At 38.5% G+C, this 129,953-nt stretch overlaps 1 protein-coding gene across 3 annotated transcripts; it reads left to right on the top strand.

Moving 5' to 3' along the window:
- Nucleotides 1-8,375: 8,375 nt before the first annotated feature.
- CEP120 (centrosomal protein 120) lies at nt 8,376-83,742 on the top strand. Of its 3 annotated transcripts, none has more exons than XM_053665299.1 (21): nt 8,376-8,588; nt 8,857-8,934; nt 12,930-13,086; nt 14,661-14,775; nt 17,228-17,369; nt 24,629-24,777; nt 37,860-38,057; nt 39,887-40,114; nt 41,099-41,312; nt 42,925-43,099; nt 46,098-46,247; nt 46,995-47,177; nt 49,047-49,143; nt 49,250-49,402; nt 49,934-50,023; nt 52,074-52,166; nt 53,464-53,625; nt 56,878-57,000; nt 63,323-63,421; nt 74,630-74,775; nt 81,972-83,742. In XM_053665299.1, exons 2-21 carry the CDS (start codon nt 8,886-8,888, stop codon nt 82,204-82,206), a joined length of 2,958 nt encoding a protein of 985 aa, XP_053521274.1. In that variant the 5' UTR covers nt 8,376-8,588; nt 8,857-8,885; the 3' UTR covers nt 82,207-83,742. The 3 variants fall into 3 exon arrangements, with proteins under 3 accessions (XP_053521274.1, XP_053521275.1, XP_053521273.1); XM_053665300.1 differs by having other exon boundaries at nt 8,854-8,934; XM_053665298.1 differs by having other exon boundaries at nt 8,376-8,934.
- Nucleotides 83,743-129,953: the final 46,211 nt, after the last annotated feature.

Raw genomic sequence — 129,953 nt, 5'->3', positions numbered from 1 at the left:
GTCCTTGAAGGTAACTGGACCATGTAACTCCCTCTCATTGATCTGCCAACAGCAACCAAGTCTCAACTATAAGAAGAGGGTATACTCAGCCTATACAAAGGGTGTACCTTGAGACCTACCTTGGCTTATAGAGAAGGCCGTGCCGCTGGACCCTACAGGACACCTACTGCATTAGGCCACACTACCAAGACACAAAGTCGAAGAAGCTCTTCCTAATACATAGAAACAAACACAGGGAAGTTGCCAAACAAGGAGACAAAGAAACATGGCCCTAACAAAAGAAAAGATCAAGACTCCAGAAAAGGAGCTAAACAAAATGCAGACAAGCAGTCTGTCAGATGCAGAGTTCAAAACACTGTTTACAAGGATGCTCAAGGAGCTTAGTGAGGACCTCAGCAGCATAAAAAATATCCAGTCAAAAATGAAGTATCCACTAATTAAAATTAAAAAAATTTTACAGGAAAATGACAGTAGAGTGAATGAAGCTCAGAATCAAAACTGATTTGGAACATAAGGAAGCAAAAAAACAACCACTCAGAACAATAAGAAAAAAGAATCCACCCAAATGAGGATAGTACAAACAGCTTCTTTTACAATTTCAATAGGTCCAACATTCACAACATAGGGGTGCCAGAAGGAGAAGAGAAAGAGCAAGAAATTGGAAATCTATCTGAAAAAATAGTGAAAGAAAACTTCCCTAATTTGGTGAGAGAAATAGACATGGAAGTCCAAGAAGCACAGTCTCAAACAAGGTGGATGCAAAGAGGCCCACTCCAAGACACATAATAATTAACAGGCCAAAGATCAAAGATAAAGAGGGACTCTTAAAAGCAACAAGAAAGAAAGTTACCATCTGGTTTTGCCAGATGGTAGGGGGGAAGGGGAAAATTGACGAAGAGGTGAGGGGATTAAGAAATACAAATAGGTAGTTACAGAATAGCCATGGGGAGGTAAAGTAGAGTGTAGGAAATGGAGTAGCCCAAGGGACTTATACGCATGACCCATGGGCATGAACAATTGTGGAGGGATTGCCCGAGGAAGTAGGGGGCACTAGGCTGAGGAACACAAAGGGGGGGAAATCAGGAAAACTGTAATAGATAATCAATAAATACAATTCTAAAAACAACAACAAAATTCAAAATGCTAAATGAGTCCAAGTTTGAATTGGGAAAATTCGCAGAGCTTCATGGTGAAGGTAGCAGTTGTAGAAAAGCTACTGGGTATGAGATAGGTACTAAAAGTTGAACAAGCTGATGGATCTGAACCCTCAGCCCAAGAATCTGTTTAAAATTCAGACTTTTAATGGTGACAAATAAGAAATTCTATTTGCTAAAAAAAAAAAGAAAGAAAAGAATTATTAGAACTGACTGACAAATGCATACTTTAAAAAACATATTTAGAAAAACCTCATTTTATCTATGAATACTGATTTAAATTCTGCAGATGTCTGGATTTTGAAATACTTCTTTCTTTATTTGAAGTGCCCTTGTCACTCTCTAATGCTGCAATCCTTTTGGCTTGTCAGGCTGCTTGTGGCACTGCCACGAGACCACTAAACGATCCTAGAAGCTTAATGTGATCTCTCTCTCTGTTTTCTTTTTTTCTTTAAGTTTTCCTCTTTCTCCCTTTAATTCTTGTAGGATAATCGTATTTTTCAAGATTAACGCACTCACTCTCACCCCTGATATCCCTGCAAAATCCTCTGTTTTATAGTTAATTACCTTAATCTTCGAGCCTTTTCCCAAGTCATCACTGTAAATCTTCCTTTTCTCCTTTAGTCTAATAAACCATTTATTTCCCTGTTGCTAAAAAAGTTTCTGAAATCAAACCGATTACAAAGTGTTTCTTAACATAATCGGATAACTTCTGGTGCGGTCTGCATGAGACAATCTTGAAGCCATGTGTCTGCACCAAATTGTGTCTTCACCTTGGTCCTCTACACATGTAACAATGATGTTTTTATTACTGCTTAGGATGGGTGCAGCTATATTCTAACACTGTTGTAAATTTAACTTTGTTTATTTAACAAGAACTTATGGAGCCTCTACTACAAGTTCACTCAAGACACTCTTCTGGGCACTAGGGTATAGTAACGAACAAAATAGACATATTCTCTAATTTAGGGGACTTTAAATTCACTGACTGATGGGAAATTATATATTTCTGGTTAATATTAGAATAAGCCATAAACTTTTTAAAAAATCACTGCTGTTTACCTTGCATAAAACTCTTATCTGGGACATCAATCATTTTTATGACAAAAATAATTAATATTTATAACAGTTTATAGCATATACTAATATTCTGTTATCACACTCAATAAACCTAGGAGTACCTCTCAGCTAAATGTCCAGCCATTTAAGTTGGAAGTAACTAGAATATGAAAGTCAACCTTCTTCCTAAGAACTTCATTCACTGTATTGAAATGACAATTTCAACATATAATTAGGATAACTTTAATCTTTTCTAACCCCAAGGAGCATTATGTGGAAGTAAGACATAGTTCCCTTTAGACATTGTATTTCCCCCTTTCACTATTACAAAGAGCTTTTAAGGTGGATCTGGCTCAAGAATGTACGTGAGGAGCTTCACAGGACCAGTAGGTGACCCCTTAACCAAACCGGAGGGTGACATGAATTGGGTTTGATTTGGGTGAAATCTGAGATGTAGTCCCAAACGAATTTCTTTGAATGGTTATGTTTTATCCTTAAAAATCATGCTGTCTATTGTACCTATATAGCTTCATGCTTGTTTTAATATGAAAAGAATGTTTTAATTTCTGACTATTGACTAACCAGTGGTCACATGTGTACCCCAGCTTGAGAATCAGTGGGGTAGCTTAACACAAGCACTCAGAAGACCTGGGCTCCAACTTCATTTTTTCTTCTCTGTTTAAAAGTGAGGAGCCCTGACTGGTGTGACTCAGAGGACTGAGTGCCAGCCTGTGAACCAAAAGGCCACTGGTTCCATTCCCAGTCAGGGCACATGTCTGGGTTGCAGGCCAGGTCCCCAGTAGGGAGTGTGTGAGAGGCAACCACACACAGATGTTTCTCTCCCTCTCTTTCTCCTTCCTTCCCTTCTCTCTAAAAATAAATTAAATTGTAAAAAAATAAATCTATTTAAAAAAGCGATAACATCCCTGCTTTACTCTCCACAGTGTTGCTGAAAAGATCAGAAGTCAATAGGATATCACTGTTTTTACTTATTATTAAATAACTGGTTGTTCAACAATCTGAACTTTGGTCAGTACAAGTATGAAACGGTTCCATTTTCCCCCGATCACTCTTTTCAAATGTGCTCCATTGAGTCTCCTTCTCCTGTTCCTTTATGACAGCTGAGTCAGATTCTATAGCTTTCTGATCATTTTCAGCTATTAAAATATCAGTTTGGGCCAATTTAAAATTCTACCTCATTTCTGTTTGAAACCTCATCTCTTCCCCTCCTCCCTGTTCCTGCCAGATTTCCTCCGAAGGGATTTAAGATTAGGAAGCAAATGAGACCAACTGTTTTATTCCCTCTCCTCTCTTTCTTTTGGGGCCCTTCACTCCAAAGAATTGTAGTACAGTGGAGAAAGACTACAAATACCCCTACCTTAGCAGATGTAGGTGTGGTCCTCTCTTGCCTGCTGCTCTTTCTCTGTTCTAGATCCATCAGACTCTGATGCACTAAGTGCTTTCCAGATAAATGCTGAGTCTTTCCTGGGACACGTGTGAATTATTTTTACAGGCAATGTTGGTGGGAATGGAATGGTGGCCATGGGCTTCCCCATGCAATATATTCTGTCTGGGAGGCCTATCTAACTCAATTACTTTTTACCCCTCCTAATCAACTGTTTCTGAAACCAGATCAGTTTCTGTCTTGGATTCTGTACCTCCCACAGCATCGCGCTGCTGCAGTTTCCTCACCTGGTGGCCTGTCCTCTTGGCGGTTCCTTGGGATACAATCCCTTTCACTCAGCTTGGGGTGAGGAGGGGAAGTCTGCCACCCTTTACAGCAAGAAGGACCTTAGGCTTACCACTGACACTCCTTGGCTCATCATCTTAGAATATAGTGTTAGGTAGGTGCTGGACTGAAGGTGGAGGTAGCAAAGCCAGTGTGGTCATCTCTTACAAAGCCTGGGAGATGCGTCTGGGCCTTAGTGATCTTGGGCGCTTTTCATAATGAGGAAGATATGACACTTCTCTTTAATCCTTTGGGTCACGAGTGATGACTCCAAGGTAACAAAGTCCCCATTCGACATCCTGTTGCCTGTTACACTTGCTAGAATTGACTTGGCAGTGTACACATTTATACAAATAAAAAGTATTACCTTGGCATCACAAACACATGCAATAATTTGGGAAGCACGGTTTTGCGAGTTATGCAACTGTCAAGGCTTAATGGTTGGCTTTGTGATACCACTCACCAAGATGTGCAACTAAGCTTGCTGGCCATTGGCAGGGGGAGCCATTTGTGCCATCGCTTAGGAGAGTGAGCAAGAAGTTGAGAGGAGCTTCCGTCTTCTCTGAATCCGGGGCCATATGTTTAGAAGCTTTCTTTGAATTCAAGAGAAGGTTGTTGTTTTTTAATTGCCTGTTTTAATTTTTGTTCTTCATTATACCATAGAGGTAGGGAAGAATTTTATAGCCTTTAAGTGTACTTGGGATATCAGCATTAAATAAAATGATTGTGCAAGAGATATCTTGTCCTACAGAAAACCCCATGTTTCCATTTAGTGGGGTCGACTTCTATGGGCCAAACCACTCACCCGGAAGCCTGGAGGATTTCTCTAGACAGCGAAGTAGGCTGGCACCAGCTCTTCCTTCACTATTGGCTTCAGTATTTGGCAAGGAAGCTTTTTAAAGGGGAAAAAATGACACTCAGAAGACATTACAAAGGTGACTCAAAGTCCCACAATGTTACATAGTATTTCTCCATGTCACAGAGTTACAGTGTGTGTGTGTGTGGGGGGATCTTTCATTTTAGCATCTATCATCTTCCTCTACCCCTAAAATGAAGCCTTCTCAAAAGTTTCTGCCTTTAGCATGCAGGCACTCTACCAACAGCAGAGTCTTCCCAAAGCAGCCAAGCAGCCTTTTCTGATGGCCTGCAGTCCTTGCCCACCTTCCCAGAATTACCTCCAGCTCTATCTGTTGTCTGTTGAGTAGAGGGTGTTCTCACACCCTCTACTCTGCACCTGGCCTCAGAGAAAGCCACTGTGACACACCCATGGCAGCGTGGCTCCGAGGTCATCCCAGCCTAAGGCAACCCCATAAAGCTTAGGCCACATGGGAGGGAGTGCAAGAAATGCAGCTTTTCTTTAGACTCTTAAATTCAGCCCCAGGCTCCTACTGCCTGGCAACAGGCAATTGAGTCTCAATCATCCTCCATATAGAAACTGTTCAAAGACGCTGGGATTTTGACACAGAGCAAATATTTGGAGAGGCCTTACTGGTTTTTGCCCAAACTGGTCACTGATAAACTGTCCATCATCCAAATCTCCATGGTCACTAACTGGAAGTTAGTGAGTTCACAAATTTTGTGTCAAATTAGAGGCATAAGAGCCTGTGCCAGTGATGATATATTGGGGCCTAAGGTCTCACTTCCTTAGAGACCACATGGAGTGAGTCCCTTTTTCTGTCTCCTCCTGAAGGTTCTGCCAAGGAGAGAAATGGGGGTCCCCTTCACTCTCCTTCATCCCTCTCCTTCCCAGTTTTAGACAGTCCCCGCTTCTTTCCTTACTATTCCATTTCTCTCCCCTTCAGGGACACCTGTTACAAACACTTAAGGAATTTAGGTCAGAGGTGAAAAACCTGTGGCAGGCAGAAATTTTGGTTTGGCTCCTGCTGTGGTTTTGTTTGTTTGTTTCACTGACCTGAGTTACTAACGTTTAAAAATTGGATGGGCTCCCATAAAAATCTGTCATTCTAATTTCTCATTCTTGTGGAAATTTGGGAAAACTGGCTTTTAGTGCATGGCAATAACCAGCTGGGGCAGAGAAGGGCCGTCCCTTGAGACCTCCACAGGGCTCTGCTTCAGCGCAGGCCAGGCCCGGCCCAGTTCACTAGTTAGTTGACAGCACCTGCCTGACCTGAAAGAGTATTTGATTTCGGGATGATCTTCTGTGGTCTTTCTCAAAAGCGAGGGAGAGGGGCTGTTCAGGCAGATATTGCCGCTAGAACATATATATAGGCCAAGATCAAGGAGTATAAGAATCTCTTTATTCCTGCTCCACATTAACAATAAAAAAAGAGCTACCACATTCAGGGATTTCATCACAGCCTAGGCCCCTCACAGAGACAATGTCATTTAATCCTTGCAAAAAGCCTGTGACGTGAGGACTATTAATCCTATTTTACCAACAGGGAAGACTGAGGTTCAGAGGAAAAACGACTTAGCCAAATCACAAAGCTAATGAACTGTAACTCTTGGACTGCAGATAGGTGTCACTCTGCTGCTGGGCTACACTACCTCTCCTTCCATTGACATCTGTGGCCCTTCTTCAAGGAGTTCAAGGCCACCAAGTTAACTGCCACATTGAATGAAATCAGAGCCTGGATTGGAAGTCAGATGGCCTTGGCATTAAGTGAATACCAGTTATTTCCTCCACTCCTGCTCCCTCCTCCAGAAGGAGACTGTTGCCTAAACACTTCTTGAAGGTGAGGGTCTGGCACCATGATCTTAAAAATAGCAGTTTTTCAACAGATGTGTTCATTTTAATAACCCTGGGTACTAGCCTTAAGTTTTATAAGTGTGTGTGAGACTCTTTGTGTGGCAGGGAGAGGACACGAAGAGAGGAGGGGCTGAGGAAAGGGGATGCAGCTCCTGGCCCTCCTATGGTGGGCTACGGAAGTTGTCGAAAAGACTGAAAATATAGAGACAATGCACAAGTGTTTTTTTAAAAGTGTAATATAGCTACAGAAAAAGAAAGGTTTAAAATGAGTCAGACGGCTTTGTGGCTTTTTTGTACATGTTTACTCAAACTTGTCGCAATGAATTTGCATGTTTATAATGTAATGAATCTCACATTGTCTAATACACAAAATTTTATACTTTATTAGCATTTACTTATGTATTTTGAAACAATAATTAATGCTTCGTAAACTTCTAACAAAATTTTCTCTTATGAATTAAGCTAAAATATAATAACCTATGTTAGAAAAGAATATTTACTGCTATTTAATATCACATACTAAAGGAAATTAGATTATTGAATAACAGACAAGGAGGCTATAGAGGCTGATGGAATCATAATTCCATTTCTAGACGAGATAGATGGAAAATTTCATGTCATTCATTTCGTACAATGAATGACAGTCTGTTTAAAAAAAGCAAAACAAACCCAACAACATCCTGTCAACTAGGTTGATTTTTCAGTGGCTATGATGAGATGATTCCAAAAGTACAGTAATCGCAGTTTTTTTAAAAGGGGTGTTGGGGGATCCAGGTAAGGAAACTATGTGAAATTTTACTATGAGAAAGAGTTTCTTAATTAATTTTAATGATTTGTCAGATTTTTTTTCTGATTCAGTTATTCTCTGGTATTGAGTGATGGTTTAAAATCTAGATTTCAAGCCCTGCTGGATATTCTAAAGCAAAACAATAAGTTGTATTGATGGCAGTTTCTACTTCTTTCACTTAAGATCTAAGATTGTTCATATAAAAATGTAATAACTAAATGGAATTTACTACATTTAAGTCCTGAACTAGGGTTTCATGCACACTACTGTTGTTCAGCGGAAACTGAGGCTCAAAGAGGTAAAATGATTTGCCTAAGGTCACCCAGCATGTAACTGGCCGACGTAGTTCCCAAATCCTGATCTGATGTAGCCTCTCCATTGGAGAAAAAACGTCGGTTGACAGCATTTGGATGCCTTGTTTAATTTTTGGTCTTGCTTTTGTTAATTCGTTCCTTTCTGGCCACAGAGTTGACGAACGTATACCTTTAATTTTTCTGCCCACGTGACAATGTTTTCGTTTTAAGGTAATTTTTCCTGTACAGGAAATTCTCGGAGAGCTTACGTCACCACCACCAGTTACAGTAATTACCGTATTGACGCTACTTGTTTTCAAAGCGTACAAACTTGAGGTTCTGCGCCAGGACAATTTCAGATCTCAGACTTAAGTCATTATTTTTCTCTGATTTGATCTTTAAACACTTTTGACATTAGGGGATTGAAATGAGCTAGATTCCTAAAAAATCTCTATTGATATATTTCCCAGGTTTTGTCCAGAGCATAAAGCGGAGAATACACTACATTCACACTCTTCAAAGGGAACTTCTGGAAGCCTTTACTGCAGCACTGCGCCTGCGCAGCTGTTCCCCGCAAATCGCCCGCCTTCCCTTGTCCGGCTAGCAGAGGGCGCTCTTAAGTACTGGTCTAGTCGTCTCTCTGGGGCTATGGAACCAAGCGTAAAAGGGCAGGAGGCACAGTGGGCCGAGGGGCGTTCTATCCTCATCTGCCCTGGTCTCTATTACCCTTTGTCCTCCGGCCTCTCCCGGGCACTGGGCCTGCGGGCCCGGTTGCTAGGCGGAAGCTGAGGGCGCGGCGGCAGCGGCCGCGGCGGCTGCCCGGGCGTTTGAAAAGCCTCTACGCAGGCGGCAAAAGGTTCTTAGGCGGCGGGCTCCCCTCTAGTTGCAGACTGGCCCGGTGGGGTGGCGGGGCGGCTTTTTGTCTTGAATCCGGGCAGGGCTAGGAGCTGGGCTGGCGGCCCGGAGTCGGGGAGCCGGGAGTGCTGCAGGCTGCGGCGGGACCCGGCCGCAGAGCTGGGTCGGGGCGGCCGGGGCCAGGAGCGGGCGGTGGGAGCCGCGCCGGCAGCCCCGCCGGGGGTCGCAGGCTACCGGAACCTCAGTTGGGGCCCCCTTCCGTCCAGCAGACCCCGCCTGCCGGCCGCGGACCGCAGCCATGGTCTCCAAGTCCGACCCACTGCTCATCGTTGTGTCCATCGTAGAAGGTAAGCGGCCCAGGACTGACTTATGCAACTGCTGCTTCCTGAATTTTAACGCAGTGATGTGGGAGCGAGGCTTTGTGAGCCCTAAGAACCTTGTCATCTTTGCTTTCGTGGTCCTCGAAGACTTGTTCGAAGTTGTACGTGGTGAGGTCTGTTAGGCAATTGATTAAAAAATCTCTCAAGGGAGTATGAACGCTATTAGGAATGGGTGATATTTAGTGTGACTAGCCGCAGCCCCAGAGATTGTAGAAAAAACGATTTCCAGAAGCAGCAGCATGTCGATGACTTTTATATACGAGCTGAAAGTGTGCCTGGAAAGCACGTTCTGTTCAGCGACCTCACGGTAACAGCATTTCCAAGAATTTTCCTTTGACTCCAGTACGTATTTCCAGCGGTTTCAGAGTATTGAGGAGGGCATGCCCTTTACAAATCTTCATGGAGGACTTAAAGGTTGTCAAGAGGCCCTAGTAATAGTGTGCGTGTCCTGGAGTTTGGTTTATTGACATTGGTTTACTGGAGACTGAGTGTCAGGCACAGCGTTGGGAATGTCAGAATAAAACAATCTTGGTTCTAAAAGCTAAGAATGTAGGATGGACAATGTGTCGACAAATAATTCATCAGGGTAAGAAAGAAGGAATGACCATCTTTAGGGAAGTTGAGGAAGGTTCTTTGGAGGAGGTGACACTTATTTGGGTCCTAAAGGATGGTTAGGAATTCGACAGGTGAAAAAAGGAAAGCCAGAGGGAAGCAGGCAAAGAGAACGACGAAGAGCTCTCAAGGTGTGGAAAAGCAAGGCGTGTTCTGTGGTTGCTTAAATTCAGTGTGGTTGGAGAGCAGACTGCAGGAAAGTGGAGGACATAGGAGTTGACGGGTAAATTGAGGACAGGTTGTAAAGAACATGCAAGAAGAAGTCATGTTGACTGGGCCAGAGGCATGACTGGCCTTCCCCCCCCCCACCCCTCCGTGGGAGGTATTCTGTGGTGGCTTGGCACTTTTTGCAGGGTGAGGGGGAAGTAAATATTGTAAACCAAATGTTTGAGTTTTGGAACAGTAGAATGCATTATAGAGCATTGGGGCCGTTTCAACTGTTAGGTTACTAATTGTTTAAAAGACATAGTACTCTTGACTAGTGTAGCTCAGTGGGTTGAGTGCAGGCTGTGAATCAAAGGGTCACCAGTTGGATTCCCAGTCAGGGCACATGCCTGGGTTGTGGGCCAGGTCCCCAGTTGGGGGTGTGGGAGAGGGTACCACACACTGATATTTTTCTCCCTTTCTCCTTCCCTTCCCTTCTCTCTAAAAATAAATAAAATCTTTAAAAAAAGAGAAAAAATCTAAAAATAAAAAACTTGTTTTAAAAAAATAAAGACATAGGACTAAAATCCCATTATCATGTTAACAAAAGCTTTTGGACTTATACCATGAAATAAGAAAAAAGGAAATAAGAGGTGCTGTCTTTCCCCTTCAAAGATGTAGGCATTTGTCTACTTCAGAATATCAAATTAAGTGCAGAACACAGTATGTTAGGATATATTGTATTAAAAATATGTGATGTGGGCTATAAACACAAGTTTTGGGGGTGGGTGGGGATGATGGCTGAAGTGCTTAAAATGGCAAACAAGCTTTAGATGGGGGGATAGAAGAACATCATTCCAGGCGATTGGACAACCCAGGACAATTTGGAGACGCGCAGTGGAGAGATCAGCAAGACAGGCAGGGTAGAGGAAGGTGAATATTTAGGAATATTGTGGTAAGAAATAAGCTTGTATACCTAGAGAGACCAGACCTTGAGGGCTCTTTAAAGAAAATAGTTTAATGTGCTAAATACTAAGGGGGCGGCATATATCCCCGAGTAGGATAAAGGTGTTTGCAAGTTTAGTTCAGTAGCAGTGTGAAGGGAAGAGAACCTGGAGTCACTGATGTCACTTAGGTGTTGTCACAAACGTGTCTGAGACTCTTTTGGCCCTTCCTCCAAACGGTTCCTCCTCTTGTGTTTGCATTTCTCTTCATATTAACCACGCTGTCACCTCAGGTGAAGAACCTGGGAATCATCCCCTTCCTCTCCATCCCCAACTGCCAATTATCACCAAGTGTTGTTGATTTTATTTTTAAAATGCTAGCAGATACTTCATATAAACTTAAATAAATGAGCTTCCTCTGTGAGTGCTCTGCTTCGGGACCCTCCTTATTCACCTGATCTATTGTAATAATCTTTTCAATAGTCTTGTTTCATAAATGTTTTCTTCCTTTCTAGAAACTACACTGTCCACATTAGTGTCTGGGGATACTCTTTCTGAAATGCAAATCTCATTTTCTTAAAATCCTTTGGTGCCCTAAAGAATAATGTCTGTATTTCTTAGAATAGCATATCCTTTATGGTAGATCGCTTGCATTTCTTTCAGCCTCATCTCCCTTCCTGCCACCTAGTCATGTGTTCCCAGTCCTTCAACTGTACAATATTGATCGGCTTGCAACTTCTTTGCTATACTTCTACAAGTGCCCTTTATGCAAATGAAAATGCTTGGGTTTCTGCTATGAGCGGGATGTGGGACATGTGCTGAATAGTGAGGAATAAAAAGATGGGGTTTCTGTTCTCAAGGTATTCCTTATTTATTGCACTACATCATAGCCTCTGCTCTCAGGCTTATTGGAGGTTATACTTATGATAGTCTGAAAATATAGGTTTTTTGACACATGTGAAATTCATTTGGGGAACCTAGTGCTCTTTTAGAACAGCTGAAAATGAGGTCCAGAGAGAAACTTCTGTGACTGCTAATTGGGAGAGGCAGGCCATGTGTAGCAAGATTCCTATTAGGGGGTTTCAGTGAGAGCCCCAGGTAAAAATCACAGGTTTGCAGTCAAAGTCTTTCTCATCAGCTTAATTCTTAAGTAAGCTTGTACCAGAGTGAGTAGCAGCAGAGATGAATTTACTTCACAGTGATTAAAACTCCCCTCACCAAGGTCCGCCTCTCCAGACCTATGACCAGGTTGACTGTAAGATTCTTACTGCTTCTCCCTTAGTTCTTTAGCTTCCTCTTTTCAGTGTTTTGTCTCTTTCCACTAGACCTTCATTCTTTGAGGGCAGGTATTCTGTTTTACTTTTTGTGCATCCCACCATCTGACGTAATACCCGTCTCTGACAGTGCCTTCAGTAAACAGCGAAGGAATGGGTAGATAGAATGCTTTACTACTTCTTGCAAATATGCAACATTGTCCTTGAGAATAAAATGAATGAATACATGTGTTTATTTTTCTTTGGCTAATTTGCAGGATTTTAACTGTGTTAACAGGAAAATTAATATGCAGGTAAATTTGTTTTTGCTAGTTTAGTTCCTAACTCTCCAGATGACGTTGTTTTGTATTATGTGGTAATATCTAAAATTGGTGTAATCACATTTTTAACTCTCTATTTCTAAATGCTATTGAGATCATTGATGCTCAAGGTGTGAACTGAGGACAATAGCATTGACGTTGCCTGTGATCTTGTTAGAAATGTAGGCTCTCGGGCCCATCCTAGACCTACCGAACCAGGATCTACAGTTTCACAGGGTTTCAGGTGATTCATATACACATTAATGTTTGAGAAGCTATAACTACGTTATAGCTTTCAATTTGATTCATTTTTTAAAAACTCGTCACCTGAGCATAGTTTATTGATTTTAGAGAACGAGGAAGTGGGATGGGGAGAGAGAGACAGAAACAGTGATGTGAGAAAAACAGTGATCAGTTGCCTCCTGTACATGCCCTGACCAGGGATTGAACCTGCAACCTTTTGGTGTATAGGACGATGCTACAACCCAGCAGCCCAGCCAGGGCTGATTCATGTTTTTTATGAACACTGAATTTGAGTGGGTATGTATGTGAACATGTGTTAGGGAGGTAGCTTATGGACTATATGATAAGTCAGCCACTCTTAACATATCAATTTTTTAAATATATGCGAAATGACGTTTGATTTTTGTATGCTTCTGTTTAAACTATATAGTCTTCTTTTTTTTCAGGTCGACATTTCCCGAAACGTCCAAAGCATGTGCTTGTAGTAGAAGCAAAATTTGATGGAGAACAGTTGGCTACTGATCCTGTGGACCATACTGACCAGCCACAGTTTGCCACCGAGTTAGCCTGGGAAATTGACAGAAAAGCCCTCCATCAGCACAGGTAACTGTACATTGTCAATTTACTCTGTGCTTTTTCAGGCTGTTATAAATAAATTCATATATCTCATTAGATTATAGTAATAAAAAATCCCTCAACAAATATTAATGTGCCAGGAAATTTGGAAAGGGCATTGTAACAATAATTCATTTAAAAATCACATCAACACTATGAAGTAGGTATTTCCCCCGTGTTACAGATGAGAAAACTGAAGCCAAAGAGGTGAAGTAACTTGTCCTAAGTTAGTTAGCTGGACAGTGTAGAGCCCAGCTGGATAGTGGTAGTGCTTGAGGCAGTCTAGCACCAGACCCTAAGCTTTTGGTCACTACACCTAGGGGTGTTTTTTTGGCTAATGTATGAGACACTAGGTATCTAGAAGTGCTATAATGATGTCTGCCCAGTATTAAATATGCTTTGGAATTCATTGTGATTTCTATTCATTTATTGTATATTTTTTCTGCCTTGCCAAGGATATATAGATATATATTAGAGTAATTATATAAAGGATCTTTGAAATTAATTTTATACTCGATTTTAGACATTTAAACACTTTATTATAAAGCAGACCATGAGTCATAGTCTCTTACTTATTTCATGAACTCGGATGACCAGAAGCAGGCAAGGACATTGATACTTTTTATTTTTAAGAGGATTGAGAAGATATTTCTTTCTGGGAAACATATAATCACTTCAGTACTTGCTCGCTCTTATTACTAAATTAAATCAAAATGCAAAGTTAAAAATGAGAGCAAGGAGAAATTTATTTTCTTCTTTTGCTAGATTAGTCCATGGGTTTATTTGTTAGGATATTAAATTTTTAGAGACTGTCAAAATTTTGTATTTCCTCCCAGTGACTTCTGGAATGTCTGCCTAGACAGAGTTCTGATGTGAGATGTTCGTGGCTACGTTGGTAGTTGTCTGTACAGTTGTGTCAGTGCCCAGTGGCACCACTGTGAGTGTATGTATGGGCTAAGAGAATGACACAGAAGTGGACTGTGTAAATGATGATTTTGTGCTCCGAGCAGGTTTCACGGCCGTTCCACTAGGTAAAGGCGGTGACGAAATTGAATCAGCTTACTGCAAGAGCAGTAAGGGGTTCTGGGTGCAACAGACCTCATGGCATATCAGTCACGGCCATGCTTGTGGAGCATTGTCATGCATTACATCACATTGTTAGTTTTAATAGCTTATGATTTTATGGTGTTTAATTCCTTAGCTTATTTTGGGTTTTAGGTACAAAAAGAGCTGTAAGTATATGTGTATATTTGTAGTTTTATGTGTGTGACAGTATAAGAAAAACAAACTTAAGGAGTAATGGTTAGTTTTACTTTGAAAGAGTTCTATAAATTACAGAAGCTTGAAAAACATTGACCTTGATGACCGCTTCTTAGAGGAGAGAGACTAACATTTTTGACATGTTTCGTATGTAAGACAATAAAATTAATAGTTTCTTGCCAGTTGAAGAGTTTTTCAGAAAATATGGAAACTTGAAAGTAGGCGGCTTTTTCAGGGGTAATGGAAAGTCAGTTTAATACTAAGCAAAAGCTGTTTTACTGTTCACATAAATCATGTTACAGGCTACAGCGTACTCCTATCAAACTCCAGTGTTTTGCCTTGGATCCTTTCACTGCAACCAAGGAAACTGTAGGTTACATTCTTCTAGACTTAAGAACTGCTCAAGAAACAAAGCAGGTACTGTACTTTTGATGTTTTTTACTGATTATGTTAAACAGCTGTTTGTTTTCCATATATAGCAATCAGATTGATGGAAAGAGTGTGGAATACTAGACCTGTGCCACTATGGCAGTTCATGTGTTTTAATTTGTGCATTTGATGTAGAAAACCCTAACCTTCTAATCAGTTCACTGACCTAGAACCCGCCTTTCTCGAAGAAACTTCTCTGTGAACTCAAACCTATGGTCAGGTTGCTGTTACCTTGAGCTTAACGTCCTGAGCTTTGCTTTAAAGATGGTGTTCTTCCACTGTCGGTGAATGCTCTCCACTCTCCTTCCAGTTTTGCAGACCAGAAATATAGAAGTCTTTCTTGATGCCTCCCTTTTTCTGCCTCTGTAGCCATCCTTTCTAGTTACTTTTTTCCCTCCTGATGCATCTACTACTCTGCATTTTCCCTGCCACCATTGTTTTTACCTTGGTTACCATATTAGTCTTCCAGTTGGTTTCCCTGCTTCTTGCTCCTTGCCTTCCATACGTGATAGAGTAAGTGAACTTATGGGAACCCACCTGACTCTGTGTAAACAGCAGCCCCTCACCCTGCCCCCACTGAGATGGGCGGGAATGCTCGCACACGCAGGGAGAACAAGCTCTGGGTCCTGCTTTCTGTATTAGGGCTTTTTGTTATTGAAAATGTTTCTTGTGTCTTTTGATTATCATTTAACCTCTTTGTACATTATTGACTTTTAGACATGTCTATGTTTAATTTTTCTTTATGTCTTTGTTTTATCACAGTTTTTAAAAGAAAGAGTAAAATTTAATCTTTTTATTTTAAACTTCTCCATACTTGATTTGAATCATAAGTTAGGATTCTGTGAGGAAAATTTTATCTAACATTAGAGAAGTTACTAACATTTTTGCTACTGATAGCAATGATATTTGCAAATAAGCCTGTCAGCCTGGCCCAAATTTGGAATCGTTTAAAAGAAACTGAAATTTTAAAATGCTTTAAAATAGGGCTTGTTTATCCCCAGTTCTTGGGTACTCATCACCAGTCTGCCCCCAGATCCTGAAAAAGGACCCGGGGTCACGCTTGTGTCCCTGATGTTCCCCTCACCCAGCTTCTCTGCTGCGGCTTCCAAGTGTCCGGAAGACGCTTCTGCAGTTGCTCTGGTTACAGAGAAGGCAAATCCTCTTGGGGGAGGATATCCAAGAGGAGATCATGCCTCTGGATGCACTTGGCATTTCTTTCCTCCTTGTCTCGAGCTTTAGGACACTTTGTCATCATATTTGTGGTTGAAGTTAAGGAGAAGTGTTTTAAAATTACATTAGTTTAGGAAAACCAATTGTTCTGTTTGCCAGCAGAAATATATGAAGTTGGCCGCTAAAACATTTGAAGTTAAAAATAATTTGAATTTCTGTAAATAGATGTAAACATAGAAGAATTCAGATTTGTTGTGACTTACGTGACAAAAGCTTAGTTTGCAAGTAGATAAAAATATTTTTTCAGGCTTGTACTTAAAATTAGAAAATATTTGTCACAAGATGTATAAGAACAAACAAATTTTGTCTTCAGAAGTACAAGATAAAGGTGCCACAACAAATTATGAAGTTTAACCTTAAAAAATAAACTTGGCTGGGAGTTTTTTAAATCTATGGCCTAGTTTATCCTATTTTGCTTATCAGACAGAACTTACCAAACCAAAACAACTGCTTTGGTTTTGATCAGTATAAGCACTGGACTGTGCCTTTGCAGAATATTGGTCAGAGTAAGGATGCTGTTTCCAGGTGTTGAAATGGTCCCCTGCCCACCAGTGGTTCCTGCACTGACAGCGTCCGTGGTTCTGGGCCATGAGACTGTAAATGCTGGTTTGGGGACGGGAATTTCTGATGCTACTGTGGGGGGAATATCCAGGTAATTTAGGATACTTCATTCTGTGAAAAAGACCATACAGTTTAATATCAGTCAAACACATAGTTCAGAACTCAGAGCTCAACCATTAGACCTTTACTTTAGTATTTTCTTACTGTTTTTATTAACATTAAGCTTTTCTTTTCCTTATTTGATATAAATAGAACAAAGCAGAGATGTTGCCAGGCAGAATAGATATAACAGAAAAAGTGAAAAATTAGGGGTAGGGAAATGGAGAATTGGTAGTCTAGTTTAAGGAATGAAGGGAGATTGGGGACATGAGCATAAAGCTAGAAAGAAATAAATTGTGTTTTCTTTAATATATTATCTGTTGAAACATAGGAATAGCCACAAGAAAGATAATCTAAACTTCCACTTCAGGAGGATATTTAGTAAGCTTCCTAAGCAGGATTAATTTCTTTTGAGGAAAATGGGGGAAAATTGTTTTAAGAGGAGAAAGCACTGAGAAATTACAGGAAATATATTTAGAACCTTATAGAACATTTCCCACTAGTATTTATTTCCCGTTAACTATGAAGGTGTTTTGTTGTTATTCTCCAGGCACCAAAATGGTACCAGTTGCTGAGTAATAAATACACCAAGTTCAAGTCGGAGATACAGATAAGTATTGCTTTGGAAACAGATTCAAAGGCACCAGTGGACAGTTTTAAAGCAAAAGGAGCTCCTCCTCGAGATGGAAAAGGTTTGTGCATCATCTCCAAGGACATTCTTAGAGAAGTTGCATCTGTAGATCAGAACCTTAGGATGGGTGGCTGGTGTTACAGGAAGGTATATGTATGTGCAGGAGTGTAAACTGATTTTGCTCCAGTGTGTCAGACAGATGTGGTGACATTGTTATATGCGCAGCACTTGTTGCTCTTAGCTCTTGTTTACAAAGCTTAGAAAATTAGGAAAGATTTTCCTTTCTTTGTTTATACATAATAGAACAAGGTAGAATTTTGTAGTGTTTTTAAAAATTGCTACTTGGGAAATTTTCTTTCTAGGATGAGTACAGGAGTGCCAGTAAATGGTTATGCTCTTCTCTGTTAACTGTAGTTTAACAAAATCTTCATTTTTGTTTCTTTCCTTTTTAATTAATAAATTTTATCCTTCAGAGCAGTTTCAGGTTCCCAGAAAAACTGGAAAGTATAGGGTGTTCCCACAAAACCCTGTCCTCACACAAATACACCTCTTGCATTGTCAGCATTCCTTACCAGAGTGGTCCATTTGTCATCATTGAGGGTCTTCCATGGACACATCGTTATCACCTACAGTTCATAGTTCCTGGTAGGGTTCATTCTTTGTGTTGAATGAATGCACAGCATTCCACAGGTTTTGACAAACATGCGACGGCATATCCACGACTGTCGAATCCTACAGTAATAGTTTCATTGCCCTAGAAATCCTGTGTGCTCTGTTGTTCATCCCTCCCTCCCTCTAACCCTTGACAGCTGCTGATGTTTTATTGTCTCCATAGATTTTCTTTTTCCAGAATGTCACATTATTAATTATACTATATGTGGCCTTTTCAGATTGTCTTCTTTTACATAGTAATACCCACTTAAGGTTCTTCCATATCTTTCCATGCCTTGATAGCTCACTTCTTTCTAGCATTGAATAATATTACATTGTCTGGATGTATCACAGTTTATTTATCCACTCACTGAAGAATATCTTGGTTGCTTTCAAGTTTTAATAATTAGGAATAGCCCTGGCTGGTGTAGCTCAGTGGATTGAGCGCGGGCCTGCGAACCAGACAATCGCGGTTCGATTCCCAGTCAGGGCACATGCCTGGGTTGCAGACCAGTTCCCTGCAGGCCAGTTCCCAGCAGGGGACGCACAAAAGGCAACCATACATTGATGTTTCTCTCCCTCTCTCCTTCCCTTCCCCTCTGAAGATAAATAAATAAAATATTTTAATAAAAAAAATAATAATAATTAGGAATAAAGCTGTTACAAATATCCCTGTGCAGGTTTTTGTATGGACATAAGTTTTCATTTCATTTGGGTAAATACTAAGGAGTGTGATTACTGGATGGTTAGAGTATGTTTAGTTTTATGAGAAATTGCCAAACTATTTTCCCCAAGTGGAAAAACCATTTTGTATTCACCAGCAATGAATGAGAGAGTTTCTATTGCTATATATCCATGTCAGCATTTGGTATTGTCAGTGTTTTGGATATTGGCCTTTGTGATAGATGAGTAGTATCTTGTGCTAATAGCAATTCTGTAATGATATATGGTATTAACATCTTTCCATATGATTACTTGCTCTCTGTATATCATTTCTGGTGGAGTATCTGTTCAGGTCTTTTGCCCATTTTTTAATTGCTTGTTTTGTTGTAGAATTTTAATTTCTTTTAATAATTAATTTTATTTAGTTTTTTTTTCAGGTACAGTTTTTTTTGTCAATTTCTCCCATCCCAGCCCCCCCCACCCCGTCTCCCCACCTCCCTCCCATTTCCACCCCCCCCTTAGTTCTCGTCCCTGTGTCCTTCCTATTTGTTCCTCCAAATCCCTCCCCCTTTTTCCCCTTAACTTCCCTTCCTTCTCCCCTCTGGTCACTGTCCCTTTGTTCTCTATTTCAGTGTCTTTGTTTTTTTTTTCCTGCTTGCTTGTTTGTTTTGTTGTTTAGCTTCCTGTTAAAGGTGAGATCATATGGTACTTGTCTTTCAGCACCTGGCCTACTTCACTCAGCATAATGCTTTCCAGTTCCATCCATGTTGTTGCAAAAGGTAGTAGCTCCTTCTTTCTCTCTGCAGCATAGAATTCCATTGTGTATATGTACCACAATTTTTTGATCCATTCATTTACTGATGGGCACCTAGGTTGCTTCCAACTCTTGGCTATTGTAAATTGTGCTGCTGTGAACATTGTGGTGCATAGGTTCTTTGATATTGATGTTTTAGGATTCTTAGGATATAATCCCAGCAGTGGAATTGCTGGGTCAAAAGGCAGGTCGATTTTTATTTTTCTGAGAAAATTCCATACTGTTTTCCATAATGGTTGTTACCAGTCTGCAATCCCACCAACAGTGGACTAAGGACCCCTTTTCCCCACAACCTCTCCAACATTTGTTTGTTGCTTTGTTTATGATAGCCATCCTGACTGGTGTAAAGTGGTATCTCATTGTGGTTTTAATTTGCATCTCTCTGATAGCTAACGATATTGAGCATCTCTTCATGTGTCTCTGAATGTTCTGTGTGTCCTCCTTGGAGAAGTGTCTGTTCAAGTCCTTTTCCCATTTTTTAATTGGGTTGGGTGTCTTCTTAGAGTGGAGTCATGTAAGTTCTTTGTATATTTTGGAGATTAAACCTTTGTCTGAGGTATCATTGGCAAATATGTTTTCCCATAGAATTTTAATTTTAAGAGGTTTTTAAAATATATTTTGGATAACAGTCCTTGTCGTATGTCTCTTTTGCAAATATTTTTTCTCAGTATGACTTGTCTTCTTCTCTTAACATTGCCTTCAGTAGAGAAGTTTTTAAAATTTTAATGAAGCCTAGCTCATCAATTCTTTTATGGCTCATGCCTTTGACATTGTACCTAAAAAGGCATCCCCATGTCCAAAGTCCTCTGCGTCTGTGTTTTCCCTATGTTTTATTCAGAGTCTTGAAGGTTTTTGTTTTACACTTAGGTCTGTGATCCATTTTGAGTTAATTTTTGTGAAGGCAGTGAGGTTTGAGTGTAGATCCTTATTTTTTTACATGTGGATATCCATTTGTCGAAAAACTCTATCTTTGCCTTTTCTCCTTTGCCAAAGATCATTTGACTACCACAGTTTTGATTACTGTAGCTTTATAGTACACCTTGAATTTGAGTATCAGTCCAACTTTTGTTGTCTCTTTCAGTATTAAATTTGCTATTCTCGGTCTTTTGCTTCTCATATAAACTTAAGATCCGTTTATCAATGTCCACAAATAACTTGCTGGGATTTTTATTGAGCTGGCATTGACCCTATAGATCAACTGGGAAGAACTGACATCTGGACAATATTGAGTTGTCATTTATGAGCCTGGAATATCTCTCCATTTAGTTCTTCGTTGATTTTGTTCATCAGAGTTTTGCAGTTTTCCTTATATAAATCTTCTACATATTTTGTTAGATTTATTCTTATATATTTGTTTTGGGTGCTGATGTAAGTAGTTTTTTTTTCTTAATTTCAAATTCTACTTGTTCATTACTAATATATAGGAAAGCATTTTGCTTTTATATGTTAATCTTGTATCCTGCAGCCTTATTACAATCACTTACTTTTGACGCCAGGAGTTTTTTGTTGAGTTTTTCCATAGATGGGTATATTGTACATAGTCATGTCATCTGCAGACAAAGACAGTTTTATGTCTTCCTTTCCAGTTCGCTTGTCTTTTAGTTCCTTTACATGTGTTAGTAGTGCATTAGGGTGGATTTCCGGTGTGATATTGAAAAGCAGTGGTTAAAGGGATTGAGCAAAAAGGAAAAAGGAGACATGGACAAGTGTGGTAATTGATGGGGGGAAGAGGACATAAGGGGACTAAATGGTAATGGAAAAAATATACAATAAAGATTGGGGAAAAATACAATAAAGATTTTTTTTTAAAGAAAGAAAAGTAGTAGTGAAAGGGAACTTCATTTTTCCTGATCTTAGTGGGAAAACTTCTCACCATTAAGTGTGCTGTTAGCTGTAGACTTTTTGTAGATGTTCTTTGTCAAGTTGAGGAAGTCACTATTTCTAGTTTCTCAGAGTGTTTTATCATGAATGAATGCTGAATTTTGTCTCATACTTTTTCGGCATCTGTTGGTATGAACATCTGGTTTTTCTTTAGCCTGTTCATACAGTGGATTACATTAATAGATTTTTGGAATCCCATGTGGTAGTGGTGGTGGTGTATATTTCTTTTTTATACATTGTTGTATTCAGTTGGCTAATATTTTGTTGAGGATTTTTGCATTTATGTGTATGAGAGTATTATTCTGTTTTGTTTTGTTATTTTGGTAATGCCTTTATCAGGTGTTGACATTATAGTAATACTGGCCTCATAGAACAAGTTAGGAAGTATTCCCTCTGCTTACATTTTCTGAAACAGATTGTAGACAGTTGGTGTACAGTGGACCCTTAAACAAAGTGGTGAGTGGGGGATGGAAGTGCTGACCCCCTAGCTGTTGAAAATCTGTGTTGAACTTAAAGTTGGTCCTCAGCATACTCAGCATCCCACTCATTGGATCCAAAATATGGTTAATCCTTGAACAACAGTGATTTAAATCTGTACATAGGTGATCCTACATAGTTCAAATCTGTGCTGTTCAAGGGTCCACTGTAATTTCTTTCTCGAATCTTTGGTATGATTCACCAGTGAACCCATCTGGGTCTGGTGCTCTCTGGTTTGTAAAATTATGGAATCAATTTAATTAAATGACACTGCCTATTCAGACTGTCTGTGCCTTCTGGCAGATTGTATCCTCCAGAGGAATTGGTGGATTTCATCTGGGTTATCAAGTTTGTGGGCACAGAGTTACTCACAGCACTTTTTGGTTATCCTTTTAATGCCCACGGGATCCAGAGTGTTGTTCCCTCTTTCGTTTCTGGTACTAGGAATTTGTGTCTTCTCTTTTTTGCTCTAGAGCTGGCTAGAGGCTTACTGATTTTATTGATCTTTTCAGTGAACCAGCTTTCGGTTTGATTTTTCTCTGTTGATTTCCTGTTTTCAGGTTCATTGATCTCTGCTCTAGCTTTTATTATTTCTCTCTTTTGCTTACTTTGAATTTAATTTGTTCCTCTCTGTTTTCCTAAATGAAAGCTTGGATGATGATGATTGTTTTTTAGCCTTTTAGTATACTTTGTAATAGTTTTGTTGAAAGGTGGAAATGATACACTGCGTAAAAGGAAAACAGGCCCTTAGTGATGTAGTGGTAATGTTTGTGGGGAGGGGAGACATTCTGTAGTCCCGTAGTTAAGTCCCAGTCTTTGGGGGATCCTGTGCCCCTGTACTGTTTGTGTGTGACTGGTATTAGATTTAGGTCGTACACCTCTGGCAGGACTATCGCAGAAGTGCTGCTATGTTTCTCTCATTGCCATCTTGTCAGGTGACACAGAATTTTGATTTGTTCCATTATTGATGATGACCACTTTGATTATTTGATTAAGGTGTTGTGTGTCTGTGTCCTCAATTGTAAACTTACTGTTTTTCCTTTGTAATTAGTAAATGTTTTATGGGTCAGAATTATAAAATTATAGGATATTCCTTCTTCATTAAACCTTCTGTTTGTTTATATTGTATAAGTGTAGACTTACAGTTTTCTCATTTTCTTTAGCGGGTTACAGTTTTAACCTCTCATACTTGGCCCAAATTTGCACAGTGGGAGCTTCTGCAAGCTTCTTCTGTTTCCTTTTGACTGTCTCCACAGTTTTTTGAGTTTCTGCTTGTTTTCTGGCACAAGAAGATGGTCCAGGCTCATCTTACACGTTTCCTGTCTCAGCCCTGGATTCAACAATTTTTTTCAAGGAGCCCTGTTTCCTTTGACTAAAGAATGCTATTTAGAAGTCAAGGTCCAGGCTCTGGGAATGCCAGTTGCCATTGGGATGTTGCTGCACTCAAGCCCTTTCAGTAGAAAAAGTTAGAGAATTTGTGCATGTACACACAGAGGAAGTATTACAACTGTACATGCAAACAATTGTACACCTACTTTTGCCCCACCCTACATACACACACATATATATCTTTGTATCGCTCTTATTTTTCTTTATTATCTCTACATTTTTTGAACACCATACATTCACATAGACACCTTCCATCCATCCAGTCCTGCACTACGAGATTTATCCTAGTTCTTCTCCCCTTCCGTATTTGTAGCTCTCTTTCCCGACAGTGAGAGACCTGTCACAATTATTTTGATTTCTAAGCTCCCTTGACCTTAGAATTTAATGGCTACCTTTATTCAAGTGCTTCATTGTCAGATACTCTGCTAAGTACTTTTTGATGTTTAATTTTATCTTCTCAACAACACAAAAAACTTTGTAGAAAAAATGAGACCGAAGGATATTGTAGTTTTCCTATATAGTTAGTGAATGGCAGAACTAGGATTGAAACCGTGGTCTGTGTGACTCTCGTATCTGTGTTCTGACCCCTTATGCAGTTTTTAGTCAGGGCTTTAGTGAGCTCATAGCTTCAGGATTAACTCCTGAAGGAGTCGGGAATGACTGCTTGTTTACAGAACATGCATGCATAAAATTTTGAGAAGCCCTGAGTTAATACTCTTCAAAAGGTTATACACTAGTCTGTACCTACCAGCATGGAGAGTGTTCACTTGACTGCATTCTCCCTAGTTCTGAATATTGTCTATTATTTCAGGTGTGTGTGGTTTTGTTTTTTTTCTTGACCAATTTGAAAACCCTGTCCCTCTCCATTCTCTTCATATTGAAGTCTATTTGATTATATTCTCTTCTCAAAATTGTTTCATGGTATTCTCTTATTCTTAGAAAACCGTCTAGTTGTTCTTGCATGGCATCGAAGAAGACTCTGCTGTGGCCTCTGCTTATTCCTCCAGGCTTGGCTCTTCTAGGTCATCCTCCCTCTCTGATTCAGCACGTCGGTCTGTATGTGCTTTCTCTTGCTGCTGAGTCTTTGTACACATTGTTCCTTCTGCCCAGAACACTTTTTACTCCCTCATTCTCTATTCAGTCACCTTTCTATTTTTAGCCAAATTTTGCTTATTTTTCAGTTCCCAGTTTATATTCTCTTCCTTTAGAAAACCTGTGATGCCTTTTCTCTGTGGTTAATTGAATTGAAATTTTAAGAATGTTAGCTTATTTCAAAATATGACTTCATGTATAGATAGAAAATGGTGGTTATATATAAAAATCACTGGAAACCTTACTGAGATATTAAATGTGTCCATGAAAACTGCAAACAAGAAAGTTTAACCAGCTTTCAAAATCTTTCAGTGGCAAACTACAATGTAGTTTATTTATTTTTCCCCATAAAGTTCCCGCCAGCCTATCTGGACTTGACCCCAAGGACGTTGTGGCGGTGCTGAATGAGGAAGGAGGCTACCATCAGATCGGACCAGCGGAGCGCTGCACTGACTTCTTCACTATGTCAGTGACCATCGCCTTTGCCACCCAGCTGGAGCAGGTGAGGCTTTCCCTCAGGTTAGTGATTTACAAAGAACTCGAAAATTGAACTTTATTTTTTTAAATCTGCTTTCAGGTTTTAAAAAGATTTGCGAATTGACTTTTTTTTTCCCTACAAATGAAGTAGAGAACTATTTTCTTTCATCAGAAAGCATTCTTGCTTTATGAAAAGAACAAATTGTGGTGGTCTTGGTAGTAAGAATAAATTCAGTCTCAGGATTTAAAAGAAAGACTATCAATAAACATTGTTTCCCATTGTACTGTGTGGCAGTGAGTGTAAGGACTGGATTGAAAGGATTTTTTTCAAAGCATTGAATAAGGTCGTTTTGCAGAAATGTGCAGTGTTGGGAGCACTTGGTCTCAGTCGTAGCTTAATAGCTGTTGGGTGTGGTATTTATGAGCTAACCAATGAGCCTGTTACTGTTTTTTGCATGGGGACACAGAGGGTCACAGCGAGTTTCTGTCACAGCTGAAGAACACGGAACGTGAGGAACATACCACTTTTATTGTAAGCAGTCCCGGTCTTTGTCCCAAAGACATGTTACCTTAGCGCAGAGTCACCAGCTGCATAAACAACCCTAGGAAATGGCCTGGATGAGAGTGGTCAGGGCCACAGTCAGCAAAACTGTATAGGAATGAGTGGGGCCCATGGCAGATCGCCTCTTCCCCAGAAGGGCTGGCTCATCAGCACAAAATTGGCTGTTATTCCACCCATTGCCCTTCTGAGGATCAAGTCCAGTTTGTTTTTTTTTAATTATGTTGTTCTGTAGAAACATAATTAAAGTAAATTAGTATTTTTAAAAATAGAGAATATGACTTATGATTAAAAATTTTTAGTCATAATGAGATTATTTACTTAGAGGTACAAAATTCCTACATAGTCTAGATTCACAAGTGAATTGAGTTAATGACCACATATTTATCTGACTTGTAAAATTTATCATGTAAAGACGAGGGAGGGCAAGAATAGTATGGGAAATATAGAATCTAAAGAACTTATGACACATGGACATGAACTAAAGGGGGGAATGTAGGTGGGGGGTGTGCAGGGTGGAGAGGAATGAAGGGGGGAGTGGGACAATTATAATGGCATAATCAATAAAAAAATATATATATTTTTTAATTTAATTTATTTATCTTTAGAGTGGAAGGGAAGGAGAGAGGGAGAGAAACATCAATGTATGGTTGCCTTTCATGCGTCCCCTGCTGGAAATTAGCCTGCGGGGAACTGGCCTGCAACCCAGGAATGTGCCCTGACTGGGAATCGAACCTCAATTGTCTGGTTCACAGGCCCGCGCTCAATCCACTGAGCTACACCAGCCAGGGCCAATAAAATATATTTTTTTTAAAAAAGATTCTTCTTGGGAAATATGTTTAACTTTGTCACACAATTTATGCCCCCTACAAAAAGCACTTTTATAAGTACTGTTCTTTGAACTTTACTCTTTCTCCTAATTTTTTGTTGTCCTTTTCTATTGATATTTTATGTGCTTTTGTCTTTCCCCAAAAATAATTTTTCCCCAAAAATAATTTTCTTATTTTTCTTCTCTGCTTATAGACTGTCCCAGCATAATATGGCACTCCGATTGTGGGGGAAGCCCTGTCCGCTATGGTTTCATTAGTCGTATCAGAACACCAGAACCCCAGACAAGTCCAGTGCATTTTTAACTGTGTTGTGAGATATCTGCAAAGCATTTTAAATCGCCGTTTTAGTTTTAATGTTTTTCAACTCCCTAAGGAGGCATAATTGTTAAATATTAACAGTCATTTACTGTGTGTTATGTTCTGTGAGGTAGGCATTGTGCCAACTACTTTGTATTTGCTGCATTTAATTCTAACATGCCTTTAGGGAATTATTATTTTTCATTTTTAAGATGAGGAAACCAAGCGTTAGGAATGTTTTACACCAAATAAATAGCCTATGTATTTCTGGCCACGTGGTAACTTTTCATATTTTTAAAATTTCTTTATGCTCTCTTGCCTCGTACGGGGTTTCTAGTAAGTGGATTTGAGTTGGAACCTCATTCGCACTCCTCACTGGTTTCTTTAGCTGAGGCAACCCACTTCACCTGTCCGAGGCTTGCATTTCCTGTTACATAGTGGTGATGCAACCAGTTTGCAAATGTGTGTGAGGAATGAGATAATGTAGTAACTTAAAGTGCCTAGCATATAGTTTGTATCTGTGAAGCTGTATTTGTGTGTAAAGCCTTGTCGGGGGTAATTGACCTGTTGAATTCACAAGGTAACTAATAGTTTTTCTTTGTTTTGTTTTTAAAGATTTTATTTATTTATCTTTAGAAGGAAAGGGAAGGAGAGAGGGAGAGAAATATCAATGTATGGTTGCCTCTCATGCGTCCCCTGCTGGGAACTGGCCTGCAACCCAGGCATGTGCCCTGACTGGGAATCAAACCTCGATCCTTTGGTTTAACTAATAGTTTTTGATAATGCAAGGTGACTTATTGGGACACATCAGTCTAGTTTTATTTGTGTTTGGTTGTGTTTTTTTTTTTGAAAGCAGATTTGTCTGGCAAGCTGTTTGCTGTTTCTATTAAAAATTAAGGCAAGCCATTAACTAGTGTGGTTTAGTGGGTTGGGCATTTTCCTGAAAACTGAAAGGTCAGGTTACCAGTTCGATTCCTGGTCAGGGCACATGCCTGGGTTGCACCCCCAAGTTGGGGGGTGTGTGAAGGGCAGCCAATCCATGTTTCTTTCTCTCTCTTTCTCCTTCCCATCCCCTCTCTCTGAAAATAAATAAATAAAATCTTTTTAAAAAAATTAACCCAAATAGGTTCCTCAGAACATTAAACAAAATTATGATATGATCCAGCAATTTTACTCCTAGATATATAGCAAAAGAATTAAAAACAGGTATTTCAAATAAAAACTTGTACATAAACATTCATAGCAATACCATTCACAATATCCAAAAATAAAAACAACCCAGGTGTCCATCAGTGAATGAATGGATAAACAAACTGTACATATATACAGTGGAATACTATTCAGCTATAAAAGGAATCAAGTACTGATACTTGCTACAGCTTGGACGATTGTTGAAAATGTGCTCAGTGAAATAAAGTAGCCAGACTTAAAGGGCCATATATTGTATAATTATACAATTTATATAAAATATCCACCATGGGCAAACTCATAGAGGAGAAAAATCAGATTTGTAGTTTGCAACAACTGGAGAAAGAGGGGAATGGGGAATGGCTACTTAACAGCTATGGTGTTTCTGCTTGGGGTGATGAAAAATTCCAACTAGACAGTGGCGACAGTTGTACAACATTTTGAATAATTTAATGTAAGTGAACTGTATACTTTTTAACAGTTAAATTGCTACTGTTCTGTTATGTGTATTTTACAATAGTTTTTAAAACACAATTAACTCTGATAATTTATTCATCCCTGGGTACTGCTTAGTATTTACTTTTTTTTTCTTCTCTGTCTAAAAAGAAATGAATAAATTTTTTTTTAAAGAAAAAGACCACAGCTTTTTTTATCCACTCATCTACTGATGGGCACTTGGGCTGTTTTCAGATCTTAGCTATTGTAAATAATGCTGCTATGAACATAAGGGTGTGCATATTCTTTCAAGCTGGTGTTTTACAATTTTTAGGATATAACCTCATAAGTGGAATTGCTGGGTCAAAGGCAGTTCCATTTTTATTTTATTTGTTTAGTTTTTAGAGACCTGGGAAGGGAGGGAGAAAGAGAAGGAGAGAAACATGGATGTGGGAAATACTGCCTTTTTTTGTTTGTTAGTTTTGATTTTTCTTATGTTTTATTGATTATGCTATTACAGTTGTCCCATTCCCCCCCTTTATTCCCCTCCACCCTGTGCGCCTCCTCCCACCCACATTCCCCCACTTTAGTTCATGTCTATGAGTCATATATATATAAGTTCTTTGGCTTCTGCATTTCCTATACTATTCTTAACCTCTCCCTATCTATCTTCTACCTACTATTTATGCTACTTATTCTCTGTACCTTTTCCCCCCTCTCTCCCCATTCCTCTCCCCCACAGATAACCCTCCATGTGATCCTATTTCCATGTGAACCATTTCTGTGATTTTGTACCTGTTCTAGTTGTTTCCTTAGTTTTTGGTTTTTTTTAGGTTCAGTTGTTGATAGTTACGAGTTTGTTGTCATTTTACTGTTCATAGTTTTTATCTTCTTTTTCTTAGATAAGTCCCTTTAACATTTCATATAATAAGGGCTGGGTGATGATTAACTCCTTTAACTTGACCTTATCTGGGAAGCACTTTATTTGCCCTTTGGTTCTAAATGATAATTTTCTGGATAGAGTAATCTTGAATATAGGTCCTTGCCTTTCATGACTTGGAATACTTCTTTCCAGCTCCTTTTTGCCTGCAAGGTTTCTTTTGTGAAGTCGGCTGACAGTCTTAAGGGTACTCCTTTGTAGGTAACTGTCTCCTTTTCTCTTGCTGCTTTTAAGATTCTCTCCTTATCTTTCTTCTTGGGTAAAGAAATTATGATGTGCCTTGGCGTGTACTTCCTTGGCTCTAACTTCTTTGGGAATCTCTGAGTTTCCTGGACTTCCCGAAAGTCTGTTTCCCTTTGCCAGATTAGGGAAGTTCTCCTTCATTATGTTTTCAAATATGTTTTCAATTTCTTGCTCTTCCTCTTCTCCTTGTGGCACCCCTATGACTTGGATGTTGGAACATTTAAAGTTGTCCCCAAGCCTCTCCTCTTTTTTTTTTTTTTTTTTTTTTTAATTCTTGTTTCTTCATTCTGTCCTGGTTGAGTGTTTATTTCTTCCTTCTGGTCCAAATTGTTGATTTGAGTCCCTGTTTCCTACCCATTACTGTTGGTTCCCTATACATTTTGCTTTATTTCCCTTTGCATAATCTTCATGTCTTCCTCTATTTTGTGTCTGTACTCAACCATTTCTGTGAGCATTCTGATCACCAGTGTTTTGAACTGTGCATCTGATAGGTTGGCTGTCTCTTCATGACTTAGTTCTATTTTTTGAACTTTGATCTGTTTCATTTGAGACATTTTTTTGACTCAGCACACCTGTTACGTAGTAAGGGGTGGAGCCTTAGGTATTTGCCAGGGCGGGGCAACTTGCATTGCTATGTTGTGGCTCTGTATGTGGGTGAGTGGTCTGAGAGGGGAAAATGCCACTAGCTGGGCTCCCAGCTGGCTTTTAGTCACTTCTACTACCCACAAGCAAACTGCACCCTTCTGGTACTGATTCCTGGGTGGTTGGGTTTGTGTACATTCTAGGACCCTGTCGGTCTCTTCAGTGAACTCTCCTATGAGGCTAGGAGGTTCTCCTGCTGTCTCAACGTCCACAGGTTTTTTTTATTCAGAGGTTTTGAGGTTTTATTTCCTTGTGCTGGAACCCTAGGTTGCTTGGTATGCCACACTCCCTAGTAGTTCCTCCTGGTTTATCCGCACACCAATGTGGGACCGCCTGGTCCTCCAGGTGCTGCCTTGCCTTGAGTCTTCTCTGCCCCAGCTGCCCATCTCTGCCTCTCCTGCCAGTCTGGATGAATGTTTCTTTTTTAACTCCTTGGTTGTCAGACTTCCATACAGTTCTATTTTGTGGTAGTTCCGGTTATTTTTTTGTTTTTAAATTTGTTGTTGTCCACCTTTTGGCTGTGTGAGGAGGCACAGTGTATCTAACTATGCCTCCATCTTGGCCAGAAGTCCCAGTGCTTTATTTATTTATTTTTTTATGTAAGTGCTAGTCCCACAGATGTGTTTACTTTGTGAAAATGAATTGAGCTCTGACCTTACAGTTTATGTACTTTTCTGTGTCTAAAATTTTTAAATATTAATTTATTTTTATATTTTCTTAATTTGTATTTTTAAATTACAGTTGACATGCAGTATTAGATTAGTTTCAGGTATACAGGATAATGATTAGACATTTATATAACTGCAAAATAAGTCTAGTACCCATCTGACCCTTCCATAGTTAACATTGACTATACCTCTTATGCTATACTTTTCACCTCTGTGACTGTTTTTATACCTGCCAATTTATACTTCTGAATCCCTTCACCATTTTCACCCATCCCCCTGGACACCCCTCGCATCTGGCAACCATCATTTTGTTCTCTGTATTTATGAATTTGTTTTTGTTTGGCTTGTTTGGTTTTTATATTCCACATATAAATGAAATCATATGGTGTTTGTCATTCTTTGTCTGACTTATTTCTCTTAGTATATTACCCTCTAGGTCTATCTGTGTTGTTGCAAATGGCAAGATTTCATTCTTTTTGTTTTATGGCTGAGTGACATTTCATCATGTATGTACCACATCTTTGTCCATTCACCTGTTGACCACTCAGATTGTTTCCATATCTAAGCTATTGTAAATAAAAGCTAAATGAACATGGGATGCATGTATGTTTTTGAATTAGTGTCTTGCATTTCTTTGGATAAATACCTAGAAGTGGAATTGCTGGCTCATATGGTAGTTCTATTTTTAATTTTTTGAGGAACCTCTATACTATTTTCCATAGTGACTGCACCAACTTACAATCCCACTGCAGTACACCAGGGTTCTCTTTTCTTCACATCCTTGCTTCTCTCATTGTTTGTTGATTTACTGATGATGGCCATTCTGACAAATACAAGGTGACAACTCATTGTGATTTTAATTTGCATTTCTGTATAATTAGCAATGTTGAGCATCTTTTCACAGGTCTCTTGGCATCTGTATGTACTCTTAGAGAAGTGTCTATTTAGGCCCTCTACCCATTTTTTAATTGGATTGTTTGTTATTTTGCTGTTAAGTTGTATGAGTTTCTTGTACATTTTAAATATTAAACTCTTATTAGATATGTCATTGAAGAATGTGTTCTATTCAGTGGATTGTCATTTCATTTTGTTGAGGTTTCCTTTGCTATGTAAAAACTGTTTAGTTTGATGTTGTCCCATTTATTAATATTTTCTTTTGTTTCTCTTGCCCAAGGAACATATTAAAAAAATCACTAGGAGTGATATTTTTAGGAGTAATGGCAAAGAGTTTACTGCCTATGTTCTCTTCTAGGAGTTTTATGGTTTCAGGTATTGCATTTAAGTCTTTAATTCATTTTGAGTTTATTCCTACATATAATATAAGAAAGTGGTCTTAGTTTCATTTTTCTTGCATGTATATGTCAGTTTTTCCAACACCATTTATTGAACAGACTGTGTTTACAGCATTGTATATAGTCTTACCTCCTTCGTCATAGACTAATTGACCATACAGGCAGGGCCGAGTTTATTTCTGGGCATTCTGTTCTGTTCCATTGATCTATATGTCCTTTTTTTTTTTTTTTTTTATAGCAGTACCATCCTGTTTTGATTACAATATAGCCTTTGAGTACAGTTTGGTATCAGGTAGTACGGATACTTCCAAATTTGTTCTACTTTCTCAGTATTGCTTTGGCTGTTAGGGTCTTTTGTGGTACCATATTGGTTTTAGGATTATTTGTTCTAGTTCTGTGTAAAATGCTGTTGGCATTTTGATAGGGATTGTGTTGAGTCTATGCTTTGGGTAGTATGGACATTTTTAACAATATTAAGTATTCCTATCCATGAACATAGTATATCTTACTTGTATCATCAGTTTCTTCAGTGTCTTACCATTTTCTTGAGTACCTCCTTGGTTAGATTTATTCCCACGTATTTCATTCTTTTTGAAGCAGTTGTAAATGGGATAATATTTTTTATTTCTCTTTTTGATAGTTCTTTATTGGTGCATAAAAATGCAGTTGATTTCTGAAAATTAATTTTGCTGCTACTTTGCTCAATTCAATTACTCTAATAGTTTATGCTGGAATCTTACAGTTCTCTCTAAATATAGTATCATGTCATCTATAAATAATGACAGTTTTCCTTCTTTTCAATTTGGATGCCTTTCTCTCTCTCTCATTGCATTATTGTGGCCAGGACTTCCATACTATGATGAATAAAAAGGGTGGAAATGGACATCCTTCTGTTGTTTCTGATCCTAAAGAAAAAGCTTTCGGCTTTTCACCATTGAGTATGATATTAGGTATAGGTTTGTAACATAGGGCCTTTATTATGTTGAAATATGTTTCCTTATCTTGCATATTATTTAGTTGCAAGACAGCATGTCAGTAGATGCGATTGACCCTTATGCTGACTGGCTGTGACAGTTGCAACACTGCATTATTTAGCTTATGCATTGTTTCTCAGTTATCTTCTTGTAATTGTTTTTCTAGTGTCATGCTATTGTCCTCAATGAAGATGCTTGATAATGATTTTGATCTTCTTAAATTTACTGAGACTTGTTTTGTGGCCTGACATGTAGTCTATGCTGGAAAATGTTCCATGTGTACTTGAAAAGTCTGTATATTTTGTTTTTGGGTGAAATTACCTAAAAATATCATTTCAGTCATATGGTGGAAGGTGATCTAAGGCCACTGTTTCCCTGTTGATTTTCTGTCTAGTTGATTTATTCATTGATGTCAATGGGTCTTAAAGTCCCTTAATGTGACTGTATTACCGTTGATCTCTCCCCTTATGTTTGTCAATATTTGCTTTATATATTTAGGTGCTCCTGTGTTGAGTGCGTAGATATTTACCTGAGGTATAGCCTCTTGTTGGAGTGATCCATTTATCATTATGAAAAACCCTTCTTCATTTCTTCTTACAGCCCTTGTTTTGAAGTGATTTTGTCTAAGTATTGCTACCCCACCTTTTTTGTTTTTCTCCATTTGCATGAAATATTTTTTCCATCCCTTTCCTGTGAGTCTTTTTCTTTCAGTCTGAAGTTGGTAGGCAGCATGTATACATGTTTTATGATTTTATCCATTTGGCCACCCTGTGTCTTTTGATTGAACCCTTTACTCCTTTTACATTTAATGTTATTATTGATAGGTATGTAATTATGGCCATTTTATTCATTGTTTTCTGATTGTTTTCGTAGTTCTCTTTTCCTTTCTTAGTCTCTTGTATGTTAGTAACTTTCTATAGTGTTGTGTTTGGATTCCTTTTTCTTCATTTTTTTTATCTCTTACAGATTTTTGGTTTGTGGGTACCATGTGCTTCATATATACGGAGCTATGTTTATAGTAGTCTATTTTAACCTTTATACTAGCTTTATAGTTGGTTGATCCACTGTTTATATTGTTTGCTTTTATCAGTGAGAATATTTTTCCAATATTTTCTTATTCATGTTTCTTGTTTTTTCTTAAGTCCCTTTAATGTTTCTTATAATAATGGTTTAGTAGCAATGAACTCCTTTAGCTTTTTGTTGTTTTGGAAACTGTGTGTACTTTAATTCATAGGCTACTCTACCCCACAAATTTGGTTGTAGGGCCTTGTTTTTCATTACTTTGAATACTTTGTGCCAATATCTTTGGCCTCCAGAGTTTCTGTTGAGAACTCAGCTGACTATCCCTTGTATATAATAATTGCTTTTTTCTTGCTACTTTGAAAAAAAGTCTCTCTTTGTCTATAGCCATTGGTATTTTCATTATGTGTGTCTTCGAGTGGGCCTTTTTGGGTTCATCCCATTTGGAAGTCGCTGTGCTTTCTGGATTTGTATGTCTTTTTCCATCATCAGGTTAGGGAAGTTTTCAATCATTGTTTCTTCAAATAGGTTTTTAAATCTCTTGCTCTCTCTTTCTTGTACCCTTTTGATGCAGTTGTTGGCTTGCTTGATGTTATCCCCAAGGTCCCTTAAGCTATCCTAATGTTTTAAATTCTTTTTTCTTTTTGCTGTTCTGACTGGGTGTTTTCTACTACCTTATCTTCCAGATCACTGACTTGATCCTCTGTTTCAGCTAATCTACTGTTGATTCCCTCTAAGGTATTTTTGCATTTTACTTATTGTATTCTTCACATCTGACTGGTTCTGTTTTGTTTTCTGTATCCATTTTTATGTTTTGTATCTTTGTTGAAGTTCTCAGTGAAATCATTTAACATCTTTAGAAACAATGTTTTGAATTCTATTTTGTCAATATGCTTGTCTCTATTTTGCTTAGTTCTTTTTCCAGAGTTTTGTTCTACTTCATTTGTGGTGTGTTTCTTTGTCTCCTCATTTTAGCTGGCTTCTTGTGTTTGTTTCTGTGTATTAGGTAGATCTACATCTCCTAGCCATGGCAGGGTGGTCTTATATAGTAGGTGTCCTGTGGGGCCCAGTGACACAGTCTCCCTGGTCACCTAAGCCGGATGCTCCAGGGGTGTCCCTTGTGTGGGTGGTGGGTACCTTCCTGTTGCAGTTGAGCCTTGATTGTGGTAAGCATGTCAGTAGATGCAATTGATCCTTATGCTGACTGACTGTGACAGTAGCAGATGAGCCGTTGTGCAAAGGTTGAATCTATGTAGCAGGAGTTGCTTTAGTGGGACTCTGGTGCATATCAAGTCTGCCCTTTGGGTGTGGTGTTTGTGAAGGTGATTGGGTGGTGCTCTGGTTTCCTCTGAAGCCAGCTACTAGGTATGTTAGCTCTGAGGCATCTTATGAGGGGCTCTGGCGCAAGCCAAGGTCCACTTCTGCTGGTACCTGGCCTAAAGCCACTTGGTAGGAGCTACAATTTCATCTGCAGTTGGTTGCCACCTCTCTTGGACTTCAAGGTTCCTGGGAGAGGTTATGCTGCAAAGTGAGATTGGCTGCCCCTAGTGCTGGGCTTGGGGGCTCCTTAGCAAGAGGCACAGGGCTTGTGGAGGTCAGCAGCTGCTTGTTTGGGATTTGTGGACCTTTGAGAGCTTTTAGGAAAGTGCAGTGTGAGCCAAGGCAAGCCACTGGTGTGGAAAAGCTATGGAAAGTGGTTTGGATCAGGCCTGGGAGTAGGGTGGGGGGCATGGTCTCAGGGAATCACCAGGGAGGGGCAAACACTGTTAGCCAGGTTGATGCAAAGATTAGATTTGGTATCTGCTGGCTGGGGGGTGGGGGAAGGGAAGGCTCTGCAAAGGAACAGTGGTGTCCACCAACACTTAGGTCCTCGAGGGAGCTGCCTGTACCCCTGCCTTGTAGCCCTCGCCCTGAAGCCAGTCATTTCAGTTTCTCCTCATATGCCCCTTAGGATCTTTAAGTTACTGCCACTATGCTGGAGCTCCAAGCAAGTGAGTTTCCAAGTGAATCTGTTGTCAGGCTTTTTAAGATGCTGTGCCTAGGTTTTAAGCAACCCATTCATTGTCTTTCACAGACACAGTTCCCTCTTGTTTTCACAGCCAAGTGTTTTGGAGACTTCTCTTCCCAGTACTGGTGTCCTGGGCTTGGGAGCCCAGTGTTAAGTCTGGGACCCCTTGCTCCTCAGTGGGGACTTCTGCAGCAGAGATATTCCTCCTGATTCTAAATTGCTACACTCTGGGTATGGGACCTGCCTGTTCCACATGTCTGCCCCTCCCACCAGTCTCAACACAGCTTCTTTATATCCTTAGTCATAGGAATTCTGTTCAGTTAGTCTTTGTGTGGTTCTTAATGGTGGTTATTCTAGAATTTTATATGGTCATGGGAAGAGGTGAGCAAAGGTTTATCTATTCTGCTATCTTGACCACCTATTTGACTTTATACTTTACATTAAAAAAAATAACTATTGAATATTTACTATGTGCTCAGTACATGAATTAAATTCATTTTAATCTGTTTTAATCTAAGTGGTTATAGCAGTTTTATATAAACTATACAAACTCCCATATAACATTTTTACCTAACATTATATCTCAGATAACTTTCATGTCATTATATCATCATTTAGCAGACACTGTATGATTACTTAATACAAGGTCTGTCCAGAAAGTATTCAGCCATGTGCTTTGAACAACAGAGACATTTGCTGAAAAAGATTCAAAATACAAGAAACATTGCACACAGGACAATGACACCTCAGTGCCCTTCAAAGTAGGCACCCTGGGACCTCACACAGTTCTCCCAGTAGCTGTCAGCTGCCCGATGGGATTAGTCTGAAATCTCCTCCTTTTCAAAGGTGATTTTAGTTTTGGGAATTTCCAGAAGTCCCAGGGCTCTAAATCTGGGCTATAAGGGGGTCGAATCACCTGGATGATTTGATGTTTTCCAAAAAAATTCTGCACGAAACACAATGCATGAGTTGGTGCATTGTTGTGATGAAGCTGGCAGTCACCAGTTACCTGTAGCTGTGGCCTTCTGAATCATCTAAATAGCCTCTGTAGAGTAATGTTCAAGCTCAACACAAAATTTGATGCAGATTTGTTCTATTCTCTCAGTCATTTTGAGTGCAATGGCCACACATTCTCATGTAATGACATCTGCACCCCCACTGACTACTACAGTGAAGCCGTCATTATTCATGCATGCATATTCCAGTCTACTCTTATTGGCTGCCAGGTTACATTGATGTCTTACCAACCATTCTCACTGTATTAACAGTGGATGGAATTTTTCTGGACAGACCTCATATATTTATGTGATTTAAGGAGACAATGAACATCTCCTGATAAGTTGTTTATAGTTTGTTACTTTTAACAATTTTCTAATGGACATTAAGGGTCTGTTAGAAGCTGCTTTATATTTTATGGGACAAGACTCCTATGTCTATGTCATATGTGGCCACGACTCTACCAACTTTAATACTACTTCTAGTACATAAGGTATCCTTCAGCAATTGCTAATTTACAGGTCTCCAAATTTTGATGGAGTGGCTTAAATATTTTTCTGTCAAAAGTCAGGACTAAGGTATTATATTAAATAGCCTAGATTAAGATTTTTTAACAACCTTCTCTCATTCATGAAGAGGATGGCAGAGTAAGGAAGGATTTTAGGGTATGTGGAAATAAGGAAAACTTAATTGTAAAACACTTGGCCATTTTCTTCTCAATGAACTTTCATGTATTCATGGATCAGGTGAATGAAATGTAAACTTTATAGCAATATAAATCTATAAAATTATTTTTGTCTGTGCTCTTCTAAGATAAACTTCTAAAAATTAATTAAACTAGTAATTTGAACGTAATTTGGCAGATATTTAGAGATTTTGAGTGATTTTTAAGACTTGAAATTAAAAAATTGTTAACATTTTTGCAAATATTTTTGGAGCTCATCAGACATACTGAGCATGTTTAGTGGTTTACAAAGTAATACTCTCTTTTTTTTCATTATTTTTAAATGTTTAGTTAATTCCATGTACCATGAAACTTCCAGAAAGACAGCCAGAGTTTTTCTTTTACTATTCTTTACTGGGAAATGATGTTACAAATGAACCCTTCAGTGATTTGATCAACCCAAACTTTGAGCCAGAAAGAGCATCTGTTCGAATACGAAGCAGTGTAGAAATTCTTCGTGTTTACCTGGCCCTTCAGTCTAAACTACAGGTGAGTACTGCAGAAAATTGTTTCTTTTTATTAGAGATGATATTTTTAAGCATTAGAAAGGTACCTAAACCATCTTACCTACTGGAGCTCATTTTTTCTGCCACATCTTTTATTAATGTTTTAGGAATTGTCCTGATTTGTAAAGTAATGGCATAATAGTTACTTCAGAATTCTAAGAGATTTACCTCCTTCCTAGTTAATTGTGAAAAGAGATATGTCACTTATCAGTCCTTTGTAATAAAAAATTATACTTGACACTTAAAGCTGTGAGCACAGGGAATATTTTGTTACTGTTGGTGGAGATAGCTGAAAGCACAAAGATCCCACTTAGATAGAATTCAGAATTTATACTCCTCATTGCTATTAAAGCAAGAGAGCCCTGACCAGTCAGGCTTAGTTGGTTGGGCGTCACCCGCAAAGCAAAGGGTTCCCGGTTTGATTCTCAGCTGGGGCACATGCCTGGGTTGCGGGTTTACCCCCATGTCAGGGCATGTGCAGGTGGTAGCCAGCCAATGATGTTTTTCTCCCTTTCTTTCTCCCACCCTTTCCTGTCTCTAATAAATAAATGAATATATATTTTTTAAAGCAAAGAGATAACATAACTTTCTAAAACCTGCCCTTGAATGGGTGTTTTTATAAACTAATTTCAAAGTGGACTACCAAAGTGAAGCTTATCTGGTGAAAATTACTGTTCTATTTTTATTACAATTGCTTTAAATTAAGCTAAAAGGGGATAGTCATCTATAGGATGTGGTAGTCATTTATTTATAGTGAAGTGATCAGGCTTGTGTTTTGGGTGGGAGGTAAGAAGAGGCATTAAGGAATTTTAGTAGAACTAAATTTTAGAGGTGACTGTGCTAAATCCAGGATATTTAGAAAGCTGAAGGCTATATGAAATGATAAGATGCAGAGAAAAGCCACCTTTAATTTTATTCTGTATTTGATCAGTCCTTACCTAAGTACTGACTTGTTTGATTCTCAAGAACATTTAAGTCATAAAAATTCCTTTTCTCCAGCCCATTATAATCATCACACCTACTAACATTAAGACTAAGTTACAGATATTGCTGACGTTAGAACTAAAAATATTTTCATGTTGTGATTGCTTATTGTTTCTTTGAGTGGTAAGTTTGCCATGGCTTCAATACAGTAAGGGAAAAGAATAGTTATATAGCATGTATGTACTTGGCATTTCCTTTTCGTTGTTGCAAAAGGTGGTAATGTCGAAGTTTTGCTTAGCTGTCAGTGATGAACAGTACATTCCATCTCAGGGGTATTCTCCTTTACCTTTTTCTGTGAAGCATTTTTTTATAAATAAACTCTGAAAAGCAAGAAAAGAGAATGAAACACAATTTGAGGTTCTTTCATTTCTAAATATAGCTGGGTCTACTAACTTAACTTTTTAGAGATGTATTTAAGTTAGGATTGAACTAGAAATAAAAAAGAACTGTTCAAGTGTTTGTTTTCTATTTAAATTCATGTATATGATACAATTTGCATATATAAAATAGCTTAGTAAAATATTAAAGTAACCATAGTTCACCAAAGAGATGGGGGAAAAAGGGTGCACCATATATTATACAGTACTGAAAGAAAAAATGAAAAAGAAGTGATAGCTTTATTATGGAATTCTTTCTTGATAAACGTGCCTAATGAGCTGTTTTAACAATCACATCAGAATGTATTACGGAATCACTGCAGGTCAGTAAGATAATCTGCATTATACTTGCCTTCTATGGAACACAAGTTTTTGTTAAGTTTTATAACTTTAAAAGTTTAGGAGGAAGAAGGAAATATAAAACCTTCTCTTGATTTCCCTGTCATATTAGATCCATCTCTGCTGTGGAGACCAGTCACTTGGAAGTACAGAAATACCCTTGACAGGATTACTGAAAAAGGGTAGTACAGAAATCAACCAGCACCCAGTCACAGTTGAGGGTGCTTTTACCCTTGACCCTCCCAACCGAGCCAAACAAAAGCTTGCACCCATTCCTGTGGAGCTGGCCCCAACTCTGGGAGTGTCTGTGGCTCTGCAGAGAGAAGGCATAGATGCACAGGCAAGTAGTGACCCCCCTTCCCCTACTGCAGCTTCTCTGGTTTTACTCATGATTCTTCACAGAAGTTGAACTTCGGAAGAGTTACTTAGCATGAGAAAGTGTTTATGATATATTACTGTTAATTAGTAGCCTACTTCATGTGATACCTCTGTTCTGAAAAGACATTTCTGAAAAGTGCTGTGGTTTTCACTGCTACGGTTTATAAGTGACTATGCAAAGCTTTTAGGTACAGTCTTCTCATGTGGTAGAAATCACCCCCCCCCCCCCACTCATAGTCACTGACTATGGCAGAAAAGGAGCTCCAGCAAAAGAGAACATTTTTTAGACCTAGTTTCTTGGATGGGTTTTTCTGCATGAATGGGTTTTTTGGGGGGGAGACTCACCTGAGCTAAGATGAGCTTCTTGGTTCATTAGTGCTTTATAGTTCCCATGCTTTCTTGAGGCAACGGAGATTGTCATTTATTTGAACATACACGGTTTGTTATTGTATATACTGTATCCCCAAATCAACTTCATCCTGTTCTTTTAAAGAATTGATCTTTATATAGCTTATGAATTAAAGATACAAAAACTGAAGTGAGAGTTTTAAGAAATATATGTATATTTTTTAGAAGGTAGTAGACCAAAGGAGAGGAAGAAAATCATACTAGACATTGGTGTGTATATTTTTTTAAAGGATTATAGACCTTGGTATGAATAACCATTACCAGGGGTACCTATCCCTGACTTCTTTTATCCGATGTTCCCTCTAACCCATTAGGATGCATTTTGTTAGGTAGCTCTGGATATATTTCCTTCTTGTTCATCTTCCTTTTTCTGGTCCTAGATGCTATAAGAAAATTTGCAAATTATGAAGAAAAATAGACTAGGAATATCCAGACTGGGAAAGGAAGCTTATATTTTAAAAAGTCAACGTCAAGTTTTTTGCTTAATTGTGAAGGAAAGTTCTTTGCAAATTATACTTTATTTAAAAATTGTTTTTAGTCTTTAATTGAGTTAAAAACCCAGAATGAACATGAGCCACAGCATTCAAAGAAGAGAGTTTTAACCCCCATAAAGGAGAAACTCACTGAGCCAAAATCACCAAGTGTGTCCCCTGTTACACCTCATGACCAGTCACCTCCAACCAAAGATGATGCAACAGAAAGTGAAGTGGAAAGCTTACAATATGATAAGGACGCAAAACCAAATCCAAAGGGTAAGATTTTGTTGTTAACAGATCTTTTAGGTATAGCCTTTGCAGCCATCAAATAAATGACTGTGAGTCTTTTCATGGGATCTAAGTAAAAATTGAGTCTTTTAAAGAACCAATAATGTGCAGAAGTGTAAAAAAATAACTGTAAAGTAATTGTAATCTATTTAACTTCATTATAGAACTTGCAAAATGGTAAGAACATTTTTCTTTTTACTTTTGTACTAGAAATAGCAGCCTCTTCAAAAGAAATTAAAGAATATAGGAGAAAAAATACAATAAAGATTAAATTTAAAAAAGAATATACAAGGGTTCCTAGAACACTCACCTAGTGGACGACCAAAAAACGAAGACCCCGAAATTATCTTCTAGAGGGTGGGCCCCTTGTAGTACAGGCTCCCCCACTCAGTGAGTGTTCTAGGAACCCCTCTGTATCAGTGTCTGCACCAGCTGCTGTTGTTGTGAGAGGTTACATTTGGCTTCAGTGATTTTTTTTTTATTCTTTCAAGTGCTTGCCCATTTCATTGGGCAAGTGTGCCTGCCCATACTACACTGAGTGCCCAGCAATTTTTGATCAAAAATAGCTTAACCCTCATGCCCCACCCTCCTGATTAACCTATTGTCATCTGGAGCAACTGTTTTTTGTTTCCCTGGATGAAAAAGCCTTCAAAGGGAAACATTTTGCTGATGTGGAAGAGGTGAAACAAAAAAATGGCAGAAGCGCAAAAACTATTTTGAGCAGTAGAAAAAAACATATTGATAGGTGTATTGCATCAAATGGAGAGTACTTTAAAGGTGACTGAAGTTTAAACATGTAAGAATAAATATACAGTTTTTTAATAAATCAATTCTGGTTCTTTCAGATAGAGTTTTAACTAGTAAATTCTTAAATATCTTGAATACATTGGATTTTTAAAAGGGTTACTGTTTCTTACAGTAAACGCATACTAATCATTTTTGATCCTAAAAAGAGTCTGTGAATGCATATTTATCTGGCTTTAGAGAGTTTTCCAACTGTCACAAAAGGGCCTACTGTTACATTTAGCAGTATAAGTAACTGGAGTAGTGGTGGGTGAGGAGTTAGGGATGTGGGTGCAATTACAGCTTTGCCACCGAGCTGCTTTATATGACTGAGACGCTCACTGAACATCTCTGGTCTGCATCAGGGTTGGACCAGCTGGCTCTGTTTTTTAAAGTTTTAGCTTTTCATTAGACTATGTCATATGTACCTAAATTAACCAAAACTACTTTTTAAAAAGTATTGTAATCATACTTGCACTAAGTTTCAAACATAACCCTTAATGCTAAGTTCTGTTCAGCTGCCTTTGGGATCAGTCAGCTGTCACACATAACTGCGTCGGTACAGTATGCTTTCATTTTTGCAGTACAGGGTAAGAATATGGTCTTTTTTATACACAGTTCTATAGTGAGAATGAGAGTTTGCATAATTTGGGACCAGTCACTTTTAAGGTGTTCATGCCTTATTTCGTATGTTTATAAAACCAAATGGTGAAATTCCTTACTTGAAGGTAAAGGGGATATCTTTAAATTATTTGGATAACTTAAGAAAAACTTAGCAGATAAATTATTTAAAGAAACATTTTTGCATTCATTTCAGCCATCAGTTCTGTACCGGCCTCACTGGCCCAGCCAGCAACTACGTCCAATGCTCCAGAAACAGCCTCGGGCCAGAAGATAGCGGTTCCAGCAACATCGCATCATTTCTGCTTCTCCATAGACTTAAGGAGTGTCCACGACTTGGAAGTTGGATTTCCGATCAACTGTATATTAAGGTGTGATGTGATTTTGTTTCAAAGTATTATTTTCTGAGGAGGAATGCCTTTACTCTTTTCGGGAAGTTGCAGAGACAGAAATGTCACCAAAGAGGTTACAGCACTTACTGAGTTAGTATACTAAAAGAGGGTAAGGCTGTGTCCTAATGATTTCAAACTTAAGCCAGGCTGGTATTGGTGAATGAGAGGTAACAGTCTTAACTGTTCCAGTGAAATAATTGTAAGTATTGATAATAATTAATGGTCCTATTTAAAATGTGACTCTTGAACTTAAAATGTGTTCCTGGAAATGATGCTACAGGTCAGAATAATGGAAAGTATCTGATTTTTCTGTAGAAACAGTTTTATGAGGGGAGGTTATATTCCCAAAACCTACATTTTATAGCTGTGACTCTAAAAACCAAACTTAATGAACTGTAAGTGGAATGTGTCCACACTCTCCAATATAAAAAATTGAAATACATATTTCATTCAGTTACATGGCTTTATACACTGGTTTATTTTTAGTAATATATTTTCATAGATGTTTGTGGCTGAGATAGAAATTAACTATAATACAATAATGTGTTTTAGTTGGAGTATTTGGTTTCTTCTCATAAATTTCTTTGGAGCAGGCAGCAGCATTTGTACTCAGGTTGTTGGTCTCTGTGTGGTTGAAGGGAGTGAATTTTCCTGTCACCTTGGATCACCATTCCCGGGTGTCAGTGGCTGCGTGTTGCTTCCTCCTGTTATTTGAAGCTTGCTTGCTTTTCAGATGCATAAATCAACTCATACCTAGATCTAATTTTTCAATTCTTTGATTTTTTTACGAAGTTGTTTCCAAAATCTCCCAAGCTTTAATGTGAGTAATGGACAGAATCAAAGAGACCTGGCACAGTGTGGTTGTGAATTCATAGAATGGAAGTCTTTCCATTGCAGCTTAGGTTCTGCATTTTACCTCATGTCGGAGGCTGAGAGTCATTGCTAAAATGTTGTTTTTACTTAACTATTGAAGGCTAGAAAAGTTTCCTCATACAACTATAGTTTTCCTCCAAGGTTATGTAACATCTCTTCAAATTCTTTTTAGAAACAGAATTATTATTCTTTACCTCAGGTTTTTTTGGGGGGGCAGTCTGTTCTCCCCCCAAATGGACTAACCCCACCATAGTTCAAGTCTGTGGGTTGTACAAATAAGTTCTTCATTTTCCATACTATTCTTAACCTCCCCCTGTCTATTCTGTACCTATCATTAATGCTTCTCATTCCCTGTACCTTTTCCCTCATTTTCTCCCTTCCCCACTGATAACTCTCCATGTGATCTCCATTTCTCTGATTTCGTTCTTGTTCTAGTTGTTTGCTTAATGTTTTTTTTAGATTTAGTTGTTGATAGTTGCCAGTTTGTTGTCATTTTATTGTTCATATTTTTGATCATCTTTATCTTAGATAGGTCCCTTTAACATTTCATATAATAAGGGCTGGGTGATAATGAACTCCTTTAACTTGACCTTATCTGGGAAGCACTCTGTCTGCCCTTCCATTCTAAATGAAAGCTTTACTGGATAGAGTCATCTCGGATGTAGGTTCTTTCCTTTCATGACTTGGAATACTTCTTTCCAGCCGCTTCTTGCCTGTAAGGTCTCTTTTTTTTTTTTCCTGTAAGGTCTCTTGAAGAATCAGCTGACAATCTTATGGGTACTCCTTTGTAGGTAACTGTCTCCTTTCCTCTTGCTGCTTTTAAGATTCTCTCCTTATTTTTGAACTTGGGTAACATAATTGTGATGTGCCTTGGTGTGTGCTTCCTTGGATCTAACTTCTTTGGGACTCTGAATTTCCTGGACTTCCTGGAAGTCTGTTTCCTTTGCCAGATTAGGGAAGTTCTCCATTATTTTTTTTCTACTAGGTTTTCAATTTTTTGCTCTTCCTCTTCTCCTTGTGGTACCCCTATGACTTGGATGTTGGAACATTTAAAGTTGCCCTGGGGTTCCTAAGCCTCTCCTCACTTTAAATTCTTATTTCTTCATTCTATTCTGGTTGAGTGTTTATTTCTTCCTTCTGGTCCAAACTGTTGATTTGAATCCCTGTTTCCTACCCGTTACTTTTGGTTCCCTGTACATTTTCCTTTATTTCCCTTTGCATAATCTTAATTTCTTCCTCTCTTTTGCATTTGTACTCAACCATTTCTGTGCGCATCCTGATCCACCAGTGTTTTGAACTGTGCATCTGATAGGTTGGCTCTCTTCATTACTTAGCTCCAAAAACAGAACTTAGATCTGTTCTTTCATTTGGGCCATACTTTTCTTTTGTCTCAGCACACCTGTTATGTAGTAAGGGGCGAAGCCTTAGGTATTTGCCGGGGTGGGGGAAACCCACATTGCTGCATTGTGGTTCTATGTGTGAGTGAGGGGCCAGGAAGGGAACAGTGCCACTTGCTGGGCTCTCGGTTTGCTTTCTGTCACTTCCCCTGCTACTTGGAAGCAAACTGGGCCCTTCTGGTACAGATTCCTTGGTGGGTGGGTTTGTGTACATTCCAGGACCCTGTGGGTCTCTCCAATTAACTCTCCTATGAGGCTGGGAGTTTCTCCTGCTGCCACAACCCCCATAGGTTTTGTCAGTCAGAGGTTTTAAGGCTTTATTTCCCTGTGCTGGAACCCTGGGTTGCTTGGTATGTCATATTCCTTAGTAGTTCCTCCCAGTTTATCCTCACGCAAATGTGGGACTGCCCGGTCCTCCAGCTACTGTCTTGCCTTGAGTCCTCTCTGCCTCTCCTGCCAGTCTGGATGAATGTTTCTTTTTTAACTCCTTGGTTGTCGGACTTCCATACAGGTTTGTTTTCTGGCATTTTGGGTTATTTTTTGTTTTTAAATTTGTTGTTGTCCTCCTTTTGGTTGTTCAAGGAGGCAAAGTGTTTCTAACTAGGCCACCATCTTGGCAAGAATTACAATATGTTTTTTCCATATTGTAATTTTTTTAACAGTATAAATTCTATAAACACTAAGATTTGGTTTCTCTGAAATTCTAGGTACTCGTATCCATTTTTTGGAAGTGCAGCTCCTATTATGACTAATCCTCCTGTAGAAGTTCGGAAAAACATGGAAGTTTTTCTTCCCCAATCATACTGTGCATTTGATTTTGCGACTATGCCTCATCAGCTGCAAGATACCTTCTTAAGGTAATGTATATAGTACACTGTGTATATGACACTATTAATATCTTCTCAAGGCAACTCTTGAAAAGTTTGTTTTATAAAGAAGAGGGATTCCTGTAGGCTTAAATCCATAGCAGTTTATGCATTTGAGAATCTAGAAACAAATACACAATGTCTGTGACATTTATTCTTTGCTACAGAGTTTTTTGTTGTTATGAAGGCTCTTTTCAGATCTTCATATCTTATTTGCCTAAGTTTAGATAGTAGAACTTGTTAAAACAGCCTACAAGTAGTATAGGAACTTGGATAAGTAGTCTTGCCTTTTCCTAATATATGCAGAGATAAGTAGAACTCTTTAGTTTTTATTACTGATTCACTGAATGACTATAGTGTATTATTTTCTTTTTCATTTTTATCTATGTAAAATGGAGGTGTTAATTCAGCTACCTGAAATAGATTTGTGAAGAAAAATGAGATCTGTGAAATGTCATTTTACTTTATCATAGTATCAAAATTCAAATTTTTATAATATTTTAAAAGGAAGAGTGAAAGGTAGCTGAAACTTAACCATTTGTGGAAATGATAGTGTTTGGAGGCTGTCTTTATTGCAAGGAAAGAGGTGTAGATGTAATGGAATTTTCTGTTATCTATGGAATTGAGCTTTTACATTCCAGGTAACAAATATATCTTTGACTACATTAATGGAATCCAAAGATTTTAGTCCAAAAAACTTAGAGTTGATAGGTATGAATATGTTTCTCTCTTTCTCAGGATTCCATTGCTGATTGAATTATGGCACAAGGATAAAATGAGTAAAGATTTGCTTCTGGGAATCGCCAGAATCCAGCTTTCTAACATCTTGTCTGCAGAAAAAACTCGCTTTTTAGGTTCTAATGGTGAACAGTGTTGGCGTCAGACTCACAGTGAAAGTGTGCCTATTATAGCAGCACAAGGGTAATGATGCATTTTGCAAATGGTCTTCTCTTTTTATTCTGATTAACTAGCTACAACCTTATCTTTTCGTAACATTTTTTGACTGATCTTTCTCTTTTGACTCGTGGGAACTATATCCTGGTTTGTTGTTTAGCTTTCTAATACCCATTATACCCTCACAAAGTGAAGAATTTATTCTTATATAATACTATAATATTTACTCGGACTGTTGAATATATTTTCTTTTTTATTGCCTGTTGGCAATTTTAAATTCAGGATCTTTTTATTTAGTAATTCAAGGTCAAGTTTATCCTGCATTCTTACATAATTTTGCATTGGGCATGACTGTTTCTCTTCTTAAAAAATATTTCAACTTTTACCTCATTACTGAAGTCTGAGAATGTTACAGATGTTTGCCCCTTAAAAAAAATTGTGTTTTTGGCCCTGAAATTCATTGCCAGAGTGAAAAGCTGGAGTTCACATATTTCAGACAAAATAATATATTTGTTGAGTGATCTTTAAAACTTAAACAGTAGAAATTTAAATTGTTTGGCACTATGTATGACATGTCTGTATTTTTAAGGCATAGTAAGAAGGTATAAGGAAATCAGGCTCAGTAAAAAGCGGAGATCTAAAAAGTTACGTTGAAATTTCTTCCTGTACCCTTTCCCATCAGTAGCCACTTCCAGAGAGTGGTGAGTTAGTTGGTAACACTTTCATTCACTCGGAAGATCGGGAATGAGTGTTTTGAGAATCAGATACTCTAGGCAACTGAAAATTCTCTTAACTCCTGCTGTTGAAAATCTCTTAAAAATTAGCACTTTTTATCATATGTAGAATACAATGAAAATAATCAAATCCTTACTATTTGAAGTTATTTTAATGTTGATTGTTATAAATATTAACTTTTATTGCCCTGCTCTATAGACTAAGAAATTTTAGATTTACCTAAGTGAAAACTTCATATGTGGTAGGGCTTCAGTAAACTTTTCAAGTTTCTTCTAAAATCTATGAGATTAGAAGAAAATGTAAAAGTTGATTAAGTTCTAACTGTGATAGAACTGTGTGTGATACATTGACTGAAGTTTTGTCTAACCCAGGGTTTCTGGAATATATTTGATTTAGACTAAGCCATGTGTTTGTTTGTTTGTTTATTTGTATTTGCTCAGTTCTATTTTCCTCCAACATTTTGTCTTGTTTTTATTTAATGATAAATGCTACATGTAGTTCTATGCTACAGAGAGATACTCATACTGATAAAAATAACATAGTTATTCTGCTTCTAGAAATTATCCTGAGTCAGTGCTCATACCTAACAGAAGATTTATGTACAAGTATATTCAACCTCAGAAAAGTAAAAGAGTAATAATAACAACTTCAAAAATCCTATGTATATTCAAGAATAAAGGAATTAAGTTTATTAAACACATAAATTTTTTAGTATGTGTTACAGGCATTGAAATTATATTTTAAATTAATATTTATGACAAAAGAAAATGCTCTTGATGTAAACAGGAAAAAAGGACAAAACTGTCCTACTATGTACATGTACATAGTACATATACCTATAAACAAAACAAAGAAATTTTAGCAGTAATAACTTGTGGGCAGTGAGATTTTAAATTGCTCTTGTATTTTATACTTTTTGTTTTTTTCAAGCAACCTACAGTATCTCTTTTTATGGTAAACAGAGGTGTGTACTTAATAAGGTGTTTGTGATCAAATAAAATCAAGTGGAAGTTTTTGAAGCTTATAAAACTGCTGCGGTTTCAGCAGCAAGTGTCAGATGCAGGAAATGTTGTCTATTCAATACCATAGCATTGGGTACATAAGAGAAAAAATATAAAAATGTTTCCATGAATTTTAATGTATTTTTTATTTCATTTGTAGGTCAAATAACAGGATAATAAGTCTTTCTTATACAATGACTCTAGAAGATTACGGACTAGTAAAAACACGTGAGATTTTTGTCTCTGATTCATCTCAGGTACCTATCATTGCATGTTATCAAGTCACTCTTTAAAATGGACCTAATGTGCTATGTGAGTGAGTGTATTTATTTCAACGTGCTTTTTTTTTTATTCCCATGTTAGGGGTTAGCTGCCGTGCAGCAGAAGCCACCTTCTCTTCCCCCTGCACCTTGTCCTTCGGAAATCCAGACAGAGCCTCGTGAAACCTTAGAATACAAGGCAGCACTTGAGCTAGAAATGTGGAAAGAGATGCAAGAAGACATTTTTGAAAATCAGGTTACTTTCTAAATGTTACTTTAAAACTCTTATTTTCTCTGCTTAGTCAAGCCTACATGGTGAAGGAAAAATGTTCTGTGTTCCATGGGTCCCCATCTAGTCCCTTTGTATGTCAAGAATACCTTACTTGTAAAGAAAAATCGAGGATAAAATATTCTAAATGTGATGGAGTGGCAGAAGCCATTCAGAAGATTTCCCCTAAACTTTGTCTTAGGCAAAATTAGGACTGAAGATTAGAGTTCAGAGATTGAGAACATGGAGCTTTCTTTAAATTTCAGGTCCTCATTTAGTGTGCCCTCCTAGAACTTGGAATCATGAGAGTGAGAGAGAGAGAAAAACATTGATCTTTGCCTCTTAAACACTCCTGACCGGGGACCGAACCCTCAGCCTTTTGGTTTATAGGACAATACTCCAACCAACTGAGCCACACCGGCCAGAGCAGTGATCACTTAATTTTTAACTGAGAACAACTGATTTGTTTACTTGAAGTATTTAGGTTTTTTCCTGAATTTATTTTTCTTCCTTTTGTAGCTGAAACAGAAAGAACTGGCTCATATGCAAGCTCTTGCAGAAGAATGGAAGAAAAGGGACCGGGAGAGAGAATCACTAGTAAAGAAAAAGGTAGTTATCTTGTATAGAAATTGAAGGAGGAGAGAAAGAATGTTAATTATAGTGCCTTGTATATATATATATATTTTTTAATATATTTTATTGATTATGTCATTATGGTTGTCCCATTTCCCCCCCTGTGCACCCCCTTTCCCCACATTTCCCCCCTTTAGTTCATGTCCATGTGTCACAAGTTCTTTAGCTTCTACATTTCCTATACTATTCTTGCCCTCCCCCTGCCTATTTTTTATCTACTGTCTCTGCTACTTATTTTCTGTATCTTCTCCCCCCTTCTCCTCCTCCCACTCCCCTGTTGCTAACCCTTCATGTGATCTCCATTTCTGTGGCTCTGCTCCTGATCTAACTGTCCTCTTAGTTTGCTTTCGTTTTAAGTCTGGTCGTTAATAACTGTGAGTTTGCTGTCCTTTCACTGTTCATATTTTTTATCTTCTTTTTCTTAGATTTTAACATTTCATATAATAAGGGCTTGGTGATAATGAACTCTTTGAACTTGACCTTATCTCAGAGGTGCTTTATCTGCCCTTCCATTCTAAATGAAAGCTTTGCTGGATAGAGTAATCTTGGATGTAGGTCTTTGGATTTCATGACTTGGAATACTTCTTTCCAGCCCCTTCTTGCCTGTAAGGTCTCTTTTAAGAAATCAGCTGACATTCTGATGGGAACTCCTTTGTAGGTGACTGTCCTCTTATCTCTTGCTGCTTCTAGAATTCTCTCCTTCATATTAATCTTGGCTAATGTAATTATGATGTGCCTTGGTGTGTTCCTTTTTGGATCCAGCTTCTTTGGGACTCTGAGCTTTCTGGACTTCCTGGAAATCTATTTCCTTTGCCAGATTGGGGAAGTTCTCCTTTATTATTTGTTCATATAAGGTTTCCACTTGTTGCTCTTTCTCTTCGCCTTCTAGTACCCCTATAATTCAGATGTTGGAGTGTTTAAAGATATTCTGGAGATTCCCAAGCCTCTCCTCATTTTTTTGAATTCTTGTTTCTTCATCCTTTTCTGTTTGGTTATTTCTTTCTTCTTTCTGGTCCACTCCATTGATTTGAGTCCCAGTTTTGTTTTCACCACTATTGGTTCCCTGTGCATTTCCCTTCATTTCACTTAGCGTAGCCTTTATTTTTTCATCTAATTTATGACTAAAATCAACCAGTTCTGTGAGCATCCTGATCACCAGTGTTTTGAACTGAGTATCTGACAGGTTGGCTATCTCTTGGTTGCTTAAAAGTATTGGCTCTGGGGCTGTGATTTATTCTTCAGGTTTGAGCCATAATTTTTTGGTCCGGTCACACCTGTTATGTGACCGGAGCTTTAGGTGTTCACCAGGGCCAGGCACCCCGGTGGCTGGGTTGTGACTCCGTATGTGGGGGCGGGGTCAGAGAGGGAGCAGTGGCGTTTGTTGGGCTCTCTCTTGGATTTCGGTCCCCTCTACTGCTTCCCACAAGCAAATTGGGCCCTTCTGGTGCTGGTTCCCGGGTGTGTGTGTAGGCCTGTGTACATCCTAGGACCCTGTGGGTCTCCCCAACAAACTCTCCTTTGAGGCTGGTAGCCTCTCCCGGCACCTCAACCCCCTAAAGGTTTTCCAATCAGTGCTTTTAGGCTTTATTTCCCATCGCTGGGGCCCTGGGTTGCCCGGTCTGTCTCACTGCCCATTTTTTTGCCTGGTTTATCTGTGCACGAATGTGTGTCTGCGGTCAGCTGGCCACCTAGTGAGCCTTACTGGGTTTTTGTCCCACACTTACCCGGTCTGCTAACCACCGCCTTTTCCTGCCGGGACCCTTCTTCTCGAGCCACCAACTCCACCCTTCTTACCTGTCTGGCTGAATGGTTCATTGTTGTCGGATTCAGTACAGTTCAGTCTTCTGTCTGTTTTGGTTTGTTTTTGTTTCTAAATCTTTGTTGTCCTTAAATTTGGTTGTGCAAGGAGGTACAGTGTTTATACCTATGCCTCCATCTTGGCAGGAAGTCCTTGTATATATATTTTTGAAATTGTGTGTGTTTTGAGTTTGGGGAAAAGATTTAAGATAATTTTATTATATTTTAGGTGGCAGAATATACTATTCTGGAAGGAAAACTTCAAAAAACATTAATTGATTTAGAGAAGCGAGAGCAGCAGCTTGCCATTACAGAATCAGAGGTATTTTTTTGTCTGTCAAATATCTTTTTTCAAAAAACAATTTTATGTATTTATTTTTAGAAAGAGGGGAAGGGAGGGAGGAGACAGGGAAAAAACACATCAATGTGAGAAACATGCGTTGCCTCTTGTAGGCACCCCCATGGGAGCCGAACCCACAACCCAGATATATGCCCTGACCGGGAATACAACCAGTGACCTTTTACTTTGCGTGACAGTGCATAACCAACTAAGCCAAATTGGTCAGGGCCTTGTATCAAATATCTTTATTTCACAGAATCTGTATATATATTAGGCTTATGCCATTCATTTTTTCTTTATATTTATATAAAATGTATTTCATAGAAATTGTCTTTTGAATATGGAAAAAACTCCTCTTCAGCTGGGTAAAGCATGTTTATGTTTCAGAATGTAAGGAACAGGTAGAAAGTATTTGTTGTTTGAAATGGTTAACTATTATTCAGCTAGTTTGGTTGACTTCTGCAATAGTGGGAATATTTGGCTAACTTTCCCATTATGTAAAGGAATGGATAGTTGCACTACCTGGAGAAAAGAGAAAATGTAGCCCAGGCTTAGGGGTCTAGAATCTAATTTTGTTTTCAGTAAGAAGTAACTTACCTCTCTTGCCCTTTGAAGATTGGTTACCAAGAACAGATGAGTAGAAGGCCTAGTCCGCATTTTTGTTAGGTCTTACTAAAATTTACCCTACTTTTAAAAATTATTATAAAAATAATTTCATAGTAATTAGAATTTCTTATATATTAAAGTTATATGCTCCTTTCAAATATGAAAGCATATTAAAGTTATATGCTCCTTTCCTACCCAAATATGTTTCTTAAAGTTTTATCAGCATATTACCCTAAGCTTATCTTTATACACTTTCTGAGATGTCAAAATTGATGTAGATATTTAAACTTAAAATGTATATTTGTTCCTAATACTAAGAGTTTATTTCCTGTGTGATTAGGCAGAGAATAAGTTTTCTAAAAGAAGAAAAGAATCTTTGGTTTATTTGCTTATACATTAATATGGGTTTATTCAAGTCAGAATTTTAAGTGATTAGGGCATTTTCAGTTGAGTTTACACAACTCATAATAGATTTTTGTATATACTTTGTATATTAAAATTAAATGAAAATGTACAATTTCAGACTATTTAGAGATTAAGTCTCCACTGAAAAGTATATGAAAGTAAATGTAAACATTCTGAACATTGGACTATTTATATAGATAATAGAATATTGAATAATATAATGCAGCTCATAATAGGTCAGCCTCTCAAAGATGCACTTGTTTTTAAGCTTCAAAGAGAAAGAAAGGAACTGAAATCAGAACGTGAACGGAATCTGCAAGAACTTCAGAGCTCTATCCGCAGGGCCAAGGAAGATTGTGTTCACCAAGTAGAACTGGAAAGGTTAAAGATCAAGCAGCTGGAAGAGGATAAGCTCCGACTTCAGCAGCAGGTTGGATGAAATACCTGTCTTCTCTTTATACTTAAAGTTTATTTGCATCTAGAAATGATAGGTATGGTTCACTAAAAAGTTACAAAAAACTCACAGTAATTTGGACATTTAATATTTATTGCACTGATATTCAAATATACTTTAAGTTGGATCTTTTTTTCCTAAGTTAAAGCTTAAGAGTTATACTGGAATAATTTTCTTTTTCTTACAATTACTTGCATGAGATTGTGCTACATTTCAGGTAACTCTCAGCTTAAAATCTTTTTCTGGTAAGTCTCCTTGTAGCATACAGGTATATTTCCTGTCACTGGACTGAATTCAGTTAAGAACCAAATTTCATGATAGAATTGTCTGTGCTCCTCTTCATTTCCTCATCTTACACTCACCTCTCAACCCATCGCACTGTGCTTTCAGTCCCCAGTGCTCCGGCCAGCCAGTTGTCAGAGAAGCCACCAAGGACTCAGTCACTTAAGTTTGTTGGGCACCTTTCATTTCTCATCTTACTCAGAGTTATTGACATCAACACTGTTGTCATTGTTTTTATGTATTCTCTTCTCTCCACTTCTCCAACACCACTCTCCTTTTTTGCCTCTGCTTTTCTGGCCACTCTCAGGCTCCTTTGCAGGCTTGTTTTCCTTTAGCCAGTAAATGTTAGACTTCAAGTTCAAGACTTACTTTGTACTCAACAATCTTATTAATGCCCATGGGTACAAAGACAGTCTGTACCTCTGGGTCTTTAACATTTATTATCCCAGACCTTTCCTTTCCACTCTAGACCCAGCTATCTAACTGCCTTTTTGACATCTCTGATTAGATGCATAAAGGCATTTAAAACCCAGCATGATCCTCCCATCCATGCCCAAACTTCCTGTAAGTGCCCGAACTTTCCTGTTCTTTATTCCTGTTCTTCCTGTTATAGCCAGTGATATTTTTGACATTAGGAATCATGACACTTTCCTCTAAAACCTTACAGTGTCATCTTATTGCTCATAGGATAAAGATCAGAATAATTACCTTGCCTTACCTCATCTCCCACTCTCGCGCGTTTGCCCTATACACCAGCTGCACTGGTCTTCCTCAGGTCGTCCAGCATACCGTGCTAGCATCACAAAACCAGAGGGTCTGTGTGTGTGCTGTTTACCCAGGGAAATGGTCCTTGACCCCTGCTCTTCAAATTGTTGTTATGTATTTTCATGGGATATTCTTCTCTTCTTTTAATTTTCACTGATGTAATAAGTTGACCAGTGTCAGATTGTTAGTTCCATAAAACTATTTCAGTTTTGTATCCGTATGCCTAGAGCCCAGACAGCCTTTATTGCATAATTTGGTCTTAATACATATTTGTTAAAAAATAGAAACATTAATCTGTTAAATATTAAGCTTATCTTGAAAAATGTCATTGTGGATTAGAGATGTATGATGAATGCCTCCAAAGTCTTCGGTAAAGTCTGGCATGAAGAGTAGTTCTCATAGCAGTTCAGGGTCAGTTAAGGTCACATTATTTAGCAGTCATAAATACGAATTTGATTGTTATTATGGAGAGCTCATTTAAAATATGAAAGATGAAGTTAAAAGGTAGGCAGTTGTGATGGGATTCACCAAATGCTTCCCTTCTCCCAATTGTCAGGAAGATTCCACCATGTAGACCCAGGGGAGTTGTGGAAAAATCCCAGGTTGGGGTATTCCAAGGTAGACAAACTGCCTTGTCTTGGACTGGTGTAAATAGTTAACATCTTTGTAGCAAGAGCCTTTGTGGGAAGAACTAGTATTTTAGAAAACTTACCCAAGGAACTCCCAAAACATAATCTAAAGACCTGGGAAACAACTGGGGGCTGGGGGGCAGAGAAGTTTCTGAGATACCCATGTTGCTAAGCCCACAACTGAAACATTTTCTTTGTACAACCTTTTTAAGCCCTACTCTGAACCAGGTTACATGTACCATATGTACAATTCTAACTAGGTAGGTAGAAGGGACTGATAGACATACTGTAGGCAAAAACTGATGGAGATAAAGTATCTCTGTTCAAATATATAAAGGCAGTTACCAGAACCTAAAAAAAAAAATCAATGTAGTTTATGGACCACTTAGCAAAGGAAAAAGCCTAGTCTGCCTGACAGCTTACTGCTTTACCACCTGATTGTAACCACAGTAATTGGTTATGATAAAGCCCTGAACAACAGGAAACAAATACTAAGTATTAAGTTTAGTAGGTTTTGTTTAAAACAGGTGAGATAGTTTAGAAAGATTTTTATTCAAATTTTTAAAAAATTTAGATGTTCAGAGAAGGAAGCTTCTGTTATTTGGAATATTTATACATGTAGTATGGTATTACCTAAAGACTCCTGATAAATTCTGATTAGAATTGTTTGTATTTGTTGGCATAAAACAAGAATTTATTATTGATAAGATCTATTTTTACCACAAATTTTCTCAGTATTTCAAATTTAGTTTTCTTATGTTTTAAAAGAGAAATAATTGGTTTACCTAACTAATTATGGATAGTTATACTGGTTTATATTTTTGGGAAGCATCTGTAATGGTGCTTATTTACATTTGATTTTTGTTTTAAATCTCAGATTTGAAAAGAATATCTTTACTGACTATTGAGTTAAGGCAGTCTGTCCCTTCTGAAATTAAGGAAGTACCTCCTGATCTCCATTAGAGCACTATTCTGGGGGAAGAAAAGAGCAAAATTCTGGTCTTGCCTCTGCCACTGTCTAGCTCACTAGCCCTTTGACCCTCAGTTTTCTTACCTATAAATATGAAGGAGTTGGGCCAAATAATCTTTAAATTACCTTAAATTGTAATAATACTGTTTGAAGTACAAAATTTGTATAGTACCCAATTTTAAGAATAAATACTGCATTAAAATTAAACTTGATTTTCATTGATAATAATGTGCTCTATTTATATAATCTTCAACCTTCTTACATGTAACATCTTAAGTATAAAGTATCAGTATTTTTATAAGGTAATTTTTTGATTTGCCATGTACAATTTAACAAAAATGGTTTCTTGATACTGGTTCTATAAGAAATTTTATACTCTTAAAAAATTTTTAGATATTGTCAGTTGATTTACTAAATTTTTAAGATTACTAGACATCTTGATTTTTTTCATATATTTGTTTCTAAAATTTCTACTATGAACATATTTAGAATAAGAAAAAATGGCACTGTTGAATTCTATAATATGAAACTTACATCTGTTGTTTTAAAATGGCTGTAATGCTTTTTTTTTTTTTAATACAGCTTACTGATGCTGAAAATAAGTATAAGATTTTGGAGAAAGAGTTCCATCAGTTTAAGGATCAGCAAAGCAACAAACCAGAAATCCGCCTACAGTCTGAAATAAACCTGCTCACCTTGGAAAAGGTACCCATGTCAATTTATGGCAACTTAACTAGTCCTAATGATCAATTTGTAATGACACTTGGATGTACACTGTAACATTTCACTGAAGTATTCTAATATCAAATAACACCAGAGAATTCAAGGCACATGACATTGTCAGTAGCTTATATTAATTAGAGCCCTTGGTTGCAAGCAACAGAACTGACTAATTAGGAATAAAGGAATTTACAAAATTGTCAGAAAGGCTGAAGAGGCAGTTTCAAAATGTGGGCAGGAACCAGGGTGAGCCAGGAAGGCGTGCTCTGTCACAAAACAGCGTGCGCAGACTGCTGCTGTCGGGGCTGTCACCGGCATGATCCTGGTTCTGGTGTCAGGCCGCCGAAGCCCCAGTTTTGCGGTAGCCATTGTGAATACTCTCTCCACGTACTTCTACTCTTTAGATTCAGTGTCCCAGACAGGAGCATTTATTTAAATCATAGGCCTGTATGTACTTTGCTCTTAGTTTGGAAGAAGGCATATCCACCCTATTTTGTTTTCTGTCATTAGATGCCAGATCCTCCCTCTCACAGATATTGGGATTCCCTTCAAATAGAACATTTAGTTAGGTTCTGGGCATTCAAAAAGGTATAATGTGCAACAGACAACCTAAGTTTGACAGTATGTGTTCTTACATTTTAGTTTGATAATTTTAGGCATTATTAAAAAGATATAGCATATACAGGAAAATAACAGGCAATAAACTGAAAAAACACCTTTAGAAGTTTAAGAATATCATTGCCAGTCATTGCCTGTTGTTTTTCCCTCTCAGCTTTGTATTGAAGGCTTCTGTGCCCTTTTGTTTCTGTAGATTCACCCACTAGGGGGCACTAACAGAAGATTGGTGAATTCCCATTTACCCACTCTAGTCAATGCTAGAGTAATTTTTTTCTTCTCTTAGCTTTTTTTTTGCCCTGGTTTTAGTTGTATCTTTTTATGGTGCCATCTCCCACAAGACATCCCTTCTCCAGCTTCCTTTGGACAATCCTCGCTGTGATTCTAGCTCGCTGGACAAACCCCGTTTCTGAGTTCCTGATAGCAAGAACTACTTCCTTTTGTAATCCCTCCTACCCAGAAGTAGGGACTTCCTGCTCTTGCCAATCACTAGGTTACCTCACTGTACCCTTTTTGGCATTGCTGCTCTGTCTTAATCTGTATAATGAGATTCTTGTATCTGTTCAAAAGACCTAGAGTGATTACTGGCTTCCTGGCAGGATGCTGATTGATATCATTGGTTTTTCATGATATAATTGGTTTTTCACTATCCAACAAAAATTTGAACTACTTACGACATCATGCTAAATACTATCCTGAATGATACAAAAATGTTCAGGATAGGGTCAAGTAAATAACAAGTTATAAAAAGAGACAAGGGCCCTGGCTGGGGTGACTCAGTGGACTGAGCGCTGACCTACAAACCAAAGAGGTGCTGGTTTGATTCCCAGTCGGGGCACATGCCTGGGTTGCAGGCCATGTCCCCACTGTGGGGCACATGAGAGGCAACCACACACTGATGATTCTCTCTCTTTTTCCCTCCCTCCCCCTCTCTAAAAGTAAATAAATAAAATCTTTTTGAAAAAGGGGGGGACAAGGAACTTACTCAAGTATAGTGAGAGGTAAATGATAGTAAGTATCACCTAGCTTTCTCTTAGTAAATGTTCTGAATGGAAAGGGAAAACAAAGTCACTTCCGCGATTTACACATTGGTATAACGAAAAAGTGAAACTGGATATGGAACCCAAGAATAGGTGAAATTTTAAGTAGGTAAATATGTAGGTGAGGTTATCCCAAGGAGAAGTATTCAGGTTAGAAAGTCTATTGCCTATTTGGGAGATAGCTAGACTAGAATATAGAGTTTAATCCGTAAACTCTGATTTCATTTCAAAATGAAAATAAATAAGCTTGTTAAGAGCATGTGGTAAGACTTTAATGCTAAGTTAAAGAATTTGTATTTCACCTGGAAAGAAAAGTCAGAGGTTATAATCAAGTTTATAAGATTGGCTTAATAAATATTAACAGAAATGAATTTTAATGAACTTTTGGGGGAAGTAGAAGTTGTGGAGACTTCTGCTTTTAGACAGCATAAAAAGTGGAGAAGTTCACTAAATATGATTAAAAATGAAAACCTATAGTAGGAAGAGAGAAAAGGGTTAGACATACAGATTTGTTCCCATCATTTTAATAAACTATAATAACAGCCTTAGAAGTAGATAAAATTGTTCAAGGAGTGTTTAGGAAGGACAACTGAAAATAAAACTTAGTGGGGAAGTTCAGCTTCATAGACAAAAAATGCAAGAGTTAGGAAAGGAAGCTAAGAACATCTGGAGAAATTGTAAATGCAGTCTAGTGTGGTGCCCAAAAGAAAAGGAGGAGTTTTAAGAATGAGAAAGTAAAAATATGAATGGAAAGTCAAGAAAGGTTGAGGAAAGGCCATGTGTTTGACAGTTAAGTCACTGCCTTTTAATAAGCCAGATTGCAGAGGGTAAAGAAAATTTGGCATTGAAAAGAAAACAAGAGATTGAGCACAGAAGTTACTCTTTGAAAGAAGAAACATCAAGAGGCAAAAAGCATGAATGTATGGAAAGCTTGGAGACGGAAGGAAGTGTGGTGAAGAAAACCTTCTGAGTTGAGGAGGGTGTTCATTGGTTTCTTCCAGTGTTTCTGAACTTATTACATGTTCCTGTGGCCCATTAATCGCCATGCTATCTTTGGTCCCCCCCCCCACCATGTATCTAATTGACAAGTTTTGTTGATTATGCTTCTTATACCTAGACAGTCTCTTCATTTCTCTGTTTTTGATATTCTTCTCATTTCTGTACCAATGACCTTAAATCCAGCTAGCCATTTGCCACCCTTACTTTGAAAAACCAAATATTAAAGTATTTCTTGGTCTATAAATACGAATACTGTGGTACGTACCAGATATTTGAACCACGCAGACAGTATCTCATCAAGTCTCACAAGCTCTGTTAAGTGAGTGTCAAAGAATAGTTCCGTTCTATCTTGGGAAATTTAGAGACTAATTATCTCAAAGTTAGAGCAGAAGCTTTATCTTACTCATCTTTTATGAATATAATCTAGAACTAGATAATATTTACTATAGAAATTTTAAGTGATTTTTAAAATTCCTTCTTTTAACTACACTTCTGCCAAAAGGGTAAAAATCACTAAGCATTAAAAATATAAAGAGCACCATGAATTTGAAAGAGAGATGGGAAAAAAATGCATAATTGGACAGCCTCTCTATCAGACCTAATGATTTCATTCAGCATGTTTAAGTGCCTAGTAAAGCAAGGCTTCTTAGCTCTTCTGAATATTCTTTGTAAATATTTTTTGGAGCCAGAAGAGGGCAGAATCTTATTTCTTAAGTAGTAACAAAGACCAAAAAAAAAAAAAAGAAACCATGAAAAGGAAGGCATGAGTGAAGAAGTATCTGATTTAATCTAATTTCTGGTTGTGTCTGATTAAGACCATTTTACTTCTGTGATTACCCCTTCTCCTCAGTAGAACACAAATTTTCCCATTTTCACTGAAAAGGTCTAAAAAGAAATTAATGTTAGTTTTATTAAATGTAATTCTTGATTCCCTTTATTATGTAAGAAGTGAATAATACTTTCATTTGCTTTTAGCTAGGAAATGTCTTTTAGATTGCATAAAAATGGGACTTTCAAAAATCAAATATGAGCTCTGGCTGGTGTAGCTCAGTGGATTGAGCACAGGCCTGCAAACCAGAGGATCGCAGTTCGATTCCCAGTCAGGGCACATGCCTGGGTTGCAGGCTGGTTCCCTGCAGGCCAGTTCCCAGCAGGGGATGCATGAAAGGCAACCATACATTGATGTTTCTCTCTCTCTCTCCTTCCCCTCTAAAGATAAATAAATAAATAAATAAAGTTTAAAAAATATATGGAAAGCATAATTAATTAGGACATACGTAGGTTGTTTTTGTATTTAAGAATATTTGATGAGTATCTACTCTGTGCTCTCCCCTTAGGGCAAAGGGGGAAAGTGAGAGAAGAGAGTTTGTAATATAACTGGGGAAAGGGCTCACAGACTCTTAAATGACCGTGTATAATCAATCAGCTACCAGGGAATGTAATAGAAACCCTTTGCACTTCAAATAGGAGAAATCATTTGGTGTTCAGAATATAATAATTTTAAGACAGCTCCAGACTGAAGTAATGTTTGAGCTGAATATGAAGTTTGAAGTAAGCAGAGAAGAAAAAGAAAGTACTGAGGTAATTTAGGCAAAGAGAAAGGGGTGTGTAGGGGACCCCACCTGGTGGTTGGAGTAGAGGGCGTCCTGTTGAGGCATACCAAGAAAGCAGGTTAAACACATAGGATGGAAATTATATCTTGGACTGCCTTGAAACCTAGCAGAAGAGTTTAGGCTCAATACTACAAGCAAGAAGCAGATTATTTAGTAGAGAGCAAATTGATCTAATAGTGATTTGCAAAATTTGTGGATAGGTAGATTTGAGGCTGAGGAGACACTAGAAGAGCCTGAGCTAAGGAAAGGGCATTAGGAATATAAAATACTAAAACTGGAAATACTTCAAGAGAGAAGTCTATATGACATATCAGTGCGAATGCTTCCCAAGACTCAAATAGACTCCCAATAAGGGCTCTTTACTCCAGGTCTTTGGTTGTGTGCATTTTTCTGGGACTTGGGTCCATATATTTCTTTAGAATTATAGAGGCATCTGTGTCCTTAAAAATAAAAAAGTTAGTAGTAGTTGATTTGGTAATAGGAATAAATTAGAGAAATGAGGTTTATGTCTCAGATTTGCTAGCTACAATTTTTTATTTGTTAAATATATGTATTGATTATACATGTGTTTTAAATTAATGTGAATAACTATGCAGATGTGAATTATTTTGATAATCATGCAAAACCAATGTAACATACCTAGACAGCGTTTTCTGATGAAGTCAGTCTATTGACTGTATGCAGTCCCTCTAGGTTCATCCCTGTGCCAGCTGTTATCCTTGGGCTCATCAGGATACTAGACTTCTCCGAGACGACTTTCTTATCTCACACCAGTTTTTAAAAAGATTTTTCTTATTCCTCTGACGTATGTCCTATTGTTAAATTTCCAAGTAGTATGTCCAAATCTTTGGGCATAAGTGGAAATCATCTTCAATAATCTCAGAGTATTCAATTTAAGACGTGTTAATCTAGTTATAAAATGTCAACATATTTAAATCCAAGCAGTGGAAATTTGTAAAGCAGAAGAGACCTTGACTCAGCAAAGTCGTATATTACTTCAGAGAATGTTCTGGTCTTTTCTGAAAGCAGTTTGGCAATCTGCTTTTCTCACATGAGTTTTCTGAAGTTCAAATTTTTGTGTAGCGTCTTCAGTTTTATTTTCCTGCAAAACAGTAGGAATTGTGTGTATGGGAAAAAGTTCATTTCATATTAAAAAATTGGACCAGTTTAGAGTAACAGTATTTTACTGTAATTCAGGCACATTATTACATTATCACTTAAATAGTAAAACTGTCTGTCGGCTACATGAATTTGTTTGGTACTTGGGTTGAAACATTGAGAAGAGTACATTCCAAAACAGAGCCAAGTTGGCTTCAGTTCATGCACAACAGATTGCCTGCTGCAAGTATAAATAGCCTTATTTTTTTAATTGAATCACTTTCATGTTTTTCTTTATATATTTGAGGAAAAATAGAAAATAAAAGTTAGCTGATTGTTATTAGGAGCATTACTTGTCTTTCACTTGGGTTTATTTTAACATTCTTAAAATACTTTTGACTTTGTACTCTTTCTTAGTAAACTGCTTTCTGATTAAACATTTCACTGTTTTCGGCATTCTATTTATGATTTTTAGCCAAAATGTAGTTATAAAAGAATCTGCTAGCTTTCCTTGTTGTAAGACAAAATTCCACATAATGAAAGGCCTCCAAAAGGAATAATTTGGTTCTAAGATTTAGAATGCCAACTAAATTGGAATGCTAACATTTAGAACTGCTTTTTGTTTAAAAAATGCGTTTTTCACCCATGATCTTTATGTGATATACATGTTTTAAATACATTTACAGTAACTGTCTGAAGGTTAAGGCTAATTTAGTTTCTTTTAGTATAGGCTGTTAGGCAGTAAAAATATGACTATATTTTAAACAAGAAAATGTTCATGTGCCATAATATTTATAGTAAATTATATAACAGTTTTAGATGATGTCGTATGTTACACTATATAAACTCTTTTCTTAAGCCAGACTCTTTGTATATATTATCTTTCAGTGATTGTACTCAGTGGGATAGTGTTTCACTTGATATGATTTTAATCACTGTTAGGTGGAACTTGAAAGAAAGTTGGAATCTGCAACTAAGTCTAAACTACATTACAAGCAACAATGGGGACGAGCTTTGAAAGAACTCGCCAGACTTAAACAGGTATGTAGTTTAAACAGGTATCCAGCTGATGGTGGATTATTCTTTTCATGTCTTTTTCCCTTGATTCTCTATAAGTTTGCATATTTGGCGATACCTGTTATGTTCAGAAGTCTGCATTTGAATCTCCATTGCAGTTTTTGAGATTTGGGCTATTTTGTTGTTGTTGTTGTTGTTATATATGTAAGATCCTCCTTTTGTAAATTAAAAACTGAAACTTCAAACACTTAGGTCCTTTTCTTTAATTGCCAACTGTTCTCATTCCCAGAAGAAGTTGGGTAACTTCTTTACTGTACTTAATAAAACTACCATTTTTTTCTTTAGTCTTAATTTCTTTCTATCGGGAATACCTTTGAGGGGAGAAACTTAAGGATAAATTTAAAAATTTAACATGTCTTCAAACTTAAGAACATAAGAACATATTTTAGATGTTATTCCTAAGAAGACACAGTAACTTACTCAATTAAGGAAGGAATCACAGGGAATTTTTGCATAATTCTCTAAGAGTTTAAAAATGATAGTTTACTGAATTCTATATTTTTTCTCTTCTTCTACTAGGTAATACATGGATCAGTAATGGTTAGCTTATTCTAAATTTTGGTTTTAATGTGTCAGTTTTATTCTAAATGAAATTTGGTATACAGAGTCTTTTCAGATTTGAATTTTCCTTAATGTATCTCCATAACCATCAAATGCTATTAAGCATCCTTATGGTATTGCACTAAATGCTTACCACCTTCATAAAGGAGTATGAACTAGGCTGCATGAGAATAAATAAGGCAAATTATGCTAACATAGCTTGTAGACGAGTGGAGATTACAAGTATAAAATAATATAGTAGTCCTGTGCTAATCTAGGGGATGCATTCCAAGATCCCTGATGGATGCCTGAAACCACAGATAGTACTGAACCCTGTCCATGCTCCTTCTTCCCTGTATGTGCATATGTATGATGAAGTTTAGTTTATAAACTAGGCACAGTAGGAGATGAATAGCAATAACTAAAAATAGAACAGTTGTAACAATATACTATAATCAGTTATTTGTTTCTATCTCAAATATCTTATTGTATTCACTGTGTGATGATGTGAGATGATGCAGTAAAACTGATGTGTGCTGGGGTGAAGTGAGGTGAATGACATAGCCAGTGTGATGCAGCATTAGGATTGCTGAAACACGGGACTGCAGTACCACAGTAGCTGACCCGATACCTGAGAGGGCTACTAAGTGACTGCTGAGTGGGTAGTGTGGACAGCGTGGCTGTGCTCAATCAAGGGGTGATTGACCTGGGTGGGGTGGAGTAGGGCTGCAAGATTATTTCATCACACTAAGAATGGTGTGCAGTTATTTAGAGCTTAGGAATTGTTTCTCTCTGGAATTTTCCATTTAATACTTTTGGATCTTGACATGTATAACTGAAACCACTGAAAACCGCAGAGAGGGGGGACCATTGTATTAACAATAGCACAAATTTTATATATGTTCACAGAACTGAAGACAGATGAGTGAATAATCATATTTTGTACTGAGGGTCTCCTATATTCAAGGTATTGCCCTAGGTTTATTAATTACAAGTAAAACAAATCTTTCCCCTGGGGAGCCTACAACTTAGTACTAGGGAAGAAAGCTATAAATACAACATTTACTACCTAATTGTAGTAGCCCTGAAAAGAGCCATACAGAGTACATTTATGTAATAGGATTTAGGAAAGGTGTCATAGAAAAGACAATATTTGAGATGGACCTCTTTACTTCTGCAGCTTGGATAATTTAACTTCTCTATTATTCTCATTTTTATGTTGAAATTTTTCCTCACAGATTGTTCTGAAAATTAAGTGAATTTAGAAGCATTTAATAGTGTCTGTATGTAGTACATGCTCAATAAGTGATAACTGTCAAAAAAAGGAGATGAGCCATAAAGCTCATCATTATGTGTAGTGTTCTTGGTTTCAGTCAGTGGGCACCTAATTTAGATGGTAGCTTTGGATATTGATGAACGGAACAAATATTGGAAGTACTTATGACTCACTGTTCAAAGAACTGATAGGCATCAACAATTTTAAGTCTAGAGAACAAGAGGATATTGTTTTATAGTAACAGCAGTAGGGGAGTAGAGTAGAATATAGTTTGAATAATAATAATACTTTGTATTGGGATGGTCGTTTTAATAGATGTTCTGTAAAAACTGTACAGAAGGGAAAAAACACATACAAGGGCTAAATGTACACATCTGTAAGTGTCAGTAGGTATGCTTCCTAAAGTTTGTGCGTAAGGAGATGAGAGTGCATTGAGTCTAAAGAAACCTCTGTGGTTAATTGCATTTGTTCATTTTTTCCCATTCATTCAGCAAGTACTTACTGAGAGCCTACTCAAATAAGAATGAATAAGGAAAAATGAACAAATGCATCTTGGACCATGGTAGATGCTCTTGATAACAGCAGTTGTCTCCCCTGGGGAACCTCAAGTTCATCTGATAACAATTATATCTCAGGGCAGCGAGAATGCAAATGAAGATGAATATTAGGAAAACAAGAAGACAATGGTTTATCATTGTATTTTGTCACTCAAAGCTAATGGAGAAATGTTTCAAATATCATTATTATATTTGAAATCATTTAAAGTTTCCAAACAGTACAAGGGGGCGAAATGGAAAATAGTGCTTTTTGTTGAAAACGTAGCGGCGCGAAGGTGAAGAGGCTAATGCAATGATCATTAATTATAAGGCAGGGGCGTCAAGTTCATTTTCACCAGGGACTACATCAGCCTCGAGGTTGCCTTCAAAGGGTGAGTGCAGTTTTAGGACTATGTAAGTGTAACTAAGGGGCAAGGAACTCAGTTCTGTCGCCAGGTAGAAACTAGGTAGAGGGCCAGATTCAGCCCGTGGGCCTTGTGTCTGCCACCTGTGTTACAAGGCATTACCAAAATTAGTAATGAAAAGATGGAAGTGTGTTAGTTGCCGATTAGGGCATTTCTTTTGGAGAAATGAGTAATAATTATTGAAAGAGATAATTTCGTCATAGTGTCATGTTTTTTATTAAGAAATATCCACACAAAAGTTTTTTACTTCAAGTAAACTGTTATGTTCATATGTGTAGATTGACAGATGACATTGTTTTCTCTGAGGTAGTCCTAAAAATACAAGTAAATAAATAATGTTCTGAATGGACTCTTCCAAGTTAGTGACACTTTGTCAGTGTTACCTTGAGATACTGAAGTAGTCTCCTCCAAAAGGAGACCCACCCAATTACTTCTTACAAATGTGTCATCTTTATCTTTACACTTGATCCATGATTTTCGGTTTACTCTCTCTTTCTATGTATTTTCTACTCTCTTGCCTAAAAAACATTGACAAAGTAATTTTAGCTCTTTTTTTGTAATAATAAGGTCACAAAAGTTCAGAGGCCTCCATTCTTTTGAGTTATAAGAGTATTAAGAAGAAAACAATGTTAAATTATTGATTCAACTGTAAACTACTACATCATGAAAGAAAACCTTTTCTTTTTATGAATGCAATGATCTTAATTACAGACCAGTTCCATTCCTTATCCCACAAATGTTCTGCTTGAGAAACAACACTGTAAACAGATTTCAAGTCCAGTAGGAACCATCCATAGGCCCCATTTGAGGCACAACACTTTCAGAAGAAATGTAACAGATGTCGGGATTACCAAAGTGAGTCATGCTCTGCCACTAACTGTCCTGAAAAGATTCAAATTAATAACTTTATCAAATAGGCACAATTCATATGTGTGAAAGTTACTTCAGTTTTTTTACAAAAATGTTTTATTAAAAACATTGTGTTTGAATATAAAGTTGGAATTCTCTGCTTTTGTTCAGAGAACTGTTTGTGCAACATTTTGTTTAAATTGGATTAGTACCATGTTAATTTTACATTGCCTCTGGTGAATAGCCACGGGACTATAATCTCTGCCAGTAATTTGTCACAGCAGAATCCTCCGGAGGGCCATACAAAACATTTGTGCAATACAGATTAGACAGCAGAAGTCATATCTTAGATTGTTAATAAATGTTAATGACAAAACCCAGCTGGTAAAGCTTGGAAATAAGATCTAATGCTTCATGCCTATTGCCAAAAGAATGTTTAAACAGAGATTTCCATTACTCAAAGGTGAACTAGTACAGTCAATCTGTGAATTAAAAAATCACGACCTTCTAATTATTTAAAAACAACCTTTCAGATTCACAACCATAAAAGTCTATGTTTCCAAGTTGTAAACTTTGGTGGGGGTGGGGGGCTTTTTGGTAACTGGGTAGGCAATAGCTATAAAATATTAATAAATATCACATAAAATGGGCCCTAACTTAGAAAACAAGGAAGTAATACCCAAACATTCTGGATTTGGTATCTTTGGTGTATATACTCTGTAACACTGACTTTACGAAGTTCTAGTTATGATACATTAAAGGGGTAATTTAGTTTCCTTCCCTCCCCTACATCTCCATGAAAATATACTATAGAAATATTTTTAAACCAAAACAAATACTTGAATTAAATTGTTCTACGAATATTCAAGTTAAGGTGATCATTTTAATCCTTGTGTTGAGGACTAAGAACTAAGATTCGGGTAGGATGTGGGTCCCTTACCGTATTTGTGCACAGTAGATCTGTTTAAAACTAAGCTGATATGTTTAGTTAAAACAACACAGACTTCATTGGCTGACATCAGCACTATCTTGTCCAGCCTCCTGCTTATCCGCTCAGAGTAATTAATTTGATTAATTTATAAGTAATTTAGCCAGGGATAGGATGTAAATCTTTGTTTAAGAAAACAGTTGGAGGTCCAAGTCTTGGTTAAAAACTGTGTCTTGAAAGCATCCAGGCCCTCCTACTGACTTGTCAGCTCTGGGTTATTTTCAGAAAACTTTACTTGAGTTCCTTAGTTTAGTTGTAAGCTTTTTTCCCACAGACATACATGATATGTGTGAGTGGGAGAGTATGTAGTGGCCACTTTTTCGCCGCTGTTTAGTCTAGTGTATGTATGTTTACATCTCCTCTCTGGATTTATAGGCAGCCAAGGCAAAATAAAGATTATACTCTCTTGATTGAGGAGTCTTTAACCCAGAGCACCTGGCAACAGAAAGGATTTCTGTCACTAACCTCTAGTTTTTTGTGTGTACATGTGTGATGATTATTAATGCTGGATTCTTCATTAAAAATTCAAGGCTTTCTTTATATGTTTTAGAACTAAAATGTTTCAAGTTTTAAAATGTTAAAATGTTTATAAAGTAACCTAAAATAAAATAATCAACTTTTTATTTTTTCTGCTTGTAAATTTACTTGCTCAGTGGTTTAAAAAAAAAAGGCAACCCTTACAGCATTATAACATAGAAAAAAAAATCACCAGTAACCTGATCTCCTCCTCAGGCAGATATAACAATTTGGTGTACTTTTCCTTTTTTAAAAAAATTTATTTTTTTAATGAAACATACCGTCCACTCCAAAGAAGAGAAAGGATTCATATACACCACAACCCCCACCTCCTCGGTTACGAAACAGCGGTGTCAGTGCTGGGGAGGCCTGTGTGCCTTCTCCACCGGGTCCTCTCCAGAGGGGATTACTTCCCTGAATTTGGTCTTTATTATTCCTCTGCTTTTCTTTATCATTTTATAAGACATATTTAAAATATTGATAAACCACACAGTTTCCTTTTGTCTGTTCTTAAATTTTATATACATGGGATCATTCTCTTTGAATTATTCTTCTGTGACCACCTTGTATGACTCAGAATTACTTGAGATTTAGCTATTTTGATGCTACCTCTAGTTAATTTTTATTACTTCATAAAACTTAAACATATGAATATACCCCTATTTATCCAGTCTTCTCTGAGTAAATTTTTTATTCAAGTTTTTTTTTAAATTTATGGATTTTCCAGAGAGAAACATTGGTTTGTTGCTCCACTTATTTACACATTCATTGGTTGATTGTTTCATGTGCCCTGACTGGGGATGGAACCCACAACCTTGACTTATTGGGATGATGGTCTAACCAAATGAGCTACCCGGCCAGGGCCCCCAGTTTTCTTTAATAAGACAACACAAAATTTTCCTGCATGTAAGAGAAGTATAAGAGTTTCTCTAGTGTTTATATCTAAAAGTGGAATTTTTCTTAGCAGGGATTGCTCATTTCTTTTCATCACTAAATATTGTCAGATTACTTTCTAAAGTAGCTGTGCAAACCTGCAGCTCCTGGTGCAGTTCCCATTGTGTGTTGTGTAGCAGTTATTCTTCACCCTGTGTGCAATGGCAGTTGAGATGTATTCACTTTTTCCAGTTTGGTGGGTGTAATAGTATCATGTTGTAGCTTAAATGTTTGTTTCCCAGATCGACTTTGAGCATCATCTCATATGTTTCTTAGCCACTTACATGTCCTTATTGTAGACCGCTTTTTTATGTCTTTTGCTCAAAAGAAGTAAATCAATAGGTAATCAGGATTTTGGAGTTATCAGATACAGAATTTGAAATAACTACTAACACTATATTCTAGAAAGTAGGTGATGACAGAAATGTAATGATGAGTAGAATCTTTCGAGTCGTATAGCAATGCTGGAACTGAAAAGTATTGTGAGTGAAATGTAAGAATTCAGTGGAAGACTTAAGAGCAGATCAAGTATAGCAGAAGCAAGGATGTGTGAAGTCAGTAAAAAGTATCCAAACTGAAGCAAGATAAGGGGGGAAAAGATGTAAAATAACAGCAAATACCATAAACAACATATGGAATAGAGTATATGAGACTGACCACCTTTTGTGTAACTGCAGACCCCTGTCTTAGTCCATTTGGGCTGCTATAACAAAATACCACAGACTCCGTGGCTCATAAACAACAGAAATCTGTTTCTCACTGTTCTGGAGGCTTAAAGTCTAAGATCAGGGTGCGCACACCTTGTCAGGTTCTGTGTCTGGTGAGGGTCTGCTTTCCAGTTCATAAATGGCCATCTTTTTACTGTGTCTTCACAGGGTGGAGGGGGCTAGGGAGCTTTGTAAGACCTCATTTATAAGGGTATTAACCTAATTCATAAAGGCTTGCCTTCCTGACCTAATCACTTTCCAAAGGCCCCATCCCCTGACACCGTCACATTGGGGATTAGGTTTCAACATACGAATTTTCAGAAGATGCAAACATTCAGCCTATAGCAGCCTCCTGGAGAAAATAGAAAATACAGGGAGGAAGCAATATCTGAAGAAATATTGGATGAGAATTCTATAGAAGTGAAAAAGATATCAAGTCATAGATTCAAGAATATCTACTAACTCTCAGCAGGATAAATACAAAGTAAATCACATCTAGATGCATCATAGAAAAGTTGTCAAAAAACAGAGAAAATCTTAAAAAGCTCTAGGGGTGGAGGGAGACATTACTTTTATAGGAGCAGCAATAAGACTACAGATGGCTTTTCAACAAAAGTGAAGTAATACATAAGACAGTGGAATAATATCCTTAAAGTACTGGACGAAAATAACTACCAGCTTGAAGTTCTGTACCCAGCGAGAACGTCCTTAAATGAAATTGACATAAAACTTTCAGACAAATGAAATTAGAAAATATTTTGAACTTAAAAAAATAATGTAAATACAACATATCAAGACATGAGACTTAATGAAAGCTGTTCTTAGGAGGAAATTTATAACCTCAAGTGCCCTTAGAAAATAAGAAAAGCATAAATTCTATTCTCTTACCACTTTCAAATAGTCAGTAAAAGAATAAGACATTAAGGAAATTAGAAGCAAAAGAAATAACCCAGATGAGTAAAACTTAATGAAATAGGAGGAAAATATACAACAAAATAAAGCAAAAAGTTGTTTTTGAAAGGAACCTCCTCCTTGGCAATGAGTATTCAAAGACAAAAAGAAAAAAAGCACTGGGTCCTCATACCAGGAATAAAAAAGTGGGGCTGCACACTCCGCAGACATTTACAGAGAGAAGAGGGTGGTATGAAAATTTGTATGCGGTTTTGAGAAATAGAACTTACAAAACTGACTCAAGAAGAGACAAAATATAAGTAGTTATATAGTTATTAGAGAAATTGCATCCATAGTGAACAACCTTCACACAAAGAAGTCTTCAGAACCAGAAGAGTTCACACTTGAATTTTAGTAAACATTTTAGAAATAACACTAAATTTATACAATTGTTTTTGAAAACTAGGAAGAGGGAACACCTCTCACTTTTTTTAAATGAGACCAGCATAGTCTTGATCTTAAAATCTGATAAAGATATTATAAGAACAAAATAAATTGTCCAGTCTCATGAACATAAGATATAAAACATAAGTATCAACAGTCCAGTTTATTTATTAAACAAAGGCAAAGTTGGGTATTTACCACCATAAAAGGATAAAGGGGCAAAGATTAAGTGATCATATAAAAATGCAGAAAAAGAATCGATCCATAATCATTCTTAGTGAACTCAGAATGGAAGGGAAATTTCTTAATCTAATAAGGGATATTTACATAAGAACAATCTTTCTTAAGAAAAGTTTGTTTCCTGAGATCGGGCATAAGAGAAAGATGCCCTCTATCACAGTTTATCAACATTGTACTAAAGGTTCTAGCGTAATAGGCCAAAAGAAAGAAAGGGTGGATCAGTCGCAAATGAAAAAGTAAAACTGCTGCTATTTTCAGATGACAGACACTATTATATTCTTAGAAAACCAAAAAGGGTCTGCAGGTAACCTACCAGAATTAATGACTTAGTAAGTTTGTGGCAAACAAAGTCAGTATATAAAGCTCAATTTCAGTTCTCTATACTAGGTACAATTAGAGAAGGAAAATTTTTAAACTGGCATGTAAAACAGCACCTAAAAACACCAAATACCTAGGAGCACATTCAAAGGAAGATATTACTCTTAGTATATAGCGAAGGATAAAAATTTTAAAGTTAAAGAAAACCTAAATAATGGGAAAAGTAAACCATGTTCACTGATTAAAGAATCGATGGTTTTGGCCAGATTGATCTGTAGATTCAGCATAATCAAATCCCAGCAGGACTTTTTTTTTCCAGCTTTAGAAACAGATTTATATGAAAACACAGGGGTTAAGAATAACTAAGGAAATTTTGAAGAACAGCCAAAGGTTGAAGACTTTTTCAGATATCAAGAGTTATTATCACAAGACTTGAATAGGAACTAAGAAAGTGTACTTTTAATGCAAGGATACAGACAATCAGGTTAGAAGGTCCAGAAACAAACCTACACATACAATGGGCAGAGGTGACAGGACTGGTGATAACTGCTAAGCAGTGTGTGTTTTGGGGAGGGGGGGTGTTTCACAGCAAGTATTGCTAGGTCAGTTAGTGCTCTTATGTGGGAGGAGTTCAATTGCGTATGAATTACTCATCTAAATGAATAGTCAAGAGGGCAACAAAGTATTTTTAAGACTGAGGCAAAAACTTCCTTAAATTGGACATAGGAGCACTAGCCAAAAAAAGATAAGAAAGCCAGACAGATGAATTTGGGCTATATTAAAAATAAGTCAAAAATACCATTACGGCAGTAAAAAGGCAAGATAAAATAGTGGGAAATATCTGGAATTTAAGCAAGTGACAAAGGACTTACCCAGGATACAGGTGGGGCAAAAGTAGGTTTACAGTTTATATAAAAAATATAATAAGTAATATGAAAAATAAACTTTCCCATACAACTGTAAACTTCCTTTTGCCCCTCCCTGTGTATAAAGAATGACAAACATCAATAAAGATGGATAGCCAAGTAGAGCAAAGTGCCAAGTAGTTGCATAGGAACTTTGTAAAAGGAGATAAACAAATGCCATTAAAAATATTAAAACATGTTCGACCTCATTAGTCTTTGAAAAATAAAGTCACAATGAGATACTACTACATAATCTGTAAGAACAGCCTAAATGAAAAGAAATTGACATTACCCAGTATTGGCGGGAACATTGAACACAGACAGCAGTGCTCACATGGAAGTCGAAATTTGTACTGCTACTTGGAAAAACTGATGATATTTACTACTACGGAAATTCTCATACCCTAATGACCCAGCAGTTTGAATCATAGGTACATAGCCAAGAGAAATGCATACAAATATGTACCAAAGGATGTGTACAATATGTTCATATTAGCTTTACAATACAAAACTGGAAACTAACCCAAATGTCTCTCAGTGGCGGAATGAATAAATCGTGTATTTTTCCAGTGGAATGCCAAATAGGAACCTGAATCATCAATTATACATAATAATGAATTTGAAAATAATGTTAAGTGAAAGAAGCCAGCTATAAAGTAATATATACGGTCCAACTGCATTTATATAAAGTTCAAAGCAGTCAAAACTTAATCATGATGTTAGAAAACAGGGTAGTAGTTATGTTTGGGGAAGGATGGAAACACAGGGACATCTCGGGTTCTGAGCAGTGTTTGTTTCCTGATCTGGATGGTGGTTGAGTGGTTCATTTTGCGAAGTTTTATCAAAAGGTATACACACTTGTGATTTGGATTTTGCAATTACTCAATAAATGTTTGTTTTAAAGATGCCACATACCTATTGACCTAGCTCTTTTATTTTGAGGTTCTGTCCTAAAGAAAGAGAAGCACCTATCTCTAAAACAATATAGAAACATTTGTGTGTGAGGTTAGACAATAGGGTGTTTAATTGCAGCATTGCTCATAGTAACAAAAGTCTCTGTTACTGAGAGAGTGGTTAAACAAGGCATGGGATGTGCATTCTGTGGGATGTTACACATGTATTTTAAAGACTTCTCGTCATGTGCCCAGGTTTTTGTATGAGCCTGGAGTAAAGAGTGGAAAGGTGTATCGCTACCCGAGATGGGAGTAGAATTAGTGACAGTGTAGGGACAATGACTGAATTTTTCTGGGTACATTTTTGTGTAATTAACCATTTCTTAGGTGCTGCTCTTGCCATTGATCATTGGGCCAATTTATTGTGCTGTCATCAGACTCTCTTCCCTTCAACTTCTGCTGTCTTAGGCCATTAAGCTAACTTCAGTCACAGATTGGGCCATGAAAGATTATGGTTTATAACAAGAGGAGAAATAATGGAAAGGGTTTTAAAAGAGAACCTGATCATTTCTAAGTAATATGCAGCTCATAGAATTGGCAGTGCGTGGCTGTATGACGGGTACTGTCAAACAGGATTATAATCACGAAAATTACATGAAATACATTTATTTCTTCTAACATTAAGGATCTGGCTTGTTTATTTCTTTCAAGCGAGAGCAAGAAAGTCAAATGGCTCGCCTTAAAAAACAGCAAGAAGAATTGGAACAGATGAGACTACGTTACCTGGCTTCTGAGGAGAAAGATACAGTAAAAACTGAGCGACAAGAATTGTTGGATATAAGAAATGAATTGAACAGGTATAGTAACTAGAACATTACATTTCTTTTTCATAAAAAAAACAGAAGTTCTAATAGGACAGCCTCTTACAATTTTTTTTTAATCTTCACCTGAGGATATGCCCTTTGACTCTAGAAAGAGAGGAAGGGAGATTGAGAAACATCAGTTGGCTGCCTCCCATATGTGCCCTGACCAGGGATTGAACCTGCAGCCTTTTTGGTGCATGGACAACACTCCAGCTGAGCCTACAGCCAGGGTTAGAACAACCTTTAAATTGGTTATTGGTCCAGGGAAAGTATGTCGGGTCTGTCAAGAATAAAGCAGATCGTGTACTATAAAAAATAGCTGATTTGTAGTCATGCCAAAGAACATTATTACACTCAAAATTTTTATCATGAATGTAGCTGTCATAAATCTATTTAGCTTTTTCATGTTTATTCATAGCACTAGTATCTTAAAATTTATATTTGTGTAACTACAGGATTATTGCTACTGTTTCAAGATAATTGAATTTTTTATTACAAAAAAATACGAGAAATTTCTAATTTAGTTACAATAATAATGTAAATAATAGCTTTTATTTATTGAACTCTTACTGTGTGCCCAGAGCTATTTTAAACGCCTCATGTACTTGTTTTCTTTTCTTTTATCTTCAAAGCAACTTTTTGAGGAAGCTGTTATCCCCATTCTAGAGATTAGGAAACCAAGAACTAAAGAAATTTTAAGTACCCTTTCCAAGGTCACAGAGCTAGTTCTGATTCTAGAAGTTGTCTTTTTAACTCCTCTGCTACACAGGGCTTCTCTGTAGTGTCATGTTCATCTTAGTTACAATTTCAACAGCATTTCATGTTAGAAAAGTTACCTTTAGGAATTAACATAAGAACAAATTATAGTCTTTTTGGAGTTCAGTTTTAGGGAAAACATTTTAACTTAGTTTATCAAGAAATAGTATTTGTTTTAGTAAAGTATACTGCCTTAGCTTGGGGTGCCATAAAGTGCTGACCCGTGGGTGGGTGGCTTAAATAATAACCATTTATTGTCTCAATTCTGGAGGGTAGAGTTCAAGATCACTTGTCAGCATGGTAGGTTTCTAGGGAGGACTCCCTTTCTGACTTGCAAACAGTGGTTTTCCCACCATCCTCACGTGGGAAGAGAGAAAGCAGGCTTCCTGGTGTATCTTTGCACTGATCCCATTAGAGGTCTTCATCCTCACAATCTCATCTAATCCTAATCATCTCCAGTCACAGACCATCACATTGGAGAATGAAGCTTCAGCATGTTAATATGGGGACATGCAGTTCAGTTCATTTGACAGAATATCCTATGACATCTCCATGTATGAGCTGGGAAAACTCAGTCACTATATTAGGTGGGTTCAGAGCTGAATTAAATAAGTACATTTAGGATATTAATGTATAAATATACATTATTGTTGGAAAGGTCCAACAGTACATAAGTTGGAAAAGGTCAAGGTCTATGGTGCTATGCTGTAAGGCCCAATTCATGCTATTCTTCTTTTATTCAGCAAATATTTATATGACGTCTACTGTGTTGTAGACTTGGATGATATAACAAATTAATTATAATATGATCCTTGCCTTTCAAAATTTTGCTATCATATAGTCATGCATTGCTTAATGACAGGGATACATTCTGAGAAATACATTGTTAGGTCATTTTACCATTATGTGGACATCACAAAGAACACTTACACAAACATAGGTGGTAGAGCCTGCTGCACACTGGTGCTGTGTGATAGAGCCTGTGGTTCCTGGGCTACAAGCCTGTACAGCACATTCCTGACAAAACAGTGCCAGATTAAATCAAACACAAGAGAAAGTGATGCAGTCGAGAGATGCAGTAAATAGATGTATGAGGCTGCTGCCTACACAACGTTTATAGAAAACTTCTTTTCTTGTAAGTAGAAAGAGAACAGTCAAATAAAGATTAAAAATACAGTATAATAAAAATGTAAGTCACTGAGTTAGGCATTCATTATCACTATCAGGTGTGATAATGTCCTGTACACAGTTATGTGCACTACTTTTGTGTGGCTAACAGCACATTGGTTGCTTACACCAACATTACAGACACGTTACTCACTGCATTAGGACCTAAGGATGGCCACTATGTCACTCAGCAATGAATGACTATAGCGCTTTTCTGGTTTCAGTTTAGCAAATATATATTAAGCCCCTGTTGTTTGCTAAGTGCTGTTTTAGTGGCTTAGATGAAGATAACCATTTTCTCTATCAAATTCGTTGGGTCATCCGAACTTGAATGTTATCTTTAATAGTTTAATAAATTAGGATTCAGAAAAACTGAATCCAACAAAATTAAATATATTAGTCAAAAGCAGAGTGAGTCCTCTGTATAAATTATAAAAATCTTTTTTTATTATAACTCCTTAACTTTAAAATTTTTATTGTATTTTATTGATTGTGCTATTAGGTCCTGATATTTCCCCCTTAGCCCCTCTCTACTAAGCCCCCCTCACTCCTTCAGGCAATCCTCCCACCATAGTTCCTGTCCATGAGTCCTATGTGTAAGTTCTTTGGCTAGTCTATGCTCTCCTTTACATCCCCATGGCTATTCTGCAACTACCTATTTCTGCTTCTTCACCCATTCCCCACAATTCCTCCCATCTGGCAACCATCAAAACACTCTGTATCCATAATTCTGTCTCTGTTTTTGTTTGCTTAGTTTGTTTTTTAGATTCAATTGTTGATAGATATGTATTTTTTGTCATTTTATTGTTCATAGCTTTGATCATCTGTTTCTGAAATAAGCCCCTTTAACATTTCATATACTAATGGGTTAGTGATCAACTACTATAGTTTTTTGTCTGGGAAGCTCTTTATCTGCCCGTTAATTCCGAGTGATAGCTTTGCTGGGTAGATCCATCTTGGCTGTAGATCCCTGCTTTTCCTGACTTTGAATATTTCTTGCCAATCCCTTCTAGCCTGCAAAGTTTCTTTTGAGAAATTAACTGACAGTCTTAGGGGAACTCCCCTGTAAGCAACTTTTCTTTTTCTGCTTTTAATATTCCCTCCTTAACCTTTGGCATTTTGTTTTTTAAAAATATTTTAATTGGTTATGCTATTACATTTGTCCCATTTGTTTACTCCCGTTTATTCCCCTCTGCCCTGCACCACCCTCCCACCCCTTATTTCATGTCCATCGGTCGTACATATAAGTTCTTTGGCTTCTCCACTTTCTATACTATTCTTAACCTCCTCCTACATTTATTTTGTACCTACCAGTTATGCTTCTTATTCCCTGTACCTTTTCCCCCATTCTCTCCCCCTCCCCCCTTCAATAACCCTCCATGTGATCTCCATTTCTGTGATTCTGTTCCTGTTCTATTTGCTTAGTAGTTTGAGTTGTTGTTTTTTTTAAATATAACATTTGACATTTTAATTAAGATGTGTCTTGGAGTGGGCCTCTTTGCATCCCTCTTTGGGGACTCTGTACTTCTTGGACTTGCATATTTATTTCCTTCACCAAATTAGGGAAGTTTTCTTTCATTATTTTTTCAAAGAGATTTCCAATGTCTTGCTCTTTCCCTTCTGGCACCCTGTGATGAGAATGTTGGACCTCTTAAAGTTGTCCAGAAGCTGCTTATCCTATCATTTTTTTGGATTCTTTTTTCTCCTTGTTGTTCTGATGGGTGGTTTTTCGCTTTCTTATGTTCCAAATCATTGATTTGATTCTTGGCTTCATCTACTATACTGATGTTTCCCTGTAAATTGTTCTTTATTTTAGTTTCATCTCTGACTGGGTCTTTTTTTATGCTGCTGAAGTCCTCACTAAGGTCCTTGAGCATCCTTATAACCAGTGCTTTGATCTCTGCATCTGATAGATTGCTTATCTCCATTTCATTTAGCTCTTTCTCTGGAGTTTTGATCTATTCTTTCACTCAGGTAATGTTTATCTCTTCATTTTGGCAGCCTCCCTGTGTTTCTGTGTATTAGGTAGAGCCGCTTTGACTTCATGTCTTGGTAGTGTGACCTAATGGTAAGTGTCCTGTAGGATCCAGTGGCATAGCCTCCCCTATCATCCAAGCTGAGTACTCAAAGTGGACCCTTTGTGTGGGCTGAGTACACCCTTCTCTTATAGTTGAGCCTTGGTTACTGTTGTTAGATAATGAGAGGGATTTACCCAGGCTGGTCAGCTGCAAGGATTGGCTGTGACCACTTAATATGATCCTCCACCCTCCGGACAGGGGCAGGGTGGTGGTACTCCAACATGGTCTGCAGCTGTCCACTGGGTACACTGGCCCTGGGGTTTCCTGGGTGGTACAGGCCAAGGCCAACCCCCACCTGTGTTTTGCCAAGGGCTGCCCTGCCTGAGCTATAAAGCAATCTCAAATGACTGCTACTTGTGCTGGGGTTGGAGATTCCTAAGTGAAGTCAGGCTTTGAATCTAGGCTGGCTACTGCTAGTGCCAGGCTTGTTGCTCACTGAGACCAGCTGTGACTTGTTTGAGAGGATTTAGGAAGTTGTGCAGCATGACCCAAGACCCCATTAATATGGAAAAACAACTTGGGTAAGCTCACAAGAAGGCATTTCAAACAGTGTTAGCCAGGTTGATAGTCTCATAAGGTCTAGCTTTTAGGCTCTGTAGCTTTGTGGTGCAGAGGTTTAGAAAAGGCACAATGGCCTCTGCTCACTTTGATGCCAGACACTTCAGTCTCTCCCTGTACACCACTGGTGTCTTACAGCTGCTACCCTGCTGCTGGAGCTCAGAGGGAGGGAGTCTGAGTAGGTGAGTCCATTGTGGATTCTTTAAGAGGAACTGCTTGGGGCTCCAGCAGTTTCTTTCATTGACTCAGTCCTCACTGATTTTTGCAGCCAGAAGTTGTAGGGACTTACCTTCCTGGCACGGGAACCCTGGGCTGGAGGGCCTGGTGTGGGTCTGGGACTCCTCACTCCTAAGTTCGCTCCCAAATTTTTTTCTACCACACACGAGTGTGGGACCACCCTGTTCCACATCTGTACCTCTCCTACCAGACTGAATGGATGTGGTTTCTTTAATTTCGTAATTGTCAGACTTCCATTCCACTCGATTTCTGACAGTTCTGAATGATGGTGGTTCTATATTTTAGTTGTAATTTTGATGTGGTTGTACGAAGAGGTGAGCCATGTCTGCCTATGCCACCATCTTGACTGGAAGTCGTAAGAAAAATGTTAAGTGATAGACATATTGAAAAAACAGTTCACGTAAGGAAGCCTTGGAGGATTTAAGTGGCTACTAATAATGGTGTGACGTGGCTGCCAAAAGCCAGTAGAGTTAGGGACATTCATAAAAGTAGTGCTCAGGTACTCAGAACCTCTAGGGCCTTCTTAACCAATGTGCAATACACTTGAAGGGGAATCAGCTACCTAGAGAGCTTCCAAAGGAGTGTGACCAAGAAGGGTTTTTTCTTGTATTTATTTTTTTCCATTACCATTTAGTCCCCTTATATCCCCCTCCTCTCTGCAGTCACCACACTGTTGTGTTGAAGTGGTTCTAAGATTAAGGGATATTGAACTTGAAGAGAACTCTTGGGCAGAGTATGTAATAGGTAGCTGCCTTTACGTATCTGGAAAGTTCTGATATTAAAAAGTAGTAAAGTAGTAGGTTATCCTTGAGCAGAATCACAGCTGGATATTAGAAAGCATAAAGGCATACTAAGTTCAATATGAGAAGGTACTTTGTAGATCTTCAACAGAAGTTCTATGAAATAGTAGGTTCTTAGTGACAGGAAGTGTATGAATGGAGTCCAGACATAGTATTTGTCAGGGAAGTAAAGTTTCCTTTGATACCATTATGGGCTTCATCAGCTACAGGGTTCTAAGATCCTATAGTTACCGTGATTGATGATTTGCATTTTAGTAAAGCCTTGGTAGAGATAAGCAATCAGGTGTGTGAAAGGTTTGTTTATCCTTATGTATAAACAGATGAATGAGGAAATGGTTGAACTTTTTGGTACATGATTTATTGTATGTCATAATTTGCCTAAATTACCTCTTCCTCCAAGAGATTGCTAAGAATTAGGACAGAGGAAACAACTATTCAGAAATCTTCCCTTATGCAATGCACACGAATTGCCCAAACTGATACCAATATCCCATTAACCACTTGATTTCTCCCCCGCAGTCCCAAAGCACAGTGCCTCTCTGTGTGGACTTTTTGGTTTTTTCCTGAAAACAGATGGAGGTAGTTGGTGTCCTTGGACAGTATTCTCTTCCTAATTTTTTTGTGAATCGGTTGAAGTTTCAGAGGGTCATCTGTACAAATGAAGCTGTAGTCTACCACCAGATCTGCACCCAGTCTGGGGCGCCGTCCTCCTGTCCGTGAGAGCAGGACTCGCTTCGCAGCGGCTCTTCTCTTGCCCGCTGCACGTGGAAACTCAGGAGTGGGTTTGGATCTCATTGACGTGCTTGCTCCGAACTCCATCCAGAACAGGGGCTTCGATGTGACTACTTTATCCTGTTTATAAAGACAAACTTAGGAGTAGTTGCAAATTAAAACACTTTTGTAGCCAGTTACATAGAAGAGTATAAAGTTACATTTTAACTGTACATTCTAAATTAAACTAAAACATACTCCATGTCTGCACTTGCCCTTACTATCATTTGGTAAGCACGTTCTTTATTTTCAAGGCAGTTTGATTAATGATACCCTATGAGAAATACCCAAATTCCACGTGGCACCTGCTCTCCTTTCTTACTTGAAAATATCTATACAAAGTCTTAAAATGTACATGTATAGAATTTTACTTTCTATGAATAATTAGTTAAATAAACTCCATAGCAGTAAGGACTTTTCTTTTTGATTCATTAGTGAAAAAAGTAGTATACAGCATCACATATATAGTATTACTTCTTTAGGAAAATATGTATTTAAAATACATACGCATTTTTAATTGAAAAGCAATATAGAAAACTATTACTTAGATTGATCTTTGGATGAGATTATAACTTATTTTTTACACATTTCCAAAATTTCTACAGTTTTCATAATTAGAAAAACAAGTATTGTTTTTAAAACTGTCTTTTATAAGTGTGCTAACTCTGACCTGCCAAGTGTAACACTGGTTTTTGTTTTCTTCCTGAAAATATTACTAAAAATGTATCTTACCATTAAATCATTTTGTTTTAAATGGCGTTCTTAAGAAAATCAAAACAATATTTGTTGCCTGCTACAGTGGTATTTGTTCTTGACTTCTCAGGTTAAGGCAACAAGAACAAAAACAGTATGAGGATTCCAGAGAGATTGCAAGTGGAAAAATGGATGGTCCACATGGCAGTGCATTGGAAGGAGGTTTGGATGATTATTTGACTCGCCTAATAGAAGAAAGGGATACTTTGATGAGGACGGGTGTGTACAATCACGAGGACCGAATAATAAGTGAACTTGACCGACAGATCAGAGAGGTTTTGGCAAAGAACAGTACCAGTAATTAATAACATTTGGAAAATCTTTATAGACTACAGGTCCAAATTTTAATTTCATTGTAAAACCCTCAAATGAAGGTAAGATGGATGTTTTAAGATGCAGTTTTCAATTTTTATAAGCAAAATTTTATATGCTATTGTATAGTATTTATTTGATTTTATTTACTTTATGCTACCTCCCATTCTGGTTTAATTTGTAATTGCATTTTATATACTCATTTTAAATGACTCCTCCCTGTTTCCTATAATTTATAATTTTATGGCTAACTTTCAAAATAGCTTTTCCTAAATTTGTTCTAGGAGAAATGACTGCAGCGATTTCCAGTTATACAACTTTCCATATTGAGCCAAAAGAGTGTGTTGTACTTTAAACATGTTGTGTCTTAGTCATTTGAATATAGATATCTTAATTATTTAGACCAATTGTAAATGTAACCCATTTTATTTAACTCATTTAAAAAGTCTTGTTTAAACCATTTACAAATGACAAGCTTGAGAACAGAAAGCAGGATCAGTGCAGAGAAGCCATATAATTTTGAGAGACAAATCAGTCATTTAAATAGTTAATACAGATTAAACTTGTTTCAAGAACTATTTAACTTTCTAATTTTCATTTTTCTCTTAACTATTAAGAATATGAAGTAATAGCTTAATAAGGTCCTTGTCAGCCTCCTGCTTGAGACCAAATCGTTTTCCTTTGTTAATTCTATATTAGAACATGGAAACAGACATTTAAAGGCTTTAGTTGAGAAAATAAACATTTTTTCTCACCCTCATTTTAATCAATCTTTTTCTAAAAGTACATGAGATTAAATCATTGGGTTTAAGTGCCATGTCTGTATAAACTTAAGAATTCCTTTACATCATATTCTTCAGAGCCAATATTTGCCCTCAAAGCATCATTTCCCACATCCTTTTACAGGGTGCCGAAAGGTTTATTACAAAATTTACAGATTTGGTGAGTCTTTAATATCTAGTTTGGAATTTCTGATTCCCAAAGATAATTTAAGTATGTACTTTAGGAAATTACACATATATATTAGTTACTGATAAATTCTACGATAGCAGAACAGGCTATTTGGTAACACTAAATTAACTTTTTGTTGCTTTCCAAGGAGGTGTGTATCTTGTTCGGAAGATTAAAATCCCTACATGCATTGTATGGTTTTTTTCTTTATTAACAAAGTATTAATCTAAAAACAACCCAGCAGTAAATAACAGAAATTACTGGATGAGAGAATAATGAATGTGAATCATAGCAGGAATCTGAAATATTAATTATGGTTAGGCATTTTCTCTCATTGATTTTTGTGCCACATCAATGGAGCCGAGTATTCTTTTTGTCCGAAGGTCCCCGGTGGAATGCAGTGACCAAGCCTTCGGTTGCAGTGTGCGCTGCGTGTGACTGATCTCAGACACTAGAGGGGGCCTTAGATTTAAAGATAGGAAAAGGACTTTTCTAAAATGGATGTGTGGTTTATTTTGCCTTCTGTAAAGCTATCTTTTGGCTATGTATTTTAAGAAATAAAATCAAAATTGTATGCATGTTTGAGTTCCTGAGCAACGTTACTTTGTTCTAAACTGAGTGAGGAAGTGCTTGACGCCTCCCGTACCAAGTTACTTTGTATCTTTGTGTCTGGTTTTTAAGGGCTTACATTGCGTATGCTTTCTACATGTCTTAAAACTGCAAGAGTGAAATTTTACCACCTCTTTGTAGTCCTTTAGCAACAGCCATTTCATCTGTATGTGGCATTTAGCATATTTATATTGATTGCTCTAAAAGTATTGCCAATCCCTGGGAATTGAGTATGACCACAGTAGATGAATAAATTAAGCAAGTGAGTGGTGAATGAATAAATTTCCTCATTACTACATATAACAGCAGACCTTTCATCACTATTTTAACGTGAAATAAATTTCACCTTCAAAGTGTTTGTGATTCCTTCACATGGAGAAAGTCGTTTCCACATCTAAGGTTGGCACATGCTGTGTGGGAGGGGTGCCCGGGTCTCTCCATAGGTACATGCCAGCAGGTTCCTTCTAGAGCCGGGTTCCTGTTGCACGTGTGGAACTTTGAGTGTGATGACTAAGGGATGTTTGGGGGCACTGCACAGACATCGTAACAGGAGGTCGTGTAGTGTAATCAGATGGCTTTCTTGTCTACTTATACTGCTCTGTCCAGATACTGCCCAGCATGAATCTGAGTTCTCAGACCTTCCCAATACATGCTGCTTGTCCTCAGCCACCGCAGAAGGGACTGGCCTGGTTCTTGCAGTCGATAAGAAGGGTCCTCTGGTAGCACGATTGCATTTTTAAACTGTGGCCTCTCGCTACTCTTATGTCCAGGTTGACTGAATACCCAATTTGATTTTTTTTATAAAGTCATATAGCATAAATAAAACTCACAATTTTAAAATATACAATCCAGTGGTTTTTAGCATATTCTGCAGTATGTAGCCATCACTACTAACTCTTGAACAGTATCGTCATCCGCAAAAGAAACCCCATACCCATTAGCTATGATGCCCGAGTCTTCCCGCCGCCCCCCCTCCCCCGTCCCTTAATAACTACTAACTTCCTTTCTGTCCCTGTTGATTTGCTTATTCTGGACATTTCATATAAATAAAACCCCAAATGTAAAACTGGAAATATTAGAAAACTTGAAGTATTTTTCCATGATGAGTTTCTGTGATATACAAAATTTACTTAGATGTTGAACTAAATGATGGATGCGGAAGGCAGACACAGGGTATGACAGTTTGTCCATCAGTTAAGAATACAGCTCACCCGTTCTACTGTCTGGTACCTATTAAAGCAGTGACCAAAAATAATAGTGAAAGATAGATAATGTTCTGCTGTAACATCCCGGAGCAACCCTGTGAAGTTGGAAATGGATTTTTGACAAGGTCTATATCACACCATTAGTAATCTTACCAAAATGGTTCTCTTTCCCACAAGTTTTATAGAATTTGGAGCTAATGAGAAGCGTAGTCACCCAGAACATAAGGCCCCTGAGGACAGAGGTCAGGGTCTATCTTACTTCCTGCTACGTGCCAAGACTAAAATAGTGCCTGCCGCATGTAGACACTCAGTATTGGCTGTATTCATAAAGAAATGAATGAACAAAAGATGGTGTATTATCTGGATTATGGATAGTGGAAATGGTTCTTCGGCATTGTGAATATATTTAATACCATTGAATTAGTCACTTAAAATCGTTAAAATTGTTATATATATATATATTTGTTTAAACATAGTTTTTTTACTTTTGCTTCAAATTCTGCCTCATCTGCCTACCCAGTGTTTTTATGCTGAAAGTTTCTGCACATGAGTTGCCTGTCAATGGCCGAGAGACGCCATTATATGTTTGCAGCATCTTTGTTAACAAAAAATGAGTGAAAATTAGCCTGTCTTCTAAATGTAAATTGGAGGATCCTTAAAATATGGGTTTGTAATGCCTTCAGGTTTATAAAATTAAGGTTTTGTTACCCTTTCAAAAAAGAATAACACGATTTTTTTAAAACCACTGGTTGTTTAATTTAGCAAATAGTCCAAACCATGGACAAATTAGAATTTCCACAATGAATTACTGGTTCCCTCAAATATGCTTAGTGTCTGTGTGTTGGCTATAGTCTTATTGTTGGCTGGTGGTCTTATTAACTGATAAAATGATTTGTATGGGAATGCTGAATAAAGCCTGGTTGAGTAATTTTAATATGTTATGACTTGAAAATTTAAATCCATCTTTTGATATTTGTGTCTTGGCAACTGCGGCACAGGCTTGGAGCCCAGACTTCCCCCCCCACGCACTTTTCTGCCACCTGCCAGAGAGCACAATCGAAGGACGCCTCTCCCTGGCCCACGGGCCCCTTGTTTCCATGACTCAGACAGCGGTGCAACCCGTGTACCTTGGTGTACATGGAGAAACACAGTTGCTGAAGCACCTACATTTTTCACAGAAACCAAAAGCACTGCGGTGCTCACTGACTGTGTTATATAACCTCTATTTGGCATCAGATTAGAATCCACTATTGTTAGGAATGTAACTGTAGGAAGGCTGCTATATACTTAAATCTCATTTTATTTGCTTCTCTGGGGGTTGTCTTGGTGTTTTCATTAGAAATGTTTTTACAGATGTAGACTCTTCAGATATAAAGTTGCTGAAGTGGAGACTCAGAGTTTAGCTTTCAAATTGAAGGGGTAGAAATTAAGATTAATTTATAGATAAATAATTTACTGACTCTGATACGTTAATGTACAGTAATCCCTGGAGGCTTTTAAAGATGGAGTCATTATATTCTTAAGGTTTCTAGGAATGTTAAGCCTGTCATTCATAATAGGAAAAGAACTAAAATAGGGCCCATTTATAATTTCTTCTTGGAAACATTTCATCCACAAAGTCATAGACAAATATTTTTTCTTCTCCAAATAACTTATCTAATAGTTGGAGAGCACAGCCCTTTCCTTGATTAACATGTTAACTAGTCAAAAGCACAGAGATACATTGGATGAGAGCTGAATTTTCCTCAGTATTTTAGAGTAAAACTCGGCTGGAGCAAATGAAGTGTTGTCACCGCAAGATCCTACTTTGACATCATTGTAAATTTTAGTGAATGCCAACCCAATAGTGAGAGAGTCGGTGCCTCACATGCCTGCAATTTATGACTCCATTCTTTAGCAAATTCTTGTATTAGTGAATAGACTGAGATGGATTAGGCATTAAAGAACTGGTTTCACTTCTATGCCTTCTTTCTGTAATCCAAAAAATGGAAAAAGACGAGGTTACTAAAATTTTCAGGTATTTTGAGAGAAAGTCTGAATTTCAAGCAAGACTGTTATTGCATTCCTTGAGTTCAGTTCAGAATGTATGAGTTCATTCCAAAAGTGCTGCCTTGAAGGTGGTGTGTCAGACAGTGAATGTGAGGTATTAATACCCAGTACATGTCGTTGTCACCCTGCGTAGATGGGATGAGATGGCAGACTCCTGAGCATTCCCTGGGGGAAGGAAATTTCAATCCCTAAATTCCCTTCATTGTTGGTAGATGAGATTAATGGTCTCTTCTTGCTTTCTACAGAAGTTTTTTAGGTAACTAACTGAAATTTTAAAAATTTGCACAAAGCAAATTAAGGTACCAAATAGGACATACTTTTTATAAGTAGTCTTCAGAAGTAATTTAGCCCACATGTGGCCCATTATCTCTTCCTCTGTTATTAATGCACACTTCTTTCTCTTACCTCCCTGTGAATGGATGATTACCTGGAACAGATGACATCCAAAATTTCTTTTTAAAAGATTCTTTAGAAAATCCACAAGGAAAAAAAGAAGGAGGAAGAAAGAAAAATAATGGCAAGAAGAGCTCACACCCCAGTTTCCTCTGGTCTACCTTCTTCTTAACAAAGGTCTGTGCGGTGGTCAGATAATTCCCCTGGTTCTGCTATTAACTGTTTTGCCTTTTCTGTTACCACTTGAGTCTTAGTGTCGCTGTGTGGAACTATCTGAGCTGTCTCTGATTCCAGCAGGACGCATCCACAGAAGCAACGGGATGTTCTGGCATGAATCCAAACTCTAAATGCCCCTATTTAGCAATTCCCAGTGTTCTGCCTTTCTACCGAATGCAGGAGATGAGATAAATTAAGGAATTCATCATACACACACACTGTAATGGAGCTGGACATTTCTATCGCCTCGTGATGTCATAGTGGAACACAGCATAGTATTCACGTGTGTGGTGGTGTGGTGTGAACCTACCGTGCCGCTAGCCACCAGCTGTGTGAAGTGTAGCACATACCATTACACGCAGTTCATGATACTTGGTAATAACTGCCTATGTTACCTGCTCACGTGTTTCTTATACTGTACTTTTTATTACCATAGAGTATACTCTTTCTACCTATAAAGAAAGGTTTGTTAAAATAGCATGCTGTATTGTGCTGGAAGCACCCTCACACATCTGGTGTTTACCTGGTCTCTGGATTGTATCATTCTCTCTCGTGCTTGACTCTATCTTGTGTTGTTTTACATGCTGTGCGGGCTGGTAGCCGGGGAGCAGTAGGCTGAAACGCCGTGCAGCCTGGGTGTCGGCAGGCTGTGCCGTCTCGGTTTGTGTCATTGTGCTGTTACGGTCACACGACGATGAAATCATCTAGCAACGCGTGTCTCAGAACATACCCCATCAGTATGGAATATAATTGCATACACATACACATACCAACTATGTTCAAGGGTTTCATTTAGTATAAAATTACACATATTTCCATATAAAGTGTTAATACTGTTCTTATTATGATATATTAGAGAGAGATTACAATCTCCTGGGTTGTTAGTGAACAGTGTAGGACACAGTGGGCCCCCAACCTGTTTTGTCAGTCAACAAAGAACAGGATAGCATCTGTACATTTTCCTTCTCCTCGTCCTTCATCTGGACTCATTCTACCCATGAATTCTATGATGCAGAATAAACAAAAAAATTCCTAATCTCAGCATTATGAATAAAAGCTCTAATATATGTTAATTATTTCATGTTGAAAGAGACTTTTTCTCAGACTCAGAGTTTTTGGATACTCAATTTGATACTAAAAGTATTAAAACATGTTTGAACTGGACGAACAGTTTACATCATAAACTACATTAGATGAGCTACCAGCCCCATTGAGGGAAACACGAGGACAATGAAGAAAGCAATCTGCTTACAAGCCTGTGCTCCAAAACGCTGGCTAGCAAAGGTGGGTGTGACCAAGTGTGTAGGCAAACCCATCTGCAACGGCCTCAAAACCCCTGGGGCCCAGAGCACTCTGAGCAAAGTGGCAATAACCAATTTCGGGTAAAAGTAGTAACAGTTGTCAGATGAGAAAAGGTGTTTGTCCAAATGCAACATCCATGTCTAGATAAACACCCCCAACAATCTGAGACTAGAAAGGAACTTCTTCCATGTGCCAAAGGACGTCTACAGAAAAAACAAAAGCCTGCATCTGACACACCCAAGGGTAAAGAGTCAGCGCTTTTTGGTAAGGTGTCCGACCTTTTGGTGTCTCTGGGCCACACATTAAATACACAAGCACTAATGAAAACAAAAAATATCATAGTGTTTTAAGTAAATTTACAACTTAGTATTGAGCCACATTCATAGCCATGCTGGGCTACTTGCGGCCCGTGGGCCATGGGTTGGACACCTCTGCTAGAAATCAAGAACACCATATGTACTGTCTCTACTCGGTATTGTATGGCAGGTTCGTAGCCAGTGAAATAAGGCAGAAAAGAACAAGAGTGGAATAGGAAATACCTTTGTCCCCCCAGAACAAGTAGACAGCTGTCCATGCATGAAAGGAGCCCCGGGAGGAGGGAAAAGTGCAATTAAGAACCTACAGCAACACCGTGTGGCAAAGCGATGGCATATAACCCACACAGAAGGGATCTCTGGGGACATCGGCAAAGCTGAAGCTTCTAGAAATAGCTAGGAACAAAAGAATTATCAGCCATGAGGTGAACACATTTCCCATGGTCTGCTGGGGAGGGGGGGCCCTGGCAAAGACTGAGGACCTCAACAGCCCCCATGACAGCCATGGACTACACTGTGTGTAGTATTCACAGGTATGACCCCCCAGTGCCCTTCTCCAGAGAAGACACTGGCAGCTTTCACCTCTGAGGTAACCAACAGCCGTCACCACCCTGGACGCCTCAGATAGGATGTGCTTCCTGCTGGAAGGAGCTGTCGATTCAGTCAGCACCCTGGGACTGGGGCTGCTGCTGCTCCCCACAAAGCGCACACAGGCCCCGGACCCCAGAGCCCCAGCTGGTCCACAGGCACCCACACCTCAGACTGTGTAGCTGTTCTGCGTGCACCCATGTCTAGGACACCAGAGCTGGTGCCACCAAGGGCGAGGCAGTGCCCCAGACCCCTGAGCTACTAGTGCTCTGCACACACCCCTGTCTAGAGCTCAACTCCATGGCCACTCGATAGCACTTGAGCATCAGACACAATACCACTTCCACCACGATGGCATCCATGAGCCAGACCTGAAGCCGAGAGGAACCCCCTCAGCCATGACACCCACAGTGGGAGGAAACGATTGGGAGGGCCCCAGGGGCTTTCACCACCAAAGACCCCAACAGGCCTCACCAACCCTTAAGTAGACTTAGGAAAAAAGAGAGAAAACACAAAATCAGAAATGAAAAAGAAGACATTACAGTAGATACTAAACAGACTATTATGAACAAATACATGCCAACAAATTGGACAACCTTGAAAAAATGAACATATTTCTAGAAAGATACAACCTTCTAATACTGAGGAAGAAATGGAAAATCTGGAGAGACCGATTCCTAAGGGAGATTGAATTAGTAACTGAACCCCCCCCCAAAAAAAAAAACAAAGTCCAAGTCAATCAAAGTCCAATCTAAGTCCACATGATTTTACTAGTGAATTCTACCAAACATTTAAACATTTAACACTAATCCTTTTTAAACTCTTCCAAAAAATTAAGAAGGCAACTCTTCCAAACACATTTTATGAGTCCAGCATCACCCTGACAACAAAGATGGACAAAGACACTCCAAGAAAACTACAGGCCAGTGTCCCTGATGAACTCAGATGCAAAAATCCTCAACAAAACACTGGCAAACCAAACTGACAGTGCATTAAAAAAATCATACACCAAGATCAAGTGAGATTTAGCCCCTGAATGCAAGGGTGGTACAACAAATTCAAGTCTATAAATGTGATATTCCACATTAACAGAACGAAGGATAAAAACCATATAATTATCTCAATAGACTTTAAAGATAGAACTACCATGTAATTGGCAATCCCACTTCTGCATATTTATCCAAAGGGGGCAAAATCAGTATCTGAGGAGATACCTGCCCTCCAGCATTCACTGCATCATTCTTCACAACAGCCAAGGTATGGGAACAACCTAAGTGTCTGTCAACAGCCGAATGGATAAAGAAAATGGGCTACATGTGTATAACGGAATATTATTCAGCCATAGAAAAGACAAGCACTGTGCATGGCTATATGTGAGATCTTCCCCAAAAATGAACTCGAAGAATCAAAGGATAGAATAGTGATTGCCAGGGGATGGGGGATGGAGGGAGATGCTGGTCAACGGGCACAAAATGTCAGTTAGAAGATGAACACATCCTGGGGATCTAACACACAGCACAGTGACTATAGTTAATATTCTGTTGTGCACTTGAAAGTGTAGATGTTAAGCATTTGCACCACACACCTCTGTGAAGCTCTATGTGTGTGAATTTGACTGTGGCGATCATTTTGCTGTGTCTGTCCCCGTCACATCGGTATGCTGCACACTTCAGATATACTCAGTGTTGTCAGTTATACCTCAGCGCAGTGGAAGAAATAGGCCAGATAAATTAAGGGCATTGTAAGGTAGGAGTAAAACTATCTTTGTTCACAGATGACATAATTGATCACCTAAAGAATCCAGTGGAACCTACAAAAATGCTACTAGAACCAATAAGCCCATTTGGTAAGATTGCAGAATACGAGGTAAATATCAATCCATAAAATATGCAAAGATCAGCTGTAACATTTCTATATACTAGCAAAAAAAAAACCCAATAGCAAAAAATATACATTAGGAATAAATGTGATAAAACCATGAAATATTTGTGCATTTAAAGATCTAAAACTTTGCTGAAAAAACCTGTAGAGACACCATGTTCCTGAGTCAGAAGAGTCAATATTGTTAAGTATCACTTCCACCCAAATAAATGCATAGACTTAATGTAATAATCCCTATCAAAGTGCCATCAAGCTTTTCTTTGTAGAAATTGAAAAACTGGTTCTAAAATTTATAGTGAAATGCAAAGGGCCTAGAATGGTCACAACACCTCTTAAAAAGAACAAATTTGGAAAAGCAACACTACCTGATTTTGAGATTTATAAAGGCATGGCAATACACATCTGTGCGAACAGCTGATTTTCAGCTAAAGTGCAAAGGCAACTCAGTGATCAAAGGGTCGATTCTCTTTTTGACAAATTGGAAAAACTAGATGTCTATGAGCAAAAAGTAAACTTTGATCCATACTTTACACCATATGCAAAAGTTAAACTTGTTCACAGAGCTAAATGTAAAATCTAAAACTGTAAAACATCTAGAAATAAATAAAGGAGAAAACCTTGTGATTTGTGGTTAGAAAAAAAGGCTTCTGGCAGGGGGTTTCAAGATGGCGGTGGACTAGGACGGAGTAGATACCAGTTCCTAGTACAAAAGAGACAGAAATCTATCCGATCGGAGGAGGTGAGGCCAGCAAGCCAGCAGTTGCCAAGCATATATGAAAATAAGAGACCAGAAACCTCATCGGTCACGGAGGAACCAGATGGTAGGGAGACAGCAGCGGTACAGTAGTCTCTGGGACGGAGCAGGGAGAAACAGCCGGTGCAGGGTAGGGGAACCAGCGCCCTGTGGCGAGAGCCCAACGACTCCTGGGACAGCCTTCAGCGCCCTGACGGCTCCCTCCCTAGGATTTTTCTGCCGGGCAGGCCGAGTGGCCCAGGCAAAGAGGTGTGGAAGAAATTTCAGCCTGCGTGCAATCTGGGGAACTAGTCGCTCCACACGCAGTGTGTCTGGGTGGGTGCCTAAGGGCACCTAGGCCAACATTCAGCGCCCGGAAAGCTCCCTCCCTAGGATTTTTGGGCCGGGGACCTGCCAAGTTGCCCAACCAGAGGGGAGCAGAGGTGATTTCAGTCTGTGCATAGCTCGGAGGTTCAGTGCCTGGTGGGAACTGTGTCTGGGAGAGTGCCTAAAGGCGCCTGGGACAGCGTTCAGCGCCCGGACGTCTCCGTTCCTGGGATTTTTCGGGCGGGCCGAGTGGCCCAGGCAAAGAGGTGTGGAAGAAACTTCAGCCTGCGCGCAAGTTGGGGAACTAGTCGCTCCACACGCAGTGTGTCTCGGCAAGTGCCTGAGGGCGCCTAGGCCAAGGTTCAGAGCCCAGAAAGCTCCCTCCCTAGGATTTTTGGGCCCGGACCGGCCAAGAGACCCAACCAGAGGGGAGCAGAGGAGATTTCAGCCTGCACACAGTTCTGGGTCCAGCACCCGGCGTGGTGCTGCTACATCCCTAGGGGTTTTTTTTTTTTTTTTCCAGAGGTTGGCCAGGGGACCCAGACAAACACAGGAGCAGAAGGGATACACACCACGCAGCGTGCCATGACGAGCACACAGAGTTTCTAGGTCTGCGCCCAGTCCTCAGATCGGCTCCCGGCTTCCAGTCTACCCCCCTCAGACTATCTGGAAGCCCAGGATGCTGAGGGGTCCTGGGAAAAGAGCTGAGACCCTCAACCCCCTCCCTTTCTGGCCAAGCAAGGTGGGGGGCCAGGAGAGACTTGTTTGATAGAGTTTACAGAGAGGGTGCGGAGGACAAAGGGCCCCAATCAAAGACTCTGTGGTTGCCAGCCCAGGAGAACTCAGAGGTGCAGGCTGGGGCTCTGAATCCAGTAGACACGGCAGCCTGGTCTGCTTCACACCCAGCTTGGCAGCGAGCCCAGGACTGGGCAGAGGGTCTGGGGCCTCCCAACTGAACGGGGGCAGGCCTGTGCTCAATCCCGAGGGAACCAGGCAACTAGGCCGGTGCAGGTGCCTGCAAACACAGCAAACCAGACTATGGCAGTAACCCCTGGGAGGGGAGAGCTGCGAGAAAGTCCTAGCTCCCCATTGTAGGGAGCTGGGGGAGAGGGGCCAAGTGTCTGGATCCTGAGAGGGGCTGGCTGAAAAAATCACAACAATCGACCCTCAGCCAACTGCAACCAGAAAAACCGGTTCGGCTAGTTTGAAGCCAACAAGTGACATTCCTTTTTCTGAGGTTGTTTTTGAGAGATTATTTTGGTGTGTTTTTTGTTTTTTTACTTTATTTTATTTTTATTCTTTCTTTCTTTTTTTTTATTTACCTTTCTTCCTTCTCCATTCCTTTTCTTTATCTTTTTGCTTTTTTAAAGTAATCTGTTATTTCTTTTAAACTTTATTACTGTTTCATCTTTCCATACTTTTGTCCTCTTTTCCCGGATTTTCTGTTTTATTTCTTTTTCTTTTCTTTCTAAACTTATTGCTCTTTCTTCCATTCCCCTACCATTTTTTTCTTTCTTCCTTTTATTTCTTTCCTTATCATTTCTTTCTTTTACCCACAAGAGTCACAATCAACTTGAAAATATAAAAAGACCAGAGCTGGACCCATAGAAGAGGCCTCCCAATAGTAGAGTCAGAGAGACAAATTGCACATTGTTGTAGGAGAGAAGCCACAAGTTGCTGCATATTTGAGTAGGTGGAAGCAGAGAACAACAGGATAACCAAAAGAGGCTGCACCATTGAAATTCACAGGCATTGCACCACAAAAGTTCATACCATAAACCCAGGGTGTCAAAACAGATTAATCTAAGAAGCTGAGGCTAACAAGAAGAGTCTCACAAACAATGGGAAGACAAAGAAACAATCCCCAAATGAAAGGAAAGGAGGAATCCTCAGAAAGAATGTTAGATGAAACAGAGGCAAGTCAACTATCAGATACTGAATTCAAAGCACTGGTGATCAGGAAGTTCAAAGAGCTCACAATCAGCTACCAGAAACTACAGGGAAGCTACAATGATCTCACTGTGAACTATATCAACATGAAAAAGGAAATGGAAATTATTAGCAAGGGCCAAGAGGAAATGAAGAATACAATTTCTGAATTAAAAAACACAGTGGAAAGCATTAAAAATAGGGTGGATGAAACAGAAGATCGGATTAGTGAATTGGAGGACAAAGTAGAAAGCATCTCACAGAAAGAACAGGAAAGGGAAAAGAGGCTCAGAAAGAATGAAGAGAGATTAAGAGAAATGCAAGACAATATGAAACGTAATAATATCCGAATAATAGGAATACCAGAAGGAGAAGAAGAAGAACAAGGGATAGAAAACATATTTGAAAGAGTAATGAGAGAAAATTTCCCTAATTTGACAAAAGAAAAAGTCACACAAATCCAGGAATCACACAGAGTCCCATTCAAGAGGAACCCAAAGAGGCCCACTTCAAGACACATCATCATTAAAATGGCAAACTTCCAAGACAAAGAGAGAATCTTAAAGGCAGCAAGGGAGAAAAAAGAAATAACATACAAGGGCATCCCAATAAGGCTAGCCACTGACTTCTCAATGGAAACACTCCAAGCAAGAAGAGATTGGCAAGAAATATTCCAAGTAATGAGAAACAGAGGCCTACAACCAAGGCTACTTTACCCAGCAAGGCTCTCAATCAAGATAGAAGGCCAAATAAAGAGCTTCCAAGACAAAAGAAGTCTAAAAGAATTTGCTGCCACCAAGCCAGCTCTACAAGAAATACTAAAAGGTCTGCTTTAAGGAAAGGAAGGAAAAGAGACAGACAGAGAGGAACACAGGTACAAAAATGGCAATGAATAAGTACCTATCAATAATAACCTTAAATGTAAATGGATTAAATGCTCCAATCAAAAGACACAGAATAGCGTCATGGATAAGAAAGTATGACCCACACATATGCTGCCTACAAAAGACCCACCTCAGGACAAAAGACCATCACAGACTAAAAGTGAAAGGCTGGAAACAAATTTTCCAAGCAAATGGACAAGAAAAAAAAGCTGGGGTAGCAATTCTCATATCAGACAAAATAGACTTCAAAAAAAGAGCCATAAAGAGTGACCCAGAAGGTCACTTCATAATACTCAAGGGAAGAATCCACCAAGAAGACATTAACATCATAAATATATACGCACCCAACATAGGAGCACCAAAATATATAAGGAAAATCTTAGAGGAATTCAAGAAAGATATAGACAGCAACACAATTATAGTGGGGGATTTTAACACCCCACTATCAAAAATGGACAGATCTTCCAAACAAAATATCAACAAAGACATTGCGGCATTAAACAACACCCTTGATGAAATGGACCTAACTGACATATACAGAGCTCTTCACCCCAAAGAAGCTAAATACACATTCTTTTCAAATGCACATGGAACATTCTCAAAGATAGACCACATGATAGGGCACAAAACAAGCCTCAACAAATTCAAGAATATTGAAATCATACCAAGCATTTTCTCTGACCATAAGGGACTGAAACTGGAAACCAACCCCAAAGGAAAAAACCCAAAACACCCAAAATCATGGAGACTGAACGGTATGCTATTAAACAATGAATGGGTCAAGAATGAAATTAGGGAAGAAATCAAAAAGTTTCTGGAAACAAATGAAAATGATCTCACAACAACCCAAAACTTATGGGATACAGCCAAGGCAGTCCTGAGAGGGAAGTTTATAGCAATACAGGCCTACCTAAAGAAAACAGAAACATTTCAAACAAATGACCTTACTCTACGCCTGCAAGAACTCGAGGAACAACAACAAAAACAGCCCAAAGCAAGTAGAAGGAAGGAAATAACTAAGATCAGAACAGAACTAAATGACATAGAGATTAAAAGTACAATTCTAAAGATCAATGAATCCAGGAGTTGGTTCTTTGAAAAAATAAACAAAATAGACAAGCCTTTAAGTAGGCTCATCAAGAAAAGAAGGGAACGGACACAAATAAACACAATCAAAAATGAAAGAGGAGAGATTACAACTGATACCACAGAAATAGAGAGGATTGTAAGAAATTACTATGAAGAACTGTATGCCAAGAAATTTGAGAACCTAGGGGAAATGGACACATTTCTAGAAAAATATAATCTCCCAAAACTCAATGAAAAAGAAGTAGAACACCTGAATAGACCAATAACAGCAAAAGAAATTGAAGCAGTAATCAAAAAACTCCCATCACACAAAAGCCCTGGACCAGATGGATTCACAGGAGAATTCTACAAAGCATTTAAGGAAGAGCTAACCCCCATTCTTCACAGACTATTCCAAAAAATCCAAAAGGATGGAAAACTCCCTAACTCCTTTTATGAAGCCAGCATCATCCTAATTCCAAAACCAGACAGAGATACAACAAAGAAATAAAACTTCAGGCCAATATCGCTGATGAACATAGATGCTAAAATCCTCAACAAAATATTAGCAAATCGCATCCAACAATATATCCAAAAGATTATACACCCTGACCAAGTGGGATTCATCCCAGGGATGCAAGGATGGTTCAACATTCACAAAACAGTAAATGTAATTCATCACATAAACAAAAGCAAAGACAAAAACCACATGATCATATCAATAGACGCAGAAAAAGCTTTCGATAAGGTACAACACCCATTTATGATAAAAACACTCAGCAAAATGGGAATAGAGGGAACATTCCTCAATATAATAAAGGCCATTTATGAGAGACCTACAGCCAATATCATACTCAATGGACAAAAACTAAAAGCTTTTCCACTAAGATCAGGAACAAGACAAGGATGTCCACTTTCACCACTTCTATTCAATATAGTATTAGAAGTTTTGGCCACAGCGATCAGGCAGGAAAAGGAAATAAAAGGCATCCAAATAGGAAAGGAGGAAACAAAATTGTCACTGTTTGCAGATGACATGATAGTGTACATGGAAAATCCTATAGACTCTACCCCAAAACTGCTCAAACTAATTAATGAATTTGGCAAAACAGCAGGATACAAAGTCAATATCCAGAAATCAAAGGCATTTTTGTATACAAACAATGAATCAGCAGAAGCAGAAATCAAGGAAAAAATCCCATTCGATATAGCAAAAAGAAAAATAAAATATCTGGGAATAAACCTAACCAAAGAGGTAAAAGACCTGTATGCAGAAAACTACACAGCACTGAAGAAAGAAATCAGGGAAGACACAAACAAATGGAAACATATACCGTGTTCATAGATTGGAAGAATTAACATCATCAAAATGTCCATACTACCCAAAGCAATATACAGATTCAATGCAATACCTATTAAAGTACCAATGGCGTATTTCACAGACATAGAACAAACACTTCAAAAATTTATATGGAATCATAAACGAGCCCAAATAGCAGCTGCTCTTTTGAGAAAGAAGAACAAAGTAGGAGGGATCACAATACCTGATATCAAACTGTATTACAAAGCCACTGTAATCAAAACAGCCTGGTACTGGCATAAAAACAGGCACATAGACCAATGGAACAGAACAGAGAGCCCAGAAATCAACCCAACCCTCTACAGTCAATTAATATTCGACAAAGGGGGCAGTAACATAAAATGGAGTAAAGATAGCCTCTTCAGCAAATGGTGTTGGGAGAATTGGACAGCTACCTGCAAAAAAATGAAACTTGAGCACCAACTTACACCATACACCAAAATAAATTCAAGGTGGATAAAAGACTTAAATATAAGCCATGACACCATTAAAGTCCTAGAGGAGAACATTGGCAAGAAAATCTCAGATATTCCATGCAGCAACATTTTTACGGATATGTGCCCTAGAGCAAGGAATATAAAGGAAAGAATAAACAAATGGGATCTCATCAAAATAAAAAGCTTCTGCATGGCTAAAGAAAACAGTATTAAATTAAAAAGACAACCAACTGTATGGGAAAACATATTTGCCAATGATACCTCAGACAAAGGTTTAATCTCCAAAATATACAAAGAACTTACACGACTCCACTCTAGGAAGACATCGAACCCAATTAAAAAATGGGAAAAGGACTTGAACAGACACTTCTCTAAAGAGGACATACAGAATATCCAGAAACACATGAAGAGATGCTCAATATCGTTAGCTATCAGAGAGATGCAAATTAAAACCACAATGAGATACCACTTTACACCAGTCAGGATGGCTATAATAGACAAAGCAACAAACAACAAATGTTGGAGAGGGTGTGGGGAAAAGGGGACCTTAGTTCACTGTTGGTGGGATTGCAGACTGGTACAACCATTATGGAAAACAGTATGGAATTTTCTCAGAAAAATAAAAATTGACCTGCCTTTTGACCCAGCAATTCCACTGCTAGGATTATACCCCAAGAATCCTAAAACATCAATTTCAAAGAACCTATGCACCACAATGTTCATAGCAGCACAATTTACAATAGCCAAGAGTTGGAAGCAACCTAGGTACCCATCAGTAAATGAATGGATCAAAAAATTGTGGTACATATACACCATGGAATTCTATGCAGCAGAGAGAAAGAAGGAGCTACTACCATTTGCAACAACATGGATGGAACTGGAAAGCATTATGCTGAGTGAAATAGGCCAGGCATTGAAGGACAAATACCATATGATCTCACCTTTGACAGGAAGCTAAAGAATAAAACAAACAAGCAAACAATAAAAACAAAGACACTGAAATAGAGAACAAGTGGGCAGCGACCAGAGGGAAGAGGGAAGGGAACTTAAGGGGAAAAAGGGGGAGGGATTTTGAGGAACAAGTATGAAAGACACAGAGATGAGGACTGGGGGGAGGGGAATGGGAGGGAGGGAGGAGACCGGGTGGGGGGGGGGTGGGATGGGAGAAATAGATTAAAAAAAAATGTACTTGAAAAGTAACTAAATAAAATTTAATATTAAAAAAAAAAAAGGCTTCTAAGAATAGTGTTGCGGACTCCACCAAAATGGAGGCATAGGTGGAAACACTTTGCTTCCTCGCACAACCAAATCTAAAAACAACAAAGTTTTAACAACAATAAATGCAATCAAATCACAGAAAATCAAACAATAAGGAGTCTGAAAACAACAAACCGCTCAGCTAAACCGGTGAGAGTGGCGAAGCCAGCAGGAACGGGTCGGGCAGAAACTATCCCCAGACCGGGCAGCACGCCAGCAGCTAAGGGTGCGGATCCCAGGTGCGGGCTAGCTACAGGAAGGCGTGGTGTGGCTGGCTGTCTGAGGTCGCACATTTGTGCGCAGATAAACCAGTGAAGAGACGTGCATTGAGACAGACCTCCCAGGCCCTGGCGCAGGGCAGCGGACTCGCACATTTGGGCTCAGATAAACAGGCGGGGGTGAGCAGTGAGGCAGACTGGGCAAGCTGAGAGGACTGCCATTTCTCCCTCTCTGACCCCGCCCCCACATACAGTGTCACAAACCAGCGACCTGGGTGGCCCCGCCCTGGTGAACACCCAAGGCTCCGGTCCTTATACGTAACAGGCGCAAACAGACCAAAACACGGCTCAAGAACAACTCAGAGCCCCAGAGCCAATAAATCTAAGAGATGAAGAAATAGCCAAACTTTCAGATGCACAGTTCAAAATACTGGTGATCAGGATCCTCACAGAACTGGTTGATTTTAGTCACAAATTAGAGGAACATATGAAGGCTAAACTAATTGAAATGAATGGAAATGCACAGGAAACCAATAGTAATGGAAAGGAAACTGGGACTCAAATCAAGGGATTAGACCAGAAGGAAGGAATAAATGACCAAACAGAAAAGAATGAAGAAACAAGTATTCAAAAAAATGAGGAGAGGCTTAGGAACCTCCAGGACATCTTTAAACATTCCAACATTTGAATTATAGGGGTACCAGAAGAGGAAGAGGAACAGCCACAAGTGGAAAACTTACTTGAACAAATAATAAAGGAGAACTTCCCCAATCTGGCAAAGGAAATAGACTTCTAGGAAATCCAGGAAGCTCAGAGAGTCCCAAAGAAGTTGGACCCAAGAAGGAACATACCAAGGCACATCATCATTACATTGGCCAAGATTAAAATGAAAGAGAGAATTCTAGAAGCAGCAAGAGATAAGGGGACAGTCACCTACAAAGGAGTTCCCATCAGACTGTCAGCTGATTTCTCAAAAGAGACCTTACAGGCAAGAACGGGCTGGAAAGAAATATTCCAAGTCATGAAATCCAAAGACCTACAACCAAGATTGCTCTATCCAGCAAAGCTTTCCTTTAGAATGGAAGGACAGATAAAGTGCTTCTCAGATAAGATCAAATTCAAGGAGTTCATCATCACCAAGCCCTTATTGTATGAAATGTTAAAGGGACTTACCTAAGAAAAAGAAGATAAAAAAGATGAACAGTGAAAGGACAGCAAACTCACAGTTATTAACAACCACACCTAAAACAAAAACAAAAACAAATTAAGAGGACAGCTAGATCAGGAGTGAACCATAGAAATGAAGATCACGTGAAGGGTTAGCAACAGGGGAGTGGGAGGAGGAGAAGGGGGGAGAAGGTACAGAAAATAAGTAGCATAGACGGTAGATAGAAAATAGGGGGAGGGTAAGAATAGTAGAGGAAATATAGAAGCTAAAGACCTTGAGACAGGTGTTCATGAACTAAAGGGGGGAAAGGTGGGGGAGGGATGTGCAGGGTGGAAGGGAATGAAGGGGGGAAATAGAACAAATGTAATGGCATAATCAATAAAATTTTTAAAATCATGAAAAAAAAGGCTTCTTACATATAACATGAAAAGCACCATTCATAAAATAATAAATATAACTTAATCAAATCAAAAACACTTCTCTTCAAAGACACAAATTAGAGAATGAAATAAAGCAAGCCATACTTGGGAGAAGATATTTACAAATCATTTCAGATACCGAATTTGTATCCAGAACATATAAACAATTCTTGCCATTCAATATTAAGAAAACAAACTGCTCAGTTTTTAGAAACGTAAAATATTTGAAAAACTATCTCACTATGAAAGACATCTGGGTATCCAATGAGTGCACAGGAAGATTGTCAACATCAGCAGTCATTAGAAAACTACACGATAAGAAAGAAACCACCGCATGTGTGCTCTGTGGTGTGGGAACGTAAAATGTGTAGTCATGGTGGCAAACAATATGACATTCTCCCCCAAAAATGAGAACTAGGTGGACCCTATGGTGTCAACCAGGGGCTCCGGGGAAGTAGAACCAGTGGGGTTCTTCAGAGAAACAGGACAAGAACAGATTTATCATGAGGAATCGGCTCAGGTGCTCACGGAGGCGACCGGGTCACACCACCGGTTGTCCGCAGGCTGGAAGCCCGGGATGAGGCAGTTCGGAGAGGAGCGGCGGAGAGATCGCACAGCACTGAGCGCACATGTCCTGCCACTGCCTGGACACTCAGGAGTGAGTGGTTAACATGGCGAGTTGACGGTAAGTTTCATGTTATGTTACAAGTTTTTAAATTTTTAAAGGAGAATTACAGACCTCGCTGGACTTGCTAAATCTGAGTTTGCATTTTAAAAATGTCGCCTGATGTTTTGCACACATATTAAATTTATAGTCTAGCACAGGACTAGAGAGACATCCCACACTTTGGAAAGTGTTTGGCAGTTCGTGGCAAAGTTCAATATATACGTATGTTAATATACATATATATCTCCTATAAGTACATATGGTATAGATATCTACATCTCATATGTATGATATCCATGTATATCTCCTATAAATATATGTGAACATATACATCCTCTGACTCCAGGGTTTCACTTGCAGGCGTCTTTGAGAAAACCCAACACAAGTAGCCACAAAGAGACTTGCTCTGGGTGCTCCTGTTAGCTTTACTCATAATAGCCAATGATTAGAAATAACACACACCCACCCAAAGAAGAATGGACAAACTGAATCTCCACACAACGAAATTCCACAAAATAATACTCAAAAGAAAAACAAAGAACTGCTGACGTATGGAGCAACATGGATGAATTTCAGTAACGCGATGTGAGTGAAAGAAGCCAGCCATTGTATGGGATGGAGCCCGTTTATGTGAAGTATGAGGACAGGCCAAACTGAGCCACGATGACAGCAGTCAGAGCAGTATTTACTTGTTGTTTCTGGGGAGGACGGGGGACACCGCCTCAAAACGTGCCTCAGGGAGCTTCCTGGGGGAGATCGGGATGTCTTTGTCTTGATCTGAGTGGTGGCCCCATGGGTGGATGCATATGTAAAAATATATACAATTCACACACTGTAATGTGTATTCCACGGCAGTGGAATTCTTAATATTTGTATCATTATTAATACTTGTGGCTCTTACCATATATAAACTATATCTTAATAAAGTACCATAAGATAAGTAAAATTAGAATTTTAAACAGAATTTTTGATAATGTAATATGACGGAAAAGTTCTGACATCTTTCCAGAATGTAATTAAATACAGGAGAAATTTCACAAAGCAAAAGTGAGTGAAGAAAAGTAAAATGGATTCATGCTTATACTTATGTAGTAGAAACCAGCTACAATTTCATTATGCCACATCCAGTCACACACAATGGTACTGTAAGTTGCTTATGGGAGGAACATACATATGTAATAAAAGTTTTTTTTTTCAAGGACAGGAATGTGAACAATGTAAACACTTAGGAGAACGGTCAGAAAGGGAAAAGGAAGGGGGTGGTCAGTGGGATTAAGCAGAATACCGAAAGGTCTTCAACTTTACTTTTTCTTATAAGTCAAAGATTTTTTTAAATGTTAATACTTGTTAAATCTATGTGGTGTTTGAGTGTTTATTATGCATTTATCCTTAACCATTGTTTAAAATATTTCATGTTAAAAAAAACAAAATGTTATATATCTTCATATATTAACAGAAAATTATCTCAAAAATTTACTGCAAGCAGTCATAATTTTGTAACTTGTTTGCATTGGTGTTATTAAATAGCTTAATTGGGTGTTTGTGAATAGAAAAATTCTAGACAAATAACCAAGAACCTGTTATTAGTCATTGCCCCTGAGATAGGAAAGAACCTAACTTTATTATATAACCTTTAGTAATAACTAAATATTTCCTTTCAGTGTTGTTTATTAATAAATAATATAATTAAATGTGTGATTTAGGTGATGTGGTCTCTAAGGTATTTACAGGTTTGAAATGCTAGGATATAATACAGCTTTCTAGAAAGGACTTTATTCTGAGGTCTGAAAGCACAATTTTGATATCACATATGTTTTGACTTCAAACATTTATCAAAATTACATGAAGAAAAAAGCATATTATCTTGTTACTTGAATCAGCATTATCCCTATATTACCCATCAATTTTAAAGTTACTGAATATGAGTAGATAGGCATTTTGTTGCCATTGCAATGAATGTTGTAGGTTATTCACCTTGGTATCAGAAAAATCTTAAAATAGTGGAAAATATATATTAATTTGATTACAGATATTTCACATAAGTTATTACAAATATCCTGTTTCTATTGTAATGTATTTAACATTCTGTTCTTGGTTACGTTTAAAAATACTTAAATTATCCTATTTTTAGAACTAGCTTTCATGTAGGCTTACATTCTGATTTGGAATGCTCCATATGGTAACTATGTATCAGTCAAAAGCCCTTAAATTGAGGTTTATTCACTATTTAAACTTTGATGACCTTTTATTCAATTTAACATTTTGTACCAGGCAATTGAGTAAATAAGGGGAGAGAGAAAGAGAGAGAAGACTAAGACGAGGGTCCCACCCCACAGGGGGCTGCAGTCTAAACAGACCTGTGCCCAGGTGGTCCTCACAAGGTCTGGTGTGGGGTCAGGGCTCCAGCAGAGCGTTCCAGACTGGCGTACAGATGCTCAGAGGACAGAGACATGTGGGAGTGAAAGGTCACAGAGGGGGGAGCGTTTGAGCAGGACATGAAAGAGGAAAAACAAAAGAATGCTTTATTAATTATTCCCTTCAAATTATTACTGTTCTTTTTCTGGGAAATGCTCAGAAGTTGTTGTTTTTAATGCACTTGTCAAAAATTATTCTCCTTTTCTACATAGAGAAAAGCCAGTTTGGGGTAAATATATGCACTACCAAAAAGGAAGTTAGTTTTAATGGAATGTTAAAAAATTGTATCTGTTAATGATACATTTAGTATCATATAATTTTTATTTTATGTCTTATCAAGAGACACCTTAAATAGAAAAGTCCAAACTATATAACCCGTTCACTAAAAGATGGACTAGCTGAAGGAACACCTATGATAGTTCGTATGTGTAATAAAGTTATCAGATGGCCCAGATCATTAATGAGAATTTAAAATACAGCATATTAGTTGCTAAAAAGGTCAGAGATGGTCATATAACAGCAGTAATAACAACAACGTCATAATACTTTGAGGTTTGAATCAAATAAACTCCCAAAGAGAAACTCCCAGACTTGCACGGTAAAGCTCAGGGGGAGCCCCAATGGCCGAATTAGAAGTCAGGGTTTTAATCCCACGTCTGCCATAATCTCCTAGCACCCCCGCTTTCTCAGCTGTCCAGATTGTGATGACCTGGACTGTGCCTCTGTCAAAGGGTTGTGCTGTAAGCGTCGACTGCTGGGTGAATGTGCTTTATATAATACAAGTCATTATCAAACGTGGTTGTTACTAGTCAGGTGCGACTTAAACCAGCTCAAGTTTCCCAAGCATGTCTTGTAGAAGTTAGACACCACATGATGTATCCAATAAGGCCTTTCACACTTGTCCTTATTGTTACTATTGCACTGAATTTTGCTAGGAAAAAAGCTGAGGAGTCCTGTTTACACAATTGGCTACCCGGGTGACCCCAGGAGTTTTCTCCTCTGTAAAGGAGGGATCACAGTGGCTCCTCCTCCCAGAGCTCTGGGGGGAGTAAAGAAAGTACCATAGTGAAGAGGTTGTTACAATGCCTTAAGCATGGTAAGTCCCCACTTAAAGGCAGCTCTTGCTATTTGTGTATTTTATAGTCTGAGAGCAATGGGACAGTCCTCACTGATGCATTATGTCAGCCCTGATGGGGACACCAACATGTCAGAGTTCTGATGGGGACACCAACATATCAGAGTTTGTGAGTCTAGTTTGCAGGACTCCAAAGGAACTATGAAAAGGTGTTTTGAAATTCAGGGTTATATTTAAAGAGTTTTCCTGGAATTATGAATTTAGATGTTTTCCTGCCACGTATTATAAAACTTTTTATATTATATGTATTTATTTCCTCTCCTTAAACAATTCTTTTCCTCTTTGAATTCTTGTTTCCTATGTCCAGCTATGTCAGCACTTGGAGTGCCATATCCTTTTACATATGGTTTGAAGAAGTCTTCAAATCAGTCCTGACAGAATAACAGAATACAGAGGAAAAGGCCTATAAAAGGTTAACCAAGTCATAACTATTCCAAAACAAATAAAGTTGATTCACTAAATGTCATACCTTAGGACAAAATAATTCCCACCAAGGAAAAGAGTTTTTGAAAAAACGACTCAGGGTGCTAAAGGTCTTCTGAAACATAAAGGTGAAGGAAGAATCCCTTAAGAAAAGAATTGATAGATTTAATTTCTTCAAGCAAAAATACAGCATAAATAAGACTCAAATGAAAGCAAGAAATTAGGGAAAATATCTGCAACACACATGATAGATTTATGTCTTTATTATACAAAGAAATAATAAGAGTTGTGTGTAAGGATGTATGTGAATTTTATAACAGTGGTAAATTAGACAGCTCAATTTATGGAATGACCAAAATTGAATAGCATATGCTTATTACAAAATTAGGTTCTGAATTAATACTTTAAAAATAGCATATTCATAAGTGGATCAAAAAACTGTGGTACATTTGCACAATGGAATACTATGCAGCAGAAGAAAAGAAGGAACTCCTACCTTTTGCAACAACATGGATGGAACTGGAGGGCATTATGCTAAGTGAAATAAAGCCAGTCTGTGAAAGTCAAATACCATATGATCTCACCTATAAAAGGAATCTAATCAACAAAATAAACTAATCAGCAAAACAGAACCAGAGACATGGAAACATGGAACAGACTGACAGTGACCATAGGAGAAGGGAGAGGAATAATGGGAGAAAGAAGGGGAAGAGAATAGTCAAAGGACCTGTACGAATGACCCACAGACATGAACAGCAGTGTGGGAATTGACTGTGGGAGCTGGGGATGGGCTGGGCAAGAGCAGCAAAGGGGGAAAAACTGGGACAACTAATAGAATAACAATAAAAATGTTTTAAAAAGTCACAGAGAAAATAATAAATTGTTAAGAGCTGTTAATGATAAAAATAGCACTAAAATATACTTCTAAATTAAATACTTAGAAAATGTTCACTTCTAATTAAGTGAATATTATAACAAATGAAAATTATAACATGTTAAACAGTATATTGAATATGATACAAACATTAAGTGTATATTTTGACAAAATATGATTAACTCTAAAAGATGTAATTATAGGTATTTAATTTTTTTTTGCTTTCCTGTATTCTAAAATTTCAAAAATGAATACATAGATTTTAGCCAAAATCTTAACAAATGTTATTTCAAGAACACATAAAAACAGATTAAAAGTGAATGAGGACTAGAAAAATTACTACAACATAGTTAACAGAAAGTTAACATTCTTGCCTTGGTGCTGTCTCATCTTTTCTGAGCTAAATCTTACCTTCACCTTATTATTTGCAATACCTGCCACAATGTTATATCAAAGAATTTCTACCACAGAAAAAATAAATTGAGTTGATATAAATGTCGAACCACAGGGTTAATTATAATCATACTCATACGAATGGTGTGTATCTATTAAATAAGCATGTTTAAAAGGATAATGTTAATATCAAAGCAAATTGCATAGTAGTCTTTTAAAAATGATCCCAATTACATCTTTGTTCAAATATCACTTTTTAAATAAGGCCTTTTCTGACCACTCCATTTAAAATTGCAATCCTGGCCCTTCCGTTTGCTGCCTGCAGATGCTCACTGCAGATGAAAGGACACACAGAGAATGAGAGAATGAAAGGGAAGGGATGGAAGAAGAGATCCCACGCAAATGAGAACCAAAAGAAAGCTGGGGTAGCTATACCTGGATAATAAGAGAAAGCAGCCTTTAAAAGAAAAACTGTAATAATAGATAAAGAAGATCATTGCATAGTGATGAAGAGGTCAATCCAAGAAGAAGATATAACATTTGCAAGTATTCATGCACCCAACACGGGAGCACCTAAATATTTAAGCCAGTATTGATGGACCTACAGAAAGAAACATGACAGTACAGTAAGAGTAGTGGACTTAAATGCCTCACTTACGTCATGGACAGGTCATCTAGCAGGGGTGTCCAACCCAGGGCCCATGGGCTGCATGCAGCCCAGGATGGCTATGTGGCCCAACAGAAAATCATAAATTTACTTAAAACCGTTTTTTTTTCTCATCAGTTTTTGTTAGTGTTTCTTTTTTTTTAAACTTTTTTATTGATTATGCCATTACATTTGTTCTATTCCCCCCTCCATTCCCCTCCCCCCGCACACCCCTCCCCCACCTTTCCCCCCTCAGTTCATGAACACGTGTCTCAAATTCTTTAGATTCTGTATTTCCCCTACTATTCTTACCCTCCCCCCTATCTATTTTCTATCTACTGTCTATGCCACTTATTTTCTGTACCTTCTCCCCCCTTCTCCTCCTCCCACTCCCCTGTTGCTAACCCTCCATGTTATCTTCATTTCTATGGTTCTGCTCCTGATCTAGCTATCCTTTTAGTTTGCTTTTGTTTTAGGTGTGGTTGTTACTAACTGTGAGTTTGCTGTCCTTTCACTGTTCATCTTTTTTATCTTCTTTTTCTTAGGTAAGTCCCTTTAACATTTCATATAATAAGGGCTTGGTGATGATGAACTCCTTGAATTTGATCTTATCTGAGAAGCACTTTATCTGCCCTTCCATTCTAAATAAAAACTTTGCTGGATAGAGCAATCTTGGATGTAGGTCCTTGCCTTTCATGACTTGGAATACTTCTTCCCAGTCCCTTCTTGCCTGTAAGGTCTCTTTTGAGAAATCAGCTGACAGTCTGATGGGAACTCCTTTGTAGGTGACTGTCCCCTTAGCTCTTGCTGCTTCTAGGATTCTCTTCTTCATTTTAATCTTGGCTAATGTAATGATGTGTCTTGGTGTGTTCCTTCTTGGGTCCAACTTCTTTGGGACTCTCTGAGCTTCCTGGATTTTCTGGAAGTCTATTTCCTTTGCCAGAACAGAGAAGTTCTCCTTTATTATCTGTTCAAATAAGGTTTCCACTCGTGACTCTTCCCCTTCTGGTACCCCTATAATTCGAATGTTGGAGTGTTTAAAGATGTCCTGGAGGTTCCTAAGCTTCTCCTCATTTTTCCGAATTCTTATTTCTTCATTCTTTTCTGTTTGATCATTTTTTTCTTCCTTCTGGTCCACTCCCTTGATTTGAGTCCCAATCTCCTTTCCATTACTATTGGTTTCCTTTGTATTACCACTCATTTCAATTAGTTTAGCTTCCATATGTTTCTCTAATTTGTGACTAAAATCAACCAGTTCTGTAAGGATCCTGATAACCAGTGTTTTGAACTGTGCATCTGAAAGACTGGCTATTTCCTCATCACTTAGATCGATCGGTTCTGGGGCTCTGAGTTGTTCCAGAGCCATTTTTGGTCTATTCGCGCCGTTAAGTAAGCGGAGCGAAGCCTTAATTGTTTACCAGGACGGGGAGACCCAGGTCGCTGGTTTGTGACGCTGTGTGTGGGGGCGTGGTCAGAGAGGGAGCAATGGCGGTCCTCTCGATAGCCCAGTCTGTCCTGTCACACCACTCGCCCCGGGCCTGTTTATCAGATGGGAATTGTGCGAGCCTGCTGCCCCGCGCAAGCTTCCCTTCTCACTGGTTTCTCCGCAGCAGATGCGCGACCGACCGACCACAGACAGCCCACTGCGCCTCTTCCCTGTGCGCTCCCGCTCCCGTAGCCAGCACGCGATCAGCGCCACGTACCACCCGTTCAGGGATTTTTTCTTGCCAACCTGCTCCGCTGCTGGCTTCGCTCCTCCTACCGGTTTAGCTGAGCATTTAGTTGTCTTTGGACTCCGTATTGTCGATTTTCTGTGTGGCTTGGTTGCGTTTATTGCTGTTAAAAATAGTTGTTCTTAGATTTGGTTGTGCACAGAGGCAAGGTGGTTCCACCTACGTCTCCATCTTGGCGGAAGTCCAGTTTTTGTTAGTGTTTCTGTATTTAATTAATGTGTGGCCCAAGACAACTCTTCTTCTTCCAGTGTGTCCCAGAGACCCACAAGGTTGAACACCCCTGAAGGTAATCAATACAGAATCACTGGCCCTAACACATCATAAGAGATTGACTTAATATATGTATGAATGTATGTATGTGTATATATATATATATATATATATATATACACTAAACATTTCATCCCAAGTCAACATTATATACATTCTACTCAAGCATATGTGAAACATTCTCCAGGATAGATCATAGCTTAGGCCACAAAACAAGTCTTAATAAACTTAAGTAGATTAAAATCATAATGAACATCTTTTCTGACTATAATGGTAAGGTACTAAAATTCACTTATAAGCAAAGTAGAAAATATGTGGAGATCAAACAATATGCTACTTACTAAACATGACTCAAAGATTCAACGCAATTTCTATCAAGGTTCCAATGATGTAATTCACAAAAGAGAACAAATATTTCAAAATTTTTTATGGAACCACAAAAGGTCCCACATAGAAACAGCAATCCTGAGAAAGAAGAACAAAGTAGGAGGAATCATGTTCACTAATATGAAACTATACTAAGGGCCACAGTAATCAAAACAATATGGTACTGGCATAAAAACAGACACATAGGTCAATGGAACACAATAGAGAGCTGTGGGGGTGACTTTTATTGCAAGACCCCCCAGCCGCCACGGATGAGAGTAAATATGATTGAGACATGATGTGATCTGCTTAGGGAGGAGAAGTGGCCATTTTCCCCCAGGAAAAAGGCCATGAGCAGTGGCCAGTTTCTCAGGGGAAAAAGGCCAACAGCAACCAGTTTTGCCAAGGAAAAGGCCTCGAGCCCCTTCTTCCAGGACATTTTATTGGGTTGCAATACACAGGAATATAGGGCAGCAAGGATCAAACAGTAGATAACATTTCAAAGAAATCTGAGGGCTTATTATGAGTCAGAGTCTGTCAGGAACAGAGTTTTAGGGTTTTCTGCTCGAACCCTTAACATATGAATGAAAACACTCTTAGCAGAGCAGGTTTCACGAGTTTATCAGGAAGTCTTTGTGATGCCAGAGTTTTCTCCAGGACATGCTCTAGCAAGGCGAGGAGCTATGCCTCTCCCCAACAGGTATTCAGGCTTAAGGGGATTAGAGCCAGGAAGCGCTTCCCTCAGAGAACATGGGGACTCAGGCATCTCAAAGCTGGGAAGTGAGAGTCCATTGCTCCCTCTTTGTTGCACCCCCCTGAGTCCTTCCATGAAGGCCTCCCAAGTGATCAGGTCTGGCTTAGGTTGCCCCCCACTGTGAGGGGTCTTACCCATCATTGACTTCCAACCAAGCTTTGGGGGCAAGGAGAGGAAACTGAGGCAGCGTTTGCTACCAGAGACAAGCTTTGTCTCCTGTGGCTGGCATTCCAGAGGTTGTCCCTCACCCTTAGCCACAAGGGGTTGAGATACAATTCCTAGAACCAGGCAGAGTGGTCTACAACAGAGAGTCCAGGAATAAACCCACACCTTTATAATCAATATTTGACAGAGGAGGCAACCACATATAAGGGACTAAAGATAGTTTATTCAATAAATGGTGTTGGGAAAAATGGACAGATGTGTGCAGAAAAATGAAACTAGGCAACCTTCTTACCCCACACACAAGAATAAGTTCAAATTGGATTAAACACTTAAATGTTAGATATAAAACCATAAAAGTAAGAGAATACAACATAGGCAGCAAAATACCAGACATTTCTTGTAGCAATATTTTATCGGCTATGTCTCCCCAGGGAAAAGAAACAAAAGAAAATAAACAAGTGAAACTACACCAAACTAAAAAGTTTTTGGACAGCAAAAGAAAACATCAAACCAAAAGACAACCCACCGAATGGAAGAACGAATTCACAGCACATCTGACCAGGGTTAATATCCAAAATTTATGAAGTAGTTACAAAACTCAATACCACAAAAACAAATATCACAATTAAAAAATGGGCAAAGGACCTGAATAGACACTTCTTCAGAGAGGCCATACAGATGGCCAACAGACATATGAAAAGATGCTCAACGTCACTGATCATCAGAGAGATGTAAATTCAAACCACAATGAGATACCATCTCACACCTGTCAGAATGGCTATCATCAATAAATCAACAAATAACAAGGGCTGGAGGAGATGCAGAGAAAGGTGAACCCTTTTGCACTGTTGGTGAGCATGCAGATTGGTACAGCTACTGTGGAAAGCAGTATGGAGCTACCTCAAAAAATTAAAAATAGATCTGCCTTTTGACCCAGCAATCCCACTTCTGGGAATATACCCGAAGGAACCCAATACACTAATTCAAAAGAACATAAGCACCCCTGTGTTCATTGCAGTATTATTTACAATCACCAAGATATGGAATCAACCCAAGTGTCCATCATTAGATCAGTGGATAAAACAACTATAGGACAGAACTTCCGCCAAGATGGAGGTGTAGGTGGAAACGCCTTGCATCCTCGCACAACTGAATCTAAGAACAACAAATTTTTAACAATAATAAACACAACCAAACCACACAGAAAATTGACAATACGGAGTCCGAAAACAACAAAATGCTCAGCTAAACTGGTAAGAGGGGCGAAGACAGCAGCAAAGCGGGTTGACCAAAAAGATTCCTGACCGGGTGGTGCGCAAGCAGCCAAAGGCGTGGATCACAAGTGCGGGCTAGCTACGGGCGCACACAGGGAAGAGGCGCGTCTGGCTGTCTGTGGTAGGTCGCGCATTTGTGTGCAGATAAACCAGTGAAGAGGCGAGCACTGAGATGCATGGCACGGGGCAGCAGGCTCGCACAATTCTGATTATATAAACAGGCCGGGGAGACTGGTGGGATGGACTGGGCAAGTGGAGAGGACCACCATTGCTCCCTCTCTGACCCTGCCCACACACACAGCGTCACAAACCAGTGACCTGGGTGGCCCCGCCCTGGTAAACACCTAAGGCTCTGGTCCTTATACGTAACAGGCGTGAACAAACCAAAAATGTCTCAAGAACAACTCAGAGCCCCAGAGCCAATAAATCTAAGCAATGAAGAAATAGCCAAACTTTCAGATGCACAGTTCAAAACGCTGGTGATCAGGATCCTCACATAACTGGTTGATTTTAGTCACAAACTAGAGAATCATATGAAGGCTAAACTAATTGAAATGAATGGTAATGCACAGGAAACCAACAGTAATGGAAAGGAGACTGGGACTCAAATCAAGGGAGTAGATCAGAAGGAAGGAAAAAATGACCAAACAGAAAAGAATGAAGAAACAAGAATTCAAAAAAAATGAGGAGGCTTAGGAACCTCCAGGACATCTTTAAACATTCCAACATTCGAATTATAGGGGTACCAGAAGGGGAAGAGGAACAGTCACGAGTGGAAACCTTATTTGAACAAATAATAAAAGAGAACTTCCCCAATCTGGCAGAGGAAATAGACTTCCAGAAAATCCAGGAAGCTCAGAGAGTCCCAAAGAAGGTGGACCCAAGAAGAAACACATCAAGGCACATCATCATTACATTAGCCAACATTCAAATGAAGGAGAGAATCCTAGAAGCAGCAAGAGCTAAGGGGACAGTCACCTACAAAGGAGTTCCCATCAGACTGTCAGCTGATTTCTCAAAAGAGACCTTACAGGCAAGAAGGGGCTGGAAAGAAGTATTCCAAGTCATGAAATCCAAGGACCTACAACCAAGATTTCTCTATCCAACAAAGTTTTTCTTTAGAATGGAAGGGCAGATAAAGTGCTTCTCAGATAAGATCAAATTCAAGGAGTTCATCATCACCAAGCCCTTATTATATGAAATGTTAAAGGGACTTATCTAAGAAAACAAAGTTAAAAAAGATGAACAGTGAAAGGACAGCAAACTCACAGTTATTAACACCACACCTAAAACAAAAGCAAACTAAAAGGACAGCTAGATCAGGAGTGAACCATAGAAATGAAGATCTCATGGAGGGTTAGCAACAGTGGAGTGGGAGAAGGCGAAGGGGGGAGAAGGTACAGAAAATAAGTAGCATAGACAGTAGATAGAAAATAGATAGGGGGGAGGGTAAGAATAGTAGAGGAAATATAGAAGCTAAAGAACTTGAGACACGTGTTCATGAACTAAAGGGGGGAAAGGTGGGGGAGGGGTGTGCAGGGTGGAGGGGAACGGAAGGGGGGAATAGAACAAATGTAATGGCATAATCAATAAAAAATGTTAAAAAAAAAACTATAGGACACTTACACAGTAGAATACTACTCAAACATAAAAAAAAATGTGCCCTTTGCAACAGTATGGATAGACTTGGAGAACATTATGCAAAGTGAAATAAGCCAGTCAGAGAAAGATGAATAGCATATTATTTCCCTCACACATGGAATCTAATAAACAAACTGAACTAACCAGCAAAAAAGAGACAGGCTCACAATTGGGAAATAGGATGACAGCTGTTGTGGGGGGGGTGTGGTGCAGTTATGGGGTGGAAGGTTGAGCAAAAAGGAAAAAGGATTCACGGATGTAGACAACTGTGTCATGATTACTGAGGAGAGGGGGTATAAGGGGACTACATGGGAATGGGGAAAAATGCAATAAGTTTTTTAATTAAAAAATGCCTTGAGACAAATCAAAATTGAAATGCAAAAGATAATTTATGGAATGCAACAAAAGCAGGTCTAAGAAGTAAGCTCATAGTTATGATGCCTACATAAAGAAACAAGGAAAATCCCAAAGGAATAACCTAAATGTACACCTTAAACAACTGGAAGAAGAACAAATGAAGCCCAATGTTAGTAAAAGGAAGGAAACGAAAATCAAAATAGAAATAAATGAAATAGAGACTAGAAAGACAATGGCAAAGTTCAATGAAAGTATGAGCTGTTTTTTGAAAAGGTAAACAAAATTAACAAACCTTTAGCTAGACTCACCAAGAAGTGAGAGAGGTCTCAAATAAAATCAGAAATGGAAGAAGAGACATTACAACTGATACCACGGAAATACAAAGGATCTGAAGAGACTACTATGAATAAGTAAATACTGACAAATTTGACAGCATAGAAGAAGTGAGTAAGTTCTTAGTAACATATATCTTACCAAGGCTAAATCATGAAAAAAAGAAAAAATCTGGACAGATCTATTATTAGTAAGAAGATTGAACTGGTAATCAAAAAATTCCCCCCAAATTTCCATTGTCCAGGACCAGATAGCTTCACTGGTGAATCCTGGGAACATTCAAAGAATTAATATCAACCCTTCTGAAACTCTTCCAAAAAATAAGAGAACACTTCCAAGCTCATTTTATGAGGCCGGCATTACCCTGATACCAAACTAGACAAGGATGCCACACATACACACAAAAATCACAGGCCAATATCTTTGATGAACATAGAAATAAAACTCCTCAACAAAATATTAGCAGAACAAATTCAACAGTGCATTACAAGGATCATAGACCACAATCAAATGTGATTTATTTCCAAGAATTCAAGTTTAACATTAGCAAATCAGTCATTATAATACAGCACAGTAGCAAAAGTGAAGAATAAAAATTATACAATCATCTCAGATGTAGAAAAAATACAATTGGATACAGAAAAAGTACTTGATAAAATTCAACATTTTTTTCCTGATAAAACCTCTAAACAAAGTGGGTATAGAAGAAACATAAATGATAATCCCACAGCTAACACATCACACCTAATGGCAAAAAGCTGAAAGACTTCTCTCTGAGATCAGGAACCAGACAAGGATGTCCACTCTCGCCACTTTTATTTAACATAGTATTGAAAGTCCTCTCCAGAGAAATTAGGCAAGAAAAGAAATAAGCAGCATCCAAATCAGAAAGGAATGAGTAAAACTGTTACTATTCCTGGTTATATATTATTAATGGAAAACCCTAAAGACTCCACAAAAAAAAAACTTTTAGAACTAATAAACAAATGCAGTAAAATTGCTGGATACAAAATCGGTATATAGAAAGGTACAGTGTTTCTATACATTAATAATGAACTATCAGAAATAGAAATTAACAAAACAATTCCATTTATGACCACATCAAAAAAATGCCTAGGAGTAAATTTAATCCAGGAGGTGAAAGACCTATACACTGAAAATTATAAGATATTAATGAAAAAAATGGAAGAAGACACAAATAAATGGAAAGATATTCCATGCTTGTGGAGTGGAAGAATTGATATTGTTAAAATGTCCATAGTACCAAAAGCAATCTACAGATTTAATACAATACCATCAAAATATCAAAGGATATTTCTGTTCCCATGGAAACAGAAAAAAAAATCCTAAAATTTTTATGATCCGCAAAATCTCCAAATAGCCAAAGCAATCTTAAGAAAGAAAAACAAAGACAGAAGCACTATGCTCCCTGATTTCAAACTATATCACAAAGTTCTGCTAGTGAAAACAGTAGGGAATTAGCATAAAAATAGACACATAGATCAATGGAACAGAAGAGAGCTCAGAAATAAACCCATGCATATATGGCTTTATTACTGTGTAACGAACTATAGAAATGATCCCTGAAAGTATAGTCTTTATTACTGTGTAAATTAATTTACAACAAAGGAGTCAAGAACACAGAGTGGGGTAAAGACAGTCTCTTCAATAAGTGGTGTTTGCGAAAACTGAATAGCCACATGCAAAAGAATCAAACTGGACCAGTTTCTTATACCATACACAAAAATTACCTCAAAATGGTTTAAAGAAACACCTATAAAGAGCTGCAAACTAGAAGAAAATATATCAGTAAGTTCTTTGACACAGGTCTTAGAGATGGATTTTTTTAAAATTTTAACTCTAAAAGCAAAGACAACAAAAGTAAAAATAAACAAGGGGTACTATGTCAAACTAAGAACTTCTAAACAGCAAAGAAAACCATCAGTGAAATGAAAAGGCAACCTACTGAATGGGGCTAATATCCAAAATATATAAAGAACTCACACAACTCTAACAACAACAAAAAAATCCTACATAATCCAATGAAAAAATGGGTTGAGAATCTGGATAGACATTTTCCCAAAGAAGTATACTAATGGCCAATGGGTACATGAAACGATGGTCAACCTCACTAATCAGCAGGGAAATGCGAATCAAAATGACAATGAGGTATCACTTCACACCTATTAAAATGGCTATTTTCAAAAAGATAGGAAGTAGGTGTTGGTTAGGATTGGAGAAAAGGAAACCCTTGGGGACCCTTGGTAACAATGTAAATTGACACAACCACTATAGAAAACATTATGGAGGTTTCACACACACACACACACACACACACACACACACACACACACACACACACACACAAATAACAATAGAACTACCATAGGACCCAGCAATCCTACTTCCAAGTATTCATCCCAAGAAAAATGAAAATGTTAACTCAAAAAGATATATGCATCCTATGTTCTCTGCAGCATTACTTACAACTTAGGTTGCATAAACAACCTAAGTGACCATCGACAGATGAATGGATAGAGAAAATGTGGCATATATATACAATGTAATATTATTCAGCCATAAAAAAAGTGAAATCCTGCCATTTGCAACAACATGGCTCATCCCTTGAGGGCATTGTACTAAGCAAAATAAGTCAGAGAAAGACAAATACCATATGGTCTCACTTACATGTAGGATCTAAAAAATAAAATAAAATCTCAACTCACACAGAGAGCAGATTGGTGTTTGCAGGATGCAAGGGTTTGGAGGTGGGCAAAATAAATGAAAGGTGTCAAAAAGGACAAACTTCCAGTTATAAAATAAATAAGTCATGGGGATATAATATATAATATGGTGACTAGTTAATAATAGTGTATTGGGTATTTGAAAGTCACTAAGAGAGTAATTCTTAAAAGTTCTCATCATAAGGAAGAAAATTTGCAGTTGTGCGTGGAGATGATGTGAACTAGACTTATTATGATCATTTCACAATATGCAAATTAGATATATTGTACACTTGAAATTAATATAATGTTTCATGTTAGTTATACCTCAATGAAATTTTTAAAGAATAAAATAAAGGACCTTATTGACAAAATGAAATTATTTCCCTATTCTGTTTTTTAAAAATTGCAATTCCTTCTACTCTGTCCCAGCATTGACCACCTTACTCAAACTGTACCTTGTTTTCCTGTACACTTAACACCTACCATACTGTATACTTTTTCTTATGATGACTGGTTATTATTTATTTCTCTATAGAACAATGATTGGAACCTAATGAGAATTTGTTGTATGAGTAAATGATTGTGTATACAATAAAAGAAAAAATTCACCAAAATATAAACTGCTACTCTTTTTAGATGATATAATTATGGGTGGTGATTATTATTTTCTTCTTTTTATGTCCCTAGATCATAAATATTTTATGCAATGAACATGGTTAACTTTTATAATAATGAAAATGTATGTGCACATATGTATGTTTAAAATAAATTTTTTTAATTTAAAAAATTTTACTTATTTATTTTCAGAGAAGGGAAGAGAGGGAGAAAGAGGGGGAGAAAGAGAGGGAAAGAAAGATCATCAATGTGTGGTTGCTTCTCACATGCCTCCTACTAGGGACGTGGCCTGCAACCCAGGCATGTGCCCTGACTGGGAATTCAACCAGTGACCCTTTGGTTTGTAGGCCAGCACTCAATCCACTGAACCACACCAGCCAGGGCTAAAAAAGGTATTAAACTGGATTTCTTAGGTATATCTTTACCCCTGAATCATTTTAGGCATTCTATGTTTTCAAAGACCTCCTACAGAAATGATTTTACAGTCTTTCTCATCAACCTGTGTCAGGGTTTAACAGCTCAGAGAGTGAAGAAGTATTTCTATCTGATTTTGTTCAGCTTGCCAAAGGCAAGGTTAAATGGTGCCTGTGGGTCTACTGTCAGGCAGTTGGGCTTGTGCTGAAGGCAAGAAAAAATAAAAGGGAAACACTTTTTACAGTGATGGAATAATGACAATGAAAAGTAAGATAAGTAGGAGAGAGAGAATGGGAGAGGAAGTGACAATTACAAGTGGCAAACATTTATCGACCCGCTTTTATATGCTAACACCTGATGGGTGCCATGCTGAGTGCTACAGTTTGCCTAAAGGTGATTGTAACAGAGTCCCTGCCTTGAAGGAGTTTATAACATAGCAGGGGAGCTTGCGGTCTAATGTTTATGCCCAGTCTCCTCTCATAACCTCAGCAGGCATTTTTTAACTCACAGGCATTAAGGGGGCAGCTGCTGGGTTGCAGGCTGGACAGCTAGATGTAATCACACTGTTTGGATGTTGGAAAAGGTGTTTGACTACTTTTAGTTACACTCCTATGGACTATTATTCCCTGTATACATTATCTGCAGCTCTATTTTATTGGATAGTGTCTATTTAAAAAATTTTACTTATTGATTTTAAAGACAGCGAGCAAGGAAGAAGGACGGAAGGAACAGAGAGAGTGGGGAGGGAAGAGGGAGAGAAAGGGAGGGGAAAGAGAGCAGACACGGGAGATAGAGAGAAACACTGATTTTGTTGTTCCAATATTTACACATTTATTGGTTGAATCTTGTATGTGCCCTGACTGGGATGACACGCACAGCGTGGTGTATGGGAATGATGCTCTAACCGACTGAGACACCTGGGCAAGGTGGTAGTGTCTTTTCGTCTCATGTTAATCCCTGACTACCTTTTCCTGAGCACAATTATGACACGTGCTTGGAAGATTTCAGAATAAGAGTGGATTAGATGAAAGATAAATATGTAAATCTGGAATGGGAAAGAGAAGCCTATTACTATTCTAGAACCAAGCAGATAATGTGCAGGTTTATTGTCCGAGGTGTTTGGTCCCAGGATGTTTCTCCTTCTTGCTGGAAATAGAGAAGTGTTTGCGAGTCTGGTGTGAAGTAGAGCCTGCTTGCTTTCTGCGAGACGATTCAAAACTAAGCTGGTTATTGTCAATAATAGAATGTTTATGAGAATAACCATTGATAGTTTTCTTCAGAAGAACCCAGATTTCTTTGATGTTACCTCCTGTTTTCTAGCCCTTCACACTTTCCTGAAGCCGTGCGGCCCTCTCCTAACATCGGCATTACCAGCTATGTGAGTTCTGTCTGTTCTCATAGCAGCTGTGTCTCGGCTCTGATTTTGATTGTACTTCACTTTTTAAAAAATTTTTTATTTACTTATTTTTCAAGTACAATTTTCTGTCTATTTCTCCCATCCCAGCCCACCCGCCCCGTGCTCCCCACCTCCCTCCCACTTCCACCCCCCTTAGTTCTCGTCCTTGTGTCCTTCATACTTGTTCCTCCAAATGTACTTCACTTTTACATCCAGATAAAATGCGTTTCTTCAGGCCCCAGTGTTACCAGTCACTGCCCATCTGCCTGCACTGTTGCCCATGTGCCCTGTCCTTTCTGCCCTGCCGCACATGCCCTCCAAGTGTGACCGTGTTCCTACTTGGGGCTCTCGAGCCTCTGTGGTGGGTGAAATGGGAACTGGAGCCAAAAGACTTGGGTTCTGGTCCCAGACTTACTGCTTCCGTTCTGCGGTCTGGGTTAAATTGTTTAAGTCTTTAAACCTATCCTCTCTGCAAGCATTAAACACAAGAGCAAATATGAGAATGCTTTGCAAACTGGAATTGGAAATATAAAGGCGCTCTGTTTTGCTTCTTGGGGGGTGGTTTCTTGAATCTCCCTTTGCTCCTTCCCATCAAAGGGCATTTTCTTCATCTAAAGTACTCCTCTACAAAAGGGAACCTCATGCACTGTTGGTGGGAACTTAAACTGGTGCAGCCGCTGTGGGAAACAGTATGGAAGTTCCTCAAAAAGTTATAACAGAACTACCATATGATCCAGCAGTCCCGCTTTAGGGTATTTATGGGAAGGAATGTGAAACACTAATTTGAAAAGACATATGCACTCCTATGTTCACTGCAGCGTTATTTACAATACCAAGATATGGAAGCAATCTAAGTGTCCATCAGTAGGTGAATGGATAAAGAAAATGTGGTACATATATACAATGGAATATTACTCAGCCATAAAAAAGAGTGAAATGTTGCCATTTGTGTCAGCATAGATGGACCTAGAGGGTATTATGCTAAATGAAGCAAGTCAGAGGAAGACAAATACCATATAAGTTCTTTTATATGTGCAATTAAAAATAAAGCAAAATAAATGAACTAACAAACCGAAACAAACTCAAATACAGAGAATATTTTGATAATTGCCAGATGGAAGGGGGGTTGGGGAACTAACTGGGTGAAAGGGGGTGAAATTAACATGTACAAGTTGCCAGTTATAACAACAGTCACAGGGATGTAAAGTACAGCATAGGAAATAGTCAATAATATTGTAATAACTATGTATAGTACCAGGTGGTACCAGACTTCATTGGGTTGATTACTTTGGAAGTTATATAAATGTATAATCACCGTGTTGTACTCCTGAAACTAAAATCATATTGTACGTCAACTATAATTTTAAAATTTTTTAAATGAAAATACTCTAGTCCTTTTTCACCTAGTTAATGCATGCTCTGCCTTCAGATGTCTTCCTAACCATTCCTACCCCAGGAAGCATCTTGGACCTCTTACGTGGGCAATTTCTTCTTAAAATGTGCTTAGTAGCACCATGAGCCTTTCCTCCTTAGCTCTCAGAATAGGTACAATTTTCTACTGATCTACGGATTGTTTGATTTTCAAAAGTCATTGTAACTCAGGAAGCAGACAGCACGGATTCTGATCCTGGCTGATGCTTACCAGCTGCACGGCACTGGGCAATGCAGTGAATCCACCTCTGGGCCCGAGACTCTGCACCTATAAATGACAGAGAGGTGCAGAGCCTACCACACGGGAGGGTGGTGAGAATGGAATGTCGGTACATATACAGCACACCCACCATGAGCATGGAGGCTCCCTCAGGAGCTTCTTTCAAGGGCCTTGTCTTTCAAGTACAAGCACAGGCCCTGGCTTAGAATAAGAGCTTCCTAAAGATCTGTTGAATGTAACAATACATATTTCCCTTAATGGATCCAAAATCTAACACTCTTCCCATTTTAAAACAATGGAATCATTTCTACTCCACTGTCCATGTTACATTGAGTCATGCAAATGTGAAAAAGCAAAGGGCTTAAAAATAAACCTTTGGAAAGATAATTTCCCTTAAATTGCAGGGAAATCACTGGAAACTATTTATATACACCATGGACTTCCATTCAGTTCGGTACTGCCTAGCTAGTTATTTGTGCTGCCTAAAAATATAATCATAAACATTAATCAGAATAGCAAGAATTCTGCTAGACATTTTGGATAATAGAATAAGACACAGGGGGATCTGAGGAGAAGTTTGCTGAGGGCTTCTGGGAAAGGTTCTCTCCCTAATTACTATTACTATAATAATAATTAATAAACACTTTTTCTGCCTTGACGATGTTGGTGAATGCAATGCCTGGAGCCCTAACAACCTTCTTGGGATTTCAGGGTAAAATCCAACATACTGAACTTACTATAGCAGAAAGATGCAAAGAATCTGGGCTTCTGTTGATATCTCTAACTGTAGCACTCACCTTCCAGCTGTGCAAGAAAATAAATGTGCTTATTGCTAATGACCATTAGTGGACTATTCTGTTACAAGCAGTGAAAATTATGTGATATATTAGGGTCCCTTGGCCATCGCACTGCAAGACCAAACAGTATCAAGCACGCAACTTATTTTCAAAAGTGGCCTGCGTGAACCGGTGAAATCTTTAGAACAGGGGGCTAATTTAGCCTTTGGGAGTAAGGAATTGTGGGCTCCACCATTTCAGTTCTGGCATCCACTGGTGAAGTGACTGGCACTGAACAAGTCACATAGCCTCCTCTGTGCGCAATTTCATCACCTGCAAACTGAGGGATTTGCATTGAGAAAGCACTACGGTCCCTTTCAGCAGCATCTCCAATTCTGTGTTTATAGCAGTGTCAAGAGCTGAGTCCCCGCAGGAAGCACACTGAATCAGAGATAAGCATGGAGGAGGTTTATTAGGAAGTGCTCTTGGGATCCTCACTGTGGAGGGGGAGGGACAGCTGCCGGACTGGCCAGAGGGAGAAAAAGAGCAGCAATGCAATCTCATTGGAAGCTGAAGCTGGGAAGTGAGGAGACAGCCCTCCTCACCCCACATCAGGGAGTCCCTGGACAGGCCCTTAGCAAGAGTGTGCAACCTCAGGTGGAGTGTCCCTCTCCAGCAAGGACAGCCCACGTGAGGGGCTGGGGGCTCTCTGTGGGGAACACTCCCAGCAACCAGAGAATCTGCTTTCACTCCCGAAGGTGACCTGAATAGTGTGCCACAACGTCAAAGTTTATCTATGTGAACAAAATAAGATTGATCTCTTTCTATCTATATTCATCACCGAATAAAAGAAGAAATTGAGAAAAACATTTCCAAACCTTCGTAAAAGTAGAAGCGGATCATGAACTCCAAATCACCCATCCCCCAGTCTCAGCGATGACCCACATTCTACCAATCCGGTGTCATGCATTCCCCACCTCTGTGCTTTTCCCTCTGCTGGGCTATTTTAAAGCAAACTCAAAATATTATAATAATCACTTATGGTTTATTTAACTCCGCATAACGTAGGGCGTCCACATGTGGCTCTAATCTTCAGAAGTTTTCATTTATTCAAATATTTTAAATCACAAGATCAACACACAGCCTCCCCCCGCCCCTAGCTCTAGGAGTTCACTTCAAGGGCTTCTGCTATACCCTGAAGAGACACCGGCAGGCCCGGAGTTCTCACCCGCTCCCGTCCCCCACCTCTTTCACCCTGCAGTAGACAACTAGGAAGAGCTAGTCTGGGAGCAATGGGCCCCAGGGTCCCACTACCAGCCAAGCCGATTAGGGGTCCCTGGTGAGTAGTATGTTTTGCCACCAGTGTTGACATGAACAATGGCAAGTTGTGAAGCATTACTTGGTAAATGATGACTTTTGGTTCCCAAGGTCAGTAGATCCCAGTTTAAAAATAGTGTTTGTTTTAGCTATGCCCTCACTTTTCAAAAATTCTTCCACATAATGGCCCCATTCAATCATTCTCATTTCCAAACAACCATGTCCACTGACACTTCTCAAATGGAGGGTCTCAGTCCCATTGCCATAAAAGGGATCCCAGACCAAGAGGGATCCCCCAAAAAATGAACGTCAGATTCCTCTGAAAAGTGAACTAGAAGGTGCCGAAAAGCAGACACTGGGAAAAAGTTCAGACTGAACGCATCTCCTGAACTACATGTTATCTCAGGAATTCACATGAGGGATCTGCCACTTACTTTGTTTTCCAGAATATGTAGCTTTAACCCAGCATTGTTTTGTCTCTTGTGGGAAGCCTGACTGCAAAGCTAAATAAATGTTTTTGCATTCGTAAGTGATAGTTGAGAAGCACGAAGGCCCGAGAGACTGCCCCACACTGCATCTTTATCCAGGAGCATGGCAGCTGGTCATTTATGGAGTGTATTCTGTTCTGTGGGCAGAGCACAGGGCGTGCCCATCAGGCAGGACACATGAGGACCTGCAGCCTGTCCCAAAAGGCTCATGGTTCAGTTATGAGGAAAAGCCGAGAGGTGTGGCGATCTAATAAGAATTGTTAGTTGGGAGCACAAACATAAACAGACTATCATATATGTGAATACAAAATCTGGAAACTTCTTTATGGCAAAAGGCATTTAGGAACCTGGTGAGAGTACTGTATGTCCATACATCACTTTTGTGAAGTCCAAGAAATTGAGTTGTTTTCATGCTCCTTAAAAAGTTGTTCAAATAATGAATTGAAGGCTTAACATTCAAAAGGCGTGAAATATACCAGGGGAGTGAAACACCAACCTCACGTGGCGCTCCCAGGATGCTCGTGAAAGTTTTTGATTTGGAAGCACATGTTTCAAGGCCACAAAGTAGACTATAGTTTTAATAACTCTTCCAAGATCCAGTACTCCTGAGACTGGGTAAAGACTGCTGACATTATTTTGCCTCTAAGAAATAAAGACTTGGAACTTTAGATGGAAAAATTCTAAGAAAAATATTAGCAGACCAAACCCGACAATATAAGATATATAATGTGATCAAGTTGAAGGTTTTTTCTAAGTTGCAAGGTTAATTTAACATGAGAAAATCAATTACAGAAGTTCACCACAGTAATAGAGAAACCCTGTGATCTTAAGAAATAAGGCAAAGTTGCCTGCTATTATTAATTCTATTGAATCTTTGTTCAGTAGAGGAAACACAAGAACAATACATAAAAGGTCTAAAACATGAGAAAGTAACAGAATATCCATAGGTACAGATAAAACCATTGTGTAGAGAGAAGGAATTGATAAACAATTACAAGTTGCTGGATAAACAATGAGTGTACAAAAATTAACTGCCTTTCTATACTCCAGCACTAAATAGTTAAATATGTAAATTTTAAAAAGATGCCATTAATATATTATCAAAAGTATAGGGAGCCAAGTAGTAAATTTAAGATGAGTAAAATTTCTATGGAAAAACTTATAAAGTTTTTTGAAATACATTAGAGAAAGCTTATCACATTATACACCATATTCCTAAGTGGAGAAGTTTGTCACGGAGGTGCTGGTGTCCCCCAGCGGGTGTTTAGATTCAATACAATTCCTATATAAATCCTCAGTGCTTTTTTCCTATAAAACTGCCAAGCTAATTCTAAAAGTTATATAGAAAATCAAGAAGTTAAGGAGGAACTTAATAGATACCAGCATTTACAATAAAGATACAATGACTGATTCGGGATGATATTGATTTGGGGGTAGATAAATTGATCAAAGAAATAGAACAAAGAGCCCAGAAAACACACACACACACACACACACACACAGTTAATGATAGTAGCCACGGCATTTCAGAAAATGTTCAATAAACCATGCTGAGACAATTGGATACCCAAATGATGAAACACAAAATTGGACCCTGTACATTAGGCCACATATGAAAATCAATTCCAGGGAGATTAAAGACTTAAGTGTACAAGGTAAAATTATGAAACTCTTAGAAGACACTAGAGACTAACTTTATAACTGAGCATCAGGGGATGGTTTCTTAAATAACACACAAAAATACTCCACAAACTATATAGACAAAGATTGATCAGTTAAACCACATTAAAACTGAGAACCTCAGTTCATCAGAATTTACCATTAAGACAGTGAAAGTACATACCAATCGCTGTAAGAGAAGATATTTACAAAGTCCACAACTAACGAGGAAAAATGGGCGATGGAAAACAGACCCTTTGCAGAAGAGGAAATCCAGATGTCCAAAAAAAAGATGTGTAACCTCATCGGTAATTGGAGAGATGCAAGTATTGGGTTGGCCAAAAAGTCTGTTTAGTTTTTTTCTGTAAAATGAAAGGCACGATTTTCATTTTCACCAACAACTTTATAGACTTGGATATTTTGAGTATGTGGGCTCTCTCCTGCTCTTGGCTTCTAGTGGGTGGAGGCCAGGGGTGCTGCTAAACACCTTCCAATGCAGAAGACAGCCCCACAGCAAAGCATTATTTGGCCACAATATCAACAGTACCGAGAAACTTCACAAACCACTTTTGACATGTTCCATCAGTCACAGCACCTTCTCCATACACGACACAAATTTTTTTTAGTGTTCAGTTGTATTTTTACCTTTCTTGTAATAATAAAGCATAATACGCTAAAAATGTGTATTTTCTTCCATCTTCAATGTAAAAATGGCTGCACGAAAATTCACCTATTGCAATAACTATTTTTAATGCACACTGACATGACAGCTGTCACAATATAATCTAAACAAAATTCTAACAAGATTGTCTCTAATGAAGTTATAGACAACTAAGCACTACTAGAGCCATTGTACAGAAAAAAACAAATGATCTTTTTGGCCAACCCAATACAAATTCACAATAAGGATCTACCTTGTTACCACCAAATTGGCTTGAAAAAAAATCTGCAATATCAAATATGTGAAGATGTGCACAATTTTTATATATGCTGCTAGTGAGAGAGTAGATCTGTACATCCAGTATGAAAAACGGCTTGGCATTATCAATAAGTAAAGATTCATATACTTTATATGACCTTATAGGTACCTGTTTCCCAGTAATTTCACTCCCAGGTCTCTCCCCTAGGCCTAGAGAACTTGGAGTGACTACCAGGAGAAATGTATAAAAGTGTCCACAGTGGCACTACTTGACAGAAAAAACTGGAAATGGCCCAAATGTCCTCCAGCAATAGACAGGATAAACGCAGGAGTGAACAGGAACCAATTATATTGTGCTACAATGCAGCAAAATCGGTGACTTTTAGGAACATAATGTTACTTCACAACAAGCCATAAAGAATATGTATTAAGTTCAAAAATACACAGAAATCTAAAAAGTACATTTTTGCAAGAGAAAATGCACGGTCTCATAACACATGAGACAGTTCAGAGCTGCTGACTGGAACGTTGGGATAGGCGCGCACGGGGGGGGGGGCGGTCGGGAGGAACGCTGGTGTACAGAGGAGTTCAAGGTCTTGTTCGGGACATAGTTATGTTCTTTACTTACACCAAGTAGTCATCGTATTGTTTTCTTTATGCCTTATGTATATTTTAAATATTCTTTTTTTTTTTTTTATTTTTTAAATATTTTATTTATTTCTGAGGGAAAGGAGGGAAATGTTACGATGCCTTATTCTTTATATCAATAGTCTACCCATTTTTATAAAGGGAAATACTGACATATATCAATCTTTATGTGGATTAAGTCTAATGTTTGGTTTTTAAGGGAATACATTCCTGTGGAAATCACTTCCTGACATCAATATGAAAAGTAAAAAAAATCATTATTATCCCAATAAACAGGACAGAAAACCATCAAAGCGGAACTTGGGGCAGAGGAGGAGAGAGAATAAAGTAATCAGCCACCTACAAGAAGCCACCAGTCCCCCTGGGAAAGCCAGCCAGCGAGACACACATCCCCCAGCCACCGGCACCTTCATTGGTGATAAGGCAGTAAATTCTCTTCCCCAGCCTGGAGTTCAGAGTAAACAGTCAGAGCCTGAGGGACCAGAGAGAGAGAAATGGCTTGGCTCTGGCTACTTCTCCTCTGGCTGGAACACTCACTATCAACTGTTGAATCACAAAATGCAAACTCTCCACCTCTTCCCTGGGCAGTGAGCCCCTGTGGTATGGAGACCATCAAGTGCAGGGAAAGGGCAGGAGGGAGGGGTGGGGGGACAGTACCCTGCTGGGACCCAAGCCAGTCTGGCCAGCGTGGCCTTGGGTCCTGGGGTCTGGGAAGGGCCGCAGCTCAGGATCAGGCTGCAATGGCTCCATTCCAGCTCAACAGGCCTGGCCGCCCAGCCTGGACCACACTTCATTTTAGGCACTAAGACTGACCACATGCACCTTCCTGCTCCCACATTTAACTGGCCTTGGTGAATGAAAATGTGGGGACTATTCCAGAGCTGCTCCAGAACTTCCAGTTGGGGAATGAAACAGAAAGACGGTGGGCATGGAGCTGATGGATACTTCCTTCTATGTTCATGAGGAGGTTAAAGCACATCTTGTAATTCATTTGGGTGCCCTATGATCCATCACTGAAAATGAAACAACCACTGTGCACAGCAAAGAAGACGATGTGCAGTTGAGGGGAGCGCAGGCCGCCCGGCTGGCCAGAGCCAGCCTGAAACTGCTCAGATAGCAGTTGGCAGTAACAGCCCAGCCTGTCAGCTACAGCATTAAAGCTGATGGATATATATTATTTTTGTTTGGGAAAAAAATCCATTCTACCATTAATGACTCCTGGAGTGTTAGCTCAACTATTTTCTTTCATATTAAAATAAAAGATGATTTAGAAAGGTTTCTCATGGCTTCTCAGTAACTTAGGCCAGTATACATGTTTTAAATCAACTTTGAGGTATAAATTACATACAATAAAATGCACTCATGTTGAGTGTATGGTTTTATACATTTAATTTGTGCTACTACAATTAAGACGGAGAACATTCCCAACACCCCCCAAAGTTCCCCTGCTCCTTCCCAGCCCATTGTCCCCAATCTCTTTGTCCCTGGTCCCGGGCAATCTCTGATCTGCTGTCACTGGACTAGTTTTGTCCTTTAAACTATTTCTAATAAAGAAAATCAGTCAATATATTTTAAATTCAAGGATTCCTCCATTCCGATAAACTGCTGTTTTCCGAGGTGCTCTCTCGGTTCTCACACTCAAAGCGGCAAGCCTTCATTCACTCTGCTTTGCTTTCCCCTGCTGCTTGTTCCAGCTTTAGTGTGCGTGCCCCAAAGGCAGCACTCCTGGTCTGGTTTTAAACGGAAGGACCGGAAATGTTAAAGATTTCTAACTTCAAGTGAAAATGTACATGACTCATAGTGATAGTAAACAACAACAGCACCCCATCATTTCTGTTGCACATGAGTTAACTGGACGAGTTGTCCGACCCCAAAGCCATGGCTGACTGCAAACATCTGCTTCCAGGGGAGCGTGATAAGATCTATCTGCACTATCCACGAAGACAACAAAGGAGAAAATGCGGACAGATCAGTCATTTAGAAAATAGTGAAAAATAAAAAGCTGCCAGTTGGAATTACCTATGAAAATTCCCTCTCTGTACAGCCCCTGGCTGAGGGGAGCGGGGCAGGGCGGGGTAGGGGCCGCAGAAGAAGGTGGTTTCTCTCTCTGCATCTGTAAAACACCTTCTGAGGGTTTCGGAGTAATGTAAATGCATTCCGCGGATTGCCAATGCCGCCCAGCCCAGTACAGAAATCTCTCTACACTGAGGTTCCTTCTCTTCACAGGAACATCTTCCTAGGTACAAGGATCCTTAGGAACTCAGGAATGGACTTGTCTCCTAGCACACTTTTCACCTTTTTCCTCTATTGTTCAGGCCATGAGCTTTGGAGACTCAGAGGCCGAAGTCCCGAGATCAGAGAGCTTCAACCCACTGTG

Source organism: Artibeus jamaicensis, unplaced genomic scaffold (genome assembly GCF_021234435.1).
Source record: "Artibeus jamaicensis isolate MK-2021 breed Jamaican fruit bat unplaced genomic scaffold, CSHL_Jam_final contig_402, whole genome shotgun sequence".
In the NCBI taxonomy this organism is placed as follows: Eukaryota; Metazoa; Chordata; class Mammalia; order Chiroptera; family Phyllostomidae; genus Artibeus; species Artibeus jamaicensis.
The sequence above is the reverse complement of the archived record's forward strand: the minus strand, read 5'-3'. Positions and strand labels throughout refer to the sequence as shown.

What these genes read in the sequence shown, in the direction of transcription:
- CEP120 (XM_053665299.1), top strand. Translation starts at nt 8,886, where the DNA reads ATGGTCTCCAAGTCCGACCCACTGCTCATCGTTGTGTCCATCGTAGAA. An exon ending in TTGCCACCCAGCTGGAGCAG is followed by an intron (nt 24,778 to 37,859) that starts GTGAGGCTTTCC and finishes TTAAATGTTTAG; the next exon opens with TTAATTCCATGTACCATGAA. An exon ending in CCTATTATAGCAGCACAAGG is followed by an intron (nt 47,178 to 49,046) that starts GTAATGATGCAT and finishes TTTCATTTGTAG; the next exon opens with GTCAAATAACAGGATAATAA.